The sequence below is a fragment of the Kogia breviceps genome, chromosome 18, assembly GCF_026419965.1.
Source record: "Kogia breviceps isolate mKogBre1 chromosome 18, mKogBre1 haplotype 1, whole genome shotgun sequence".
Classification (NCBI taxonomy): domain Eukaryota; kingdom Metazoa; phylum Chordata; class Mammalia; order Artiodactyla; family Physeteridae; genus Kogia; species Kogia breviceps.
The window spans coordinates 10,704,250-10,841,956 of NC_081327.1; the positions used below are offsets into that span (position 1 = coordinate 10,704,250).

General features: G+C 52.3%; 6 protein-coding genes and 1 long non-coding RNA gene across 21 annotated transcripts; 4 read left to right on the forward strand and 3 right to left on the reverse strand.

Annotated features, from left to right (window-relative positions):
* Positions 1-659: 659 nt before the first annotated feature.
* On the reverse strand, positions 660-3,373 carry PAFAH1B3 (platelet activating factor acetylhydrolase 1b catalytic subunit 3). The gene is made up of 5 exons (XM_059045363.2): positions 2,843-3,373; positions 2,458-2,547; positions 1,659-1,775; positions 1,458-1,580; positions 660-991 (listed from the first exon to the last, which is right to left on the reverse strand). Exons 1-5 carry the CDS (start codon positions 2,918-2,920, stop codon positions 701-703), a joined length of 699 nt encoding a protein of 232 aa, XP_058901346.1. The 5' UTR covers positions 2,921-3,373; the 3' UTR covers positions 660-700.
* Positions 3,333-7,212, forward strand: PRR19 (proline rich 19). Its single transcript, XM_059045361.2, has 3 exons — positions 3,333-3,364; positions 5,959-6,583; positions 6,670-7,212. The coding sequence occupies exons 2-3, from the start codon at positions 5,965-5,967 to the stop codon at positions 7,140-7,142; spliced, it is 1,092 nt and encodes a 363-aa protein (XP_058901344.1). The 5' UTR covers positions 3,333-3,364; positions 5,959-5,964; the 3' UTR covers positions 7,143-7,212.
* Positions 7,213-9,043: 1,831 nt separating this feature from the next.
* On the forward strand, positions 9,044-17,639 carry TMEM145 (transmembrane protein 145). 6 transcript variants are annotated; one of them, XM_059045343.2, is made up of 15 exons: positions 9,044-9,434; positions 10,210-10,284; positions 10,401-10,478; positions 10,561-10,647; positions 10,740-10,841; positions 10,945-11,029; positions 11,136-11,207; positions 11,322-11,390; positions 11,718-11,798; positions 11,887-11,965; positions 12,113-12,206; positions 12,959-13,131; positions 14,003-14,123; positions 16,155-16,361; positions 16,835-17,639. In XM_059045343.2, the coding sequence occupies exons 1-15, from the start codon at positions 9,312-9,314 to the stop codon at positions 17,081-17,083; spliced, it is 1,695 nt and encodes a 564-aa protein (XP_058901326.1). In that variant the 5' UTR covers positions 9,044-9,311; the 3' UTR covers positions 17,084-17,639. The 6 variants fall into 6 exon arrangements, with proteins under 6 accessions (XP_058901326.1, XP_058901325.1, XP_066874548.1 ...); XM_067018448.1 differs by having other exon boundaries at positions 9,241-9,434; positions 10,721-10,841; XM_059045342.2 differs by lacking the exon at positions 16,835-17,639 and having other exon boundaries at positions 9,212-9,434; positions 16,155-16,792.
* A 441-nt stretch (positions 17,640-18,080) lies between these two features.
* Positions 18,081-61,229, forward strand: MEGF8 (multiple EGF like domains 8). 2 transcript variants are annotated; one of them, XM_059045293.2, is made up of 41 exons: positions 18,081-18,971; positions 23,730-23,893; positions 24,138-24,344; positions 25,189-25,369; positions 25,454-25,542; positions 26,128-26,543; positions 27,005-27,150; positions 27,280-27,402; positions 29,487-29,641; positions 29,978-30,097; positions 30,451-30,595; positions 30,678-30,841; positions 34,612-34,812; positions 35,193-35,393; positions 35,840-36,067; positions 36,908-37,026; positions 37,116-37,247; positions 37,338-37,451; positions 37,952-38,200; positions 38,709-38,908; positions 39,231-39,441; positions 39,539-39,788; positions 40,307-40,439; positions 41,949-42,196; positions 42,287-42,397; positions 42,556-42,674; positions 43,053-43,260; positions 43,796-43,976; positions 44,537-44,700; positions 45,466-45,610; positions 46,628-46,859; positions 47,983-48,106; positions 48,256-48,469; positions 48,624-48,838; positions 53,211-53,418; positions 53,614-53,773; positions 54,189-54,381; positions 54,864-55,034; positions 55,203-55,333; positions 55,831-55,963; positions 58,195-61,229. In XM_059045293.2, the coding sequence occupies exons 1-41, from the start codon at positions 18,785-18,787 to the stop codon at positions 59,461-59,463; spliced, it is 8,361 nt and encodes a 2,786-aa protein (XP_058901276.1). In that variant the 5' UTR covers positions 18,081-18,784; the 3' UTR covers positions 59,464-61,229. The 2 variants fall into 2 exon arrangements, with proteins under 2 accessions (XP_058901276.1, XP_066876520.1); XM_067020419.1 differs by lacking the exon at positions 24,138-24,344 and having other exon boundaries at positions 18,576-18,971.
* Positions 61,230-65,487: 4,258 nt separating this feature from the next.
* CNFN (cornifelin) lies at positions 65,488-66,665 on the reverse strand. Its single transcript, XM_059045372.2, has 3 exons — positions 66,418-66,665; positions 65,818-65,954; positions 65,488-65,717 (listed from the first exon to the last, which is right to left on the reverse strand). The coding sequence occupies exons 1-3, from the start codon at positions 66,527-66,529 to the stop codon at positions 65,628-65,630; spliced, it is 339 nt and encodes a 112-aa protein (XP_058901355.1). The 5' UTR covers positions 66,530-66,665; the 3' UTR covers positions 65,488-65,627.
* A 7,212-nt stretch (positions 66,666-73,877) lies between these two features.
* On the reverse strand, positions 73,878-89,587 carry LIPE (lipase E, hormone sensitive type). 9 transcript variants are annotated; one of them, XM_059045312.2, is made up of 10 exons: positions 89,350-89,587; positions 82,459-82,994; positions 80,205-80,295; positions 79,947-80,092; positions 79,574-79,759; positions 79,093-79,387; positions 78,068-78,295; positions 77,657-77,833; positions 74,894-75,315; positions 73,878-74,501 (listed from the first exon to the last, which is right to left on the reverse strand). In XM_059045312.2, exons 2-10 carry the CDS (start codon positions 82,972-82,974, stop codon positions 74,292-74,294), a joined length of 2,271 nt encoding a protein of 756 aa, XP_058901295.1. In that variant the 5' UTR covers positions 82,975-82,994; positions 89,350-89,587; the 3' UTR covers positions 73,878-74,291. The 9 variants fall into 9 exon arrangements, with proteins under 9 accessions (XP_058901295.1, XP_058901290.2, XP_066874772.1 ...); XM_059045307.2 differs by lacking the exon at positions 89,350-89,587 and adding an exon at positions 88,825-89,064; XM_067018671.1 differs by lacking the exon at positions 89,350-89,587 and adding an exon at positions 88,021-88,110.
* A 42,432-nt stretch (positions 89,588-132,019) lies between these two features.
* On the forward strand, positions 132,020-136,283 carry LOC136793013 (uncharacterized). Its single transcript, XR_010837704.1, has 4 exons — positions 132,020-132,243; positions 132,387-132,529; positions 135,579-135,678; positions 135,917-136,283. It is a non-coding gene; the product is annotated as an uncharacterized lncRNA (long non-coding RNA).
* The last annotated feature ends 1,424 nt before the right edge of the window (positions 136,284-137,707 follow it).

A 137,707-nucleotide genomic window follows, 5' to 3' on the forward strand; every position in this document is an offset into this window, starting at 1 on the left:
GGAAAGGCCTGTGATACGGTACTGCAAGGAGGACAGTTCACCTCTGATGTTCCAGTTGAACGAGAGAGATCTGAGCCATGGGTGGCACTGGGTGGGGAGGCCAGTCAGCCCAGAGTACCATGCTGTCCCCAGGGACCCCTGCTGCCCTTGTGTGGCCTGAGCCAGCACTGCAGCCAGGCCAGAAGGAACCTCTCCTGGTTTACGCCTCTGTCACAGCCTGTGGGCAGTGCTTCTCTGGAGAGAAAAAATACCCATACGCTGTGTGGAGGGATGATCGCTAGGTGCGGGAAGGTCAGGAAGCTTCCACAGGAAGTCACACTTAAGCGAGGACCAGAGCACCAGAAGGTCCAGGCGGGGGAGAAGCGCAGGTGCAGGTTGGGGGACAGCTTTGGGTGGGCTCTGACTTGGGTCACCCAGAATTCTTGCTTGGCCATGATCCTATAGGGCCATGTTAGCAAACCAGTTTCACTTTGTGTTTTACTGATTGGCCGTGCCTGCCTGGAGCACCACTGCGATGAGAGAAATCTGCCTGACTCTACAAGAGCCAGAGTATCTTGATGGATTGGTACAGCCTGCCTTGGGCAGAGCTGCAGGGTCACAGCCGTTGGAGTTGAGATTCAGGTACCCAGACGGGCTTGGCCGTAAAGCAGAGAATGGGAGACTGAAGAATGAGAATTTAATGTTGCAGGAAGGCAGATGCTTAGGGTGTGGGTTCTGGCAGGGGAGCACCACCCTGTCCCTGGTCTTGGGCGAGCAGACGCAGAAGCAGGGAGTGCAGGGTCCGGCAAACAGGTGTGTACCCCAGCCGGCTGAGATGCAGGTAATCATACATGTCATGGTGGCTTATGGTACCATCTGAGTGCACAAAGCCAGGGTCTGCGTCCAGGAAGTGCGCCCGTGGGTGGCCAGCCAGCGCTGCCCGTACCAGCTCATTCACCTGTCGGTTTTTCTCGCGCAGTGGGTTAGGGTGCTGGCCCCGAGGAAGCAGGCCCTGAGGAAGGCAAGAAGAGTTGTGAGGAGGCATCCTACCAGCCTCCGGGTATCCTGTTCCCTGTGCCAAACTGTCCTCCACCCCCCACCAGTTAAGTCCCCAGCTGCAGAATACACTAGGGATGGGAAGATGACGGTCTGAGACCTTCCTGTAGAAGTGAGACCTTCTAGAAGTGACGGAGGCAATATTAACCATGGGAATGCCTGACAGCTTTTGGCTATTTAAGTGTCTTGAATTTCTCAACACCCTGAGAATCTCTAGCAGTCTCTGGGGCAAAAGGGGCTAACTGGTCCCCGAACATGTCCTTAACCACAGCCCCTCTGATGGGTGTAGCAAGCTTCACCATGAGATTTTGCCTTCCACCACTGCTCTGTGCTAAGCTGCCCAGAACCGTGCAGCTGTGGCTACACCTGAAGGGGTCCCAGAACACTGCCGTTCTTCCTTTCCCACCCTCCCACTCTCTCACCAGCACCACGACCCGGGCCTGGGGCTGCCTCTGGTTCACCAGTTGCACGATGGCCTTGATGCCTCCAGCCACCTGCTCTGCGGTGTGCCCGTGGTTATTGGTACCCACCCAGACCACCACAATCTGTGGAAAGAGAGGCATGAAGCAGTGGTGAGGGGGCAGGCTAAGGGTGCTCTAGCTACCCACCCAAGCCCTGCTCACCTTAGGCCGGATGTGTTCTAGCTCCCCGTTCTCCAGACGCCACAGCACGTGCTGCGTGTTGTCACCGCCAATGCCAAAGTTAAGTGCATGAAGAGGGGAAAAGAGCTCCCGCCAGATCTGTGGGCAAGAAGTGGTGTGGGCACGGGGCACTGTCAGCACGGACCACCACCCTCTATCCAAAGGTTAACCAAATGTCATCATGGAAGAGCCTTGCTTTATGGAAACAGTCTGGTTAAATCTCACCTTGAGCAAACCCCAATATGGTCAAACCTCACTTTATGCAAACCCGTTACAGTCTCACTTTCACAAAACCCCATGGAAGCAGGACTCCCTTCACGGAAGCCTATTCTACTTGAGCCAGGCATCGAACCAGCAGCATTCCAGTTGAACCTCACTTTGAGGAAAGCCATGGTTTAACGTCGCTTAATGGCAAGATATCATAATTGAGCCCCCTTAGGAGAGACCTATTACCGTTGACCTTCACTTTGTGGAAATAACTACAGCTTTGTGGGAATCCATTAGGGCTGGGCACTAGTTTAAGCAAACAAAGAGCCTCATCCTAGGCAATCTTGCACGAAGCCTCATTTGAAGCCTCACTACACACAAACCCAGTATGACAAAGCCAGGGCACACACTTCCTTCTCAGTAGAATGTGGCACATTATACTCAGATTCCGGGTGCCCGGCGCTACCTGAGGCTATTTCGGGTACCCCATACACCGCCTGGCCTGGGCTCTGGTCCAGGTCTGTCAGTGAGGGCACAGGCCTGGTTGGGGCAGGAAGAGAGGGACGGGCCTCACCTCGCACTGGTGCATTAGCTGGACTAAGGAGTCCCCGATGAAGACGACTTCGGGTTCTTTATCTTTGCTGTCGGCTACGAACCGATGGTGCTTCGGGGACGTAAAGGGGGAGTCAATGGCACGCGCGCTGCTTGGGCCCGCCCCACCCCGCTTCCTTAGGCGGCACCACGCCAACTGTCCTCAGTTTCCCAATCTGGTAGTGAGAGCGGCGCAAACCAGCTACTCTCTCAGAGCCTTCCCCGCCGCCACCGCCGCCACCGCCGCCACCGCCGCCACCGCCGCCACCGCCGCCACCGCCCCCACCGCCCCCACCGCCCCCACCGCCCCCACCGCCCCCACCGCCCCCAGCCCCGGACTCCAGAGTATCGCGGGCGGGGTCGCTCACCAGGGACATCCAGCGCCCGTCGCCCTGCACGTCCTGCACCGGCGTGGGCTTGCTGGCTGGGTTCTCTTCTCCACTCATCTTGGCGCCGCGGCTCCAGCAGGATGAGCGAGCGCGGTCAGCCGGGGAGTGTTCCCGGAGGAGGGGGTGCCGCCACGCCCACCCCTACCCCTCAGGCAACAATGGACTGTCCCGAAGCCCGCACTCCAGCGGAGGGCGCGGTCGATCCCGGGCGCCGCCTCCTCTCCCGGGCGGAAACCTTCACTTAGAGGCCTTGCTTCCCCCACGGCGGCCGCGCAGTGGGCTCGTCCGGCGCTTCCTGCCCGGGCAGCTCACTCTCCGGCAGCGGCGGCGGCACGGGGCGTGGGGCGAGGCGAGACCATCCAGCACCCGTGGAGGGGAGAAGGGAGAAACCACCCTACCGTGAAAGCAGAGTGGGGAAAATCTAGCGCCCTTCCTCGGGGGAAGAAACCACTTGCTGTAGGGCGAGAAACGTGTGGAAGGAACCACCTACTGTGTGTGGGGGTGTGTGTCTGTGTGTCTCATTCACGTGGTGGTAGGGGAGTGAGTGGACGAGTCCATGCTTGGATCCTTGAGGGGGTGGCTCAAACGCACCTGGCAAGGAAGGGACGCTCCCATTTTCTTCTGACGTGGGGGAGAGAAAAGGAGGATGGAAATGTGAAAATTAGAGGCTCAGCTGTAAGGAGACACTCACGCCAAGGCAGTGCCAGGATTTTAGTGAGCCTATCTGCTCATGGGCCTCCCCTGTTCAAATTATGCCAGTTTTTGTGGTATAATTTCTAAACTATATGTCTTTGCATTACAGACATTACCCTGCAAAGACGGTAGTAGAAGATGCAGAAAGATAAAGGAAATTAGAGATGCTGCAAGGCCCAAGTCCAGCTTGGAGCCCCTCCCGCGCAGCTCATCTTACAGATCTGTGGCTTCTGCTCCCCTCCCTAAACCTTTGGCTGACCACAACTTCAGTTGGGTGTGTCTGAGCTCCAAAACCTACATCCACAGCCAAGGCCACCTAAGGTCGCTGTCCCCCACGTCCTGACCAAAATTAATCTCAGTCCTCAAGTCTTCCCAGATCTCCCTATTCTGGGGGAACAGGTGGGGGGTCCCACACCACCCTCAAAGTCCTGGTCATATTCCTGTAGCTCCACTCCCAAATGGTATCTTCCTATCTATTCATTCCTTCTAGGTAGGTTTATACTGAGATATAGAGATGAATCTTATTTATTGTGTTTGTGTTTTGCCTCAATCCACTTGCCTGGAACGGGGCCTGATTCACAGTATTAATACCAAGTACTATCTATGGCTGTTCACAAGTACTTGCTGAATGAGTATTAAAGGGATGGGTCAGATCCTGGCCTTGTCCCAGCGTGTTGGGGGAGGCAGATCCAGACTCAAATCTGAGAGAGGGATCAAGGTTGTGATTAAGGAATGCACAGGGGACCTCTGTGGGAGAAGAAAGAGAAGGACTCAGGGTGAGGGATTTCCTAGAAGGAGTAGTATCTAAGGAGTTAGGCTTTGAAAGATAGTGAAAGTTGGGCAAGCAACATTACCAGGTAATATAGAATATAGCTTATTACGGTATGGGGAATACCGTGGCATACCTTGATTTGAAACTCTTAGGGGGGAGTTCACTGGTGGCCTAATGGTTAGGATTCTGGGCTTTCACTGCTGTGGGCCGGGGTCCAATCCCTGGTCAGGAAACTGAGATCCCGCAAGCCACGCGGCCAAAAAAAAAAAAAAAAAAAGTCTGAGGGGACAAGTGTAGTGACAAACAAAATTTACAGGCATCCATTCACCAAGCGCTGTTTTCAAATTGTATGTTGGCTCATTTCATACTTACAGCAGTTATAAGGAGAAGATACCAACTCCTTTTTACAGATTATGAAACTGAAGCTCTGAGCAGTTACATACTTTTCCGAGGTCACAGAGCTCAAATGTGCCTGGGCATTTGAACCTAGGTACTGTAGCTCTGGAGCCTAGCTCTAAATGACGACACTATACTGACTCTCTAGGGATAAAGCCTGTGACTGCTTGGAGACTGGCTGTGTGTAGAAGATACCGTAGCCCTTCTCCCGCTTGGCTTCGCCTACATCTCCGCGCTCCAGAGAGAAAGTTCGCGATAGAAGTCTAAACCAATCAGCATTGAGGAAGGGGGCGGGCCTAGTGGACCTCACAGCCAATTGGTGGATAGGAGGTGCCTAAGGACAAATGAAAGAGGTTTCCTAATGTGAGGTCGGAAGGGGCGGGGCTATAACCTTCACTCTGGGCAGCTGGCACGTGCCCCTGTGCCTCTTGGGATGGGGGTGGGGAGCCAAAGGGCGTGGGAGGGGCACGCGCATGCGTGCTTGCACGCACGAGGCCCTGTGTGAGGCCCGGAAGAGCATCAGGTGCGTCGAGAGCTAGGGTCATCGCGGAAAAGAAGCCATTGTACCCCACAGCCACGTGGAGTGGGCGGGGGCGGGCGGGGTTCGTTAGGGGCAGGAGAAGGTGAGGTGCCTTTCCCCTTCCCTGCCCCCACCAACTGTACCCGTTTCCCTACCTCATCTGCACCACACAGGCTTGTTTCCTACCCCCTTCTACGACCAGGCCCCAGTCCCTGATAGCTCCTCTGTTGCCCTTTTTGTCCTCCCGAGTTATTCTCTGTTTCTCCAACTAACATTCTCTTTCCTGCCTTTCTCTCTCTACCATCTCTCTCCCCTTTCTGCCTTCTGCAGTACCTCCTCTACCCCTGGATTTCTCCTCTGTCCAAAGTCCCTTTCTGGTTCACCAGATCCCTCCAATATCATGATCCCTTTCCCATCCCCCATTTTTTAGCTATTTCTTCATATCCCTGTTCTCTCTAACTCTTTCTCTATCCCCTGATAAATCTTCCCGTTCAGGATGACTCCCTTGACCTCATCCTACTGCTATGACTCTGCCTTTTTTTCTGACCTTACCCTGACCAAGCCTTTTCCAGTTGCTCTCTACCAATCCCTTTGTCTCATCTTGTGTCTCTAAATAGTACTTCCAGCTCACCCCAAACCATCTCTTCTCACTACTCATTTCTAGGTCTTTGACTTGCCTGCCTGCTGATGACCACCCTGTCTTTTATCTTCCAGGGCACCATGGACCCCAGGGGGCCAGCCCCCAAGCCTTTCCAGCGGCCTGAGAAACCTGGTCGTGTCCGCCGTCGGAAGACCAGGCGGGAGCTTAACAAGACCCTGGTGGGCAGTCGCCGGCCATTGGCCCATCGGGATCCTGCTGTGGCCAGTCGGGATCCACATGTGGTCCTCCAGAATTCTGTGGCGCCTGCTGCCCCCAAGCTCGTGGTCATAACCCAGGGGCGCTTGAGCCGGGAGCACCGGGGTCTCTTCAACCACGAGGTGAAATCTCTGGACGTGGCACGGCTGCTTAGCAGTGGGTCCCTGGAGTCAGGCACCCCTGCACTCCCCACCAAGTCCTCCCCAAGCCCAGGCAGGGCCCAAGAACCAGCCCCACCGTCAAGGGGCAAGGAAAACCAAGTGCCTGGAGCCTCGGGCCCAGGCCCACCCAGTCCCCCCCAGCTCCCTGGCTTGGGGCAGCTGCTGGGGGAGCTGCAGTGCCAGCTGATTCTGCCACAGGCCTTCCCCAGGAGGAACCTAGTACAAGAGGCCAGGGATGCCATCGTGGGCACCTTACAGGCCTGCCATGGCTGCGTGCCTGACCTTACTTTGGTGCTCCGGGGCTGCCAGCCACACTTGCCAGGTGAGCTCACCTCCTGCCCCCTGAGCTTCCTTTTCTTTTGTCTGCTGTATCTCAGCTGTGCCCCATGCTTCTTTCCTCTGTGCCAGGGACCAAGCCTAGGGGCCCTGAGAGACAAAGGATGACACCCTCCTGGATCAACAGCCCTGAGGAGGCCCCAGGGGAGGGGAGGCAGAGAAGGCGAGAGGGGACAAAGGAGCTCACCTTCGGGGTGCCTCACACCTCCAGCACTCCTACTGTGTACCAGGTGAACCTGGCACCACCTAAAGGTCCCTGGCCACCCCCATTGTCCTCGTTGCCTTCACCATCTGGGGCAGCCTGCGGCCCCCCAACAGCCTTTGATCTGCTGAAAAGCATCTGGCTGGTAGACACACCTCCCCCTCCCCGGCCCTGGGGAATTGGCCCACCACAACCCCTGCCTCAGCCACCATCACCCTTGTTGTCCCGAACCTCTGCCCTGGACTGGAGCCCCAGCCCCCCTGCCCCACTGCCCAGCCTCTCCTGGGTGGTGGCCCGGAGCAGCCCAGAGGCCTGGTGCTTTCCACCCATGAGACTGTACTGAGCAGGCTGAGGCTGGGTTGGGGGAAGGAATCCCATACTCTGATCACTTCAATAAAGTACCTTCCTCATGATCCTCTTGGTTTTTAGTGAGTGGCTGGCCCAGGAGAGCAGCTTTTCCTAGGTCTGAGTTCTGGGTCCAGGGTGGAGTGGAAGGTACTGTCACTTGTCACCTTCCTAGGGCCCAGGCGTCTTCAGTCAGTCTGACATCCACCCTGGTGGGCAGGGTGAGGCCAACTATGTGCTGGACTCTGAGCTCTGATAATGCTGGGGCTCCAGAGTGAGTGAGGCTGAGGCTGTGTCCCCAGGGGACTCCCAGTACAGTGGTGAACACAGACAGTTTCAGCCCTAGTGGTTGCATCTGGGAGAGAGAGAGGTGCAGGGGCTGAGGGAGTCCAAGGAGGGAGTCATGACTCTGCCCTGCTGATGAGGGTGTTGACATAAGACCCTTGTATTTTTTAAGTTTGGTAGAAACTTGCTAGTAGAGAAGGAAAAGAATATTTCAGACAATCTAGAAATGCTCTTCTGTGGAACAGCATGTGCAAGGCCTGGAGGAGGGCAAATAGGGGATGTGGGACCATTTTCATTCAGCCTGTATCTCTAGGCCATGCTGGGATCTAGAGTGAGTCACATCTGGGCTCTGCCTGTGAGAGGCTTCTGGTCTGATGGGCATAGGAACAGTGTGTGTGCAGGATCTGGGCAGTAATGGCACATGAAGCCTGGATATGGCGACAGACTTTTTTCTTTGGGCTACAGTATATTTAACGTTTTAGAATCAGTTATCTACTGTTACAAACCAGTGTGTTTGATTTGAAAAAAAAAATTCTGGCTTCTCTCTCAAAAGAAAAAAAGAAAGAGAAGAGAGAAAGGAAGGAGAGAAGGAAGGAAGGAGGGAGGGGAGGGGAGAGGGGAGGGGAGGGGAGAGGGGAGGGGAGGGGAGGGGGGAGGGGAGGGGGGAGGGGAGGAGGGAGGAGGGGGGAGGAGGGGGAGGAGGGGGAGGGGGGAGGGAGGAGAGGGAGAGGGGGGAGGGAGGAGAGGGAGAGAGGGGAGGAGAGGGAGGGAGGGAGGGGAGGGGAGGGAGGGAGGAAGGAAAGAAACCTGGCAGCAGACCTACTATCCCTCCTGTCAACAACTGGCTGAAGCCAAGTAGCAGAGGCTCCTTTTTTGTGGGGTCCACACTCTCCTTTGAAAGCATTTCACACACTTAACGTTTCCTGCTTGGCCTCCTGACTTAGAAAGTTTTTTTAAATGATATTTTGAGGAGCAGCAGATTTTCTGCAGTGGAGGGGGAGGGATGAAGCTGGAAATGTGTTGGAATCTGATCAGGAAAATGAAGCTGAGGGGCTTGTACTGTGCTCTGTAAAGCTTTTCCAGGGCTCCCCATTGCCCACAGGGAAACCATAAAGTCAGTACCAGGGTGTAGGGGACTGGACTGGGAGGTCACACAGCTGTGACTTGGCTGAGGTTTTATGGGAAGGAAGTAGCAATGCTGGGATTTGAGCCCAAGCAGTTGATTTTAGAGTCTGCTTGTGGGTTTCTCACAATACCACCTCTTCTGCCTCACAGCAGCTGGTTTCCGACCCTGGTAAGCAGTGACAGGGCAGGGTCAGGCAGCAGGGTGTAGTGGTTGTGGCTGAGGGCTCTCTGCCACCTCGGAGCTGTGTGACCCAAAACAAGTGGTTTGCCTACTCTGTGTCTCTGTAGGCACTTCACAGAGTGCATGGGATTTGTGGTGGTCACAGCTGGTGATGGCTGTTATGGGGGCGGGGATGGGCAGTCAAAGAGCAGTTTGGGGACTAAACTGGGGGAGGTCAGGACAGAGCTGGGGCCTGGGGGTTGTGAGCCATCCTGAGATGGCAGTCTGGAGGAGGATACTCGGCTTGGGGTAATGTGAGTTCACTTTAGGACACGGGGAGCTGGAGGTACCAAGGAGATTCCCAGAGGGGAGGACTGAGGCTGCGGAGGCGTGGAGAGGATGGGAAAGGGGCGTCCCCTCCCACGGGGATTGGGAAGGGTCCAGGCCGGGTCATCCTGGAGGAGGGGGCAGGGAACGCGGCTCCCAGCGGCCCCTTTAATCGGGGGCGCGCGCCAGCCGGCCCGCGCGCTCTCGCCGCCGTCGCCGGGCCGGAGTGGGAGCCGGAGCTGAGCCCGAGCTGGGGCCGGAGCGGGTGGAATGGAGCCCCCGCGCGCGCCCGCTCTGCGCCGCCTGCTGCTGCCGCCGCTGCTACTCCTGCTGCTGCCACTGCCCCCCCGCGCCCGGGCCAAGTATGTGAGGGGCAACCTCAGCTCCAAGGAGGTGAGCGCGGCGGGCCTTTCCCTGCCACCCGCCGGGCCCCCGAGGGACGAGAGGGAGAGGAGGGGGCAGGTCCCGCCCCGCCCCCTGCCGCCTCTCCCGGGCGGTCCCTGAGTGCTGCGCGGGGGGTGGGGTGGGGTGGGGGGTGGGCAGGCACAGTGCGGGACTGAGTCTGGGTTGAGGCTGAGGGGGGCCATTGGGTCGAGAGGAGACTCGGGGATTATAGGAGGGACATTGAGGTCAGAGTTGGGCGAGGAGGAGGGCCGGGCTGGGAGTCGGAGTTTGGGGTGGGGGTGGGGGACGCCGAGGTGGTGCTGAAGGGACAGCACTTTTCACTGCGCATTGAGCCTGAGTTCACACTCCTGTTCAGGACCAGGAGAGGGCCGTTTGGAATACTCCCCAGCACCTAATCGTCTCTGGGACCACCGTGAGGGCATGTGTGGATAATTAGGGGAATGGGATGGTATCCCTGATACAAGGTGTCCAGGATGGGGATGTGGCCCTCCAGGGTCTTTCTCAGGCGCCTGGCAAATGGGAGAAGTGTTTGAAAGGAGGGGAAGAAACTTGAGGCGGGGGGGGGGGGGGGCACCTGAAGGAGGAATCCTGGAACCAAGGTGAAAGGATCACAGAAGAATTTTGGAGGTGACTTGGTCCCCTTATGCTTCTTGGGAAACCAGGTATTCCAGGGTAGGGAAGAAAAGTTGGGGGGGGCTGTCTATGGAGTCGAGGAGAGTTCTCAAGGGACTCAGAAGAGGGTCTGAGTGGGCCCCTTTTCCAGGACTGGGTGTTCCTGACGAGATTTTGCTTCCTCTCGGATTACGGCCGACTGGACTTCCGTTTCCGATACCCTGAGGTGAGCCTTCCCCAAGCACTCACCATGCTAAGGCTGGATGCTCCCTTGGCTTCCCAAGGCAAGGGTTACCCCAGCTCCCTATGCTCCCCCAACCCCCAAAATCTTTGGGTCTGCAGGCCAAGTGCTGTCAGAACATCCTCCTCTATTTCGACGACCCATCCCAGTGGCCAGCCGTGTACAAGGCAGGGGACAAGGTGAAGTCTGTGAGGAGGGTGTAGGGGAGGGGGGATAAGGTCGAAGCTAGCCAAGGGGTGACCATGGCCCTGCCTCCCCTAGGACTGCCTGGCCAAGGAGTCAGTGATCAGGCCAGAGAACAACCAGGTCATCAACCTCACCACCCAGTATGCCTGGTCAGGCTGTCAGGTATGGGCCCAGCCTGGGGGAATGGGCAGGTGCTGGAGGTCAAGGGCCAGGGGGAGGCACAGGCAGGCTTCAGCCTTCTTGCTCCTCCCCAGGTGGTGTCAGAGGAGGGAATGCGCTACCTGAGCTGCTCTAGCGGCCGCAGCTTCCGCTCAGTGCGTGAAAGGTGGTGGTACATTGCACTCAGCAAGTGTGGGGTAAGGGGCTGGGCCGGCCACTGGGGACTGCCTTCTCCTCCCTGCCTTCCTGCCGACCCCCTCCCTGCCCAGGGCCTCCCTTAGGCCTCCACACTCCCCACAGGGAGATGGGCTGCAGCTGGAGTATGAGATGGTCCTCACCAATGGCAAGTCCTTCTGGACACGGCATTTCTCTGCTGATGAGTTTGGTGAGCATATGGGGACCCAGGATCTTTTGTGGGAACCCAGAGCTGGGAACCTGTTGAGGGACACCCATCCTGACTGCACAGTTTCCTCCTTCCACCAAATTGGCAGGGATCCTGGAGACAGATGTGACTTTCCTTCTCATCTTCATCCTCATCTTCTTCCTCTCCTGTTACTTTGCATGTGAGTCCAGCACATGGGGTGGAGGGGAGAGATGGGGGAGGGGAAACAAGGTTGGAGGAGATGAGCTGCTCTCCCTTCCTGTCTGTGTACAGCTTTCCCCTACCCTCCTTCCAGATTTGCTGAAAGGTCGTCAGTTGCTGCACACGACTTATAAAATGTTCATGGCTGCAGCAGGAGTGGAGGGTGAGGTTTAGAGTATTCCAACTTTTGAGTTCTGTGGGACAAGGGCCTTAGGGCTCACATACCTGGGCCTAAGCAGGGAGGGGTGGGGCACCTGGACTCCTGGGTCCTGGGAGAGGAGGGGCTGGGGGCCTGGACTCCTGGGTCAGAGGGAGGAGGGGTCTGGGGCCTGGACTCCAGAGTTTCCTAGGAGGTCAGTGGGAATAAAGGGTCTAGAATCCTGATGGGGGTGAAGAAAGGGTTTTGGTCATCTGGATCATAGTGGTAGGGAACAGTGACGCCCTAAAGCTGCTTTCTGTCCTTTCCTCTCTCTGCCCATCCTCCCCTCAGTCCTGAGCCTCCTGTTCTTCTGCATCTACTGGGGCCAATATGCCACTGATGGCATTGGCAATGAGAGTCTGAAGATCTTGGGTGAGAATGAAGTGGGCCCGGGAGGGTGCTGGGGCTCCTCTCCAGTTTGAGCCCTGTGTCTGAGCTGCCCTCTCCTCCCTCCTACCAGCCAAGCTGCTCTTCTCCTCCAGCTTCCTCATCTTCCTGCTGATGCTCATCCTCCTGGGGAAGGGATTCACGGTGACACGGTGCCCAGGCTGGGGCGGGAGGGACCACTGTGTGTGGGGGGGTGGCTGGGCTAGGGAGCAGGGCAGAGATTGGGCTGGGGGGGTGGCTGCCCCCTCCTCTCTTGACGGCCCCCACCCCTGCTGTCCCCCCTCACGGCCTGCCGCCAGGGGCCGCATCAGCCACTCGGGCTCGGTGAAGCTGTCTGTCTACATGACTCTGTACACCCTCACCCACGTGGTGCTGCTCATCTACGAGGCCCAGGTGAGTCCTGCCTGCCACTGCTCAGGCTCTGCCCCGTCCTCCTCGCCCTCAAAGCTTTTGGTGGCCTCTTCCACCTGTCTGCTAGCCCTTCCCCACATCGCGCTCTTCCTGGCTCTCTCCCTCCCGCTCTGTGGTTTTCCGCCTTTCCATCTGTCTAAGTGCATTCCTCCCCGCTTCACCATCTCTGAGTAGCTCTCTTCCTCCTCCCTCTGTCTCTCACTGTCTGTCACATTTAATGCTCAGTGTCGTGATTAAGTTCAGGAGTCACACAGACCTGGATTCCGCTCTGGTTCTCCCACTTCCCAGCTGGCTAACCTTGGCTGATGGCCCCCATCTCTGGGCCTGTTTCCTCTTCTGTAAAATTAGGAGGCTCTTACCTACCCCAGGAGACTTCTCTAAGGCTTTATATCACCTTGACTTTGGCCGAAAGTCTTCCTGCTTAGCCTCAGTTTCCCCTTCTGTGAAGTGGGGTGAAAATAAGACCTACTTCATCAAGTTAATGCAAATGGAAAAGCTTACACATGGTGCTGTTTAGCCCCCTGTGTTGGGCCCATGGTAGCAAGATATATTCTCTATCTTTTTGCCCTCTCTCTCTACTTCTATATGCCTTCATCTCTATCTCTCATTCTCCTGCTGCTGCTTTTGTCCTGACCAAGTACCTCTGCCCCCTGGGTACCTGAGGGTGGGGTCTGGGGTCCCTGTGTGGAGGGTTGGAGACCAGGGCTATGACCAGCCTTCTCCCTTGGGTCCAGTTCTTTGACCCGGGCCAGGTACTGTACACGTATGAGTCGCCAGCGGGCTACGGGCTCATCGGGCTACAGGTGGCAGCTTACGTGTGGTTCTGCTATGCCGTGCTCATCTCCTTGCGCCACTTCCCAGAGAAGCAGCCCTTTTATGTGCCCTTCTTTGCTGCCTACACCCTCTGGTGAGACGTGCTGGGGCCCCAACTTGTCCCTGCCTTCCCCGGCTTCCCAGAAATGGCTGTTCCCAACTCAAACCCTCCTCTTGGAGGCAGATGGGCTTTCAAGTTAGGCAGCTGTCACCAGAGTCTGCCACTTACTCACTTTGAACCTGGAAAGAATTACTTTCCCAAAGTGAAAAAAAGAGTGCCTCAGGTTACTTGCCCATAACGAAATGTTGTCAGGGGTATCTCCTGCAAAGGGTTATCTTGAGCTTGCATAGGGCAACAGATGAGGGCTTCGAGTCTGGCACATAGTAAATGTCCAATAAAAGCTAGTTGTGATATTTTTTATTCAACATAACACAGCAGTAAAATAGATGGATTCTAAGCCAGATTGCCTGGGTTTAGACCCAGTTCTGAAGCTTGTAAACTGTGTGACCTTACACGAGTCAATTAAATTCTCTCTGCCTCGGCTTCCTCACCTGTTTAATGGGGATGGAAGTTGTACCTGCCTCATAGAGTCACTGTGAGAGTTAGATGAGCGTATATATGTGAAATGCTTAGAAACAGGTCTGGCATGCAGTAAGTCCTTAATTGTTTTTATCATATGTTAATTCATTCATCAAACATCTATAGATTTCCTATCAGGTGCCAGGATTGGGGTGGGATAGAACTGAGTTAAATTCAACCTACTCCTTGCCCCCCGCCCCCAAATTTCCCATGCCAGTGGGATTCCTGTCTCCTTTTAACCTCTGGCTTCTGAAGGTCACACTGGCTTCCCTCCAGTTTGGGACCCACCGGGGACCTATGTGTGTGCATAGCAGGGTATTTGGGCCCATGGGGTGGGGTGGAAGGCAGGGACAGTGTCTCTACAGACCCAATACCTCCCCTTCAGGTTCTTTGCAGTTCCGGTCATGGCCCTGATCGCCAACTTTGGGATCCCCAAGTGGGCCCGGGAGAAGATTGTCAATGGCATCCAGCTGGGGATCCATTTGTATGCCCACGGCGTGTTCCTGGTGAGGCTGGGCTTGCAGTTGGGGATGGGAAACCAATGGGTGGAGGATGCATGAGGCTCTCCACACCTGAGCTGCCTGAACCTTCTGTTCTGAGCTCTTGATCCGTTTCCGTCACTTCATCCCTTTAGTCATTCAATGGACACTTATTGAGAGCCTGCTGGGTTCTGGCAGGCTGTTCCACTGTATCCCCCAGAGTCCACCCTCTTCTATGCCTCTCTCCCACTTTTGTGTCCTGGTCTCTTTCCCCAACCCCACCCTCTTTCTTTGCCCCCCTCCCCATTTCCATCCTGACCCTGTGTCCCTAGACTCTCACTCTTCCCTTCTGTATCCCCACTGCCTTCCCTAAGCCCCTTGGTATCTTCTCCCCCCTCCCCCCCACATTCTTCCATCTCTGCTGCTCTATCACAGGAAGAAGCAACTGGGGTGGGTCAGGCTGGGGCTTCAGGGGGCCTACATCTGAATGGCAGCAGAGGGTTTGAGCACCAGACCTCTTCTTTGCCTTGGTTTACATCCTATCTGGCCTTCTGGCTGACAGTTCTATCCATCCATCCATCCATCCATCCATCCACCATTCAACGGACAACTGTCTCGAACCAGCCTCTGTTTCATGCTGGGAACACTCACGTGCATTTATTTCGTCCTCTTGTTTAATTGGCAGAGCAACCCCAGACAGGATGGATAACCATCACTGAACCCACTATACAGAGAGGGGAAGCTAAAGCCCAGAGGAGGGAGGTGACTTGCCAGGCTCCATGGCCTTTGGTGGTCGGGGGCAGGGGGACTTTGAACCCAATCCTTCTCCAGCAGACACAAGATCTGGCATAAGAAGGAATCACACAGGGAAATAGGCATTGCTGAAGACCCCGGCTCCTGGCTCAAGGGGTCCACCATGTATTCTTTGCAGGGAATATACTGAGCCACTGAGGGAGGGGGCCAGGTCCTGCATGTTCTACCCTAGAACCTTAGGTACAGACTCACTTTCCCGGGACAGTCCCTCTTGAGGCCTCTGTTCCAGGAAGTCACAAAGGGACAGAGAGAGGAGAAATGCTGAGAACCCACCATGTGCCAGGCTCTGCACCAGTGGTTTTCATTTCCACCCTCTCTTCATCTTTCCAAGTAGGCACTGTAACCCCTTTTCTGCAGTGAGGCTCTGGGAATTTAATCAATGTGCCCCAGATCCCACACTCAGTGAGCTGTGGGGCTGGGAGGTGGGGTGCCCTTTCTGTTATACTTCACCTTCAACCAGTTTCCTTCCTAAAAATGCTCATGTTAGCTCAGCACAGCTCCACCTCTGGCACTCTGCTGTTCTTCGGTTTCAGCTCCTTGTTCACTTATTCAGCAACTACCTTAGAGGGACTGTGCTGGGATCCCGTGTTTCAGTGCTAGGGTCACACCCGATCCCTGCCCTCATGGCCTGCCAGCTAATTCAGGAGACATCTCTGCATTCAACCAATATTTATTGAGAGTTTGTATGTGTCAGGCACTGTTCTAAAGGTATTGGGGATTCAGCAGGGAAGAGAACAGTCAAGTACCTGCCCTCATGGAGCTAACATTCTAGAGTCAGTTGCTGTTCAATTGAACTTTCTGTGTTTATGAAAATATTCTACAATCTGTGCTGTCCCATACAATAGCTACTAACCACATGTGGCTATTGAGCACTTAAATGTGGCTAGTGTGACTGAGAAATGAAAGTTTTAGTTTAATTTTGATTAATTTAAATTTAAATAGCCACATATAGCTAGTAGCTATCATACTAGACAGAGTAGGACGCTGAAGCTTAACTTTTCAGTGATAACTGGCTGATCAGGGCTCTGATGGAGGAAGCATCGGCAGAGTAGTAAGAGTTGTGATGGACGGGAAAGGTTAGAGCCCAGGGCACTGCGAGAGCTCAGAGGAGGCGCCTAATCCAGTTGAAGGGTTTCAGGGAAGTGGGGATGTCAAGTGAAGGGGAATCCTCAGGGCCTCATGTTTATGGAGGCAGCCTGAGGCCTGGACAGTCCTTCTCCAACCTAAGCCTGCCCTTCGCCCCAGATCATGACACGCCCTTCGGCGGCCAACAAGAACTTCCCGTACCACGTGCGCACGTCGCAGATCGCCTCGGCCGGAGCCCCAGGCCCCGGAGGAAGCCAATCCGCAGACAAGGCCTTCCCGCAGCACGTCTACGGGAACGTGACGTTCATCAGCGACTCGGTGCCCAACTTCACGGAGCTCTTCTCCATCCCCCCGCCCACCTCCTGCGTAAGCCCCGCGGCCCCGGCGCCGGAGGAGCTGCTGGTGCCGCCCCTGGAGTACTTGACCCCGCTCCCGGCCCCTCCACCGCCCTCCACGTACAGGCGCCTGAGCCCACCCCCTGCCTTTCGCACCCCCAGCGCCCCAACGCCGCGCCGCGACCGTCCCCCGGCGCCCGCGCCCACCTTGCCGGACTGGGTCCTGGCGCTGTTGCGTACGCCCCCTCGGACACCCCGCGCGGTGCCCCCTCCGCCGGCGGCCTTCCGCGGTTCTCCCCCGCCTCCCCGGCCGCCGCCGGAGTTCGCCCGGCGCACCCCGACGCCGCCCCTTGAGTACCTGGCCCCACTGTCCAGGCGCCCCTGACTGACACCTGCGCCCACACCTCGGGAGGGGGGATCATCGGGGGAAGAGGGACGGGCCTTCGGGGCCGCATCTGCCCCCCGTGGGTCCTGGACGGCCTCTGACCCTGACCCCCCTCCCAGGCCGGGAAGCAGGTGGAGGAGACAGCGGTGGCGGCGGCGGTGGCCCCGAGGGGCCGCGTGGTGACCATGGCCGAGTCGGGCGCGGCCTCCCCGCCCCCTTCCGCTCGGTTCCCCAAGGCGGCCGACCCGAGCTGGGATGGCCCGACACCGCCCTACCAGCCGCTCATGCCCCAGACAGCGGCGCCGCACACCGGCTTCACCGAATACTTCAGCATGCACACGGCCGGGGGCACCGCACCCCCGGTCTGAGCACCCCTGCCCGCCCCTGCCCCATGGGCCGCGCGCCGGGCCCCGGCCGGGCTCCGGATCCCCGCTCTATCCCGGCCCCAGGGCTCTGCCAACCCCGGCCTTCCCAAACCTCCCCACCCCGCGCGCCCAGGTAGGGGTGCGTAGTGTCCCGCTCCCGCCCCTTCCCCCGAATCTTGTGCCAAACGGTCCCGCGGGAGCCGCTCTCCCCGTCCCCTCCCTCAGCCCCTGCCCCGAGCGGCACCGGATTCTGGGCTCCCGCTGTTCCGTGACCTCCGGCCCCCTGGCCCCCTCCGAGACCTCTGATCCCGCCGGACCCCGGAACACCAGTGACGATCGCCGGGACCCTGCCTGTGACTCTCCAGGACTCCGCGACCCCGAGCCACCGCTCCCGGGACGAATGTTGTGAAGCTAGTCTCAACTCATACCTTCCCTTGGGATCTCTGTGACCTAGGACCCGTATTCTGTCCACCCTATCTCCATCCCGGAGGCCCTCCCTCAGGTCCTTGGCAGAAAGACTTTTTTCCCCTTCTTGCCAAAAATAAAGAGGATTCGTTGAGTTTTTATCTTTAAGGTGGGCTGTTTTACATCTTGACAGTGCTCAGAGACGGGGCTGAGCAAGAACTGTTCCAGGCTCGGGACCTCAGTGCACCCAACTGTGAAATGTTATCTTGGGAAGGGCCTGCATAACCTGACCTTTTGTTGACCCAGAATCTGGGAGCCCTAAAAATATGAATCATCATCTAGCAGAGTCCTCTTATTGTACGGCTTCTTTATTTTTACCTTCTCTTCCCCAGTTAGAGGTAGAGGCGCCCTCCAGTGGCCGACGCTTCGCTCAGCCACCTGCGCCGGGAGTTCGGGTTACGATTTTAGCACTGCGCATGTATGATTCTCACTTCGCCAGCCAAGGAGGTCACTACTGCGCATGTGTTTAGGAACAAATGGGCGGGGAAGTTTCCGGAAGTCTCTCTCTGTGGAGGGGTGGGATTGGGTGTCCCGCAGTCCTCCCAGGGCCGCTCTGACCTGCGTCTCCGCGACTCTCGCCTCCTCTCCGTCCTCCCTCCCATCGCGGCCGCTCGGCCCCCGCCCTCTCGCCCTCCAAGCGGGTCTTCCTGGGGCCGCTCTGGCCCGAGCGTCCCTTCATCTTTCTGATCTGGCTCATCCGGCTCGGAAGGGAGGCGCGGGGGGTGAGCAAGGGACTTCGTGTGTGGTGTCCAGGCCTGAGCCCCTGAAGACTGACTCTGCCCTGGGCACCCGCTCGCGCCCCGCCCCTGGCTGGAGGGGGGGGGGGTGTCTCTCCCGGAGGACCTTCCTGCCCCCGCCGAGCTGTAGAGCCCTTCGCCCACTGGGGACCCAGTGGTCTATAAGGTCCATTTCGGCCTGCAGCGGTCCGTTTATGGGGTCTGCCAGCGTATGGGGGCCCATGTCTATAAGGGACTCCCGTGGCCCCTAGGGGTCTGCCCCGTACGTAACGACCCCATTTACAGGGTTTTCCATGGATGTATAAGGGCCCACCCCTCGGTTTCCAGAGCCCATCAACAGCGGCGGTTCCCTTCGCGGGGACAGCGACTTCTGGACCTCCCTGGTCTACAAGGCCATGTCCCATCTATAGAGGTCGCATTCGCAGGTCTTCAAACTGGGTGGAGGGGCTTCTCCGGGTCTTTAGGACCCGTCCCTCTGTAAGGGTCAGTGCTGGAGGCAGCGATGGCCCTGGGCCGGGCTCTGGCTGCGGCGCTGGCTCTATCTTTGGCCGTGCTGGGGCCACTGTCCCCTGGGGCCCGGGCAGGGGACTGCAAGGGACAGCGGCAAGTGCTGCGGGAGGCGCCAGGCTTCGTGACAGATGGTGCGGGCAACTACAGCGTCAATGGCAATTGCGAGTGGCTCATCGAGGGTGAGTGGGGCCGTGTGGGTCACACCCTGGCTGGTGCGCTAATTCATTCATTTGTGCAGTCTTGCATCCACTCACCATGTTCCCAGAACCGGTTCTGGTGCAGGCCCTTTGCTCTAAAATGCAGCCAGCCTAGGCCTTGCTTTGGAAGGCCTTGAAGTCTGATGAGGGAGTTGCACCCAGACCCAGATGGACAATTACAAGCTAGAAGCATCAGTGAGGGGTATTCTGAGTAACTGTTAGAAACTCAGGCTCTGAGCCCAGCCACCTGGCCTCAAATTTGGGTTCCACTTCTTACTAGCTTTGTGAATTTGGGCAGGTGGCTTCTTTCCTCTGAGGTTTGGCTTTCCCTCCCTGCAAGTGTGGATAGTAATAGTACTCCCCTCATAGGGCTGTTGGACTTAAATGAGAACAGGTATTTACTGTGCCTGGCACATAATAAGTGCCCAGTAAATGGTCTTAGGATAATTAGTGTTGTCCTTTTTAAAGTACTTCAATAAAAGGATTTATTTCAGTCATTCATGTGCCAGATATTGCCTCTGGGACATAGCAGAGACCTCCACAGCCCCAGCAATCCCCGATGACTTGGGGCTTGGAATCCAGTGGGGGAGGCAAACAGACAGTCCAGTCCAGAGTGGTAGGGGCTGTGATGGAGGAACCCCACGGGCCTTGGGAGCCCAGAGGAGGTGCCTGACCTGTTGGGTGGGAGAGAGCAGAGAAGGCTTCCTGGAGGAGATGTCTGAGCTGAGACCTAAAGGACCAATAGGAATCAGCCAGGAGGAGGAGAAAGTCATTCCAGGAAGCGGGAACAGCCTGTGCAAAGGCCCCATCTCTACGCTCCTGGGCTCCCAGTCTAGTGGGGGAAACAAACCCACCCCCAGGGAGTGGGAATCCCAGAGATGACATTTGACTTAGCCTGGGCTATACCTGAGACCAGAGGCATGTGCAGGAGAGAGCAAAAGGGCATTCCAGGTAAGGACAATAGCCTGTGCAAAGGCCTGGAAACAGGAGGATATGATGCTTTTGAGGAACTAGAAACCTGGATGCTAGGATACAGAATCCAAGAAGACAAACAATGAGCCAGAGGCTGGAGGGTTGGGAGGAAGCAGGTGGTGTAGGACCGTGTGATTTTTGAGCTGTGTCCTGAGGGCAATAGGGAGGTGGAAGAGAAATCCAAGGCAGTGGCTGGAGAAGTCCAGGAAGGCTCCCTTGGCTGGCCTCCAGGGAGAGGTGGGAGTCCCCCAGAGGAGGTCCTGGGTAAAGGGCAGAGGTGTGACAGGGTCTGGATCGTGCAGGACCTTCTTTTGCAGCCTTTGGAGCTTGGTCTTTGTCTGGGGACACTGGTCATCCATGGAAGGTTTTGAGCAGGGGAAAGACATGATTTAATTTACGTTTTAGAAGATCTCTATGGCTGTTGTGTGGGGTATGGATGAAGCATGTCTTTGGGGGATGAGTGTGTTTGTACCCAGCTTGGGGGCCATTCCTGTCTAGGGGGTGAGAAGAGAATGGGAAGTGTGTGTATGTGTTACGGGTATAAATCGTTCTCCGGCCTTTAAGAGCTCCAGCCTGGTTGGGGATGGACACAGACATTCAGCCCGGGGGGTGCTCAGGGTTGAGACCGAAGGAGGTGCAGGGTTGGGTAGTCGGGCCTAGGGCAGTGATAAGACTCTGCTGGGGGTCGCAGAGGAGGAGCCACCAGAGCCGTGTTCTGAAACATACATAGGAGTTTACTGGGTGAGAAAAGGGAACAGCCTCTAGGAAGACAAAAGAGGGGCTGGTGGGTCTCAGGAGCCATGTCTAGGCTTGTCTGGTCTGGCTAAACTGTTGGCTGGGAGGAGCGGAGGCCACCAGAAGGAGGGGAAGAAGGGCCTTGAATGTCACGCTGAGCAGCTTGACTTTTCTCTTGGGATTGATGGGGAACCAAAGGGGGATTTTGAGCAGGAGAGGGGCATCGCTCTCAGGCTGGGTGGGGGGTGGACTGGAGACTTGGTGTGCTAGTCTTGTGGGAGAGGATGAGTTCTGAACTGGGGCAGGAACTAAGGGGGTGGAGAGGCACGGAGAACCCTGAGAGATTTGTGAAGTTTCACCAATGAGACTTGGGGGACCGACTGGCTGCATGTTGGGGTAAGAAGGAGTCCAGGAGACTTCTGGACCCCCCTTGAGCTCCCATCCTTCCCAATGTCCATCACCTCTAAGAACCAACATGCTCCCCCATCTATTAAAAAATAAGCAAGTGGTCCACTTACTTTTGTACCGTGTTCACACTTCATTGTGCCCAGTCCTCATAACATCCTCGTGAATAAGAGGCACATGCCTTTGAAAAGCAGGGGCATTTAGGATCAGATCTCTGTCCAGGATGGCTTGGGGGTTAGGCCCATGTTGGGCAGAAATAGGAGGACTTGAACTTAAGGTGGAACTTGGGGAAGGCAGATGGTGAGCCGGCCCCTGGTGGGCACTTGGCAAACATGTGCTTGTTGTGATTCTAGGAACCGAGCTTTATAGTTTGGTCGAGGCTGGTAAGATTCTGGGAGGTCTGGTTGCCTGGCCTGGCCGAATTGTTCTTCTGTGTTCTCCAGACCACAGCTCGGGGTCTATGTGTGATGTTCTTGGGGGCTCTGGCCAGAGCCTGAGGGAGAGCTGCCAACTTCAGTATTCTGTCTTGTGCATCTCTTCCTTCCTTCATCCAGTATTTCCTGAGCCCTTGCTCAATACCAGGCCCTGTACTGGGCAGTGTCGGGGAGGGATCCCCGAGATGAGTAGGCCCAGGCCATGTCCTATGGGCCTCCTTAGGCTGCAGGGGAGACACACCTGGACACAAGTGGTCCTGGCCCAGAGGAATGAAGGTCGTATTGGAAAGTGAGAACCTAGAGGGGCACCTGACCCAGCCAGGGGGCATCAGGGAAGGCTTCTTGAAGAAGGTGGGGAAGTTTGCTGGCAGGAAGGGAGAATGTGCTCTGGACAGAGAGAGGAACTTCTGCACAGGCCCAGCTCCTGATAGAGCTGTAAGCTGTGGGGTGATGTGAGACAAGTTGAGACTCCAAACACCAGGTTAGGGAGCTGGACTTTCTCCTGGAGATGGTGGGGAGCCATGGAGGGCTTTTGAGCAGGGGAGGGTAAGGGCCATAAGGGCCAGATGTCAAGCTGGGGAGATCCCTCGGGGACCCATGTCAGAACAGGCCAGGAGGCCAGGAAGGAGACTGAATCAGTGGTCCTGGTGAGGGAGGACAAGGCCCGGGCTGGCTTGTTAAGAGTCACCATCTGGGATCTTCATACCAGCCTTGGTGGCTGAGGAGAAGTATCCCCATTTTACATCAAGGAAACTGAGGCCCAGAGAGCCCATGGAACTGGCCCAAGATCACACAGCTCGTGAATAGTGGAAGAGCATCTCTGGCATGCAGATGGGTGTACTGAGGAGCATGGGTAGAGGGGCTGGCCTAGGGTCAGGAGCAGAGCTGGAACCCAGGTCTCCTGGTCTCCCTGGCCCACAAGCCTTCCCTGAGCCCCTAGTGGGAGATGTGGGATGAGAGAACCTTTTGCAACCAGGACCTGGCAGAGAGCAAGAAGAGTGACAGTGCTAGGAGTAGTAGCATTATGAAGTGCTAGGCCCTATCGTAAGCACTCTAGGTGCATTATCCATTATGGCCTCCCATGTGGTCGCAGTCAGACCAGTGGGGACTGCAGTCATCTGAACACTCACCTGGGCCGGGCATCCAAGAAGGCTCCCTCACAGGGCTGGCAGTTGATGCTGGCTGTCAGCTGGAAGCTCAGCTGGGGTGACAGCTGGGACGCCTACACATGGCCCCTCCATGTGACTTTGGCTTTTCATAGCGTGACAGCTGGATTCTGAGAAGGAGTATTCCACGAGGCCCAGGTAAAAATTGCAGGCTTCCTCTGATCTAGCCTTGGAAGTCCCAGAGCATCCTTTCTGGTTTGTATTGGCCAAGCTAGTCTCTGAGGTTCTTCCCAGATACAAGGGGCCGGGAGTCAGCCATCATCTCTTGATGGGATTAGTGGCCAAGAAGTTTGAATCGACCAGAGTGATTATATCCCCATTTTACAGATGAAGAAACAGATCCAGAGAGGTTAGCTGACTTGCCCAAGGTCACACAGCTAGTGGCTAGTAAGTGGCAGAGCCAAGATTGGAGCCCAGGCAGTCTGGCTCCAGAGTCTGTGCCCTTAGCTACTATTGAATACAATAAACAGAGAGAAGAGACCCTGGGTGGGGGCAGAGAGGAGCTGTGGTGCTCCAAGTTTCAGTCTTTGGCCAGGGGGAAGAAAGGGACCTCTTCCCTGAGAGCTCTGTTGAGTCTGGAACAGAGGACCCTCACGGAGGCCCTTTTCCATCTGGGAGTATGCCTCTCTGCTCACGCCTGGATTGACCCTCAGGCTTGGGCATGTCTGAGGCTCAAGAATAAATGGGAAGTTCTGTGTGACCACTGGGATGGGGCTCCTCTCTCTGCACTTCAGTTTCCCCATCTGAATAGTTAGCGGTGTTCAGCCTGATCTCAGGGGTCCTTTCCAGGGATGATACTGTACTGTAATTTCTTCTTTGAGCTTCTGTCCTTCATGCTGTCGCAGCTCTGACCTCCCTGGGCTGTGAGCCTGGGAGCCCCTTGAAGGCAAGTCCCAGGTCTGACACTCATCTTTGGGCCCCCATCCCAGCGTTACGAGGAGCAGGGCTTGGTGTTTGTTGGGGGGCTGCATGGAGGCATGGGGAGAGGGTCCACATCTGAGCCTGGCCCACCTGTTCTCACGGTTCAGCCCCGAGCTCCCAGTACCGGATCCTGCTGGACTTCCTTTTCCTGGACACAGAATGCACGTATGACTACCTGTTCGTGTATGATGGTGACTCCCCCCGCGGGCCCCTGCTTGCCAGTCTCAGTGGGAGCACCCGGCCTCCGCCCATTGAGGCTTCCTCGGGCAAGGTTGGTGGGGCCCGGCTGCGGGGCTGTGGCTGGGGCATCTGAGTGGAGTGTGCAGGACGGGGGTAGATACACAGCACAGAGGGAAACAAAAGGCGGGGGGACTTGACATCATTCAGAAGGATACAGGGACAAAGAAAGGTGGAGAGAGACAAAGAAAGGAGATGGGGACCCCAGGGTGGGGTGGGGGCAGGAGTGGACCCCCTCCCTGTCCAGCCCCAGAGCCCTACCCACCGTGTGCCTGCAGATGCTGCTGCACCTCTTCAGCGATGCCAACTACAACCTGCTCGGCTTCAACGCCTCATTCCGCTTCTCCCTGTGCCCGGGGGGCTGCTACAGCCATGGGCAGTGCCAGCCCCCAGGGGTGTGTGTCTGTGAGCCGGGCTGGGGGGGCCCTGACTGCGGCCTGCAGGAGTGCCCAGCCTACTGTGGCAGCCATGGCACCTGCGCCTCGGTGAGCCTGCCCCCAGCTGTGTCCCCCGGGGGCCCTGCCCTGTGATCACAGCCACCACTCCCGTGTCCTAGACCTGACTCTGCCCCTGCCTGAAACAACCCCTGCCATCCCATCCTCTCCCATGACGCTGACCCCCCAGGGACCCTGCTCCCTCCCAGAGATCTCCTCCCTCTCCTTCCAGATCCCACTCCCCCAACCTGTTACTCCACTTCCACTCCACCTTCACTGGGGCCCCTCCTCTGCCTGAGCTCACTCCCAACCTCACCTATAGCCCACTTCTCACCTGTGAACCTGCCTGCCTTCCCCGTGCTGGGCCTGGCTCCACTCTCCCACTCAGCCACTCTGTCTGGCCTTGGGCCCCCAGCCATGACTTCTGACTTTTGACCACTGACCTTGGGCCTGAACCATGCATATCCAGCTTTGGGACTGGATCACGCCTTGAGCCCTCCCTGCCTTGACCTCCCCGGACCTGAGCTTTTCCAGCCCAGGCCGACATTGACTTCATCAGTTTTTTTTTCTCCAACCTGTCTTTCTATCTGTCCTCATTTTCCTTTCTGGGTCTTTTTCTTTTTCCTTTCCCTTTTTCTGTTGGTCTCTCTTCTTTTTTCCTCTTCTCTGCCTCCCTCTGATGGTGCCTCTGTGTCCATCTCTTCCTCTGCCTGTTGGCCTGTCTCCTTCCTGTCTCTTTCTTTGCCTGTCTATCTTTATTTTTCCATCCTCTCCTTTCCTGTTCATCTCTCTCCTCCGTTTTTGCTCCATCTGTCTCACTCTGGCTCTCTCTCTGCTCCCTGTCTGTTTCTTTCTCTCTCTCTCTGTCCCTGCCTTTGTGCCCCCTTCCCCCCAGCCCCTGGGACCGTGCCGCTGTGAGCCTGGTTTCCTGGGACGCGCCTGTGACCTGCACCTATGGGAGAACCAGGGGGCTGGCTGGTGGCACAACGTGAGTGCCGGGGACCCCGCCTTCTCAGCCCGTATCGGGGCGGCTGGTGCCTTCCTGTCCCCACCGGGGCTGCTGGCTGTTTTCGGAGGTGAGCAGATGGGATATGAGTCTGGGGTCTAGAGGCCTGGTGGCAGCCTGTGGCCAGGGCCTGAGACTGTCCACCTCTCCACAGGCCAGGACCTCAACAGCGCCCTGGGTGACCTCGTCCTGTACAACTTCTCTGCCAACACCTGGGAGCGCTGGGACCTGAGTCCTGCCCCGGTATGGACCCTACCTCTGCCCTGCCTGGAGGTGCCTGTCGACTCTGTCAGACCCAGCCAGGGCACCCCAGAGCGACCCCATCACCCTGCACACCCCCAGCTCCCGCAGCGTGAAACATGACCACCTACACCTCCGGCTTCTGCTTTCCTGTCTTTGATTATCTTTCTTCTTCGTTTATCTTCCTTTCTGCATCTTACCTTTCTGTGTGTCTCCTGTCTCTCTTGGTCCATCTTTTGGTTTTTGTTTCTGACTCTTGGTCTTCTGCTCTCTCTCGGTCTCTGTGTCTCCTTCTCTCTGGGTTATCCTCTTACTCTCGCTACTGGTCTCTTGTCATTTCTCCCTGACTCCACCTTCTCCTATTGTGTTTCTCTGTCATACCTCTCTTTATTCGCATGCGTCTGTCTTTCTGGGTCCGTTTCTCTTCTCTTCTCTCTTTCTATGTCTCTGCTCCTCTCTCACCTTCTCTTTCTCTGTATCTCTGTCTCTCCATCTTGCCCTGTCTCTGCATCTCTCTCTGTCTTTCTCTTGCTCTGTGTCACCATCTGTTTCCGTCTCCATCTCTGTCTCCTGGTCTCTTCCTCACAGGCTGCCCGTCACTCCCACGTGGCTGTGGCTTGGGCCGGCTCCCTGGTGCTGATGGGTGGTGAGTTGGCTGACGGCTCCCTCACCAGTGACGTTTGGGCCTTTAGCCCGCTGGGCAGTGGCCACTGGGAGCTTCTGGCACCAGCTGCTTCCAGTTCCTCAGGGCCGCCAGGCCTGGCAGGTCATGCAGCAGCCCTAGTGGACAGCATCTGGCTCTATGTGTCTGGTGGCCGCACCCAGCACGACCTCTTCTCCTCTGGCCTCTTCCGTTTCCGCCTCGACAGCACCAGTGGGGGCTATTGGGAACAGGTGATTCCGGCAGGTGGGCGGCCCCCTGCCGCCACTGGCCATTCCATGGTGTTCCATGCCCCGTCACGTGCCCTGCTGGTTCACGGTGGACACCGGCCCTCCACTGCCCGGTGAGTCACCTGCCCCACGACCCATGCCTTGCAGGGCCAGGCCTGGCCTAACACCCTGGGCCTTTGTGCTTTAACGGTCTTTGCCCACTGGTAGACCCCTGCAGTCATTCAGTCACCCCGTCTGTCATTCATTCACTCATTTGTTTATTCACTCATTTACTCCCCGACTCACACATTCTCTAGTCTGTCATTCAATCTCTCGGCCACTTGCTTCCCCACGCATTCCCACTCATCCAGTCATTTAACCAACCCCTGCTCGGTGTCTAGCCCTGGCTAGATTATGCAGGGAACCCAGAGATCAATCAAACCTGGGTCCTGCCCATGAGGAGCTTCTAGTTCTGAAGGGATATAAATCCAGTAAAGCCAGTCTCAACTATGGGTGATCACACAACTCATAAGAGCCCAGAGGAGGGAGAGAGGCCCTTCCCGCCTCCAGCTCCCCCTCTACCCCTCCCCTACAGGTTCTCTGTGCGGGTGAACTCCACCGAGCTCTTCCACGTGGATCGGCGCGTGTGGACCACCCTGAAGGGCCGGGATGGGCTTCAGGGCCCACGGGAGCGGGCCTTTCACACAGCCAGTGTCCTGGGCAACTACATGGTGGTCTATGGTGAGGAGGCTCCCCGATCCCACCTACCTGCCTGCCTGCCAGGGGCCCAGGGCTGAGCTGAGGCTCCCTGCAGGGGTGTCCTCACCTCCCCCCAGGCTTGCCAGCTGTGCCCCTTTCCTCCTTTCCCAGGGGGCAACGTGCACACCCATTACCAGGAGGAAAAGTGCTATGAAGATGGCATCTTCTTCTACCACCTTGGCTGCCATCAGTGGGTGTCGGGGGCCGAGCTTGCCCCTCCAGGAACTCCCGAGGGTGAGTGGCCCCTCTGTCTCCATGACGGGCTCGTGAGGGTCACGCTTGCTCCCACAGTGATACTGGGCTTTGGGCAGGAGCCACCCCGGTCCTTGTTGGGGTGAGCCCAATATCCTACCGGAGCTGGCCTCAGGAGGCACACCTGCACTAGAGATAGGACAGGGGCATTGTTGCTATGGAGATGGGAGACATTTTCAGAAGCATCAGATCTAGGTCCAATCCAGGTTTTGCCAATTATCAGCTGTCCCAGGGGACTGCCTACAAAGAAGCAACTTTTCCAAGGTCACACAGTGGGCAAGTGGCAGAACCAGGATGGCCATTCCTAAACAACCTTTTGTACAAAAACCATCATTTAATCTCTTTGCACCTCAACTTTCCCCTCTGTAAAATGTAATAACACTTAAAGCACTGGGCTGTTGTGAGAATAAATTGAGTAAAATGAAGTGAAGAAAGAAGACAGTCAGTCCAGTGAAGGGCCCAACACGTTGTCCTAATAGCGCAGGGCCAGAGGGCTCACCTGGAGGGGGTGTGGAGAAGCCTTTCAAGCTCATTAGATCAGAGACTGCTTTGTGAATGGGAAGAAAGTCACAGGCCCTCTCCTCAGACACTTGTGTACACAAACTGGGCATATCCTTTTAGGGGCTATGGACTTCCCAGAGGCCCATCTGTTCTCCCCACCCTTCTGAACAGAAGAGTGAGGACAAAGAACAAACATAAAAGAAGGGACAGTAACATTTAAGGGGTGGGCAAGAGGAAGGGTCCCCAAGGAATCCTGTTTGACCATCAGGAATGGGACTTCCCTGGTGGTGCAGTGGTTAAGACTTCACACTCCCAATGCAGGGGCCCCGGGTTTGATCCCTGGTCAGAGAACTAGATCCCACGTGCATGCTGCAACTAGGAGTTTGCACGCCACAACTAAGGAGCCAGCGAGCCGCAACTAAGGAGCCTGCCTGCTGCAACTAAGACCCAGCACAACCAAATAAATAAATAAATAAATAAATATTTGAAAAAAAGAAATAAAGCCTTAGCCTAGCATTGGAGGCCTCCAATCCAGGGCTCCACTGCTTCTCCTGTCCCTCCTTCAGGCCCCTTCACTGGGTAGGCTAGAGTGTGAGGTTTCTGGAGGCCTCCTCCTTTTTAGATTTTGATCCCCTGGGCCAAGTCCCATATACTTACAGAGCATACAGGTCAGTAAGAGTGTGAGGGAGTCACCAATCACTGACTGCTTACCCGTGAGTCAAGACTCTTGGTTGTAAGTGACAGAAACCCCACCCAACCAGCTTAAGCAAAAAGAATTTCTTGACTCACTTGAGTGAAAACTGGCTGCAGGCTGGCCTGGATCCAGGTGCTCACATAATGGCATGAGCCATTTCTCTCCCCAGTTCTCAGCTGGATTTCCTTCAGTCTGTAGCAGATTTGCCTTTTGTAGATGGTCACCAGCGTCTCTGGGATTTTATCCTACCCCTTTAAAATGCCCAGAGGGAAGACAGTACCTTTTTCCCAAGAACTGTAGCAATTGGGTCCCCTCCCTGAACTAGTCACTGACTCTGATAGGCCTGGGCTCAAGCCCTGCTGCTGCTAGAGGCAGGGACAGCTCGACTTGAGCCTTGGGGACTGTGGGTGGGAGGGGTGGTTCTCCAGAGGACAATCAGAGGCTGTCACCAGAAGGGAGGCTGGTGTCAGACAGACAACTGGTGAGAGCCAGGCGGCCTGCCTCACTGCTCCCCGAGGGCAAGGTTCCATGCACAGAGGAGAAAACCAAGACTCAAGAGAAATCGGGTCTCCTGCCCAAGGCCACACAGCTGGTCAGTAGTTGATCCATGATTTGAAACCAAGGAAATGGTAGATCCAGGATTTGACCCCAAAGATCATGTTCTGTCTGGAAGGTGACTTGGGCAGCAGCGTGGGAGCTCCAGGAGGTGAGAGAACTAAGACTAGAGCAGGGCCAGGCAGGCTGGGAGGGTTTCCTTGGGCAAGTGGGGTTGAGGCATAGGAGAGTCAGGGGTGGTCCTCAAGGTGGGAGCCACGAAGCTGGGATTGGGGTGGGGGGTCACATGTCCTCGGGGGGGTCTGTATTCTCCTAGGCCGAGCAGCACCACCCAGTGGTCGGTACTCACATGTGGCAGCTGTGCTTGGTGGCAGCGTCCTGTTGGTGGCAGGGGGGTACAGTGGCCGGCCCCGTGGGGACTTGATGGCCTACAAGGTGCCTCCCTTTGTGTTCCAGGCGCCTGCTCCAGACGTGAGCACTGGGGTGATAGGGAGAGGGTGGCTGGGGAGGAGGTAGCATGTTTCCCATGGTTAAGGGAGGAAGTTGGGGGGTGTCCCTGGGAGAAGGAGGGGAGGTCCCTAGGGCCGTGAGAGGAGGGAGGTCAGTCCCCAGGTCCAAGGGAGGAGGAATGGTGGTCCCTGGAGCTGAGGGCAGAGGGGCAGTGGTCCCTGGGGCTGGGGGAGAAGTGGACAGGGGTCCTTAAGGTCCTGAGCAGTTGGGGTTCCCTGGGCTCATCAAAGTGAGCAAGGACGTGGGAGCAGGCCCCAGGTCTGAGGCACCCCCTCCTCCCTGCCCATCTCTCTACAGTACCACCTGGACTATTGCTCCATGTACACGGACCACAGCGTCTGCTCGCGAGACCCTGAATGCAGTTGGTGTCAGGGAGCCTGCCAAGCTGCACCGCCTCCTGGGACTCCCTCGGGGGCCGTGAGTGACTGTCCTAGTACTCTGCCCCTTAGCACGGAGACCTGGTCCTCAGTGTCTTCTGCCCAGACCTAAGCTGGGGAGGACTTTCCTGCACTTGGGAGGCTAGTTTTCACACCTAAGATCGGCATTCCTGACTACTGACCCTTGAATCTTTGACCCTCTTCCTGATCCTTTTGAACTTACGTCTCTGTCCCTGGATCCCCCACCACTCTTGATGTTTCTCGTTCCAACCCAGCTTTCAATTCCCTTCTCCAACCCCCGACCTTTCCGCCCCAAGCCTCCTGAATCCACAGCTTTTCCCAGGTCCCTCAAGCCCCAGTGGATAGTGACCCCTGTCTTTCCCTTCTCTGCAGTGTCCGGCTGCCAGCTGCCTGGGCCTGGGCCGCCTCCTGGGTGACTGCCAGGCCTGCCTGGCGTTCAGCAGCACCGCTGCTCCTCCCCGGGGGCCCGGCGCCCTGGGCTGGTGCGTACACAACGAGAGCTGCCTCCCTCGGCCTGGTGAGTGTCCAGTGGCAGTGTGGGAGGGGGCAGCATAGCACCCGACACCAACCCCCATCTCCTGACCCTCCTGTCCTCACAGAGCAGGCCCGCTGCCGAGGGGAGCAGATCTCAGGCACCGTGGGCTGGTGGGGGCCCGTACCTGTCTTCGTTACCTCCCTGGAGGCCTGTGTCACCCAGAGCTTCCTGCCTGGCCTGCACCTGCTCACCTTCCAACAGCCGCCCAATGCCTCCCAGCCTGACAAGGTGGGGAGCCAGGGGATGGGGCCCAGTGTGGAGTGTTGAAGGGCTTGGTCTTAGAGTTTTCATTTTTCGAATGGATCTTTATCACTCTTGCGTTTACCCCTTAAGTCTTTATGTGCAAGGGTCTGATCTTCCTTATTGGCCTAAGAAAAGTTTTAACTGTGGTGAAATGCACATAACATAAAACTTACCATTAGTGACCTTTATCACCTTCACAATACTGTGCAACTATCACCACTCTCTAGTTCAAGAACATTTTTTCTTTCTTTTTTTGACCACACCATGTGGCATTCAGGATCCTAGTTCCCCAACCAGGGATGGAACCCGTGCCCCTGTGGTGGAAGCACGGAGCCCTAATCACTGGACCACCAGGGAAGTCCCCAGAACATTTTTTTTTTTTTCTTAAGCTGTGCCGGCTCTTAATTGCGACCCACGGGATCTTCATTGAGGCATGTTGTTTTTGTTTTGTTTTGTTTTAAATTTATTTATTTTGGGCTTCCCTGGTGGCACATTGGTTGAGAGTCCGCCTGCCAATGCAGGGGACACGGGTTCGTGCCCCGGTCCAGGAAGATCCCACGTGCCGCCGAGCAGCTGGGCCCGTGAGCCACGGACGCTGAGCCTGTTCTTCTGGAGCCTGTGCTCTGCAACGGGAGAGGCCACAACAGTGAGAGGCCCACGTACCACACACACCAAAAAAAAAAAAAAAAAAAAAAAAAAACCATAAATTTTTTTATTTTTATTTTTATTTATTTATTGTTTTTGTGGTACACGGGCCTCTCACTGTTGTGGCCTCTCCCGTTGCGGAGCACAGGCTCTGGACGTGCAGGCTCAGCGGCCATGGCTCACGGGCCCAGCCGCTCCGCGGCACGTGGGATCTTCCCGGACCGGGGCACGAACCCGCGTCCCCTGCATCGGCAGGTGGACTCTGAACCACTGCGCCACCAGGGAAGCCCTTATTTTTATTTTTAAAACTTTTTTTGGCTGCGTTGGGTCTTCGTTGCTGCACGTGGGCTTTCTCTAGTTGCGGCGAGCGGGGGCTACTCTTTGTTGCGGTGCTCGGGCTTCTCACTGAGGTGGCTTCTGTTGTTGAGGAGCACGGGCTCTAGGCACAGGCTTCAGTAGTTGTGGCACGCGGACTCAGTAGTTGTGGCTCACGGGCTCTAGAGCACAGGCTCAGTAGTTGTGGCGCACGGGCTTATTTGCTCTGCGGCATGTGGGACCCTCCTGGACCAGGGCTTGAACCTGTGTCCCCTGCATTGGCAGGCGTATTCTTAACCACTGCACCACCAGGGAAGCCCTGTTTTTTTGTTTTTTTGTTTTTAGTTGCGGAATGTGAACTCTTAGTTGTGGCTTGCGTGTAGGATCTAGTTCCCCGACCAGGGATTGAATCCGGGCCCCCTGCACTGGGACCGTGGAGTCTTAGTCACCACACCACTGGGGATGTGCCCCACCAGAACATTTTTATAACCCCAAAAGGAGACCCCAGATCCATGAAGTAATCACTCTCCATTCCCCTCTCCCCTTGGCCCCTGGCAACCACTAACCTTTTTTTTTTCTGTATCTGGATTTGTTAACTCTGGATAGGTCATATAAATGGAATCATATAGTATGTGGCCTTTTGTGTGTGACTCCATTCACTCAGCATAATGTTTTCAAGGCTCATCCGTGTTGTGGCATGTGTCAGAACTTTGTTCATTTTTTTTTAAAAAAAAATTTATTTATTTATTTATTTAACTGTGTCAGGTCTTAGTTGTGGCACATGGGATCTTTAGTTGCAGCATGCAAACTCTTAGTTGCAACCTGTGGGATCTAGTTCCCTGACCAGGAGTCAAACCTGGGCTCCCTCCATTGGGAGCACAGAGTCTTAGCTACTGGACGTCCAGGCAAGTCCCAGAACTTTGTTCCTTTTTATGGCTGAATAACATTCCATTGTATGACCATGCCATGTCCATTCATCAGCTGATAACATTTGGGTTGTTTATACCTTTTGGAAAGTTTTTCCTTTTTAAAAAATATTTTATTTATTTATTTATTTATTTATTGGCTCTGTCGGGTCTTAGTTGTGTCACGCAGAATCTTTTGTAGCGGCACGGGGGCTCTTTGTTGCAGTGTGCGGGCTTCTCTCTAGTTGTGGCGTACAGGCTCCATGGCACGTGGGCTCTATAGTTGTGGCATGAGAGCTCTCTAGTTGTCGTGCACGGGATTAGTTTCCCTGTGGCATGTGGGATCTTAGTTCCCCAGCCGTGGATTGAACCAGTGTCCCCTGCATTGCAAGAGGGATTCTTAACCACTGGACCACCAGGGAAGTCCCTGTTTTTTTTTTTTAATTGAGGTATAATTGACAAACAACCTTATATTAGTTTTAAGTGTACAACATAATGAATTGATATTTGCAAATATTGCAATGAAGACCTATTTTCAGTATGAGCGGAATTGCTAGGGTAATCCAATGGTTAACTTATTGAGGAATCATCAAAGTGTTTTCCACAGTGGTTCCTTATTAACTTTAAAAATAGGTATTATAGTCACATGGTTCAAAAACCATAACAATGGGGACTTTCCTGGCATCCAGTGATTAAGACTCTGAGCTTCCAATGCAGGGGACAAGGGTTCGACCCCTGGTTGGGGAGCTAAGATCCCACATGCCGTGTAGTGTGGCTAAAAAAAATAAAATAGAATAAATGACTCCTAGATAGTTAAAAACAAAAACAACAACACAAAAAAACCTCACAACAGTGTAAAAAGTTGTTGAGTAAAAAGTCTCTTCCATCTACCCAGTCCTCACCCCTCAGTGTGGGAAGCTGGCCTCAGCATCCCCCTAACTCAAGACCACCCTAACTCTCCACAGAAGATCTATTTGGATTTCTTATATATCCTTCCGCTGTTTACCTATTCAAATACAAGTAAATGTGACATTTAATTATTTTTCTTTCTTGCACTAAAAGTAATATATTATCTACACTGTACTACCACTTCCCTTTTTTTTTTTTTGTCTTTTTGTTGTTGTTGTTTTTTCATTCTCCTTTTCTTTCTTAATGTATTCTAGCAAGCTTCCCATTAATAGAACTTAGGAAACACCCTCTTTTTTTTTTTATAGCTTCATAATATTCCATTTATAGTTGCTGTAGTTTTACAGTTTATTTAAATAGTCTCCCATGATGAACACTTGGGTTGTTCCACTCTTTTACAATTACAAGAACACATACTAGCAGTAAATCACGTAGTATGTGCGTCACTTCAAACGTTGGATTTGGATCTGGACTCTTTTTTTTTTTTTTTAGACATATATACTGGTTCATTGTATAACAAAGAATGTGATACATAGGATGAGGTCCAGAACAGGCCTGAGCTTCTGTCCCTGTGGAGTTGGGGTGTGACACCCTCCTGGCACATGAATGTGTTTACTAACCTGGAATTTCTCCAAACCCCCTAGTTAAGGGATCTGGACTCTTAAGGGCTTAGGTGGAAAGATGGGGTGTTGAGGAAGAAGATGCTGAAAGGTCCAGGGTCTTGGAGTTTAATGAGAGGTGGAGAGATGAGCAGGGGATGGGACCCTGTTGTCTGCTGTCTGAGTCGGAATCCCAACTCTTTTCCCAGAGTGACCGTGGGTGAGCTATCCCCCCTGCTTCTGGCCTCAGTCTCCCATTTAGTAAACTAGGGAAGGAGATTGGGTTGCCTGGTCTTTTCTCACTCTGATGTGGCTGGAAAGGTGTGAGGACCATGGGGCGATGCAGAGAGGTCCTCATGCACGCCTCCCTCCTTGGCTGGCACAGGTCTTGATTGTCCGCAGTACGACCATCACCCTGACACCTAGCTCAGAGACCGACGTGTCCTTGGTCTACCGTGGCTTCATCCACCCACTGCTGCCAGGAGGGCCTGGAGGGCCAGGGGCTGAGGACGTGGCCGTGTGGGCCCGGGCCCAGCGTCTGCACGTACTGGCCCGGATGGCCCGTGGCCCTGACACAGAAAACATGGTGAGGGTGCCTGGGACATGTTGGGGGCTGTTTATGGTAGATATGGGGGCTTGGATGTGTGATGGGGAGGAGGAATGGGGAGAAGTCAGAGGCATGGGATCTATCCTTTGTGGTAGGAGGGCGCTGGGGTTTTCAGTTGTGAACAGAACTGGGTGGGGGGGTGGGTAAGGTCTGAGTTACCAAGTCAGACTCCCCTGAGGAGGAGGTGGGTTGCTGGGAGGTTTAAGGGCACTTGGAGGTTTTGGAGGTCTAAGAAACTCAGGCCCTCCTGGGAAGAGGAGGGGGTGGGTGCTAGGTGGGTTTGGGGCTCTTGGGGGCTTCAGGGGTCAGTGTGGGTGGAAAGTTCTGAGGCCCCTGCCTGCCCCTCACCCCTACTTCAGGAGGAGGTAGGGCGCTGGGTGGCTCAGCAGGAGAAGGAGACGAGGCGCCTGCAGCGTCCAGGGTCTGCTCGCCTCTTCCCACTGCCTGGCCGGGGCCACAAGTACGCGGTAGAGGTCCGGGGCCAGCTCAACGGCTCAGCGGGCCCCGGACACAGCGAGCTCACCCTGCTGTGGGACCGGACTGGCGTGCCAGGGGGCAGCGTGAGTACCCAGGTCCCCACCTCTGATCCTACCCCAGCCCCTGGCCTCAGATGCCCTGGGCCACAAACTAACTCCCTTGACCCTGACCTCTTACTCCTTGACTCTTGAACTCTGGGCCTCACCTTGAACCACCCCCAGACCCCAACATCTGACCCGCTGAGTCTGACCTGATCTCATATTCTGACCCCTGCCCACGGCTCTGACTCCTCCTGCCCTGATCTTGCTGACCCTGACTTCTGCCCTCCGTACTTTGACCTCTCATCTCTGGATTTTCTCGAACCCTGATCCCCTTTTGTCTGCTGATGTCCTAAATCCTGACTTTCTGCAGGCCTGAGTTCTCAACCTTGTCTCCAAACACTTAAGTCTTCAGCTCCAAACTCTAATCCCTATCCCAAACCTTGACTTGGAGCGTGGACCCCTGACCCTCATATGACCCCCTCCCCCAGGAGATCTCCTTCTTCTTCCTGGAGCCCTATCGCTCGTCGGCCTGCGCCTCCTACTCCTCCTGCCTGGGCTGCTTGGCAGACCAGGGCTGCGGCTGGTGTCTGGCCAGCGCGACCTGCCACCTGCGCCAGAGCGGGGCACACTGCGGGGCCGGCGGGTCCCTGCTGGTGCTGGTGCCTGCCCTCTGCCCACTCTGTGAGGAGCATCGAGACTGCCACGCCTGCACCCAGGTACCCACCAGCCACAGTGGGGAGGTCTCAGCACGGTCTCGCCTGCCAAAGCAGGCGACTGAGCAAGGGGGTGGGCCGCCAGACTTGGCACGGGCAGCCGAGGGGCCCTGTGGGCGGCGGTGGGGTAGACAGTCGGGGCCCTTGTCGTTTGTGAGCTGGGGAGAGGGGCTGGAGAGCCAGGCCCTGGCAGTCATGACTGCATGTTGCAGGGGCCAGAGAACCCAACTCAGCGCCTCTGCACCAGAGGGGCATTTATCCCCTTAGACACCAGAGTCCAGAGTAGGTCTTTAGGCCTGCGCGCTCCAGAGGTTCAAACCGTGTAGTCAGCTGTTCACCTCCCTCCATTGCACGTTCTCATTTTCCCTGGAGGTTCATTCCTTGGGAGTGGCCAGGGAGCCTCAGGGGCTCCAGACTTTGACCCCCTGCTCAGCCACTGGAGCCCCACGGGGAAGGCGAGCACCTTTCTGTCCCCACCTCGCTCTCACCCCTCAGTTCAACAGAAGTGCCTTTCATTTGCTCTGGCTGGGCTTGTGCCGGCTCCCGAACCAGTCAGTGAGGCTGGGAGGAAGGAGCGTCCCCCTGCTCACCTCTGGACCCTGGGGATTGAGTCAGCCCCACCTGGACCACATAAAGCGGTGCTGCTGCCCTAAAGGGAGTGGGTGCTGGTCAGGCAGAACCCGTGGATGTCAGTGGCTGTGGGAAGGAGCTGCGCTTGGAACAGGGCTCTGTGGGCCCTGGCAGGCAAGGGAGGCAGCTGCCTGTTGGACTGGTGCTGGGAGATGGGCGCTGGGAGCCCCAGGGAGAAGGCTAAGCTGGGCTCTTATTCCTCCAACGTCCTAGGACCCCTTCTGCGAGTGGCATCAGAGCACCAGCCGCAAGGGGGACGCAGCGTGCAGCCGGCGGGGCCGGGGTCGGGGTGCCCTGAAGAGCCCGCAGGAGTGTCCCCCGCTCTGCAGCCAGTGAGCCCAGCCGGGCCCAGGGAGAGGGTGTGTGCGGGGGTGTGGGGGCCAGGCTGTGGGGTGACCCTGTCCCTGCTCCCTGCCCCCAGGCGCCTGACCTGTGACGACTGCCTGGCCAACTCTAGCCAGTGTGCCTGGTGTCAGTCCACCCACACCTGCTTCATGTTCGCCGCCTACCTGGCCCGGTACCCGCACGGGGGCTGCCGAGGCTGGGACGACAGGTGCGGTCCGGGTGGCAGGGTTCCCGGAGGGGAGGGCGGAGACCAGGGTAGTGGGGTGGCTCTGACAGCCCCACACCCGTCACCCTGCAGCGTGCACTCAGAGCCGCGGTGCCGGAGCTGTGACCGCTTCCTGACCTGCCACGAGTGTCTGCAGAGCCACGAGTGTGGCTGGTGCGGCAATGAGGACAACCCCACGCTGGGCCGGTGAGGCCGGCCAGGGGCCTGGGGGGCGGGGCCGGGTGGGGGCGCTCCGCCCACCCTAATTCTGACGGCCTCTTTGTTTCTCTGCCCCTTTGCCTTTCTCTTACCATCATCTCTGTTCTTCTTTCCCCTCTTCTCCTTCTCTCTGTTCTCCCTGCTAACTCTTTCCCTGTCTCTGTGACTTGTCTTCTCTCATCTTTCCTTCTGTTTTCGTTCTTCTTGTCTGTTTCTGTTTCTCTTCTGTCTCCCTTTCACTGTATCCCTCTCTCTCTCTCCTGTCTTTTAAAATCTTTTTTTGACTGCCTTCTCTGGGTTTTTCTCTGCCTCTCTTCCATTTCTCTTTCTGTCTTTGTCCGTATTCATATTTCTTTCTGTCTCTCTGATTGATCTCCTCTCTCCCTGTTACTGTTTTCCTGTCTCTGTCTCTTGTTTCTTTATCATCCCCGCCCCCCCCCCGCCCCCGCCATCCCAACCACCTCCTTCAACTTCCCCCCCTTCCCCAGTTGCCTCCAGGGGGACTTCTCCGGGCCTCTGGGGGGAGGTAACTGCTCCCTGTGGGTCGGGGAAGGCCTGGGGCTGTCTGTGGCCCTCCCTGCCCGCTGGGCATATGCCCGCTGTCCGGACGTGGATGAGTGTCGCTTGGGCCTGGCGCGGTGCCACCTGCGGGCGACCTGCCTGAACACACCTCTCAGCTATGAGTGTCACTGCCAGAGGGGCTACCAGGGTGATGGCATCACATACTGCAACCGCACGTGAGTGGGGCATGGGTTTCCATGGAGATGTCGCCCCAGGGCTGGTGCATGCGGAGATGTTGGAAGGAAGTGATCGCGGTGCTGGGCTGCCTCCCATGGAGCCAGCCTCCCCAGTGAGCCTTGGCTTTTTACCTTGCAGAGCAGGCCCTCATTAGAGTGATAGGGTCCTCAATGTAACACTAGTTACTGTGGAGACAGGTCACCCCTGGACTGCAGGCCACAGGCTTCAGCGTTGCCGTAGAGATGGAGGAGGACCAAGTTGAAAGGGGTTTTCACAGGGAACAGATCACCAGTGGTGATATTTGGTTACTATAGAGACAGGAGTTACTACATGTGATGGGGTTGCCTTGGAGACACGGCCACCCATGGAGTCCAGGATCTGTGGCACAGGCAGTAGCTTATGATGGTGTTGCCATGGAGATAATGGGGTGGAGTGGGGTGAGGGGTGGATGCCTTGGGGACTCCAGGCCTGCCCGGTCCTTCCCCCACCCCTTCCACACCCCCTCAGGTGCCTGGAGGACTGTGGCCATGGGGTGTGCAGTGGACCCCCAGACTTCACCTGTGTGTGTGACCTGGGCTGGACGTCGGACCTGCCCCCTCCCACGCCTGCCCCAGGACCCCCCACCCCCCGCTGTTCCCGGGACTGTGGCTGCAACTTCCACAGCCACTGCCACAAGCGGGGGCCTGGCTTCTGCGATGAGTGCCAGGGTGAGCAGCCCTCATCCTGAGCTCCTCGGGACTGGCCTCGGGGGAGCCTCCTTGGGGCTTCTGTTTTCTCTTGTCTGTGTGGGGTTCTGCGTCCCCTCACCCGGCTCTGAGTCCCTCTGTCCCATTGCCTGCTCCTCACCCCGAACAGGTTTCAGTGTCACCCACCTCTCTGGCGGGCCTCGGTACTCCCTCTTGGGATTTGCAGTTGCTCCCCAGTCGGGGTTCCAGTTACCCTCCTTTGAGCCAGGTGGGCTTGGGGAGGGTCGGGCTCCTTCTCACCCTTGCCCCTGACTCTGCATCCTGGCCGCTGGGGCCTCCACAGACTGGACGTGGGGGGAGCACTGTGAACGATGCCGGCCGGGCAGCTTTGGTAACGCCACAGGCTCAGGCGGCTGCCGGCCCTGCCAGTGCAACGGGCATGGAGACCCACGCCGAGGCCACTGTGACAACCTCAACGGGCTCTGCTTCTGCCAGGACCACACTGAGGGCGCCCACTGCCAGCTCTGCTCCCCTGGCTACTATGGGGACCCCCGGTGAGCCAGGGGCCAGCCAGGCGGGGCAGGGTGGGGTTAGGGACGTGGTGGGATAGGGCAGGACTGGTCTGACGCTGGCTCTCCTCCATCTCCCCAGGGCTGGTGGCTCCTGCTTCCGGGAGTGTGGGGGTCGTGCCCTCCTCACCAACGTGTCCTCCGTGGCACTGGGCTCACGCCGGGTTGGGGGGCTACTGCCTCCAGGTGGTGGGGCAGCGAGAGCTGGGCCAGGCCTGTCCTATTGTGTGTGGGTTGTCTCAGCCACCGAGGTGCTACAGCCCTGTGCCCCTGGGACCCTCTGTCCCCCACTTACCCTCACCTTCTCCCCCGACAGCAGCACCCCCTGCACGGTGAGCACCAAGGGCACTGTTTACAGGCCCACGTCTCCCCCACCCAGTCTGAATCTTCAGACCAGACCCTGGCCCCCATGTCCGTGTTTTTTCATCCATCAAACTCCCAGTTCTATTCCTCAGACCCCTACCCATTTGTTCCTAAGCCCACAGACCCTCCCATTTCCCAGATTGCCTCCTGTTTCCTGGACTCCAGTTTCCCATTCCCCAGTCCAGGTATGGTAAATATTGGTACCTTGTGAGCCAACTCTGATCGATTGGTAGTGGCTGCCAGGATCTGTGTATTGAGAAAGAGGCTCCATGCAAGAGTGCCTGATTGATTAACCATGTCTGTTATGAACAAAGGAGTGGGAATGGTGGCCTCCATGCCACAGTTTGACAGTCTGCCCAGGTGGTTCAAGCAGCCTTTTCCCCAGTCTCAGATTGCCCTCTCTTCTTGAGCTGCACCTCCTCCCAGACCCCAAGCATTCCTCTTTCTGATCCTCATCATCCCCTGATCCTACTGTACACCTCTCCAGCTGAGCTATGTCCTGGCCTTTGATGGATTCCCGCGCTTCCTGGACACTGGTGTCGTCCAGTCGGACCGTAGCCTCATTGCTGCCTTCTGCGGCCAGCGGCGGGACAGGCCCCTCACTGTGCAGGCCCTGTCTGGTATGGGGACTGGGGGAAGTGGGACCTCTGTTCTGGGCTGTCCTTTGTCCCTGTACCTTGCTACCTGAGGTGGGCTCAAAACCCAGCCTGACTCTGCCAGCTGACTTGCTGGGAGACTTGCTGGCAGTCCCTTGCCACCTCTGGGTCTCAGTTTCTTCAGCTGAGAGGCAAATAGAGAGGATTGTACTGGCTGGGTTGTGTCTCTGGACACTTGGGACATGTTTTTGGGGCACACAGAATGTAGCTGGTGCAGGGGCCCCTGACCATCTATCTCCTCAGCCCGCTGGTTCTCATCCAGGAGTGACTTTGCCCTTTGAGTCATTTGTCTGGAGACATTCTGATTGTCGTGATCGGGGCTGCTACTGGCATTTCGTGGGTGGAGGCCAGAGATGCTACTCTGCATCCTGCAGTGCACAGGTTACAGCCCCCACAACCAAGAATTACCAGGCCCTATTACGTCAGCTGTGCTCAGCTGACGGAGATGCACTAGAAATAATTTGTTACCCATGGCAGTTAAAGGGCCTGGGTTTGGAAATGCTTCTCTTCATATTGTAAATCAGAGTGGCTCCAAGGCTGTGAAAGAGAGGGCAGAGTTGTAGTTGGCCTGACGGCGATTGCACACAAGCCCAAACCCTTCACAGTGAGTAACTAGAGCTGAGGGGCCCTCAATTTCATTTCACTCAGCAAATGTTTACCTGCAGTAAGCTGGGCCTGAGCTAAATTCTGGGCATGTAGCAGTGAACAAGGGACACAGGCGCTGCCTTCACAGACTCACAGCAGAGGTGGGGACTGACAAACAGCAGGGAACAAATTGTAGTCAGAATAGTGACACTTTTGGTAAGGAACAGGAGGAAATGGAAAGGAGTGGGGAGCCTGGCTTGTCTGGGGAGATGGGGAGGGAGCCTTTGCAGAAGGGAGATTTCACGGTGTGGACAAGGGGCAACTAGTTCAGGTGGAGGAATAGCAGATGCCCAGGCTTTAAGAACAGGAAGCGGGTCGGTGGTGCTGGAGCGAAGAGGTCCGGGAGAGTGGGAGGTGATGAGGTCAGAGGGCCTGCAGGCCACCCCTCTCTTTTTTTTAAAAAAAATAAATGTTTTTATTTTTATTTTTATTTATTTTTGGCTGTGTTGGGTCTTTGTTGCTGCATGCGGGCTTTCCCTAGTTGCGGCGAGCGGGGGCTACTCTTCGTTGCGGTGCGCAGGCTTCTCACTGCGGTGGCTTCTCTTGTTGCGGAGCCCGGGCTCTAGACGCATGGGCTTCAGTAGTTGTGGCACGTGGGCTCCGTAGTTGTGGCTCATGGCTCTAGAGTGCAGGCTCAGTAGTTGTGCACGGGCTTATTTGCTCTGAGGCATGTGGGATCTTCCCAGACCAGGGCTCGAACCCATGTCCCCTGCATTGGCAGGTGGATCCTTAACCACTGTGCCACCAGGGAAGCGCCCCCCCCCCCCCCCTTTTTCAATATCACTTTAACTGAGGCCTTGTGACAAGCCTCTGTACTCTCTCCAACAGGGCTGCTGGTGCTGCACTGGGAGGCCAACGGTTCCTCGTCCTGGGGCTTCAATGCCTCTGTGGGCTCTGCCCGCTGTGGGTCAGGGGGCCCCGGGAGTTGCCCTGTCCCCCAGGAGTGTGTGCCCCAGGACGGGGCCGTAGATGCTGGACTCTGCCGATGTCCCCAGGGCTGGGCAGGCCCACACTGCCGCATGGCTCTGTGTCCTGAGAACTGTAATGCCCACAACGGGGCAGGGACCTGTAACCAGGTACAGGGGAAAGAGGGCAAGCTGGGCGGGACAGGGAGCCGGATGGGGGTAACCAAGGCCCCTCCCGAGCTTCCTTCTGCTGTCCCCCAGAGCCTGGGCGTGTGCATCTGTGCTGAGGGCTTCGGGGGCCCTGACTGCGCCACAAAGCTGGACGGTGGGCAGCTTGTCTGGGAGACCCTCATGGACAGCCGCCTCTCAGCCGTGAGTTGTGGATGCCACTCTCCGGGGAGGTGCCATGCAGCCCGCTTCCTGGATCGTCCTCCGCATTCCACTCCCGAGACTACCCCCTAGACCCTAGACCCAGCCTGACACTCTGTAATGACCTTACCTGAGCCCTCATGTCTGCACCCCACCCACAGGACACCGCTAGCCGCTTCCTGCACCGCCTGGGGCACACTATGGTGGAGGGACCTGAGGCCACCTTGTGGATGTTTGGGGGCCTGGGTCTGCCCCAGGGGCTGCTGGGAAACCTGTACAGGTGAGGACTGCCCTGGGGAGGTAGGATACCTGAATGAGGTAAAGGTTACCTCAGGGGACACTGAGATGTCTCTCACATAAGAGTCCCCTCAGGGGTGGGGTGCAGAAAAACCTCTACAGGTGAAGGATACCCCCAAAGGATGCTGGGACACTTGTCACAGGAGGCTGACCTCAGGGACTGGGATACTTATTTGGGTGGTGCTACCCCAGTGGATGGTAAGGTGATTGTCATAGGAGGGTCACCTTAGGGGTTTGGGGATACCTGCCAAGTGGGAGAGTGATCCCAGGGGATGCTGGGATACCAGTGAGTAGGGGGGTCACCCAAGGGGATGCTGGTATGACTGTATAGTGAGGCTGCTTTTTTGCATCTTGGCCCCAGGTACTCAGTGAGCGAAAGGCGGTGGACACAGATGTTGGCAGGAGCTGAGGATGGGGGCCCAGGCCCCTCACCCCGCTCCTTCCATGCAGCTGCCTATGTGCCTTCGGGCCGTGGTGCCATGTACCTGTTGGGGGGGCTCACGGCTGGGGGTGTCGCCCGGGATTTCTGGGTCCTCAACCTCACCACCCTGCAGTGGCGGCAGGAGAAGGTGAGCATCTCTCCCCTCCCCTAGTCCCCACAACCGGGCTGTAGCAAAGGTGACCAAAGCAGCTCCTGCCAGCTTTGCCGCCAGAGGGAGAGGCTTCCTCCCAGGGCTCCAGCACAAGTCCCAGAATTGAATTTCATTGGCCATTCTGGGTCACATTTAATTCCTGAGTCAATCCCTAGCCAAGGGGACGTGAGGCTCTGGTCTCCAGGCTGAGGCACAGCCCGCTGTGGAGCCGGTACAGTCAGCCCCATGCAGCCAGAGTGGGAGCAGAGGAGCAAGGGTTTCGCAAAGGATCCCCGGGCTACTCCCACCTGAAGAAGTGACACTGAGCAGGCAGAAACAGCAAGAGGTCTGCTGCTCACCTGCTGGGACCATGGCTGGCGGGAAGGCCTGGGGTCTGACCAGCCCCAGGCAGCTCACTACCTCCTTAGTGGTTCAAGGGGAGCTCGGGGAGCTCTGAGCCTTGCTTCTACCCACAAAATGACCCCTGACCTCTGCCCCCCTACCCCCGTGACCTCCACCCTTCATCCCCAAGGCCCCGCAGACCGTGGAGCTGCCAGCAGTTGCTGGTCACACCCTTACTGCCCGCCGAGGCCTGTCTCTGCTCCTGGTGGGTGGTTACTCCCCTGAAAATGGCTTCAACCAGCAGCTACTTGAGTACCAGCTGGCGACCGGCACCTGGGTGTCCGGAGCCCAGAGCGGGACACCTCCCACAGGTGGGCCTGGGGACGGGGCGTGGCGGGGAGGGGGCGCCGCGCTTTTGACCCCCAGCCATCCTCTCTGTCTGCTCCTGTAGTCTGTGGTCACTGCCCCCGCTACCTGTTGTCTCCCTGTCTATCCCCATCACCCACCCACATTCTCAGGATACCGCCTTTTGAGAAGTTCAGTTTCTCTATATACTCCTCCCAGACTTCATGAGAAGCTGCCCACCTCCTGCCCAGTAGCAGTGGGTCACTGTTTCCCTCTTCCAGTCCTAGATCAGTGCCCCTCAGGTATTTTCCTTTCTCTCCCTCTCCTTCTACATTCTTTGATCACGGTCCGCAAGGTCATTCTGGTCACCCTGTCTCCCTCTCTTCTCTTTCCCAGAGTCTCTTTAATGGTTGTCCTTTAGAACCGAAGGGAGAAGGAGGGGTTGAGAAAGGCTTCCAGGTCTCTGGCATCAGGGCTTGGTAGGGTGATGCTGTGGTCATGAGAGGGGGAGCCCAGGAAGATGGGGAGCGTTCCTGATCACCAGCCCTTCCCCCAGCCTCTGTGCTCACTCATCCTCCACCCCCAGGTCTATATGGTCATTCCGCTGCATATCACGAGGCCACTGACTCCCTCTACGTGTTTGGAGGCTTCCGCTTCCACGTGGAGCTGGCGGCCCCATCCCCTGAGCTCTACTCCCTGCACTGTCCTGACCGCACCTGGAGCCTGCTGGCCCCTTCTCAAGGGGCAAAGGTCAGGAAAAAAGGTCCAGACAGATGAGTGAAGGGAGCAGGAGGGAGGGGAGGGCCCCCCCCCTTTACCACTCCCCCCCCTTTCCCAGTGCCCCAGGGACTGGCTCAACCTTGGGTTCCTGCTCTGCCTCCTTTCCGGTACCCCAAGTCACCCCTTCTTCTCTCTGTGACTTGGAGGTAAGACTCCTAGACCAGGAGGTCAGAGGCCTGGGTTCTGCCGCAGCTCTGCCACACTCTGGGCGTGGCCGTGACAGGTCCCTCCCCTTCCTGGCCTCTGCAGCTGTGAAACGGGACACTGAGTCTCCTTGTGCTCTGCCTTCAAGGCCAAAGGAGACAGTGTGTGGGAGAGCATGAAACCCCGGGTATGCTGATTAGAGACAATTGCATTTGCCATCCACAAACATATTCCCACGCCCTTCTTGGGGCTGGACCGCAAGGGAGATGGAAGTAAGAGCCCCAGCAGGATATGCCCCGGCCCAGCTGGCGAGGTCACACAAGAAATGTGGGGCTCATCTCAAGCATCTGAGGCTGGGTTCCTGAGGAACAGCATGGGGTTTGGGGGTTCTGGGAGTTCAGGGAAAGGAGATGGCTGTGGAGACAGCTCTGAGGAATGAGGGAGGCTTCCCGGAGGAAGGAGGTGAGATTTGAGGAAGTTAGGGGCTGGGGCGTGGGGAGGTTTGGAGTGGAGGGTGGGCTGAGAGGGAGCACGAGGAGCGGACGACTGTGGGGTCTGACAGCCCCGTCCTGCCGTGTGTCTCCCCATCAGCCCCGCCCCCGACTTTTCCACGCCTCAGCCTTGCTAGGGGACACCATGGTGGTCCTCGGGGGGCGCTCGGACCCTGACGAGTTCAGCAGCGATGTTCTGCTCTACCAGGTCAACTGCAACACCTGGCTCCTGCCTGACCTCATCCGTAAGTCCCCCACTCTCCCTGGGAGGCCCCGGGACAACCAGGGGGGAGCCCTGGCCCTGTCTTGCGACTCTCACTCATTAGGGGTCATTTGGGTCCCTTCAGGCCCACAAGTGAAGCTCCTGTCCTCTCCACGTTATCTAAGCACCCACGGAGACACCCTCCTTTTTTTTCCTTAGAAAAATTTTTAATTCCGTTTTTGAAGTAATGATAGTGATTGTAGATAATTTGTAAAATAGGAAGGAAAAAATCCCCCATAATCCCATTCTCTAGAGACGACAACTGTCACATGTGAGGGTGCTTCCTTCCAGTTCATAGGCTGGAAAGGGATTGTATCTTGCCATTTTATTTCATTTGACAGTCATTGTAAGTGACTGACTGTGTGTGTGTGTCTCCGGGCCTGTCTCCTTTGCTTTTTGTTTCTCTGTCTGACTCTCTGTCTCTAACTCTCTTTTGTTCTTAATCTATTTTTTCCACTATTCTGTGACTGTTTATTTTTTTTGAGGATTTAAAAAAATGTAGGTGAAATTCACATAACAAAATTAGTCATCGTAAAACGAACAATTCAGCGACATTTAGTACCTTCACAGTGTGGTTCAACCACCACCTTGGTCTTGTTCCACAACATTTTTTTTTTTGGCCGCGCCACGTGGCATGTAGGATCCTAGTTCCCCGACCAGGGATTGAACCCGCGCCCCCTGCAGTGGAAGCGTGGAGTCTTAACCACTGGACCGCCAGGGAAGGCCCCGGGTTCCACAACATTTGTCTCTGTTCTTATTCCACTCTTCTCTGTTCCTTTTTTCTGTTTATGTGTCTCTCTCCCTCTCTTTTGTTTTGCTCTCTGTGTCTGATGCTCTTGTCCTGTTTGGCCTTATCTATCTTCTCTCTGTCTTTCACTGTCTGTCTCTGCTCTCCTTAGACTGTCTCTCCTCTCAGCATCCCTCTCTGACTGGTACCTTTGTGTGAATCTCTTCCTCGAGTCTCCTGCTCTCTCTCTCTGAACTCTCTGTCTTTCCCCAGGCCCAGCCTCTGTGGGACCGCCAATGGAGGAGTCTGTGGCCCATGCTGTGGCGGCGGTAGGGGGTCGCCTGTATATCTCAGGAGGCTTTGGGGGAGTGGCCCTGGGCCGCCTTCTGGCCCTGACACTGCCCCCTGACCCCTGCCACCTGCTGCCCTCGCCTGAAGCTTGTAACCAGTCTGGGGCCTGTACCTGGTGTCATGGGGCCTGCCTGTCTGGGGATCAGGCTCATAGGTAACCATGGAGACTGACAGCATGTGGGTGGGTGGGTGGTACTGGTACCCTCCAAAGTGGGTTCTGTGCCAGGCCAGGCTTGTGGGGGAGGCCTCAGCAGGGTATGGTCTGGTTAGGAGGCCAGCTCACGTGGGAAAACGGGCAGCTTATCACAGGCAGGGGCTGGCTCGGGGACCTCACCGAGTGGGGAGCCCTGTTTGTGGGCTGGGGTTAGCTGAGTCTGAACTGGGCCCTAAGTGACCAGTCAAGTTTAGACCATGAGGGTTCAGAAGTGGGGCTGTATCTGATGTATGTTAGAAACCATCTGAGTTGGGGAAGAATGAGATTGGCAAGGTGGGTGGGTCAGCTCAGAGAGGGCTTCCAGTGCCTGGCTGAACTGGGCTCCATCCGCCTCCAGAGACGCCTTGTCTGGAGTTTGGGAATCCAAACATACCAGGAGGCTGAAGGCGCTGCCCTAGGTTTAGCCCAAACTAACTTGACTGAGCAGTTATCCCGCACTGGTATGAGGCTGCTAACGGGCTTTATTTTGTCCCATTAAATGTGTCACCATGTTTACTGCAGAATATCACAGGGTTTGATTTTTAGGGTCCTCCCCCAGACTCTGCTAGGGGTATTATGCTTTTCTGAAACCTGGGAAGTTCTGAAACAGGTGTGCCTTCAAGGATTTTGAGTACGGGATTATGGCCTTCCACTGTGGGTGGTGGGGAGCCACAGAAAGTTTAAGCAGGAGGAGGCAGGGGCAGGCTTGTGAAGGAGGGGGTGGTGAGGGGAGGCTGCAGGGGGAGGCCTGGAAGGGGGAGGCTTGAACTGGGCAGGGGGCTGCAGGGGTGGAGGAGGAGGGGGTGGTCAGAGAAGAATTCAGGAGGCAGAGGCCTCAATGGCTGGAGGGACAAGAGGACATGGGATATCGTCCGGTGTCTCTGGCCTGGGTGATAGGTGGGCGTGGGACCATCACCAGGTGAGCTGGGGAGGAGCAGGTTTGGGAGGCCTGTGCTGAGAGCAGTTTGGGATGCATATATGGGACCTGCAGGCCGGTGTCCACGAGGCACCAGGAAGAGGCGGGGGTGAGGAGGAAGGGTGGGGCCTGGCTGAATGTGATGAGCCAGACCTCATGTCTCCCCAGGCTGGGCTGTGGTGGTCCCCCCTGCTCTCCAATGCCCCACTCCCCCGAGGAATGTCGACGTCTGCGGACCTGCAGTGAGTGCCTGGCCCGCCATCCCCGGACCCTGCAGCCTGGAGATGGAGAGGTGAATGATGGGGGTGGGGGTGGGGAAGGGGGCGTGGCTCAGGCACCACTGAGCTCTTCAGCTGGGATTGGGTGGCAAGAGCTGAGGCTGGAGGGACGCTGGGGGCCCTGACAACCCCGCTGAGCCCGTATCTCCCCCGCCCCCGCCAGGCATCCGCCCCCCGCTGTAAGTGGTGTACCAACTGCCCCGAGGGTGCCTGCATCGGGCGCAATGGGTCCTGCACCTCGGAGAATGACTGTCGCATCAACCAGCGCGAGGTCTTCTGGGCTGGGAACTGCTCCGAGGCCGTGTGTGGGGCGGCGGACTGCGAGCAGTGCACAAGGGAGGGCAAGTGCATGTGGACGCGGCAGTTCAAGAGGACTGGTGAGCGCCGAGGCTTGCTCCCCGAGAGGAGAGTCTGGGGGCCTGGATTCCTGCTCCAAGGACGCAAGGGGCTCAGGGGCCTGGTTTGAGGGAGGAGGAGGGGAGGGGGCTGGGGGCCCGGACCTGCTTCTAATCCGTGTGCCCCCGACCCCAGGGGAGACCCGCCGCATCCTCTCGGTGCAGCCCACCTATGACTGGACGTGCTTCAGCCACTCTCTGCTGAACGTGTCCCCGATGCCGGTGGAATCATCACCCCCGCTGCCCTGCCCCACGCCCTGTCACCTCCTGCCCAACTGCACCTCCTGCCTGGACTCCAAGGGTGCAGACGGGGGCTGGCAGCACTGTGTCTGGAGCAGCAGCCTCCAACAGGTACTGACTGCCCCCAGCGGGGTGTGCGGTGGCCCTCCTCCCTGCTGCACACTGACCTTTCTCTAACCCCACCGCCACGGTCCTGCGTCTGCCTCCATTTCCTTAGGGCTGGTCCCACCATCACACTTTCTCTTTCTTCCCACTTTCTCTTCTCTCTCCCCTTCCAACATCTCTTTGTTCCCTCTTTGCCTTGTTCTCGTTGTTTTTTGTTTTTTGTTTTTTTTGGCCACGTCGCACGGCTTGGGGGATCTTAGTTCCCTGACCAGAGATCGAACGCGCGCCCCCAGTGGAAGCGTGGAGTCTTAACCACTGGACCACCAGGGAAGTTCCTCTCCTTGCCTTGTGAGTCTCCCCGTCATGGTCCCAGCGCCCCCTTTCTGACTCCTCAGCCCTGGTGTCTCTCCAATTCTCAATTAAGCTCTCCTCGCCCCATCCTTCCCATGACCCAATACCATCTCCCTTCTCCCTCCCACACCTTTCCACTTTCCTCCTCCATCTCTTTCTCTCTCTACTTTTAGAAATTTTGGTTGTAAGAAACAGAAACCCACTTGAGCTGGTGTTATTATAAGGAACCGGGGTATTTGATGTTGTCTGAAGGTAGGAAGTACTGTTGCTTCATCCTTCTCGGACCGCCTGGTCTCTGATCTCAGCTGTTTTCTGAGCACCTCCATCCTCTGGTTTCTCTCGGCTTGATCATCACTACACACCGCCTCAACTGGCAGACCTTGACCCTCAGTCTATGTGACTTCCTTTTAAAAAAAAAAAAAAAATTTATTTATTTACTTGGCTGCGTTGGGTCTTAGTTGCGGCCTGCGGGCTCTTTGTTGAGGCGTGCAGGCTTCTCTGTAGTTGGGGCACACGGGCTTGGTAATCGCGGCACGCAGGCTTAGTTGCCTCACGGCAAGTGGGATCTTAGTTCCCCGACCAGGGGTCGAACCCGCGTCGCCTGCACTGGAAGGCGGATTCTTAACCACTGGACCACCAGGGGACTCTCTATGTGACTTTCTGATTCCAGAGACCACAGTCATCTCTGTGTCCTGTTAGTTCACATTCTCAGGGAAGACTTCAGCTCAGCTCACGAGTTAGATGTCCAGCCGTGGTCCAGTGAGATGCGGCCAGGGAAGGGAAGGAGCACTGCTTCTGACATGGTCATTCAGACCCACCCCTCATCTGTGGTCTAGAGAGATGATTCCTGAACGAGGGCATAGTCTGGGGAGGTACACACCACCCCTTGGCTGCCCAGTGCCTGCTGTCTCATAAAGTCCATTCCAAAGACGCCTCTGGGGGGAATTCGCTGGTGGTCCAGTGGTTAGGACTCCTCACTTTCACTGCCGAGGGCCCGGGTTCAATCCCTGGTCGGGGAACTAAGATCCCACAAGCCGTGCAGCACGGCCGAAAAACAGAACAAAACAAAAAAAAACACAAAGATGCCTCTGCCTGGCATGATTTAGCTGTCCTGGTGGCAGACACAGGCGGTCAACCCCAGCCCCACCCCAGCAGGAGATAAGAAAGCTTCAGCTACTGCTGTCATATCCAGAAACAGTGTCCCTGGGCCGGAGTTGTGCGTCTGTCTACTCCTCATTCATCTTTATTGTGCAAGACTGTGCAAGACCCAACTGAGGCGTGATTACTCACCATCTCACAGCCCAAGAGTCTACACGAGTCTTTGGTAGAATAGGAGTGCTATCAACAGACCCTGTCTGGGGTGTTTTCCAACACCAACAACCAATCCTCCAGTTCTCTGGACACCAACTGTGTGTTCAACAGTTCAGTTAATTTCTGACACTGTCTACCTGAAATCAGAGTCAGATCCCACGGGTTAAAGTGTTCAATTCCACAAGACTGCTCCCACTTCAGATGCCAGTCACAAATCCAGGCTAACTGGCTGTAAGTTGGGGGATCCTGCCACCCCCTCTGCAGGTTTGATAATTTGATAGAATGGCTCACAGAACTCAGAGAAACATTTACTTACTAATACTGGTTTATTATAAAGGATACAACTCAGGAAGAGCCAAATAGAAGAGGTGAATAGGGCAAGGCATGCAGAGTTTCCATGCCTTCTGTGGACATGCCACCCTCCCAGAAGATGCATTCATCAACCTGGAAGCTCTCCGAATCTCTCGTTGTTGTTGTTGTTGTTCTTTTTTTTTTTTTTTTTTTTTGGCCGTGCCACACGGCTTACGGGATCTTAGTTCCCCGACCAGGGGTTGAACCGCAGCCCACAGCAGTGAAAGCGCAGAGTCCTAACCACCGGACGGCTAGGGAAGTCCCCTGAATCTCATTGTTCAAGTGTTCTTATAGAGCTCAATCTCTCCCCTGACCCCTAGTGGGTGAGTGGAGCTGTAATCACTTGGTTTTTCTGCTGACTCCCCTATGTGTTTTAGTAGCTCAGTACCAGGAACCGGGGACAAAGACCGGATATATTTTTGTATCATACCACACCATCCCATAGGAAGATCGTCCAAATTAGATGGGAGAATGTATGTAGAGCGTGGAGCCCGGCCTGCTATTCAGTAAAAACTCAGTAACATCCCCACATTCCACCCACTGGGAGGATTCCCAGTCTCCGCTGTCTGGGACACACCAAGAGGGTCAGTGCAGCGGCTGGGAGTGGGGGGTGCTCCCCGTGGGGCTCTCAGGGTGGCTGCAAGGGCAGAGGTCCCCTGCGGTGGCACCCCTAACAAGCAGAGGCCTCTCGTCCTTAAGCCTGGGGTCCTTCCGGTGATACACGTCCTCCCTAAATATTATTGAGATGTCCATTATTTGTCTTTATTGGGATCCCAGGGACTGGAAGGCAACACCAGAGAGCCTGCAGGCAGCTCAGGAGGTGTGAGGTGGGAGGGAGTGGTGGGGAGGCTGAATGGAGAGCGTGGAGCTGCTGCTGCATGGGAATGTCAGAGGGCTGCTGCCAGATCTTCTGATTTCTGGGAAAATCAGTTAAAACTGTTGGCTCAGGTGTTTTAAAAACACAGATCAATCGTAACAGGTGCACAGACCAGACCTGTTGTGATTCCGCTCAAGGGCAGCCTTATTTTAACAGTCAGGCTTTGTTCTTCTGAATGCCTTTGGCCTCAGAGCCTGGGGCAGACAACAAGGTGCTCTCTTCCCCGGCTGGCTGGCTGGCTGGCTGGCTTCTTCCCTCCTTCCCTTTGTCCTTTTACCAGATTCTTCATTGAGCACCTTCCTTGTGCCGGGCACTTTGCTAGGCTGTGGGCGTATGTCAGCAGATGAGCTAGGATCCTGCATCTCTTCCAGGGACACAGGAAATGCAGTTTATGGTACTGGGCTGCATCACATTTGGCCACTAGGGGGCTCCCAGCAGAAAGTGCTGAGCAGACTGGAGCCTTGGGCTTCTCTTGGTCCCCTTCCAGATTGCCCCTCTGTTTGTCAAGGGGTGCACTAAATTCAGATCTGGAAGCCTAATCTGGAGGAGAATTTGGCTCTGGCAGTTCAGCCAGGCTCGGCTCATCACCGGCGTAACCCGTAGGGACTCAGAGCTCCAGCCACAGCTATCAGGGTTTTCTATTTCAGGACTGCATGGTTGCTTTGTTTCCTCCTAAGTGCTTCCAGACAGCCAGCCTAGACTGATCTCTTTCCTCTTATACTTTGCTTAAGGCCCAAGCCGTAAATAAAATGCCCTCATACACTGAGGTAAGTTTCCAGGAGTGTGAACCTTACTGAGCACCGTGTCTGGGTCCCAGGACACGATAAGTGATGGTGTGTGAGTTGCTGTGCAGCCCCTGACCGCGGACTCCTCAACTTCCCAGCCAAGGGCGGGAGGATCCTGTTGCCCCAGCAGCTGGGTCCGTGTTCTAAGAGGCTGTGGCTGGCAACCCCCCTCCTGATGCTTGTTGCTTTTTCCACCTGGGATCATTGCCGTTCTTTGATTGTAAGAAACAGCTGCACCCCAAGCCAGGTGGGTAAAGGGGCTGATTATACCAACACAGTGGTGCCTCTTGTAACCCAGGTGGAAAGTGCAGCCAGGCCCCACCAGGGACTGGAGATGGATCCTGGAAAGCTGCCTGTCTGCCTGTCTTGGGGTGTGTGATTCCCATCTATGCTTCCTTCTGTCTTTGCTCTTTTCTTGCCTCTCTCTGTTCTCTTCATTTGCTGTCATTTGTTCACCCAAACGGCCCAGCCAGCCCTAGTCTACACAGTCTAGTTTTAAGGATGTCGCTAGCCTGACTTCTGGTCTGAACTTCTAGTTACAAATGCCGGGGAGGGAGAATGTGATGACCCCTGCTGATGTCCATTTTGGTCCACCTGGTTGTGGCCAGCAGGGGTGAGATCTTGAGAAGAGGGTGCAGTCCAGGAAGATACCCAGGAGGTGTTTGTTTGATCTTCTTTCTCTGCCATTTCCCCTCCCCTGTAGTGTCTGAGCCCCTCCTACCTGCCCCTGCGATGTATGGCTGGAGGCTGCGGGCGGCTGCTCCGAGGACCCGAGAGCTGCTCCCTGGGCTGTGCTCAGGCAACCCAGTGCGCCCTGTGCCTGCGGCGGCCCCACTGTGGCTGGTGTGCCTGGGGGGGCCAGGATGGGGGTGGCCGCTGCCTGGAGGGTGGACTCAGCGGCCCCCGCGATGGTGAGACGGGTTTGCGGACGGGGTGAGTGGGGCTGGTCCCTGTCTGCGTTCTGACGTGGGGTTTGGTGCAGAGAACGTGGAGGGGCGCTGGGGGCTCTCACAGGTGGCGCTCAGGGGAAGGGGGAGCACGGGCCCGGGTGGCTAAGCGGGTGGTTCAGAGGCCTCCACAGTGAAGCCCTTGTATCCTCATGCCAGGACTGACATGTGGGCGACCTGGGGCCTCCTGGGCCTTCCTGTCCTGCCCCCCTGAGGACGAGTGTGCAAACGGGCACCACGACTGCAACGAAACACAGAACTGCCACGACCGGCCCCACGGTTACGAGTGCAGCTGCAAGACGGGCTACACCATGGACAAGTGAGGCTACAGGCGGGGGGGGGGGCTTGAGGGGAGCGGGGCCAGGCAGCCTGTGGGGTGGGAGAGTCTGTGGGGAGCGGTAAAGGACGGGGCATGGGTCAAAGTGGGACATAAGAAAACACAGTCCAAGGTGTGGAGGAGGGTGTGAGGGCGGGGGCTAGGTCGTGGAGGGCAAGGTTGGTCAGTTAGTTTAACAGGGTACCCTGGGAAGGGGGTCATCGCCCCTGGAGGAGGCGCTGGGCTGGACCTGGGGCAGGGGAGCGATGCAGCAGACCGGGGGGTGGACTGGTTGCGAAGAGGGTGGGCTGGCCGGTGGTGGCCTCGGAGGCGCGGTGAGGACCCTGCCGACGGCTGGGTGTGCCTTTGGGAGGGAGCGGCCTGCTGCCCTGTGCTGACTCCTGCCCCACCCCTGCAGCGTGACGGGGCTGTGCCGCCCCGTGTGTGCCCAGGGTTGCGTGAACGGCTCGTGCGTGGAGCCCGACCACTGCCGCTGCCACTTCGGCTTTGTTGGCCACAACTGCTCCACGGAGTGTCGCTGCAACCGCCACAGCGAGTGCGCCGGCGTGGGGGCCCGCGACCACTGCCTGCTCTGCCACAATCACACCAAGGTGTCCGTCCGGGACCTCAGGCCCTCGCCCCGGGCCTCTGTGCCTTCAGCCTACGCTCAGGCATCTTGAGCCTCCTTCCAAGCCCCAGTGAGCTAGGCACAGGGAGGAGGGGGCCTAGCCCTATCCCAGGGGAGTACGAGAGGACCCTGGGGCCACCGTCTGGGTCTGTATCACAGAGGGGCTGCCCTGGATAGCGGGACAGAATTAGTACTGGACCGGGGCGGGGGATCGCGTGGAGGAGCGTCTGGGACCCTGCGGGGAAGGGCTTTCTGAGCTCAGCACTTGGCGCTGAAGGGGAGTGAAACCCCATCACTGGACGTGTGCAAGTGAAGGCAGAGGGCTAAATGGGAGATGGGCTGGGGCTGCCCTAGCCAAACGCCTGTGCTGTTGCTGCCCTCCCCTGGTGCTCTCAGAACCTTCCTCCACTCTCACACCCACTGTGACTCTTCACCCCCTCTGACTGCCCTGTCCCTGGTTTCCAGGGCAGCCACTGTGAGCAGTGCCTCCCCCTGTTCGTGGGTTCAGCCGTGGGGGGCGGGACCTGCCGGCCCTGCCACGCCTTTTGTCGGGGCAACAGCCAGGTCTGCGTCTCCAGGAAGGAGCTTGAAATGGCCAGGAGGGAGCCGGAGAAGTACTTGCTGGATCCAGATGAGGTGAAAGAGGCCGAGGTCCTGAACTCCTGGGTCTGAAGGAGGAGGGGGCCGGGGGCTTGGACTCCTAGTCTGAGGGAGGAGGAGGCTGCTGGGGTCTGGACTCCCGGCTCTGAGGGAGGAGGGGCTGGCCCATGCCTTTTTGTGATCATCCTGTCCTTCCTTGGCCAGATCGAAAACTGGGTGACAGAGGGTCCTAGCGAAGACGAGGCCGTGTGTGTGAACTGCCAGAATAATAGCTATGGGGACAAATGTGAGAGCTGCCTCCATGGCTACTTCCTTCTCGATGGGAAGTGCACCAAGTAAGTGGAAGGGGGTCCAGGAACCCTTGCCCCGCTCAGTAGGAGTAGCTCTGGGAGCCAGGCTCCTCTCCCCAGTCCTGTGCCCTCAGTCAGGAAAGGATGAGACCCCCTGAGGCAGGGGTTGGGGGCGGTGAACTAGACTCAGGTGGGAGACCCTCTCCCTCAGGCCACTGCTGAAACGCAGGCTACCGAGCAGCCCTGGTGGAGACTTTTGGGCAAAAAGAGAAAGGGCCCTGAGGGAGAGGCCTCAAGACAGCCTCCCCATTCCACCCCCTTCCTTCTGAATGGTCAGGAAGCCCTGGAGTCCGTCCATCCTGGGTTCTAATCCTGACTCTGCCACTTACCAGCACTGTGGCCTTGGGGTAAACGGCTTGACCTCTGTGAGCCTCAGTTTCCTCTTCTGGCCTCATGGATTGGAGCTCACGTTTGCAGCATCCAGCCTGGGCCCCTGTAGGTCATGGGAGCTCTATAACCCCCATCTTCTTCCCTCTCTTCAGATGTCAGTGTAATGGCCATGCGGACACATGTAACGAGCAGGATGGGACAGGCTGCCCGTGTCAGAACAACACAGAGACGGGCACGTGCCAGGGCAGCTCCCCCAGTGACCGCCGAGACTGCTACAAATACCAGGTGCGGCTGGAGAAGCAAGTTATGGGCGAAGGGCCCCATGCCCAGATGAGGTTAGAGCTGGGATGAGGTAGCCTGGCCCCGGGCAGGACTGACCACGTGGTTCCGATCTCTGTTGTCATGGGGGTCAAGGTCAACTTGATAGACTGTTGCTGAGCCCTAGTCAGTTTCAGGACCTGGGTGGTGATGCTGGGATCCCAGAAATGAGCCTTTGTGGGCGGTGGAGGTGAGGAGACGGACTCCATTACGGATAGTCACAACTTAAAGATTGCAGATGCCAGAAAACTCATCTCGTAGTAGCTTAAGCAAAAAAGAAAATGTGTTGGCTCTCAAAACTGAGGTCTGGCGTCCACTTGGGGAATGGCCGGGTCTGGGTGCTCACACAATGCAGTCAGGAGGCCTTCTTTCCCTGGATCTTGACTCTGCTTTCCTCTGGGCTGGCTTCATTCTCAGGCAAGTTTTTGCTCAAGTGGCGGCCCTCACCTGATCACTTGGGGCCAGTAGGGGAATCTCATATTATTACTAATACCCATATGCAAATTCCCCTTGAGTCCATATCCCTTTTCTTCAGCTGGGGGGCTCCTGGAGCCCCTGTACTGACTGCCTGGTTGGTTACTGTGTTGCAGGCTCACCTCCCACAGAGGGGATATTCCATGTTCCTTCCTTGGAGTACAGCTCCTACCACCCCACCCACCTACCTACCTTCTCTCTAGTTCCGGAAGGAAGAGAGAATCCCTTGCTTGCCTTAGTCTCCCTACCCATCTACTGGCAAAGATGCGACTACACCCAAAATGGCGACAGAGCTTCACAAGCCTTACTGACCCCTAACATTTCCATCCAAGACCAGAATTTTTGCTTTCTTTCTTTCTTGTTTTTTTTTTTTTTTTTTTTTTTCCCAGCCTTGCCGTGCAGCATGCGTGATCTTAGTTCCCCAACCAGCCAGGGATTGAACCCGTGCCCCCTGCATTGGGAGCTCAGAGACTTAACCACTGGACCGCCAGGGAAGTCCCCAGAATTTTTGCTTGCTTGATGCATAATCAAAAGGCCCATTGGTCTTTGTCAAAACTGACAGCTTCAGAGCTTAATTTCAGACCTCCTCCTCCAGCAGCTCTGTTGGTAGCTCTGAAACAGCAGTTTCTTTAGCTTCTAATGATAGCAGTAGTGGTTAGTATGTAAGGAGTGCCTGCCATAGATACAGTGGAGACAGCACAGACATGGAAGGCTTATGAAGGCTCTGCTAGGGCCTCGGTGAGCTGTGGGCATAAGAGCAAAAGGAGGCTCAGGAACTTGTCCCAGGTCAGACAGCTGGCTGGGTTTGGAGCTTGGACTGACCCTGGTCAATCCCAGAGATTGAGTGGTTTCAACTGGACTACAGGAATCAAAATAGCTGTTATCCAGCCAACTCATTCACTCAACACCTGTTTACTGAGCACCTAATATATGCCAGGCACTGTGCAAGGCACTGGGACACAGTAGGGAACAAAACAGGCAAAATGTTCTGTCGTCAGGGAATTCATGGAGGAGTCCAGCAACCAACAAATGAATATGCCAGACATGCAGTGTGTTAGTGATGAGCAGTAAGGAGGAAAATTAACTAGAAAGGAGGGCTAGGAAATGTTGGAAGCTGCAGTGGTAGGTACAGTGGCCAAGGAAGGCCTCAGTGAGAATGTGACACTTGAGTAAAGACATTCAAACATGGGGGGGAGGGGCAGGGCAGGCAGGAGAGCGATCCAAGCAGAGGCTCAACCAGTGCAAAGGCCCTGAGGCAGGACCGACCCAATATAATCCAGAAACAGCAAGGCTAACAGGCAAGGCTGGCTCACCTGTGCTGGGCCTGTGATTTCAGTAGTGTTTACTATCTGTGTACAGAGGAAGAATCTCCAATTCAGCAAGGTTAAGTCACTATTCCAAGGCCACACAGCGAGTGAAGAGGTAGAGCCAGGATTCAACAGAGCTCTTCATTGCTGTGCCTCAGAGTTCCATAGGCCTTGCCATTAGGGTGCTGTGGTCACTGGGGTGACACCAGGAACATCAGTGCTGGAGTGTAGGATGCTGTTAGTGTCCACACTGTGTCAGGGAAATCCAGGGAGGTCACAAGGAAGCTGCTGGGACACTGTGGAAACCCACGGCAGGGGCTACTTACTAGTAGGTACAAAATATCAGTCCTCCTTGGAGGAGCGCTGGACCCTGACTTCAGCTCTGATGGCCGCCTCCACTCCCTACCCTGCCCGCAGTGTGCCAAGTGCCGGGAGTCATTCCACGGGAGCCCGCTGGGTGGCCAGCAGTGCTACCGCCTCATCTCCGTGGAGCAGGAGTACTGCCTGGACCCCACGTCCCAGACCAACTGTTTCCATGAGCCGAAGCGCCGAGCTCTGGGCCCCGGCCGCACTGTCCTCTTCGGCGTGCAGCCCAAGTTCACCAATGTGGACATCCGCCTGACACTGGACGTGACCTTTGGCGCCGTGGACCTCTACGTCTCCACCTCCTATGACACCTTCGTGGTCCGTGTGGCCCCCGACACTGGCGTCCACACCGTACACATCCAGCCGCCACCGCCTCCCCCAGCCCCCCCACCCCCTGCTGACGGTGGGCCCCGGGGGGCTGGGGATCTGGGGGGACCCGGGGCCGGAGGTGGGCCGGCCACCCCAGCAGAGCCACGAGTGAGGGAGGTGTGGCCACGGGGCCTGATCACCTACGTGACGGTGACAGAGCCATCGGTGGTGCTGGTGGTCCGTGGCGTGCGGGACCGGCTGGTCATCACCTACCCGCACGAGCACCACACCCTCAAGTCCAGCCGTTTCTACCTGCTCCTGCTGGGCGTGGGGGACCCAGGTGGGCCCAGTGCCAATGGCTCGGCCGACTCGCAGGGCCTGCTCTTCTTCCGGCAGGACCAGGCCCACATCGACCTGTTCGTCTTCTTCTCCGTCTTCTTCTCCTGCTTCTTCCTCTTCCTCTCACTCTGCGTGCTGCTCTGGAAGGCCAAGCAGGCCCTGGATCAGCGGCAGGAACAGCGCCGGCACCTGCAAGAAATGACCAAGATGGCCAGCCGCCCTTTCGCCAAGGTCACCGTCTGCTTCCCGCCTGACCCTGCTGCCCCGGCCCCCGCCTGGAAGCCGGCCGGGCTCCCGCCACCCACCTTCCGCCGCTCTGAGCCCTTCTTGGCACCTTTGCTGCTGACGGGGGCCGGCGGGCCCTGGGGACCCGTGGGAGGGAGCTGCTGCCCACCAGCCATCCCTGCCACCACTGCCGGCCTGCGAGCCGGGCCTATCACCCTCGAGCCCACTGAAGACGGCATGGCCGGCGTGGCCACCCTGTTGCTCCAGCTGCCTGGCGGGCCCCACGCACCCAACGGCGCCTGCCTGGGGTCAGCCCTTGTCACTCTGCGGCACAGGCTGCATGAGTACTGTGGGGGGAGCGGGGGTGCTGGGGGCGGAGGACACGGGGCTGGTGCAGGCCGGAAGGGACTGCTGAGCCAGGACAACCTCACCAGCATGTCCCTCTGACTCGTGGTGGGACCCTCAGCCACAGCAGTGGAGTCCCCTGAGGGGGCCACCCTGGACTTGGGGCCCCTCCACCTGGGACACTGTGTCCTCAGAGACCTCTGGTTTCCTTCCCTTGGGCGGGGTGGGGTGGGGTGGGGTGGGGGGTGGGGGTTTCCCCCCAGACAGGGCCTTCTTTGTTCTGCATTCAACAGTTATTTATTGAATACCTACTATGTGCAGACACTGTTGAAGGCACTAGGCAGATCCGGAACCAAGACAGCCAAGGTTCCCTGATCTCATGGGATTTAGGTTCTAGTGAAGGGAGCCCGTCGGCATGCGCGCGGAGACGCGCGCGCGTGCGCGTGCGCATGCGCACAGACAGGTGAGTCAGGCCACGGCGAGCGGGACGAGTGCCGCGAGGTAGCAACGGGACGTGGCTGTGAGGAACCTTGAGGTAGTCACTTGGTCACTGTGCGAAGCTAGACTTTAAGAAGGAAACTGGCTGTGGGAAGAGCTGTGGGAAGTGGGGTCCAGGCAGAGGGAGCCGCGAGGACAAAGGCCCTGAGGCGGGAACCAGCTTCTGTTATTGGAAGGATCGGAAAGCTGGCCAGTGTGACCCAGGCCAAGTGTGAAGAGGCCATGAGGTCAGGGTCAGGCAGGGGGCAGATCACCCAGGGCCTGTGGGCCACACATAGGGTTTGGGGTTTTATTCTCAGGGCGTTGGGCGTCCCTCGGACAGTTTTAGGAGGGAGAATGACAGCATCCGATGTATTTAAGAGGTCTCTCAGCTGTGTGGAGAGTGGACTGGAGACGGTGAGAGAGAGGCAGCAGGGGGCAAGAGATGACTTCCCAGATCGGGGAAGTGGCCGTGGGAAGGGGAGTCGGAACCGATGCAGGCTGTGGTGGAAGAATGTGGCGATGGCGTGGATGTCGGAGGGAGCGAGGGAGGGATCCAGGCTGACCCCAACTTTGTGGCCCAAACTGTGGGTGGAAGGTGGGTTTATAAAGACGGGGCAGACTGGAGCTGTGGGGGAAGACCAGGAGTCCAGCTTTAGACCTAACATCCCGGGGGGGGGGGGAGGCGAGAAGATGGCGGAAGAGTAAGACGCGGGGATCACCTTCCTCCTCACAGATACATTAGACCTAACATCCCCTTTAGAGACATCTCTTCGGGTAGGTCCAACCAGGGAAACAGAGTCACCTGGAGTATTTCAGCAAAGGGAGCTGAGTGCGGGGATGGGCTGTACTGGTGAGGGACGCTGCCGAGAAGAGATGGGACAGTGAGGCAACCCAGGGGTGAGCCAGAGCAGGACGCTGCTGCTGCCACCGCTAGGCTGGAGGGACGAGGCTCAGGTGGTGTTACCTGACCCCAGGACCAGGGTCACTGTGCTCAGAGGGGGCATAAGGAGACAAAGCCCCTGCCTGAGATGCCACCCCAGGAAGGGCAGGGTCGGGTGGGGGACACCAGGGTTGGGAATAGAAATGGCAGAGTTTTCAACATACAGCTCTCTTCCCAGACAGTGCTGCCTTGAAGCAGCATCTGCCCTTTCCCCGGGGCCTACCCTCACCCCAGCCACCACCTTGGACTTCTGAGCCCTTCTGCCCCTTGAGGACCGCCTGTGCCCCCCACCCCATCCTAACCATCTTGAACTTGGGACTCCTCCTTTCCCAAGACTCCATCCCTCAGCTGTTTTTTTTGGACCTTGTGGGAGCTGGGCCCTGTGTCTTCCTCTCCGTCTGAGGCCGTCTGAAAGGGGGGAGCGATTAAAGCAACAAAGTGTGGGGAAGATCCAGTGTCCAAGTGCTGTCTGTATGCAGCAGATGGGCCGTCTTGGCTTTCTGACCCAGCACCTGAGAGCTGGTTAAATCAGATAAATGTCCTTGGTGTCCGCTCCAAGCCACGTGGCCTGAGCCTGGCTCTTCACTGTCTCTCCTGGCGGGGGTGGTGCCACTACAGAAGCTCTTGTTCCCCAGGAGGGATGAACGGAGGGGACATGAGGGCAGTGAGGCCTTTGACCCTTGCCCAGATCCCTGTCACAAGGAGACCCCCTGCTCGTCTCAGGAAGGAAAACAGACTGCCTTGGTCCCAGGTTTGGGTTTTATTCTGGCCCCTGACGTAAGAGAATTCAGGCAGTGCAAAGACTGAGGTGAGGCCCTAGCACGGTGAGCTTTCTCTAATTCAAGTAGATTCTCACAGCCCAAGCCAAAAGCATCATGGGAGCCTTTATCCGCCAGTCCCTGGCCGAGCAAGAGCCGTGTTGCGAAGGAAGGTGGGAGTGGGAGATCTCCATCCCGTCAGTGGGCCTTGCTCAGCGTGGGAATCTTGCTGGGAGTGTTCCACAGTGTACTTAGAACCCAGCCCCTGGGTACAGGCCGGCTGCTTCACCTGATACTGAGCCAAGGACATGACGATGTAACTGTTGGATTTAGGGGGCCTGTGGGTCTCCAGTGTGGCCTGTGAATATCATGGTATTTTCAGACTTTATGAGCAATTTAAGGAATTTTCAGGGATTACTCTGCCCGCACACGTTTTGCCTTTACGAGCTGATAATCGTACCTAACCTCCAAGACGTGACTGTGAGCTTACATTTTACTGAATACCAAATGCTAGATGGCTCGCTATCATGATCTTTACAGCAATCAACTCTATGAGGTAGATACCATGTAATCCCCATCTTGCAGATGAGAGGACAGAAGTTCATAGACATTATTTAGCTGTTGAGTGACAGCTGCCGTTTGAACCCAGACCTGACTCACATCCATGTTCCTGACCACCAGGCTCTTCCACCTCCCAAGGAAGGACTGCTTTATTTAGCATAAGTTGACCTAGCTGTCTCAGCACAGAGTGGACACTAGGAGTAGGTGTTCAAAATGGCCAATTTCTGCTCAAGATAAGGCAGAATTTCCCAACTGGGGAGCTAACTAGCAGTGGGACATGCTGCCTCAGGGAGTCCTGAGGCCAGTGGGATCATCCCACATAACCGGAAAGGAGTTAAGGTGGTTCTTCAAGACTCCTCCATGGGGGCTTCCCTGGTGGCACAGTGGTTAAGAACCCGCCTGCCAATGCAGGAGACACGGGTTCGAGCCCTGGTCTGGGAGGATCCCACATGCCTCGGAGCAACTAAGCCCGTGCGCCACAACTACTGAGGCTCGCGCGCCTAGAGCCGGTGCTCCGCGACAAGAGAAGCCACCGCAATGAGAAGCCACTGCAATGAGAAGCCCGCACACCGCAACAAGGAGTATCCCACGCTCGCCGCAACTAGAGAAAGCCCGCATGCAGCAGCGAAGACCCAACACAGCCAAAAATAAATTAATTAAAAGTGCTGGCCTTCTGCCAGGTCCTGCTAAATGCTTAGGAAAAAAAAAAAAAGACACTCCATGTTGTGTTTGGACCCTTTGGTAAGGTCTCTTATTAGCAGTCACCCTGTGACTTTGCCTGCTGAGCAGAGCGTTTGCACTCTGACTGGACTTTTTCTCTGGGGCACGGAGCCACCTTCCCTCCAGCTCCTGTCACTGCTATGCAGATGCCCCTGTACCAGTGCCCCACAGCATGTGTCCCTCCTTCTCCATGTCAGCCCCTCAGCAGTTGCCTCTCCCTGGTACCCACACACCCGAATGCAAGGGGCCCACACACCCGAATGCAAGGGGCTTGTGGTGAAGTGAGAGAAAGCCTGGACACGGGATGCTAGGGACCTGGATTCTAGCCCTTGTGTGGCCACTGATGGCCTAGGGACTTCAGGAAAAGGGGAGAAATTTTACCAAGGGCCTACAGTACTCAAGCACTGTGCTGGGTGCTTGGCATGAGTCTTTTAATCTTCCCAACATCACAGCTGGGAGGTATGGGCTTGTTCCCCCATTCTGCAGATTCGGAAATTAAGTCCCTTGCCTAAAACTCAGGGCAGATCAGTAGACGAGTCCAGGTTCCGACACAAGCCTGTCTGACTTTCCATTGCCCCCATGTATTACCTCTAAAATCTCTTCCCTTTTCTAAGCCAACGTCTCCCGCCTGTGATCACACATTGTCTCCACCTCCATTGGTCTCCACATATGTCCATGTGTCTTCTGGACATATAGCCGTCAACAAGGTCCCTGCTCTCGTGGAGCTGACAAGCCAGTGGGGAGCCAAATAATAAAAGATTTGGTATGTTGGAAAATGACCGGAAAAACAGGGCAGTGAAGGAGGGGGGTGGGGAGGTAGGTACTTGCTATTTAATGTAAGATGGAAGGGGGGGGCCTCACTCTTTTTTTAAAAATTTATTTTTGGCTGCGTTGGGTTTTCGTCAGTGCGTGCAGGCTTTCTCTAGTTGCAGCGAGCTGGGGTTACTCTTCGTTGCGGTGCAGGTGCTTCACATTGCAGTGGCTTCTCTTGTGCGGAGCCCTGCCTCTAGGAGCGTGGTTTTCAGTAGTTGCAGCGCATGGGCTCAGTAGTTGTGGCGTGCAGGCTCAGTAGTTGTGGCGCACGGGCTTAGTTTCCCTGCGGCACGTGGGATCTTCCCGGGCCAGGGATCGAACCCATGTCCCCTGCATTGGCAGGCGGATTCTTAACCATCTGCGCCACCAGGGACGTCCCGGGCCTCACTCTTAAGATGACATGTGAGCAGAAGTGAAAGAGTGAGCCATAGCGACATCTGAGGAAAGAGCATTCCGAGTTGAGGGAACAGCCAGTGCAAGGATCCTGACGTGGGAGCGTGCCTAACGTCTTAGAGAAACAGCAAAGAGACTCGTGGAGTAGAGAGAATAAAGAGGAGGTAAGGTCACAGAGGGAGTAAGAGGCAGCTTGTGCAGGTCCTTGAGCCGCCGTGAGGACTCTGGCTTTTACCACGTGCAGGAGGAGCCTTCAGAGGGTTCTGAGCACAGGAGGCCTGTGATCTATTTCAGATGTCCACAGGGCTTCTCTGTGGGGAAGAGACTAAAAGGGGGGAATTAGGACAGGAAGCCCAGTGAGGAGCCACTGCATTTGTTTAGGCCAAAGAGGAGGGTGGTTGGAACAAGGAGGTGCGGTAGAATGGGGGGAAGGGAGATTCTGGATCTGTTCTGAAAGTAGAACCAGCAGAATTTGTTGACAGTTTGGATACTGGGCGAGAGAGAGAGTGGGCAACAGAAGGGATGGGGCTTGCTATTTCCTGAGATGAGGAAGACTGTGCGAAGAGCAGACTTGGGGCGGTGGGGAATCAGGGGTTAGGTCTTAGACACGTTAAACTTAAGATGCTTACTAGACATTCCAAGTGAAGAATGTCACTCGATGGTTGAATACACACAGAGAGAGAAGAATAGCAAATAGTACAAATAATATATTAATATTAGAATAGTTACAAATTATTACATAATATAATAATAATATTAACAACAGCTTGTTAAATTGACTCTGGCCTTTCCATCTGTTCCATCTCTTGCCCTCAGAGCTGTATGACATATTAGGGATTATCCTCAGAGGGAGAAACAGACTCAGAAAGGTTTACTAATTTACTAAGAGAACACAGCTGGTAAGTGGCAAGAATCAAGATGGAAGCCCAGGTCTGTCCAACTTTGAGACCCAAACATTTTCTAATCTGCTGGTTGCTTTTCAGTAAAGGGGGTGGATTGAATTGTATGATCCTTGAGTATGCCTTTCAGCTCTAGAGAGTTTTAAACCTGACAGTTCTGTGCCTTAAAGACAAAGAGCCTCCACATCTGTTAGGATTGTGGGCAGGCCAAGAGTCCATAGGTATTGAATGAGCAGGGGGGCTCTCCTAATTTTTTTCTTTGAATGGTTAGTACCTGGACAGTCCCCAGACAGCCTTTCTGATTTTGCTTATTTTCAGGCTCTGGGCAGAGCTTCAGGTACGCAGCTAGGGAGTTGGTGGTTTTACTTTGCTAGTGAGGACTCCCTGGCTTAGTGAGGGAAGAGACTTGCCAATGTCGTACACAGCAGATCCGGGTCAAGCATCTGACTCGACTCTGGAACTCCTTCCACACCTAGGCATGTTCCCTGTGTCCGTGCCACCCTCACCAAACCTCCTCCTCCACCCAGATTCCGTCCCTGGGACAAAAAGGATGTAGGCGGAGTTGGTTTTTAGGTTTTTTTTTTTTTTTTATTGTGGGTGCATTTCTGGTGGCGGGATAGGGCGGAGGGTCAGGACCTCCCAGGAGAAGGCAGAGGAGGGCAGGCGTGACGGTGGAAAAGGAGAAAGGTGAGGGGAACGTCTTTACTCTCGGATCTTCAGTTCCCGCGCCATCTGACAGAGGGCGCAGGGTAGACAAAAGGTGAGGGCCGCCCAGTCTTTCCCGATAGAGCCCTGGAGGGTGGGAGAAAGAGGTCAGCAGCCCTAACTTGCAATCCATCCAAGAGGCCCGTCCCCAGCCCTCGGCTCCTGCGGTCCCGGGCCCGGCGCGTACCTCGATGTGGTAGCGCTCGCGCATGCCGGTGCGCAGGGAGTTCAGGCTTCCGGGCAGGCAAGGAGTGGCGCAGCACTCGCCGAAGTCTTCGGAGATGCGGCAGGCGAGGCACAGAGGGATGAAAGTGCCGCACAAACCTGGAGGGGACGCGGGGCTCTAAGGGCGGGACCCACCGGGTGCCGGCCGGCTCCGCCTCGGGGAGGGGCGAGGCGAGGCGAGGCGTGGTCCGCGGCGCGCGGTTGAGGGGCCCAGAGGCAGCTGAGTGTTAGTGGAAGTGAGGGTCCCAGAGGGAATTAGGGGTCCGAAGAGTGGGGTTTCAAGATTGGGAAATAGGGTTGAAGGGGGAATTGGGGCCCCAAGGAAGACAAGTGAGGGTGCAAGGGGGACGTTGAGGGTCCCAGTGGAAGTTGGAAGGTGTGAGGCCGGGATCCTAGGGAGTGTCGGGCGTCCCAGGAAGGCATGAGGGTTAGAGACTGGGAATTCAGGGCCCAAGGAAGGAAACGGTGAGTGGGGTTAGGAGGGCGAGGAAGGGGCTGGAGGTGACCTTCGCTCCCCTCCCACTCTTTCCTCGGGCCTGGAGAGGGAGCGGCGGGCACTCACAGATGGGCATGTCATTGCAGCAGTCCATGAGGGTGGTGTTCCAGTCACTGGGCTGGGCCGGGTAGCTGCAGCTGCTGGCACCCTGGGGCTGGCTGGTCACTGGGTAGGACATGGCTGCGGAGGGGGGAGGCGGGGGTCAGCGGACACCTATGCAGCCCCTCCCTCTGCCGGGCAGTCCGGGCGAGGCCACCAGGCCTCCCACTGAGGGGACACCACTGTGCCTCTCCCGTTCTTTCTTTCTTTTTTTTTTTTTTTTGCGGTACGCGGGCCTCTCACTGCTGTGGCCTCTCCCGTTGCGGAGCACAGGCTCCGGACGCGCCGGCTCAGCGGCCGTGGCTCACGGGCCCAGCCGCTCTGCGGCATGTGGGATCTTCCCGGACCGGGGCACGAACCCGCGTCCCCTGCATCGGCAGGCGGACTCTCAACCACTGCGCCACCAGGGAAGCCCTCCCCTGTTCTTTATGCCACACCTGGGCATCGACACCCCCGTCTGTCCCTGTTGTTGGTGCCTCCTGCACAACTGGTTCGGCTGGGGGTGGGGTGGGCGGGGAGCCTGGAAGTCTAGGGAAGGTTGGTGCCACATGTGGGCGGGGCGGAGACGTGCCGCCGCTTCCTCCATGCCTGGGCCTGGGGAGCTGGGTCCCTGCATGTCGGGGCTTCTGGGGTGCAAGCAGGCGCCGTCTGTCTTCGAAGCCAGCGTGCTCAGGGGAAGGAAGTGGCCATGTTCCGGGGACTGAAAGGTTTGGGGTTTCATCCAGTGATCCCACCTTTGCCTTTCACGTTGTCGTGCATCTCAAATTGCATCTTGCTGGCCCTGAGGAGGTGGTCGTTGGGGACAGCAGAGGTGGCAGTGGTGACAGCGTCAGAATCTGTCCAAGGGATGCTGGATACTGGGGGAGGTCAGGGCAAGTGGCAGGGGCACTGGGGGCTGGGTTCTCAGGGGTAAGGACGCTGGGGAGAAAGAGCCAAATCAGCTCGCCGGCTACGAGAGACGTGGGATAGGGTTGTATGGGGTTGGGGGCAAGAAACTCGCCCATCTTGTACAGCTGCCCACAGACCCCAGAGGATCCTCCTCATACCAGAGGCAGAGCTGGAGAGAAAGACCAAGAGACAGAGACAGGCAGAGTCAGAAACAAGGGGAGAAAGAGATCAGAGGTAGGTGCCTATAGAGATGCCACCAGTAACACTCACACCTGCCCAGTACTCTTTTTCTGCAAACCCATTTCACAGACAGCACACTGAGGCTCAGTGAGGTGAAGAGAAATGTCTCACATCTGATGGCCCAGCCAAGAGGTTTAGTAAAGGGGGTACTGTGCAGCTGTGAAGTTGAACTTCCAACTTCAACTCAGTGCCATCAGGTTTAGAAAGGGGGGTGGGTCACAGGGGGTATTGAGAAAGACAGGGATGTCCAGAGAGGTAAACAGTCAGAGACATGTAAGGGGACAGAGAGATGTGAGTGGTGTTGGGTGGGGGGAGAAGAGAAGAGGCACCAACCTTTGAGAAGAAGGCTTCAGGCAGATGCTCCAAACTGCGGGACGGCTACAGCGATGATGAAGACACACAGGTGTGGGTGACAACTAGGAACTGAGGTGCTTATATCTGGGCGGGCCACGTGGCCCTGGGTGTGGCTCTGACAGAGATGCCCAAGGGAGCCAAGCCGGTCTGGCTGACCCTCTTCCCCACACTGGGACTTCCCCTTCCTCCTTCCCCATCCCTCATCCCCTTCTCCGGCTTCCTGCCTGGCCTCAGAGGACCAAGGAAATCGTGGGGGAGGGGGTCCAAGGATGAGGAGCTGGGAGTAGAGATCTAAAGGGAAGTGGGCAGAGAGACCAAGAGAGGGAGAGAGAAGGCTGAGGGGAGGTGCAAGGGGCACAGCTGTACAGACACCAAAAGAGAGGGAGAGCCAAGAGAGATAGAGAGGGAATGGGAGACAGAGACAGAAGGAGAGGCCCAGAGGGGAGAGAGACACAAGGAGATTCAGAGAGATGGAGAGAGAGAAGATGAGAAGACATGGAGAGAGAGAGAAAGAGATGCCAAGACAGAGAGTCACAAAGATCTGGGGAGAAATAACAAGAAAGGGGGAGAAGAGATTCAGAAAAAAGACACAAAGATAGAAAGGTGGAGTGTCAGGTGTGTGGAGGCGCCAGCCACTGGCCACTCCAAGGCTTAGAGGGAAGGGAAACGGGGAGGAGAAAGGCTGGCGGCGTAGGAGAGTGCAGAGTGGGCTCCCATTGGGCCCTCTCCCAACCATCCTTAGTGAGGCCCCGACTTCCCAGGGAGAAGGGGCTTTGTGCCCCGACTCAGGGCCACTGGGCACATGGGGGACAGTGTGTTTTGGGGGCGACCCATGCTGGAGCCAAACTAAATAAACACACCTCACCCAACTCCAAATTGGGAAGGGAGGAGGCTGGGGACTGAGAAACTTTTGGTTCCTGAGGGAGGTGGATGTGGTCTAGGACACTTGAGTCCTAACAGAGCAGAGGACTGGGGCCCCGGACTCCTGGGTCTGAGGGAGGAGGGGGCTGGGCGTCCAGACTCTTGGGGTTAAGCTAGGCTGCATTCCTGAGTGGGGTAAGGGTCTTGGGATACACAGACTGCTGGCTTCCTGGGAGATGAAAGAGCTGGGGACCTGGAGGCCTGAGTCACCAAAGTCTCCCCTAATCCGGTCTGGCAGGGTTGGAGGTGACTCAGTGAAGGAGGCAGAATTAGAGCTGGGTGGGGTTCCCACCATGGGTGTCACTCCAAAGATGTAGGAGATACCAGAAAATTGGGGTGTCAGCTGCAGAGAGGGTGGTGCCGTCACCACACTGGGTATGAGTACGGGGTGATGAGGTGTATCACCCTGCTGGTCTGGGATCCCAACGTTCCCCCCGCAATCCTTGATTTCCTGACTCCACCTCGATGGCTTGCTGTCCTTGTGCCCAGACCTCATTTCAAAATGAGCTGCGGTTTCTCCCTAATGGGGATGGTGGGCCCAGTGGCTTCAGGAGAGACACCAGGGTGAAAGGAAAGGTGGGAGGAGACAGGTCAGGCCCAGGCGAGGATGAGAAGGAACAGGATGGGAAAACAGAGAGAGATGGCGGATGGGGACAGGGGAAGAGCTGCACAGAGAGATGTGGATGTTTGTCCGTCCATTCCATAAGCATTTGCTGAGCCCCTGCAAAGTGCCAGGACCTCTAGCAGGCATTGGTTCAAGGCCTGGGGGAAAGCAGAGAGACCTAGAGGGATGAATGAAGACCCACCAAGAAAGCTTTTGCTGCCCCAGGGTGGCTCATCTGCGTCCACAGTGGGCTTCAGTGACAGGTCTGAGTGATGAGGATGCAGCAATGGGGCGGGACAGAGAGGGACCTGCCCCTCTCCGATCCTCCCTGAGGCTGATCTGTCCAGATCAAAGAACATAGGCGTGGGGGAAAGGATCCTCCCGGGCCAGGGGCACCCCTGTGAAGCATTTTCTTATCATCTCCTAATAGGATAATGACACACCTGTACCCTCCTAATCACTATTTTCGACCTCAATCAGGCCCAGCACCCACAGTGAGAAGGGTTGAACAAGCCTGGTATCTTGCAGTCGAGGAAGACATACCTGGGAGTCCCCATCCCTGGTCCTTCCTCCCCCAGGCCCCGGGAGTCCCAGACCTCAAGCCCCCATCCCCATCCACTGGGAGTCCCAGCTCTCAGTCCTTTTTTTGCTGTGTTCTCTTCTCTCTCTGGGCCTGTTTTTATCTGTTTATCTCCATCTGTGTGTTGTGTCTCTCCTGTCTCTTTACATCTGTATCTTGATTCTCTCTCACTGGGCCTCAATTTTCTCACTTGTAAAATGGGATTAATAATAATAATAATCCAATCTCTTAGAGCTGTTAGGAGGAAGACATGAGATAATTATGTAAAATGCTTAGCACAGAACCTGGGGCACAGTAAATCCCATACAAGTGAGTGTTATTATTTTATATATATATATTTTTAAATTTATTTATTTTACTTATTTACTTTTGGCTGTGTTGGGTCTTCGTTGCTGCATGCGGGCTTTCTCTAGTTGTGGCGAGCAGGGGCTACTCTTTGTTGCGGTGCCCGGGCTTCTCATTGCGCTGGCTTCTCTTGTTGCGGAGCGCGGGCTCTAGGCACTCGGGCTCAGTAGTTGTGGCGCACTGGCTTAGCTGCTCCGAGGCATGTGGGATCTTCCCAAACCAGGGCTCGAACCCATGTCCCCTGCATTGGCAGGCGCCACTGGGGAAGCCCCTATTATTTTTATTGTTTTCAGTATTTTAATCTCTCAGTAGGTATGTATGTTTTTCTCTTTGTTTCCACATGAGTCTCAAGACTCCTCCTGCTCTGGGTTCCTTTTGCACACAGCACCCGCCCCTGGGTTCCCTTTCAGGGATGAGGAAAGGGCATTACCGAGACCAGAGCTTCCCCTAAGCCTTTTCCTCTTCATCTCTACTCCAAGGCCCACCTCAGGACCCAGAACTCTGGCCTGGGGACAAGGCCTGGCTCCAGTACAATACAGAGCCACATAAAATCCCGAACCCTAAATCTGTCTTCCTTGGTCAGGCCAGTGACTCTTGGGATCCAGGAATCACCGTCCCTAGAGCATGACCCTTCAGGTTCCCAGCTCCTCCCTCCCTCAAGATCCAGGAATCCGGACGCTCAGCCTCTTCCTCCGTCAGACTCAGAAGTCTAGGCTCCTCAGTCCTTCCTCCCTCAGGACCAAGGAATCCGGACTTTCTCATCCTCCCTCAGGACAGGATCAGTCCGTCGTACAGCCCAGTTTCTTGCAGCCGTAAACCTCGTTCCTGGTCCTTCTGCAGTCGACCACGCCCTCAGCTAGCTCCCATTTCTCTTTCTAGAGGCCTGTCTGACACGCGAGCACTCCTCGGCAGTCGAGCTGTGATAAGCTACCTACGACGTCAGTCACCATCTTCCAGCCAATAGACACTCCGCCTCCTAACTCCCTGGGCCACTCAGGGCAGGGCGAGTTCCCTAGTAGGCGGGGCCCACAGCTCGAGTCTGACCGCGATAGACCAGTCTCCCCGCCTGTCCTGCCAGGGTGTCAGGAGGCCGGGCCCTTGCCGGTTGGTATTTGGGGTCTGCTTCTTAGACGTTGGAGCGGCTCTTGAGTGGACAGGTTCTGCGAGGCTGTCCTGGTAAGCCCTTCACAGCACACCCAGTATTGGGGTTCTGGACATAGCTCGGACGGGAAACGGTGAGCCTTGGTGACGCTTGAGGCGGAGCGGGGAGCTGGATGCACAATCTAAGAAATTCATCCATCCATTCCCTTCCTCCCACCCTAAACTTGATTCTGCCCCTACCCGTCCTGCTCACCCACGCGTTGAGTCCTTCCTGCCCTCATTAAGTACCTCACTCATTGATTTCCTCATATAGCCACTCACTCACACCCGTTCATTCACACACTCACCCACCCATTACTTAAACATTTCCTGAGGCTTCCAATGTGCTAAGCCTCGTGCTGGGCCATGGTGGTAACCAAGATGAATCAGGCCTGGGCTGTGTCCTCAAGGAGGCCAGGTCAGATGGGAGGACAGACCCACATACTGATATGCAGGGGTGGGCAGAGGCAGGGGAGTCCAAGTGGGCCTGCCAGAGGTCCTGGCACATTGCAGGGGTTCAGCAAATGCTTATGGAATGGACGGACAAACATCCACATCTCTCTGTGAGCTCTTCCTCTGTCCCCATCTGCCATCTCTTTTTTGGGTTTAGTGGGTCAGGAAAGGTTTCAGAGGAGGGAACCTCCCTCTCCTGACTCCTGCCTCCTTGATGTACCCCTGGGTTGTCTCATGAAAACTTTTTTAAAAAATTGAAGTATAGTTGATTTACAATGTGTTAATTTCTGCTGTACAGCAAAGTGATTCAGTATATATATATGTATATATATATATATGTTCTTTTTAGTATTCTTTTCCATTACGGTTTATCATAGGATACTGAATATAGTTCTCTGTGCTATATAGTAGGACCTTGTTTATCCATTCCATATATAATAGCTTACATCTGCTAACCCCAACCTCCCACTCCATCCCACCCCAATCTCTTCCCCCTTGGCAACCATAAGCCTGTTCTCTATGTCTTGAGCCTGTTTGTGTTCGTGAAGACCGTTCGACCTGTGTGCAAAACAACCCTCAGCACCTCACCCACCTCCCACACACCTGACTCTCCTCCCAGTATAGTCTCACTGTCCACCTGCTCCCCTGTCCAGACCTGAGTGTCCCCTTCATCCCCTTGCCTTCCTGTAGCTTCTGCTCCACCCTCAATAAGTCCCATTTATCCAACCTCAGTTATGGCTCTGGGATCTGCTCCGCCCCTACTCCTACTCCCTACCTTCCTGGCCTCTGCCCCAGCTCAGGGCTTGTCTTCCCTGTCCCCAGCCTCCTCTTTTGCTTCTAAGGCTCCAGTCTTGCCCCCTTTTTTTTTTTTTTTTTTTTTTGCGGTACGCGGGCCTCTCACCGTTGCGGAGCACAGGCTCCGGACGCGCAGGCTCAGCGGCCATGGCTCACGGGCTCAGCCAGTCCGCGTCATGTGGGATCCTCCCGGACCGGGGCACAAACCCGTGTCCCCTGCATCGGCAGGCGGACTCTCAACCACTGAGCCACCAGGGAAGCCCTAGCCTTGCCCTTTTCGGTCCGTTCCCCAGTTTCCCACTAGGCTCTCTCTTCAGTGCCTGAGCTGATCCTTCCCTTCTCTGCTCAAAGCCTTGCTGTGGCTCCCACTGCCCCTCATTTATAGTCCAAATTGTACTCCAGGCCCTTCACGATCTGCTGCTGACCGCTCCCCACTCCGCACCTGAACTTCTGGCCAGGCAGAATCCTTGACCACTGCCTGTTGGCTCCCACAACATTGCGTGTTTCTTCTTCTTAGCAAAATTTTGCTCATCCTTTGATCACCTCCTCTGTGAAAGACGACCTGACTACCACCGATGGGGCCTGCGGGGACTGTGAGAGCCTGTGCCTGGGTGTCTCCCCACACCCTCCCTGAGTCCAGGGTAGGAAATTTCTTGAAGGCTGGCCCTGGATGGAAATCTCTGCTCCAAACCTAGGGCCTACAAAGGGTGAGGGACTGAGTGACTGTCACAGCTGGGCAGAGCTTGGGTTCCAGTATTTTGGGGGACCAGTTTGTTTCTGGTTTCCTGTTAGCTTTGCTCCAGTTTTCTACGGAGTTCGGGATTTCTTTTCCTGGTGTATGCTGGGGCTGGGTTTGTAGAGAGGAGTAGCTGAGAAGCCAGAGTCCTGTGGCACTGTACCTGAATTAGGTCTGAGGGGGAGGTGGGTCTGTGTTACTAGGGAGCGGTCCTGTCCTTCCTCACTAGAGAATCCAGGCCCGGAGACCCCTCCTTCCTCAGGACCCAGACCTTGGGCCCCCAGCCTTCCGCTCTCCGGTGCCAAGTGTCTCGGTTTCCGATGCTTCCCCCTGGTGGGCGGCCCCCCCCACCTACTCTATTTGCGAGAGGGCAAACTAATTAAATACTTTTATTTACAAAAAACAAACAAAGCAAACCGTCCTGCAAAGTAGGGTCAGGCTCCGCCCCTGCGGCTGTCGCGGCAGCAGAAGGCAGTGGTGGAGTGCAGGTCCAGCTGTCTCGGAGACTGGTTTGTGGGCGCCCCCCCCTCCCGCAGGCCAGGGTCTTAGCTTTTGGGGGCCCTCGCCCCGCCCCTCCTTGCCGCACCCTCGATTTAAGGCACAGCCCGCCCCCTTACGCCCGGCCCGAGGGAGGGCCCGGATGGGTCGGGAGCCGCGGCAGGGGTCCCCGCCGCCCTTTCCGAGGCGCATTCACTACGGAGCCCTGCGCACATGGGTACAAGAGGCCTTTAGTGTCGCCCCCCGCAGCCCCCCTCTCCTCGCGTGGCCTGGCTCCGTCCCACGGCTCAGACCGGCGGGCCCGGCGGATTGAGGACGAGGCGGATGCGCTCCACACACAGCGCCGCGGCCTGCCGCGTCTCCCGGCACAGCGCCGCCAGGCCCAGGAAGCCGTGCGGCAGGTCCTCCACCACGCGCAGCGTCACGGGCTGGCTCAGGCTGCGTAGCCGCCGCGCGAACATGACTGAGTCGTCCAGCATGGGGTCCAGCGCGCACGCCTGCGGGACGGCGGGGGTGGGGCCCAGGGGCAGGGTAGATGAACGCGGGGAAATAGTGGCCATATGGGTGGATAGAGGCAGGAGACATGGGGAGGGGGGCGGAGAGTCGGAGAATGAGTTTAACTGGCCTCTGCCTAGCTTCGCCCTTCCCCCAGAGACCCACCCTCTCTTTTCCCCTTCCCCGACTCTCCAAGCCCAGCGCCTGCCCCAGGTACTCAACAAGACTCCCTTAGTGCACCCGTTGCTGGGCCTTCCCTCCTCTTCAGCCAGGCTTAGGCAGGCTTCCTCCATTCCCCCCACTCTGCCCGCCCTGGGGGCTCCCTTCCCCAGGTGCACCAGTGCCCCGCCCTCCCCGCTCCTTGCCAGCTCCACCTTCCCTGTCTGGCACTCACCACGATGTGCACAGGTGGCAGGGTCTGCAGCATGCTGTCAGGTGCCAGCAGCGGTGACATGAAGGGATTCTTGACGATGGGCGACGAGTAGAGGGTCGTCCGTTTGGCGCCGTGGCTGGAGCGCCTGGGCTGGAAACCCTCGGGGAAGGCAGCACACACACCTTGAACTCTGTCCTTAGCGCTCAGCTCATCCCCAGCCTCAGATTCTTCAGATGTACCCTCAGGCCGAAGTAAGAAGTTGACGGCTGAGGGTGTGGAGTGGCCACGTGCCCCCGCTGACAGTGACAGCTCCGGGGTGTCCGGTGTCTCAGAGCTGCCCCTTAGACTCAGGTCATGCAGCGTCAGGCCCTTGAGGGAGTCCATTCCCAGTGGGCCCTCAGGCTGGGCCAGTGCTGTTTCAGACACACTGCTCCGCATGGGCTCTGCGAGAGGAGCAGGGTTAGGGGGCCAGCCAGGGACAGATAAGCCTGGCTCTGTTGGCTGCGTGTATGGTTGGCTGGCCGGGAAGATCCTGGGAAGAGCAGTGGCCGGTGGAGGAGTTGCACCCTAGGGCTGTGGAGGCCTCGAGTGTTCCCCCAGACTCCTTCCCTGGGGATGGGCAGGGAACTCCAGGGCGCCCCAGGCTGCAACTCCAAGCGGGAGGTGGAAGGAGTCACAGGTCTTGGAGGTGGAGCTGTGTGCTAATAGAGGGGGGTTTACTTCTGGGAGCCTGTTTCCTTCTCTGTACAAGGGGGATAAAAATAGCCCTTACCTCATAGGAGGTGGTGAGAACTCAGTGGGATAATAAGATTTGGGATTAGGTAGTGCTACCCCTGGGAGGTCATAATATATCAATATTTATGTTTTATTACCAGGTGCCCTGTTCCAGCTGCCTCCCTGGCCCCAGCACGAGGCCCAGTCAATTTTTTATTGTCACTTGAGACAGAGGGTATGAATGGATCAAAGTGGAGTAGTGAGCAGGCCCACGTGGCTTGAAAGGAGGCTCTGTTCACAGGGAGCTAAAAAGAATCTTGAGGACATACCAGGTTCCTAGAGATCCCACATCTTTAGCCATGTAGATGTGCTCCCAAAAGTTCCTTCGTGTTCTTCACTTCATCTTTTGCCTTTGTTTCGTTTTTGTTTTTTGGCCATGCTGGGCAGCATGCGGGATCTTAGTTCCCTGACCAGGGATCAAACCCATGCCCCCTGCATTGGGAGCGTGGAGTCTTAACCACTGGATCCCCAGGGAATTCCCCATCCATTCCTTTTGAATGGCCAGACAAGCAAGTGCCCAAATGATGCTAAAGGTACGCTTCAGGCCTGCCTGGTATACCCACCTTGGCCTCTGCTCCACTGATTTTATCAGACTCCTGCTGCTTACCACTAGGTCCAGGACCTTACATTTTTCAGTTTTTTTCCAACTTGCCTTTAAAAAGACATAAAGGCAAAACGCAAGACGATATGAGAATAACTGCATAGGTGCCCTGTGCCCCAGAGGGTCACTGGAACAGAACTGTTGACTAGAGTCACAGGGCACCAGTCAGGGGACCAGCATCTTCAAGGAGAACCTACTGTGTGCCAGGTATTGTGCTGGGTGCTTGGCACAAATAGGTGTATGCAGTCCTTACAACAATGTTACGAGGCAGATATTCTTATTGTACCCATTTCACAGAGGAGCAAAGCAAGGCTCACAGATACCGTGACCTGCCCACGTCAGCCAGCAACCAGCCAGTACCTGGTACAGTAAGGAGCTAGACTGGCGTGTGCGCCTCTAGGGTTTGCTCTTGTCACCTTTCTCCTACAAGGAAACCGCCTATGCCCAATGGTCCATGTGCCTAAAATTCAAAATCTCTTTTAATTGTTTTTGGGTATATTTACTTGCAACCATTGGAATATCTTAATATTCAAAACTGAATTTAAAATAAAGCACATTCAATTGGAATGCTTTTCTGAATAACAGGAACTGTATCTACTTTTTTTTTTTGGCCTCGGCTTGCAGGATCCTACTTCCCCGACCAGGGATTGAACCTGCGCCCTTGGCTGTGAAAGCGCAGAGTCCTAACCATTGGACCACCAGGGAATTCTGTGGGAACTCTATCTGGTTTTTTTCAATGTATCTACTTTTGAACATGTAATTTCTATTACCCAGAAAATACTATTGAAAGTGATTTAAATTGGTTGTGCTTTAAAATCCTTAAAATGTTAGGAAATGGTGGGAAAAAATGGATCCCTGGATGGAAGTGATTTTTGGCTGCCTGAGGGTCCTCCTACCCACCCAGGGCTGGGAATCTCCTCCACCTCCTGAGGTCTGTCCAATCTTCTGATCTCCCCACGCCAGGGCCAGCCCCTGGAGGTGGGTATATCCCCATGCACTTCTGTTAAAAGTCTGGAAAGAATCTAGGAGGGCTGGGCTCCCACCAAGGGCCCAAGGGATTTGGGTGGGGTTCTTGGGACTGAAAATCAGGACACTCAGCAGGCCTTCTGAGTCATTCCCCAGGGTGCCTTTCTGAGAGAGGCTGTTTAGAAAGCTAAATCTCACAGTTCCTGGGATTCTGAGTTGACCCGGGGGGCCAGAGTCCTGGAATCTGTAGGATGTGGGCTGTCGTGGACAATCAAAGCTTTGTGGTAGGGACTTGGCACATACATGGGACAGAGCCAGGAAGGTGATCTCTGCCTTCCTGAGGGCCCAGGGCACAGCCTCTTGCCTCCCCCAGGACTTTTGGTGTGCCAGGCTGTCCCTCCTGGCCACGCTGGATGGGTGTGTGAGGAAAGGGCGTCACTCACCTGCTGTGGGCACCGAGTTCGGGTGGGACTTATGCCCGCTCAGCTCCAGAAAGGAGTTGAGCCACGAGGAGGCGCCCAGGCGGAGGTCTCGGAAGAGCAGGGCCGTGTCCCGCTGCACCAGCCCCATCACGCCCAGCGCCTTCTGGTCTGAGTCACAGTGGTCCTCGGTCTCCCCACCTGGGAGTGTACGTGGGGGGCTGAGTTGATCTCTTCTCTTTCCGGGCCCAGTCTCAACACCCAGAACCTCAGGCATCTGTGCCCCCAGGGACCCAGCATATCTGATGGCTTCAGCAGGAACAAGGAGTCTCAGATTCCCTCTCCTTCACACCCAACGAGACAGGGCTCTAGTCTGTGACCCTGAAGGACCCAGGTATCCCAGCACCCGCAGGGCCCCAGTCGCGGGGGACTAACCAGCATAGGCGCTGACACACTTGGAGAGCATGCTGAGGGGCAGCAGGGGGTCCATGAGGCTCAGAAGGCGGGAAGGAGAGGCGGTCGTCTGCAGCATTGTGGCCGGGTAGGCTGCCATGATGCCATCTGGCACCCGCACCCCATAGGCCGCCGCCCGAAGGGACACGGTGAAGCAGAGATTCCCGCCTGCGCTGTCTCCTGCGAGGCATATCCGCTCACCTGTGGAGCCTGGTTTGGAGGGGGCTTGGTCAAGCGCAGCAGGGAGGAACTGGAGCTCTGGGCCAGGAGCACTGGGCTCTCAGAGGTCGGGTGTCGGGAGCCCAGCCCCAGGGTCTAGCCAATTGCAATTTTAGATACTGGTAAACTAAGGCAGGGATTTGGACCCATCTGGGGGATAGTGGTCAGAGGATAAGGCAGCCTTGGGACATGGAGAGGCCTGGAGATCAGGAAGCTCCGGGAAGCTTGGGAGGCTGGAGGTCAGAAGCAAGGAGGGAGCGTGGTGGAAAGGGGAGACCAAGGGCACATTTCAGGAGGGAGGGGCATCGAGGCCAGCAGATGGAAGCCAGGGTTCAGGCTGACTGCGTGCAAGGGCCACGGGCCCTGTGCCCCGAGGCACGGCCTCATCCTGTGCTTCCCCAGCTGTGGGGAGTGGGTGGTCGCAGGAGCTGGGAGAATGGGCTGGAGCGAGGCCAGGTGGCTGCCAGCACAGGACAGCAGGGGGTAGAGAAACAGGAGGAGGGAAGAAAAGGTCGGAGGCCATGGGGAGGTGGGGGAAAGAGTGTCAGGGCTAGAGTGGGCGGAAGCAGGAGGAAGTGGTTGAGACGGAAGGTGGGAGCACTGGGGCAGAGCTGGAGGAGTGGGCGGGGGGACAAGCGGGGTGAACAGGTGGCAGAGGGCCGGGTGGCAGGAGATGGAAGGGGAGGCAGGGCGTGCAAGACTGAGGCCTGAGCAACTAATGGCTCGTCCCCCTGCAGCAGGCGGGGGCGGGCCCGGGCAGCCGGTGGCAGTGAGGGGCTCAGGCTCACCGAGGAGGGCACAGTGCTTGACGGCCCAGCAGTAGGCGTAGAAGCACTCCTCCAGTGCCCGGGGGAAGGGGGCCTCGGGGGCCAGGGAGTAGTCGATGGAGAGGATGGGGGCACCCAGCTCCTGGGCCCAGCTCTTGAGGTAAGGCTCATGGGATTTGGAGGTCTGGGCCACGAAGCCGCCGCCATGGATGTGCACTACCAGGCGCCTTGAACGGGGTGCCTGCTGGGGGCGTGACCGCAGCTCCAGGCTCCTGGGGCCCTCGGACCTCACCAGGCTGCTGAGCTCTTCACTGTCCTGGGGGTGAGGCACGAGGAAGTGGGTCAGGCCGGTGTGCTCTTCCTGGGCCTCACCCCACCAAGGGTGTGTGCTCAGAGACAGGAGTCGGGGCAGTGTGGGCAGTGAGAGGCGGGAGGACATCTGGGGAAGGTGCTCCCGTGCTTCTCAGCTCTGTACCTGTCCTGGCTGAGGCAGGGACCCTACCTGTCCTTCACGCAGGTCATAGGAGATGAGCCTGACGAGGACGGGCCCGGGGCCTGTGTGGGCCAGTGGGGGTGAGATGGTGACCGTGACCTTGGGGTCAGCAGTCAGCGGCATTTCAAAGGCGGTGGGTGGCAGGCTGAGCACGCGGCTTACCCTCACGGTGGCTGATGCCATGTTTGCTAGAGACTGGTGGGAGGGAACAGAAGGGGGGGTGCTGGCAGGGGCTCCCCTCACACCTGCCCTCCGACCCCCAGTCTTTTTCCTCCCGTGCTATCCCTGGACCTGGAACACTACAGAGGCCCGGGACGTGTCTCTGGGCCTCAGTTTCCCCATCATGCACCAGGCTGGGGCCCTCACCGTGCCCCATGCTCACCGATAGCACCTGGATCTCTGTGATATTCCAGAAGGCTTTCCAGAAGTGCACGTCCAGGTTCTGTACGATCCGCTCAAACTCGGCCCCACGCAGCTCTGGGTCGATGGCAAAGCGGCCGCCGGTGAAGAGAGAGCTGGCCGTCACACCTGGGGGTCAGGAGGGGTGTCAGGGAGCCCCTGGCAGCCTCGCTGGGGCAGCGCTGCGGAGGAGGGACAGGAGGGGAGGGGAGGCTGCAGGCACGTCCCTGCAGGGACTCACTCAGGCCCGTCTCGTTGCGTTTGTAGTGCTCCCCGAAGGACACCAGCCCGATGGAGACGGTCTGCAGGAATGGCCGGATGGCGGGCGTGAACTGTGGAGACATGCCTCCAAGTCAGGGACCAGGGGCGGGCAGAGACGTCGGGGGGTAGATGTGGTCATTCAGCAAACATTTAGTGAGCTCTGGCTGCGTGCCAGGCACTGCTCTAGGCGCCTTCATGGAGCTGATGTTGCCGAAAAGACAGACAATACTCAAATAAAGGCCATATAATGTGAAGTAACGATCGAGGTTTGAAAAGACGGTAGGTGGAGGGGACAGAGTGTTGATTAGGAGTCTGACTCCTCATACGAGTCTCCAGGAGGGGACTTGAGGAGGGATGGGAATGAAGCGAGGGAAGGCTGTTCCCTGCAGGGGGCAGGACACATGCAAAGGCTCTGAGCTGGCCCTGTGCTTGGTGTGATGTGCGTGGCGGGAGCAGAGTGGGCCAGGGGAGAGGGGCAGGGCCTGAGATCAGAGACGAGAAGGGGGCTCACGTGGGGCCTGAGGATTTGGATTTGTTCTATATGTGGATGGAGCCACAGAGGGTGGTGAGCTGGGAGAAGGATGACGCAGGGATCCCTGAAACTCAGCAAGGACAGAGATGAGGTGACACGGGCAGTGGGGACTAGTTAAGGGGCAGCAGGGAGACAGAAATGGGAAAGGTCAGAGACAGGGCCCGAGATCCCGAGGCAGAAAGAGTCAAATGGGGAGACCCAGCATCTGAGAGGAGCCAGGCAGCTAAGAAAAGACAATAGAGAGACCAGATCCGAGGAAAAAGAAAGCCACAGGAGGCTGGGCAAGGGGCCAGCAGGGTTCTTCTGTTCATTCAGCAAATACTGGCCTGGGTCCTGCTGTGTGCTAGGCACTGGGCTGGAGCAGGGGCTGAACGAGACCTAGACAGAGAGGGCCTCTGCCCCCCTGGGGCTGGCATTTTACAGGGGGATGCTGTCCTGCAACATGGCACAGCTGGGCCCTCAGAGAGTAGCTGTCAGGCATGGCCCTGACCCTGCCCGGGGGCCCAGTGGGCCAGAGAGCACAGCTGGGCTCAGGTGACCCTGGGTTCTTACTCCCGAGCTTCGAGGGGACGGCCGGGACACAGGGAGGAGTAGGCTGGCCCAGCTGGGCCGATCAGTATTTGTGGGTTCAGCTTAGGTGAAGGGAAGTTCCCAGGAACTCCCAGGCTGGATTGGTGAGGACAGGCTGCCCCGCATGGAAGCAGAGAAAGGTGGGGTGCGGTGGGAAGATGCTGAGAGACTGCCAAGCTCAGCTACACTAGGGCTGTGGGAGGCCCAGAGAGGGTCGGAAGGGGTACAGGGTTACACAGCTCCAGATACTTCTGTTGGGGTTCCCGGACGTGGCTGGGGACTGCGGACCCAGCACTGACCCCAGATGGGGGCAAGTTGGGCCTTGGCTCTGAGCCTGGTGCCCCAAGCGCTTCCCAATTCTGAGTCCCCAAAATACTCTTCCTGTGAGTCCAAAGGCCTCAGGGCTGCTTCCCTGTCAGTTCTGAGATGAGCTGTGTCTCCCTGAGGGTGGTTTGGGGTGGGCAGAGGATAGGAGAAGGCCTGCAGCTGGGGGTCAGGGCCCTGGTTCAGGGAGGAGAGGGGCCACAACCAGGTCTTCCTCACTGTCACCAACTTGGATATGCTCTCTGGCTCTCCCTGAAACCTGAACATCTGGACTCTACTGTGCCTTAGGTGAGTCGATATGCCCAGGCTGACCTGGGTCCAGCTGAGAAGCTCGGGGCCCCTCCCCTTGAACCTCTGTAAAGTGGGGCTGGCACCTTTCCTCCCTGCCTGCCAGGCCTCTGGTGGGGATGACTAAGTGGGACGTGCTCTTACAAACTGGCCTTGAGAACAGTACTGGCTACTCTCCTACTCCTAGAGGGTCTCCAGTGAATTCAGGGGCCAGACGGGTCACGTAAGAGTGGATGAAGCTCCTGAGTGTAGGACGATAGGGAGCAGTGGAGATCCTGGTGCAAGAAGCCATGCAGGTTAAAGATTTCTTCCTCCACGGTAGATTCGGCCAAAGGGTCACAAGTTTGAGACCCTTCATGCAGTGCTGTCTGAGCCTCAGACAGCTTCCACTTCCTGCTTCTGCTGTTTGCTAAATCCAGTAACATAGACCACTGTGGTTCCTCTACTGTGTTACTGGGCCTGGTTGGGGCCCACCATGTGCCTTCACCATGGGCCCAGAGGGGCAGGGCAGGGGGCTCACCTGGAAGCCCAGGCAGCGGCCGTAGAAGCAGCCCTTGTGCAGACTGACGTACTCGTGCAGGAAGTCGGCAGTGATCCTCTCATCGCCCTCGAAGAAGAGCCTCCCGGGCTGGTTGGTGGCCAGCAGCTGCTGAGCGTAGTAGGCCAGAGCACGGAGCTGGGTGAGAGTGGCCAGGTAGGCCTCGAGTTCGGCCAGGTTGTGGCTGGTACGGAAGAAGATGCTTCGGCGGTTAGAGGCCACGTAGCGGGATTTGTGCAGCAGGTGCAGCAGGCAGCAGCGGGCTGTGTGCACCAGGCTGCGGTACCCGTTGGCCGGCGTCTCTGTGTCCAGGTCAAAGAGGTGTGCCACGCTCAGCAGGCGGCCCAGGGTTGGCTCCAGCCCCAGTGCCTGTTCCCGAACACCTGCAAAGACGCTTGACAGCCGCCGTGCTGTCTCCCCAGGGCCCTGGCTGGAGAAGAAGGCCATGTTGTCCTCTGCCAGGGTCACCAGCGACTGTGTCATTGTGTGCAGGTCCATGCTGTGCGAGAGCCGTGAGGCTGCGGGCAGGTCGGGAGGCACATTAAGGCAAGGCTGGATCAGCTGGGCCCCGGCGTCCAGGAGTCCAGGCTCTACCCTCTCCTCCCACAGACTCACGTCAGACCACAGCCCCTCCTTCAGACCGAAGGATGGATTCTAGGGCTCCGGTTCCTTTCTTCCTTGGGACCCATGAGTCCAGGTACCCACTCTTTCCCTCCTCAAGAGCCAAGTTTGATCCCTCAGTCCTCACCTTCCTAAGACCCAGGAGTCCAGGCCCCAGAACCCTCTTCTTCAGGCCCCAGGAGTCCCTGTCCTCTCTTATTTGGGACACTGATTGATTCCTTAGCTCCAGCATCTGTCCTACAGCCCAGGAGTCTATGTAACCCTTTCTCCCTTCTAGGGACCCAAGTTCAGGCATCTGTCTCCATTTACCCTCCCGGGGCCCAGGACTCCCTCTAGGTTCTGAGCAGTCTGGACCCCCCGTTGGTCCCCTCTCTCAGGACCAGGAGTTCAAGCCCCCATCCTACCTCCTTTGCAGGTCCCAGGGGTCGCCCACAGGCCCTTGCCTTCTGCAATATTTGGGAGAGTTCAGCCCTCAACCCACCGATTACCATCCACCTGGTGATGTCCCAGGACCCTGGTCCCAAGCCCAATTCTCTTCCTGAACCCGGGAGTTCATATTTCTAGCCTTACGTACAACTGAGGGGTCACTCCTGACCCCCCTCCTGGTCCCTCCAGTCTGGCTGTGGAATCCCCTCCAATTTTCTCTGGGGGTCCGCAAACCTTGGTTCCACTCCTCCCCCAGCTGGGTCCCTGGCTTTCAGGCCTGGCTTAGCTTGCACAGGCCAGCCCTGCTCCCTGCCTAGGATGGCATTCACCCCTGCCATTAACCTTGAACTCACTCTGTATCAGACTCTGTGCTAAGAGCTTTCTCTGTTTGCTCCTTTAGGTTCTCACTAACCCCCTGAGGCCCAGACTGCCTCGGTTCATGTTTCAACCTTTATTAGCAGCATTCCCATCTTACAAGAGAGGAAACTTGAGGCTCAGAGGTGTTAAGTAAGGAGGTGAAAGTTGCACTGAAAGCGGAAGAGCAGAAGTCAGACCCAGATCTCTGGGGCCAGAGCCGTTACTTTTGCTGGTCTCCGTCCCAGGGCTCTGGAGACTGGGCCTCTAGCTCTGGCCCTCAAAAACTTTCCCTGGACTAGGCCTGACTCCCCACACTTCAGGGTCCCAGGTTAATAACCTTCCCTTCGGGATCCCTGTCCTGTCACCCAGGTCCTGGACAGGCTGTTCTTGCGCCCCTTAGTGGGGATGCTGCCCTCTGCTTCAGATACTCCTCCCTCCTGAAGCCCATCCAGCACCTTGCCTGACTCCCAAGTCGAGGGTTCCCTGATCCCCCAGAAAAAGGTGTCTCTTTTCCCTTCTAGGCCCTGAGGTTTGGCAGCGGCCACTCCTGTCTGTCAGCTGGCAGTGAACTCACCCCTCCCAGGCCTCTTCAGAGCTCCCCAGGGCTGGGACTGCTGACTGTCGCTACTGCCAGTTGCAGCCTGGGGTGATAATCCCGGGGAGGGGCCCAGCCTGCCCAGGGTGTGGCCACCAGCTCCACCTCCCACCCAGAAAGGACAGTGAGAACACAGTGCTGTAAACAGAGCCTGGGGCCCAGCTCCCAGTCATTGTCCAGCCTCTTCTGGCTCTGAACCCTGGAGTTTGGGCCCCCAAGGCCCCCCTCCTCCCTCAGTCCCAGGAGTCCATACCCCTAGTCCCCTCAACAGTTAGAAACTGAGCCATGCAGTTCCCCTGCCCCTCCTCCCTTAGACCCAGACGTCTCACCCTAGTCCTGATCAAAGTGTGCTCTCTCACCCAGCCCGGCCGCCCTCCTTCTCCCCAGGGTGGATTCAGGGAGCAAAAGCACCCTGACTGATCGCAGCTCCTGCCCCCAGACTGGCCGTGGCCCAGCTGGCCCCGGCTGGTGGGGAGAGAGAGGGCGGCCAGCCTTGCCTGCCCCTCCCAGGAGGACAACAGCCGATTCAGGGCAGTGCCAAGCTCAGCTAGGGGCCCAAGCCACAGGTCCTGCTGTGCGGTGTTCCCACACCGGGCACCCTGTACCTGCCACTTACCCTTCCAGCCCATCCTGCTGTGACTGTCATTTCCACCTCACACGTGGGAAACTGAAGCTCAGACACGCTTCACCTTCGTTATGCCACGTGCTCCCTGCCCGGCCAGCTCTTTCTCCCCCTCAGGACTCAGCGTCTCACCTACTCCCGGAGGGCGTTCCCTAACTGCTCCTCCCGATCTAAGATGCACCCCCACCACTGCTTTCTGCCATCATCTTTAAGTTGTTCTTCTTCCTAGAATTTTACATCTTTGCAGTTTTCCATTTATTTGTTTCCATGTTTGTTCTTTGTGTCCCCCAGGGGCAGGACCAGGCTTCATGGAGCTGTGACGCTTTTACAAGTGGAGGTGGGGCTCTTTAGGGAAAAGGATAGGAAACCACAAGTATGGTATTAGGTACAGGGCCTTTCGAAGAGGCCTGTGCAAATGAGAGGCCTCAGTGTCCTGTACTAGGCTGTAGGTGAATCCTCCCCTGTCACTCTGCCTGGGATATCATCCCCATGGGGGCATGGGATGGCCCCAGGGTCCATCATGGGGCCTAGCACACAGCAGGTGCCCAGCAAATATTTGAAGAAGGAAGGAAAGGGAAGAGTCAGAGTGGGGGCAGGAGGGACTGGATGGGAGTTTGGGACAGGCGCACCCCTGCCCAGGACAAACAAACGGATGGACAGAGAGAGGCCTCTGGAGGCAGCTCTGAGCTTGGGGGCCGTGACAACAGAACACCGGCCTAAGCCACTGGCCAGGTGATCCTAGATGAGCTTGGTCTCCTCATCTGGAAACTGTGCTTGGCCATCCTGCCCACTGAGGGCCGGAAGTGGTCTTTGTAAGCAGGACCCCACGGCGGCATTTCTGCTCGTGGTTTGCTTCGTGGTTCTCACTCAGCCTCACCGAGATGCGTATCGGGTCATTTTTCCATCTAACATACTGTATGATTTACTGCTTGTGCTGTTTGCTTTCTGTGTCTGACAATAGATCATAGGCTCCCTGTGGGCAGGGACTTTGTTTGGTTCACTGCTGTACCCCCAGCCCTTGCTCTTGCCCGGCACAGGGCTAGCGTGCTATTTATTGCACGGCTACGGTTTCCCATTTTATAAAGCACCTGTCATTTACTTCCTGTCTATGGGGTAGGGCTCCTTATCGAACATGAGGGCACAGGAGACCTGGACAAAAGAAGTAACCCGCACAAAGCAGTGAGGAAGAGGCTGGATCCCAGGCGTTGCCCTTCGCCCTGTTCCAGGCAGCTCCCTAGGGGCTGGGCCGGATGGAGCAGGGAGGGTGGGATGCTGAGGTTGCCAGAGGCCTGCCAAGAATCTGAGGCAGAGGGCACTGGGGCAGGGGCGGGCCATCAGGGCCTTGGGTGAGGACTGGGGCAAAGGGAAGGGTGAGGGTCCTGCTGCCTGGGCACTAGCCCTTTGCCCTAAATGGTCACAGGACAACTGGACCCGGCCTGGATTTTTTTTTTTTTTTTTTTTGCGGTACGCAGGCCTCTCATTGTTGTGGTCTCTCCCGTTGCGGAGCACAGGCTCCGGACGCGCAGGCTCAGCGGCCGTGGCTTACGGGCCCAGCCGCTCTGCGGCATGTGGGATCTTCCCGGACCGGGGCACGAACCCGTGTCCCCTGCATCGGCAGGCGGACTCTCAACCACCGCGCCACCAGGGAAGCCCAACCGGCCTGGATTTTGATCCCTGGGGACTGAGCAGGAGAGAGAAGGGTGGTAGGGAAGTAAGTGAGGGGAAGATGGAGGAAGGGCCAGGTATGGGGCCTGGGAGCGGCAAGGCCTTCTGAAGGGGAGAGGTCTGGGGGCAGATGCAGGCGAGGGGGCAGTGACCGTGGCTCGATCCCTGACTGTGTCTGCAAGGAAGAGCAGACACTGCTCTAAGACAGCTGTGTGCCAGGCACTGCTCTCTTTCTGTGCTTTAGGTGAGGTAACTCTTTTCATCCTTTCCACAACCCGTGGGGTAGGAACCATCATGACCCATTTTGGCAGATGAGAAAACTGAGATGCAGAGAGGTGACATACCAGCCAGGGTCACCGAGCCAGCAAGGATGGCACAGCTTCTCTGCTGTGTTTCTGTGTGTATCCATGTTGCTCCTTCTGTCATGTCTCAGCTCTGTGCTTTCTGGGTGGGCAGGTGTGAGTATGTCTTTGAGGTCCACATGGATGTACATACATATATATGTAGGTTCCTGTCATGCCTAGCATTGGTCCCGGTCTGTGTTTGTGGGTGAGTGTGTCCACATTTTTTCTCAGTCTGTGTGTTTCTTTTCTCAGTATGTCTGCATACATGCATATTTGTATGCATGTGTCATGGCCTATCTGTGTTGCTCAGGCTGTGAGGGTTTCTGTGTCTCTATTTCTCTTGGCCTGTGAGATTGTGTGGCCATGTGTTTGTATGTGTATGGACGTATATCGTGTGTGTGTGTGTGTGTGTGTGTGTGTATGGTACCCATCTCTTCCCATTTGCTCCAGTTCAAACCCAGGGCATCAGCATGGCCACCTCTCAGTCCCATCCAATCCATCATGAAGTCTGTTCCCCATCCTCCCCTAGAAAGCACTGGAACCTGGCCCTTCTCCCACCTCCACTGCCCCCTTCTCTAGATGACTGTAACAACTCTTTCTGTGTCTCTGTTTTTGCCCCCTCCATGTCTTTTCCACATAGCAGCCAGAGGATTTTTCTAAAACTTAAATCTGGTCACACACTCCCAACACTTCAACGCCTCCACCCTTGCTCTCAGGATAAAGAGAGTCTGAGCTCTGAGCCTGTCTGAGCCTTCCTGTGTGTGTCTGGAGCCAACTCCAGTTCTATGCTTGGCTAATGATGATATTTATGGCAGGAAGGACGATGAGTTTGGGGGTCTCTGGGCCCGGGGGCTATGTCAGTTTCTTTTCTGCACAGGAAATTCCCAAAGGTCCTCACTGGGATTGACACTTACTCCTAATCCAGCAAGGACTTCATGTGTGCCTCTGCCGGAGGCTTGCAGCACCTCTGTTGGTCTGTCAGTGTTTCTCCAGCCCACTGAGATCTGTAAATAATATGACCCCCTAGGGAACCTAGGTGACAGCACTTCCTTCTCCCAAGTGAAGGTTAGGCTGTCCAAAGCCAACCCAGGGCTCCTTAGTCCTAGGAGTAGGAGTCAGGAACTTAGGTCCTAGGGCAGCCAGGCTGAAGCAGGTGGACTGACAATGAATGGATGAGTGGACTGAATGAAGTATGGTGGGACAGGGCTGTTTGGAGCTGTACTACACCCCTCCTCCAGGCATTCCCCACTATAGGGCACCCCTTCCTCCTACCTGACTCACCCCTAAACTTCCTCTTTGGGCCACAGCTTCTAAATCTCTTCTCCATTACCATCTCAAGAGTGTCAGAGACCTGCAAAATCGGCGTTTGAACCATCTCCCACGTTGAAATCACAAGGCAAGAGCTGCCACGGTCACACAGCGAGTACGGAGCTAGAGCGGGAACCCTGGTTCGGGACACTAACATTCTGGACTCTACTCCCAAGACGGTACTGGGGCGTCTGAGAGTTTCTATGCTGCAGGTGATATTTCCCTCTCACATCACCCGCTTCTCACAGTGGATTATCCCCGCACCCCCGCCCCGCAGGGCAGCAATGAGCCAGTTCACGGCCCCCCCCCCCCCGCCACTTCTTGTGGCAGGAGGTCAGTCCATTCGGTCCCCAGTTTCCCACAGGATGTCTAAGGTTCCTTCCGGCCCCTGCCGGCCTCCTCCCACTCACCTTTGGCTTTGCCTTTTCGCCACTGCCCTCGCCTTTGACTTTTGGACCCCTCTTGAACCTTCTTCGAGCCCGGAGCCCCAGCGGCCACGGGGAACCTCATTTCCCTGGCTGACTCCATCAATTTTCCGCGGTCCGGGCCCCGGGGCCAATTCCTCCAGCCTGGGCCAATTCCACCCGCCGGGGCCAATTCCAGCCGCCAGTCACCGCCCCGAGGACCAATCCTCGCTACGTACCACCGTCGGGCCCCCACACCACCCAATCTCGGACTTACTTCTCTCTGGGTCCCGCCCTCTGAGCAAGGAGGGCCGCCCTCCACAATCGGGTCCCGCCCCCCACCGCTACGGCCTGCACCCTGGCCCCGCCCCCTCGCACGCATTAAACGGCCCGCGACCAACAAAAATGCAGCCTTGGAGGCGGCTAAAAACGTATTCGGTCAGAACTAGTGGGGAGTCCCACGGGGGTCACCCCAGCAAGGGAGCCCGGATGTTGTCACGTGTTGGCTGTCATCCTTGTCTTCCCACTCACCTTCCCACGTAGAGATCGTCTAGAACGCACCGGGTCTGCCCGCCGAGAGGCGAGGCGGGTGCCACTTATCTTCCGCCTGGGGGCGGGGAGCAGGCCAGGTCCTCGGGCAATTCAAAGCCGAGGCGGGGCTGCAGTGCAGGAGGCGTGGCTCTGCCAGGGAGCCTTTGGAGGAGGAAGCCCCGCCTTTCCCCCCTGCCCTCTGTCTTCTAGTTCTCCTATTGCTCCGTTTCTTAGGGTTCTCCTCTCTGCTCTGTCCCTCCCCGCGAGAATGGAAGGGAGGGGGCTGTAGGGTGCTCGGCGCCTGCGCACTAGCTCCAAGCCGTGCTCTGGCCCGCAGGGAGGACAGGCGGCCGCGGGAACTGCGCGAACCTGGGAAAAGGCGGGAAACAGAGGAGGCTCGAGGCTCGCGCGTGCGCACACAGTCAATTGTCTTTCTGAGGGTCCCGGAGAGGCGGCTTTGGCTGTGGCGGCGCTGTGGTGAAGGCGTCCCTTGAGACTGGGTTCGGGAGGCCCAGGGAAACCTCTGTTTAGCACCAGAAGCACCATCCCGCCCCTCCTCCCAGCCCTCCCAAAGCACACGAGCAGCCGTGGCACTGAGAGACACCGATGACCCTCTTCTCCTCAGTCCTGAGAGAGGCGGCCCAGCCCTTCCGGGGGACACAGGCCTCTGGGCTGAGACCCGCATTACCAGCCTTCGGACTAACCGTCCTCACAGCTCCCTCAGCTTCCGGATTGCGGCCGCCTTGTTTCCCCCCCTCTGGCTATTTCACCGAGTCTCCCCACGTTCCCCGGAGAGAACTTTCGCCCCCCCTTGTGCAGGGCAGGGCTTCTGAGCGCAGAGAAGGAGCTCAGGGCCCGAGCCTGCACCCTGGGGGCACCATGGCCGGCTTTGGAGGAGGGGCAGGGATGCTGCCGCCATTGGAGTCTTGTGCCCACAACCCGCCCCCACCGCTCCCCCAGCTCTCCCTCCCGTCAGCGCCGACCTTGCCTGGGACTTGGGCGGAGCCCCAGCGCCTCTCCCAGGAGCCCCCTTCCTGAGGTCACAACCCACGAGGCCATGGGCCCGGCGGGACTGGGACTTCCTGGGGACAAGTGTCCTCCTGCCCACTGGACAACCCAGAGAGCTCAAGGATCGCTCCTGCCCGGTTTTCGGCCTGGCCTGCGTGGACACTCGCCGAGGGTAAGGGTCCACGTTCAGCAGAGTGCCGCGGTGGCCCACTTGGTGCCTGCCCCAGAGCGGTGCTCAGAGTTGGGGGCCCAAGGGATGAGTACGGGCCCCTCGCCCAGGGCCTTTTTTAGTTTCTGTTTGATTTCCCCCAGATCCCCGCGGGGAGGCAGCCTGGAGCAGGGGAAGGAGTCAGAGGCTAGCTGGGGGTCCTGGCTTGGCCAGCCCCTAACTGCCCAGTCTCCTGCAGGATCCCTCTCTTCTCTAGGGCTCAGCTTCCTCCTCCATGAAATGGGGCTGTTGATCTGTGTCTGCAGGACTGTTGCAGGGTCACCTGAGCTCACCTGACATGCTGGCAGGTCTAAGTTCTTCCTGACCAAATGAATGACCATCCCTGGGAGGCCCTCTTCCTCCAAGCTCAACTTACCTGGGTTCTGGTAGTGTCTGGGGTTCTGGCTGCTGGTTTTCTTACTGGGTAATGACGTCCCACCAAATCCTGACATCACTTCATAACCAGGTTTCCCCTTGAAGACCAGCTTCATTCCCTGGGCCACTGTTCCACCCCTCTTGGCTGGCGAATTGGTCTCTAACGTAAACCCTAAATCCAAATCTGCACCAGAATCTACTACCCATTCAAGAAATGTCTTATGTTCTGAGGCCGGTTGCTGTATGGATGGTTCGTTTGGTTTTGACAGAAATTGCCACTCAGCTAAAGATCCCTCTTGGGATTTGGCTCCCTGGGCTGGAGCTGCGTGCTGAGCTGTAGGGTCTGACTGTCGCCGTCTCTCTTGGGACATCAGTTCCATCTGGGCAGGTGGTCCATTTTGGGGTCTAGGTCCTACCTGGGCTCCAGCTCCCTCTCTCAATTCTGGCTTCTCTTGAGTTCTAGAATCTTTTCCCGGCCCAGGTCTGTGCTGTGAGGCAGCTTCCTGTTTCCTGAAGGACATCCTTTGGATGGGAGGTGACTGCTGTGGTGCAGGCTCCTGTGGGGCAAGAAATTCCTGCTGCAAAGCAGATTTTTGCTGTGCTCGAGGTTCCTGCTGGGATTCAGCTTCATGTTGGGCAAGGGGTCTTTGCTGTGCAGTGCACTTCTGTTGGGTATCGGGTCCCTGCTGAGCCTCAGATGCTGGCTGAGCTGTGGGTGTCTTTTCTGGCCCAGACTCTGACTGGGTGATAGGTGTCTGGTGTGGCTCAGGTCCCCAGTCAGGCCTAGAAACTAACTTAGAACGTGGCTGCATTGTTGTTATTTCCCTGAAGGGAGATGTTGATCTCCCAGGCTTCATCCTTCTCGGCCCCCACAGACCTCCTTTGTCACAGATCCCTCACTGATTGCTCGTGATGGCTCCTCCCTTTGGGTTCCACTCCTTCATCCTGGCATCCCTGCTCTTCCTTTTTTAAGGCAGTTGGCAAGTGGCCCCCTACTCCTGTGCCAAGTGATGTGCTCTGTTCCTCCTGCTTTGAGAGGAGGATTGGGAACAGGAGGAGGCTGTGTGCCCAATACACTCTTCTGTCAGAGGGGAGGGGCTTGCCCTGGTATGTCATAAATAGGACCCCACCCAACTCACCACTCAGTTAAAATGCTGCTTCTCAAAAGGCCAGCATCCCAAACTTAGTCCTCTGTTCAACCTGGATGACAGAAGCCACATTCTGGCTTGGTGTTTCTTTTCTTTTCTCCCCTTCTGATGTTTGAGGAAATGGTCAGAGAGGGAGGCAGGATCTACACATTTTTTTTTTTTTTTTGGTTGCTGCGGTTTGCAGGATCTTAGTTCCCCAACCAGGGATTGAATCCGGGGCCACAGCAGTGAGAGTGCTGAGTCCTAACTACTGGACCGCCGGGGAATTCTCAGGATCTACACTGTTTTAATGTTTTCCTCTTTATTCATTCTTTTAAATGGTTGCCATTTTATTTGCTTATATTATCGTTCTGATCATTTTACTCCCATGTTAAAAAAAAAGACACCCTCTCATTTTTTCACTTGAAGCCCTTTTCAGACCACACCATGTCTCTAGCTTTCAACTCTGCTTCTGCATATATGTATTCTGTAGTAGATTGGAAAGTTACAGAGTCAGATGACCATTGATGATGATGATGATGATGATAATCATAAGTACTGGAAGTATTTTACCTGCTAGGAAATTGTGCCAGGTTTTAAAAAAATCTATATTATCTTTACTGAGACAATGTCTGATTCATTGCTGTAACTTCTTTCTTTGCCCCACCTAGCTCTTAGCTCAGAAGGGTTTGTTGAATGAGTAAAGGAATAACAGGTTGGGCAGTGGAGAAAGACTGAGAGTGGTGTTGGGGAGAGGTGTGTGTAGAATCTGGATTAAGTTTGGAATTTACAGGGTAAAATGGGTCGACTGGATTGAACATGAATTTCTGGACTCCTTTGAAACAAAATGATTTTGCTCTATAAGATTTAAATATATTAATTGACTTCTGTTTGCTGCTTGCCTGGTTGTATTTAAGGTCAGGCGGTGCCAGCTAGGAAACCTGGATTTCCTGGTTTCTTTCAGGAAAGTAAGCTTAAGCCTGTGTAGGTAGAGGGCACAGGAAGAGACTGTCAGGAGAAGGCATTAGAGGGAGCAGTAATTTTGGTGATAATGCTTTTTTTTTTTGAGAACACTAGAACGGTTTAGGGAGTAGAGACAGGGATAGGCAGCTTGAGGTGGGAGAAGAGCATCTTAAGGTGCGCTCGCTGCCTTGTTGACTGAGAATGTTTCATCGGGAGGGTGGGCTCTCAGAGCTCCTGTAAGGGCAGAGCAAAGCTTGCCAGTTGAGAAATTGCTGGCAGGCTCTGGAGGGCTTGGTTGGCTTCTTGCGGTGTCTTTAGTGTCCTAGGTTGAAAACAAAAGGGGGAGACTACTGTTAATGCATTTTTTAAATTTAATTTTTATGAGAGCTTTTGAAATGTTAAAAGTAAGACTCATCTAGTGGAAAAATTAAAATAAAACTTATTTATTTTATGCATAATAGTTTGTTCTCCATATCTTTTTGTATGTAAACATAATAGTTTACTTTAAAAAAATGAGCTTATACTATACATATTGTTTTACTCTGTACCTTTAACAAATCTTTTACTATTGCACAATATTTCATTTATTTATTTATTTTTGGGCTGCATTGGGTCTGCATTGCTGCGCGTGGGCTTTCTCTCGTTGCGGCGAGTGGGGGCTACTCTTTTTTTTTTTGCCAATGGTAATGGATATGTAAGGATATTGACAACAACATTGGAATAGCAGAGGAATTGAAAATGCTATGCATTGATCAATGGGAAACTAGCTAAATTAATTATATTGCATATACACAATAAAGTACCATGAAGAAAGCAAACACATATATAGTCTTTGGTTGAACCATATACCATTCTAAGTGCTCTACATTACATATACTACCTCACATAATTTCCCAACAATACTACTACTATCCCATTTTACATATGAGACAAGAAGTTAAGTAACATGCCCAAGATGACACATATATATATATATTTTTTTCTATGTCATAATATTGACATTCAGTCCGGTAATCCTCCACTGTAACAGCTCCTTTACTTTGCAGTGAAAATTGATTTGTATATTTTTTGCCTCTGAGTCCTTGTGGGATTTTTTTAAAAATTCAAACAGAAAGTCACAAAAATTATAATCATCCTCATCAGTTCACTCAGTCCCATGTAATTAATTTTTTTCATCTTGTTCTTTTGTTAGCACTTTTATGAATTCATCAGTTTTCCATTAGAGTTCTGAAAATGCTTATTCATTCAGTTCAGCAGTGTAGTCAGTTACCAGAAACCTGTACTTGTCTTTCCGTGAATTCCTTGAAGATGTAACCAGTTTCGTTTGTTTTTATGGCTGAGTAATATTCCATTGTATATATGTACCACAACTTCTTTATCCATTCGTATGTCAATGGGCATTTAGGTTGCTTCCATGACCTGGCTATTGTAAATAGTGCTGCAGTGAACATTGGGATGTATGTGTCGTTTTGAATTATGGTTTTCTCTGGGTATATGCCCAAAGTGAGATTGCTGGATCATATGGTAATTCTATTTTTAGTTTTTTAGGAAACCTCTATACTGTTCTCCATAGTTCTCTTTTTAAAAAAAGTAATTAATTAATTAAATTTATTTTTTGGCTGCTTTGGGTCTTGTTGCTGCGCGGGCTTGCTCTAGTTGTGGCGAGCGGGGGCTACTCTTTGTTGCGGTGCGTGGGCTTCTCATTGCAGTGGCTTCTCTTGTTGCAGAGCATGGGCTCTAGGCTGTGGGCTTCAGTAGTTGTGACACACAGGCTCAGTAGTTGTGGCTCTCAGGCTCTAGAGCACAGGCTCAGTAGTTGTGGCTCACAGGCTTAGTTGCTCCATGGCATGTGGGATCCTCCTGGACCAGGGCTTGAACCCGTGTCCCCTGCATTGGCAGGTGGACTCTTAACCACTGTGCTACCAGGGAAGCCCCTATTGCACAATATATATGTATTTTAAATTTATTTATTTATTTGGCTGTGCTGAGTCTTAGTTGTGGCATGCGGGATCTTTGTTGCCATGTGCGACATCTCAGTTTCAGTGTGTGAGATCTAGTTCCCTGACCAGGGATTGAACCCAGGTCCCCTTTATTGGGAGCATGGAGTCTTAGCCACTGGACCACCAGGGAAGTCCCTATTGCACAATATTATACATCTGTAGAAGTCCATAAAACTTATGTGTGCTGTTCAATAAATAGTTACAAAGAAGATATTCATGAAACTACTACCCAGGCCTAGAAATAGAATATTGCCAACAACCCTCCTCCTTTTCTGATTACTAACCTCTCTCTCCCCCTCACATTGGTAATCCCGACTTTTATAGTAAGCATTTACTTTTTTTCTTTATAGTTTTACCACCTACGTATAAATTCCTAAATAGTTTAATTTTGCCTTTTTTTAACTTTATGTATATGAAATCAGGCAATAACTATTTTCTTTTGCTTTTTCTTTAATTCAACATTGTAATACTCATTTATGTTGTTTTTTTATTGTTCATTCTTATAGATATATAATATTTGAATATAGTACTATTTATTTATTCATGGACCAGTTTTCAGTTTGCGGTAGTTATGAACAACGCTGCTATGAAATCCTTGTTCATGTCTCCCACTGTACCTAAGCAAGCATTCTTTTTGAGACTACATCTAAGAGTGGAATTGCTTGGTCACAAAGCTTAAACTTTAGTAAATAACCACCAGCACTTTTTCAAAGTGATTTAGCAATTAAACTCCCCTTAGCAGGAGATGAGAGTTTCTCTGTTCTACTCTCTGCCAATACTTGGTATTGTCAGACATTAAAATTGTTGCCAGTCTGATGATATATAATGATGTCTGTTTGGGTTTAATTCATGTTTTTCCAGTTGCTAGAAGGGTTGAGTGCCATTTCACATGTTTATTAGCTACTTGGATTTCTTGTCTCTGAAGTGCCTATTCAAGTCTTTTTCGTATTTGTTGTGTTGCCTGCCATTGATCTACAGGAATTCCTTATATAGTCTGAATAGTAGTCCTTTGTTGATCATATATGTTGCAGACATTACTCCTACTCTGTAGACTGTCATTTTATTCTTGCTTTTGATTTTGTTTTGTTTTGTCTGTGCCACGCAGCTTGTGGGATTTTAGTTCTCTGACCAGGGAGCAAACCCGGGCCCTTGGCAGTGAGAGCGCTGAGTCCTAACTACTGGATCGCCAGGGAGTTCCCCATTTTATTCTTTTGATGATCAAAATTCTTAATTTCAATGAAGTCAGATTTATTAATCTTTTCCTTTATGACATATTTTTTGTATTTTGTTTAAGAAATCCTTTCCTACCCCAAGGTCATGAATATATTCTCCTACATTCCCTTGTTTTTCATATTTAGATCTTTAATTCACTGAATTTTTTTTTGTGATGGGTTTAAAATAGGGGGGTCTCTGCACCTTTATTTCACTTAATGTATTGTGGATATCTTTCCAATGAATACATAATGATCAACCTAATTATTTTTGTCAACTGCAGAAGTGCCCAATTTGCTTTTGATGGGTTTTTAAACTGAGGTATAGTTGACATGTAACATTATATTAGTTTCACGTGTACAACATAATGATTTGATATTTGTATACATGGTGAAATGATCACAGAATAGGTCTGTTAATGATGAATATTTAAAATTTCATTTATTTGTCAATACAAATACTGCTATAATTGATATGCTTGTACATATATCTTTGAGTATCCATGCTAATATTCTATACTAGAGATTGTGAAGTGAGATCACTGGTTAAAAGGTACACACATTTAAGTGTTTTTTTTTTTTTTTTTTGGCCACGCCTCTCAGCTTGCAGGATCTTAGTTCCCTGACCAGGCATTGAACCGGGGCCCTGGCAGTGAAAGCGCCGAGTCCTAACCACTGGACCGCCAGGGAATTCCCTGTTTTTGATAGGTATACTACCAAATTGTATTTTACCTCCATCAACAGTGATAAGGATCTTGATTTATCTTATTCTTTTTAAAAAATTTATATTATATATTGGAGTATAGTTGATTAACAATGTTGTGTTAGTTTCAAGTGTACAGCAGAGTGATTCAGTTATACATATACATGTATCTATTCTTTTTCAAATTCTTTTTCCATTTGGGTTATTACAGTGTATTGTGCAGAGCTCCCTGTGCTATACAGTAGGTCCTTGTTGGTTATCTATTTTAAATATAGCAGTGTTTACATGTCAATCCCAAACTCCCAGTCTATCCCTCTCCCACCCCCCCTTCCCCCTCATAACCATAAGTTCATTCACTAAGTCTGTGAGTCTGTTTCTGTTTCTGTAAATAAGTTCATTTGTATCATTTTTTTAAGATTCCACATATAAGTGATATCATGATATTTGTCTTTCTCTGTCTGATTTACTTCACTTAGTATGATAATCTCCAGGTCCATCCATGTTGCTGCATGTCATTATTTCATTCTTTTTAATGGCCGAGTAATATTCCATTGTATATTTGTACCATATCTTCTTTTTAAAAAATATTTATTAATTTAATTTATTTATTTCTGGCTGCATTGGGTCTTCGTTGCTGAGCACAGGCTTCCTCTAGCTGCAGCAAGCGGAGGCTACTCTTCCTTGCGGTGCATGGGCTTCTCATTGTGGTGGCTTCTCTTGTTGTGGAGCATGGGCTCTCGGCACGTGGGTTTCAGTAGTTGTAGCATGCAGGCTCAGTAGTTGTGGCTCACAGGCTCTAGAGCGCAGGCTCACTAGTTGTGGCACAGGGGCTTAGCTGCTCCACGACATGTGGGATCTTCCCAGACCAGGGATCAAACCCATGTCCCCTGCATTGGCAGGCAGGTCCTTAACCACTGCACTGCTCACGGGCCTAGCCTCTCCGCGGCCTGTGGGATCCTCCCAGACTGGGGCACGAACCCGTGTCCCCTGCATCAGCAGGTGGACTCTCAACCACTGCGCCACCAGGGAAGCCTGGAATTGTTTCTTTAATTTCTCTTCTGATCTTTTGTTGTTAGCATATAGAAATGCGACAGATTTCTGTGTGTTTATTTTGTATCCTGCAAATTTACCGAATTCATGGATGAGCTCTAGTACTTTTCTGGTAGCATCTTTAGGATTTTCTACATGTAGTATCACGTCATCTGCAGACAATGACAGTTTTACTTCCTCTTTTCCAATTTGTATTCCCTTTATTTCTTTTTCTTCTCTGATGGCCATGGCTAGGACATCCAAAACTATGTTGAATAAAAGTAGCGAGAATGTCTGGTTCCTGGTCTTAGAGGAAATGCTTTCAGCTTTTCACCGTTGAGTATGATGTTAGCTGTAGGCTTGTAATATATGGCCTTTATTATGTTGAGGTATGTTCCCTCTATGCCCACTTTCTGGAGAGTTTTTATTGTAAATTGGTGTTGAATTTTGTCAAAAGCTTTAACTGAATCTATTGAGATAATCATGTTTTTGGTTTTTTTTGTTTTTCTTGCGGTATGCAGGGCTCTCACTGCTGTGGCCTCTCCCACTGTGGAGCACAGGCTCCAGACGCTCAGGCCCAGCGGTCATGGCTCACGGGCCCAGCCGCTCCGCGGCATGCAGGATCCTCCCAGGCTGGGGCACAAACCCACGTCTCCTGCATCGGCAGGCGGACTCTCAACCATCGCACCACCAGGGAAGCCCAATCATATGGTTTTTATTCTTCAATTTGTTGGTGTGGTGTATCACACTGATTGATTTGCAGATATTCAAAAATCCTTGCATCCCTGCGTTAAATCCTACTTGATCATGGTGTGTGAGACTTTTAATGTATTGTTGGATTTGGATTGCTAGTATTTTGTTGAGGATTTTTACATGTATGTTTATTGGTTTGTAATTTATTGTTATTGGTTTGTAATTTTCTTTTTTTGTAGTATCTTTGTCTGGTTTTGCTGTCAGGGTGATAGTGGCCTCATGGAATGAGTTTGGGAGTGTTCCTTCCTCTGTGATTTTTTGGAATAGTTTCAGAAGGATAGGTGTTAACTCTTCTCTAAATGTTTGATAGATTTTGTTTATTGGGAGTTTTAAAATCACAGATTCAATTTCAGTACTTGCAGTTTGTCTTGTTCATATTTTCTATTTCTTCCTGATTCAGTCTTGGGAGATTGTGACTTTCTAAGAATTTATCCATTTCTTCTAGGTTGTCCATCTTATTTGCATACAGCTGCTTGTAGTAGTCTCTTATGAGCCTTTGTATTTCTGTGGTGTCTGTTGTAATTTCTCCCTTTTCATTTATATTTTATTGATTTGAGCCCTCTCCCTCCTTTTTAATAAATTTATTTATTTATTTATTTATTTTTGGCTGCACTGGGTCTCTGTTGCTGCGCACTGGCTCTCTCTAGTTGCGGTGAGTGGGGGCTACTCTTTGTTGTGGTGCATGGGCTTCTCATTGCGGTGGCTCCTCTTGTTGCAGAGCACAGGCTCTAGGTGTGCAGGCTTCCGTAGTTGTGGCACATGGGCTCAGCAGTTGTGGCTCGTGAGCTCTATAGCTCAGCCTCAGTAGTTGTGGCACACGGGCTTTGTTGCTCCACGGCATGTGGTATCTTCCCAGACCAGGGATCGAACCGGTGTCCCCTGCACTGGTAGGCAGATTCCCAACCACTGCTCCACCAGGGAAGCACCCCCCTCCTTCTTCTTGATGGGTCTGGCTAAAGGTTTATCAATTTTGTTTATCTTTTCAAATAACCAGCTTTTAGTTTCATTGATCTTTTCTATTGTTTTCTTCCTCTCTATTTCACTCTTTCTGCTTTGATCTTTATGATTTCCTTTCTTCTACTAACTTTGGATTTTGTTTGTTCTTCTTTCTGTAGTTGCTTTAGGTGTAAGGTTAGGTTGTTTATTTGAGATTCTTCTTGTTAGGTTGTTTATTTGAGATTCTGCTTGAGGTTAGATTTTATTGCTATAAACTTTCCTCTTAGAACTGCTTTTGCTTTGTCCCATACGTTTTGGATGGTCATGCTTTCATTTTCATTTGTCTCTAGGTATTTTTTGATTTCCTCTTTGATTTCTTCAGTGATCCATTGGTTGTTTAGTAACATTGTTTAGCCTCCACGTGTTTGTGTTTTTTACAGTTTTTTTCTTGTAGTTGATTTCTAATCTCATAGTGTTGTGGTTGGAAAAGATGCTTGATATGATTTCAGTTTTCTTAAATTTACTGAGGCTCTCTTTGTGGCCCAGCATGTGATCAATCCTGGGGAATGTTCCATGTGCACTTGAAAAGAATGTGTATTCTGCTGGTTTTGGATGGAATGCTCTATAAATATCAATTAAGTTGGTCTGGTCTAATGTGTCATTTAAGGCCTGTGTTTCCTTATTGAGTTTCTGTCTGGATGATCTGTCCACTGATGAAAGTGGAGTGTTGAAGTCCCCCAATATTATTGTGTTAGTGTTGATTTCTTCTTTCATGGCTGTTAGCATTTGCCTTATATACTGAGGTGCTCCTATGTGTGGTGCATATACATTTTTTTAATGGTGCATATACATTTACAATTGTTATATCTCTTTCTTGGATTGATCCCTTGTTCATTATGTAATGCCCTTCTTTGTCTCTTGTAACAGTGTTTATTTTAAATTCTATTTTGTCTGATATGAGTATTGCTCCTCCAGCTTTCTCTTGATTTCCATTTGCATGGAATACATTTTTCCATCCCCTCACTTTCAGTCTGTATGTGTCCCTAGATCTGAAGTTAGTCTCTTGTAGACAGCATATATATGGGTCTTGGGTTTTGTGGGGGTGTTTTGGTTTTTTGGGTTTTTTTGGCTGTGCTCTGTGGCATGCGGGATCTTAGTTTCCTGACCAGGGATCAAACCTGTGTCCCCTGCTGTGGAAGCACAGAGCCTTAACCACTGGACTGCCAGGGAAGCCCCAATACAGATCTTGTTTTTGTATCCATTCAGTCAGTCTATGTCTTTTGGTTGGAGCATTTAATCCATTTATGTTTAAGGTAATTATCAATATGTTTGTTCTTATTTCCATTTTGTTAATTGTTTTGGATTTGTTTTTGGGGGTGTTTTTTCTTCCCTTCCTCTCTTGTTCTCTTCTCTTGTGATTGATGAGTAACTTTAGTGTTGTGTTTGGATTCCTTTTTCTTTTTTGTGTGTGTATCTGTTGTAGGTTTTTGGTTTGCAGTTACCATGAGGTTTTGATATATTGATAGCAGTCTATATATAAACAAGATTGTTTTAAGATGGTGGTTTTTAAATTTCAAATCCATTTCAAATATCCTGCATTTGTACCCTCCTCCTCCCATGATTACTAGTTTTGATATCATATTTGTGTGAGGATGATTTCCTACCTTTATAGTATGTTTGCCTTTACTAGTGAGCCTTTCCATTTGTAATTTTCTTGTTTCTAGTTGTGGTCTTTTCTTTTCTGCCTAGAGAAGTACTCATAGCATCTGTTGCAAAGCTGGTCTGGTGGTGCTGAATTCTCTTAGATTTTGCTTGTCTCTAAAGCTTTTGATTTCTTCAATTTTGTTGAATCTGAATGAGAGCCTTGCTGGGTAGAGTATTCTTGGTTGTAGGTTCTTCTCTTTTCATCACTTTAAATATATCATGCCACTCCCTTCTGGCCTTCAGAGTTTCTGCTCAGAAAATGGCTGATAACTTTATGGGAGTTCTCTTGCACATTATTTGTTGCTTTTCCCTTGTTGCTTTTACTATTTTTTCTTTATCTTTAATTTTTGTCAGTTTGATTACTATGTGTCTCGGCGTGTTCCTCCTTAGGTTTATCCTGCCTGGGACTCTGTGTTTCCTGGACTTGGGTAACTGTTTCCTTTCCCATGTTGGGGAATTCAGCTATTATCTCTTCAAATATTTTCTCAGGTCCTTTCTCTTTCTCCTCTCCTTCTGGGACCTCTATAATGCGACTGTTGGCGCATTTAATGTTGTCCCAGAGGTCTCTTAGACTGTCCTCATTTCTTTTTCTTTTTCTTTTTCATTCTGTTCTGTGGCAGTATTTCCACCATTCTGTCTTCCAGCTCACTTATCCGTTCTTCTGCCTCAGTTCTTCTGCTATTGATTCCTTCTAGTGTATTTTTCAGTTATTGTATTTTTCATCTCTGTTTGTTCTTTAATTCTTCTAGGTGTTTGTTAAGCATTTCTTGTATATACTCAATCTGTGCCTGCATTCTTTTTCTGAGATTTTGGATCATCTTTACTATTATCACTCTGAATTCCTTTTCAGGTAGGTTGCCTCTCTCCACTTCACATAGTTGTTCTTCTGGGGTTTTATGTTGTTCCTTCATCTGGGATATATTCCTCTGCTCTTTCATTTTGTCTAACTTTCTTTGATTGCGGTTTCTGTTACATAGACTTCAGGGTTGTAGTTCTTCTTGCTTCTGCTGTCTGCCTCCTGGCAGATGAGGCTGTCTAAGAGGGTTGTGTAGGCTTCCTGGTGGGGGGGACTAGTGCATGCCTACTGGTGGGTGGAGCTGCGTCTTGTCCCTCATGGGCAGGACTGTGTCAGGGGGTGTGTTTATTGGGTAGCTGTTTATTCAGGAAGACTTTAAGCAGCCTGTCTGCTGATGGGCGGGGCTGTGTTTCTACCCTGTTGGTTGTTTGGCCTGAGGCATCCCAGCACTGGAGCATACAGGCTATTGGCTGGGGGCAGGTCTTGGTGGGAAAATGGTGGCCTTCAAGAGGGCTCACGCCAATGAGTACTCACCAGAACTGCCTCCGCCAGTGTTCTTGTCCCCACAGTGAGCCACAGCCACCTCTGCCTCTGCAGAAGATCCTCTAATACTAGCAGTTAAGTTTGACCCAGTGTCTTATGAGGTCACTGCTTTTTCCCCTGTGTCCTGGTGTGCACGAGACCCTGTGTTTACCCTCCAAGAGTTGAGTTTCTGTTTCCCCCAGTCCTTTGGAATTCCTGCAATCAATCCCCACTGGCCCTCAAAGCCAGATTCTCTGGGGACTTCTCTTCATGTTGCCAGATCCTCAGGCTGAGGAGCCTGACGTGGGGCTCAGAACTTTCATTCCTGTGGTAGAACTTCTGTGGTATAATTTTCCAGTTTGTGAGTTGCCCACCCGAAGTGTATGGGATTTGATTTTATCGCGATTGTACCCCTCCTACCATGTTATTGTGGCTTCTTCTTTGTCTTTGGATGTAGGATATCTTTTTTGGTAGCTTCCAGCATTTTTTTTATCGGTGGTTGTTCAGCAGTTAGTTGTGATTTTGGTGTTTCTGTAAGAAGGGGTGAGCTCATGTCCTTCTACTCTGCCATCTTGTGTCCTCCTCCTGATTTATCTTATTCTTGATAATATCATAATATCAATCAGTTTAAGATTTGCCAATATACTTTTTATATAACATTTAATAACAGACTAGGGAGCAATCAAATTCTGTTTGACACCAACACTGGTGTCATCTCCAAAGATCAATGGCCAGGTCCCCAACAGCCCCATCTCCCTCCACTTTGATAAGCAGTGGTATTCTATCATTAAAGAATTTGGTTATACCTCTCTAGTTGTAAGAGAACTGTATTCTGCTTTTCTTGTCTTCCTCTTTCCCCACAAGTTGACATTGTGTAGAAAGGGCTGAGGAGTGTGCTTATCCTGGTCTTCATTTCATCTCTCTTATCTCTTTGCAACCCCTGCTTCAGCCCTAGTTGATTCCACAGAGTGATTCTCGTTTAAGGAAGGTCATTCTTTTGCAACTTACTGGTTTTCTTCACTCTGCCCTTGAAATGATCACAGGGACACGGCTTCTTTGGCAGCCCGGGCACTGTCATGAGTTTTCTTTCAGGGGCTCTCGGGAATCAATCTGAAGTAAGGGGGTTGCTGCTTAGGATGGTCAATAAGTTTGAGGGCTAGGACTTTACTTGCCATCTTCCTTGCCTCTCAATTCGTTTTCATACTGCAGTGGGTGTGGGAAAGCGTCAACCAAGAACAGTGGGGATATCCAGTTATATGAACACCAGGGTCTCTAAGCTGTTTGCCTGACCTGTATGGGCAAAGAATTTGGTGGCAGGTTTGGAGGAGGCATCAGGGTATCATTAGGGAGACTGAAAAATAAGGAATAAAACCTAGGTGTCTGCCTTTTAGTGGCTGCTTTACCTCAAGCAAGCCTTGCCTCTCTGATTTCAGTCTTGCCTGTGAGTAAAAGAAGGTTGAGAATGGCATCCAGGAAGGTCTTGGAAGGCAGCCCTGAGTTGTTGGGGAAAATAACGGTAAGGGAGAGGGGGCAGCCAGAGATTCAGCCAGCTCCCTCTTGGACCTTGGAGGAGTTCAGCTCTTGTGTAAGACTCAGAAAGAAAATAAGTGTTAGTGCTGCATGTGATGATCTTGTGGAGAGGGGAGAGTATGAGGTCAGCTCAGATAACATGTGCTCTGGTCGCAGAGGGATTCAGGGGAGCAAACCGGGATCTTGATCGTGCATCACTGTTGTCAATATTGAATTACTGACCTTTGCACTCACATTCTTGGGCGTCTTCTCAGAGCCACCTCCCAGAAGCCTGGCGTTGGTCCCTATGGCCTCTGCTGACCCATGTCGGAAGGAAACAGATCATTTCCAGTCACTGGAAAACAAAGGTGCCAAGAGAATTGGTACCCTGTCATTGTGCTAACTAGGTCAGTGCAGCTCCATTGCTCTTCCTTTTTAACTCAGGGATCTAGGGAACTTCAAGAGAGGAGTATTTTATATGTATTTAATTTATTTATTTATCTAGGCCACGCTGCGCGACTCGTAGGATCTTTGTTCCTTGACCAGGGATTGAACCCACGCCCTTGGCAGTGAAAGTGCAGAGTCCTAACCACTGGACTGCCAGGGAATTCCCTGTTATATTTTTTAAATTGTATAGTTCATTTATAATGCTGTGTTAATTTCTGGTGTACAGCAAAGTTATTCAGTTTTATACACACACACACACACACACATATTCTTTTTCATATTCTTTTCCATTACGATGTATTACAGGATATTGAATATAGGTCCCTGTGCTATACTGTAGGACCTTTTTGTTTGTCTATTTTATTTTATTTTATTTTTAAAGTTTATTTGGCTGCATCGGGTGTTAGTTGTGGCCCGCGGGATCTTAGTTGCGGCATGTGGGATCTTTCGTTGTGGCACACAGGCTTCTCTAGTTGCGGTGTGTGGGCTCAGTAGTTGTAGCCTGTGAGCTTAGTTGCCCAGCGGCATGTGGGATCTTAATTCCCAACCCATGTCCCTGAATTAGAAGGTGGCTTCTTAACCACTGGACCACCAGGGAAGTCCTCTGTCTATTTTATATATAATGGTTTGTATCTGCTAATCCCAAACTCCTAGTTTATCTATTCCCTACCCCCTTTCCCCTTTGGTAGCCATAAGTTTGTTTTCTATGTCTGTGAGCCTGTTTCTGTTTCTTAAATAAATTCACTTGTGTCATATTTTAGGTTCCACATACAAGTGATATCGCATGGTATTTGTCTTTCTCTTTCTGACTTAACTTCACTTAGTATGATCATCTCTGGGTCCATCTGTGTTGCTGCAAATGTCATTTCATTCTTTTTTATGGCTGAGTAATATTCCATTGTGTATGTGTACCACCTCTTCTTTATCCATTCATCTGTCAATGGACATTTACGTTGCTTCCATGTCTTGGCTATTGGAAATAGTGCTGCTATGAACATTGGGGTGCATGTATCTTTTCAAATTATAGTTTTGTCCAGATATATGTGCAGGAGTGGGATTGTTAGATCATATGGCAACTCTATTTTTAGTTTTTTGAGGAACCTCCATACTGTTTTCCATAGTGGCTGCACCAATTTACATTCCCACCACTAGGGTGGGAGTGTTCCCTTTTCTCCACAACCAAGAGAGGAGTATTTTATTTTATTTTATTTTATTTTATTTTTTAACATCTTTATTGGAGTATAATTGCTTTACAGTGGTGTGTTAGTTTCTGCTTTACAACAAAGTGAATCAGTTATACATATACATATGTTCCCATATCTCTTCCCTTTTGTGTCTCCCTCCCTCCCACCCTCCCTATCCCACCCCTCTAAGTGGTCACAAATCACCTAGATGATCTCCCTGTGCCATGCGGCTGCTTCCCACTAGCTATCCACCCTACGTTTGGTAGCGTATATATGTCCATGCCACTCTCTCACTTCGTCACAGCTTACCCTTCCCCCTCCCCATATCCTCAAGTCCATGCTCTAGTAGGTCTGTGTTTTATTCCCGTCCTACCCCTAGTCTCTTCATGACATTTTTTTTCTTAGATTCCATATATATGTGTTAGCATAAGGCATTTGTTTTTCTCCTTCTGACTTGCTTCACTCTGTATGACAGACTCCAGGTCCATCTACCTCACTACAAATAACTCAGTTTCATTTCTTTTTGTGGCTGAGTAATATTCCATTGTATATATGTGCCACATCTTCTTTATCCATTCATCTGTTGATGGACACTTAGGTTGCTTCCATGTCCTGGCTATCGTAAATAGAGCTGCAATGAACATTTTGGTACATGACTCTTTTTGAATTATGGTTTTCTCAGGGTATAAGCACAGCAGAGAGGAGTATTTTACATAGATAAGGAATTGAAGTTTAAAATCTGGCTTAGAGAAAAGCTTACCTGGAAGTAGGTCGAGAAAGAATGGCTTCTGGATGGAAAAAAGCACAAAAGGTAGGAGTTAATCAAGACCTTACATCCTCCCCCTATTAAAATCCTCAAGACTTAAGGAATGAGAGCAAGGAGTAGATTATTCCATTAACCAGTCAGGAACTTCACCTGACCTCCATGTTTGGTTGTATTTGAATCCATAATCCCAATTCAACTATAAGAGGATGGTATTTACCTTTGTTCCTCTGGAACAAATCCATTCAGTTTTGGCCTCCATTCAGGTCTTATCACCTGATGCTATCTTATTCGCATTCTGTGATACCTAAAATATTTTTATGACAATCAAGTATGATGTTTTATAGAGATTCTGGGACTAGAAATGGGCCCAGATGGTGCTTCCTCTGTACAGGAGTTGCTCATATTTCCTGTCAGACTTAATTATGCCTTCACATGGTTCCCCATCACATTTGAATGCAGCTGTATCACTGCACAATCACACTTACAGTTTGTTGTTTGAAATGTGTTGTGGACTGAACTGTGTCCCCCTAAAACTCATTGAAGCCCTAACCCTTAATAACTCAGAATGACTGTATTTGAGGATAGGGCCTTTAAAGAGATGATTAAGTTAAAATGAGGCCCTGATGGTTGGGCTCTAATCCAATCTGACTGGAGTCCTTATAAGGAGAAGAGATTTGGGCACACAGACAGACACTAGGCATGTACATGCACAGAGGAATGACCAGGTGAAGAAGTAGCGAGGAGATGGCCATCTGTCAGCCAAGGAGAGAGGCCTCAGAAGAGACCAAAGTTGCTGACACTTTATCTTGAATTCTCTAGCCTTCAGAATTGTGATAAAATAAGTTGCTGTTGTTTAAGTCTCCTAGCCTGTGGTATTTTGTTATGGCGGTCCCAGCAAACTGAAAATCTTTCTCCCTCACTAGAGTCTGAACCAATGGCTCAGTAGTCATTCAGCTACAGGGCTCCTGACACATGGTAGACACGTGGAAAATGTTTGTTTAATAAGTGGATGGACAGGTTGTCCAGAGAGGGCCCTTACAGCAGCATCCGGTTCAATGCAGCTCTATTTCCCAGACTCGTGCCCTTTCTGTCACACAGAAGGAGGGTGTTGCATCATTTCCCCACGTGCTGGTTTCCAAATATTCTCATGTGCTGTTTTGAGTGGTGTTAATTTCAAAAAGCATGGCCCCTGCTGTCTAAACTTTTCTAATATTTTACTCTCGCCTGACCTCTACTTCTGGTTCCAGAGAAAAGCTACAGAATACTGGAGCCAGGAGGTATCTTAGAGATGAGGTATCTTGGAACGCCTTCACTGATGAGTTTTTCTTCTTCATTTTTAAAAAAATTGATCTTTATTGGAGTATAATTGCTTCACAATACTGTGTTAGTTTCTGTTGTACAACAAAATGAATCAGCCATATGCATACATATATCCCCATGTCCCCTCCCTCTTGAGCCTCCCTCCCACTCTCCCTATCTCACCCCTCTAGGTTGTCGCAAATCACTGAGCTGATCTCCCTGTGCTATGCTGCTGCTTCCCACCAGCAATTTTACATTCGGTAGTGTGTATATGTCGATGCTACTCTCACTTCACCCCCGCTTCCCCCTCCCCACCCCATGTCCTAAGTCCATTCTCTATGTCTACATCTTTATTCCTGCCCTGCCACTAGGTTCGTGAGTACCAGTTTTTTTTTCAGATTCCATATATATTCATTTTTAATGGGACATAACTATATTAGAGAAAATTTGTAAAGTCCAAAATAAACTTTACTCTTACCAAATGTTGGAATTTTAGTGTGAATACGATTTTTTAAATATAGTGATAACCACAGTATGTGATCGAATTTCTTTCTGTTCACTTTATAAGCTTATTCCTGTGTTGTCTTACAATATTTATAACAGACGTTTTGAATGACTACATAACACTACCAAGTATACATACTTCAGATTACTTTTTTAAAAAATTATTTATTCATTTATTTGGCTGCACCAGGTTTTAGTTGTGGCACATGGGATCTTCATTGTGGTGTGCGGGCTCTTAGTTGCAACATGCAAAATCTAATTCCCTGACCAGGGCTCAAACCCAGGCCCCCTGCATTGGGAGCTTAGAGTCTTAACTGCTGGACCACCACCAGGGGAGTCCCCAGATTACTTAATTGTTCTCTCATTGTTGAATATTTAGATTGTTTTGTTTTTGGATATTGATAAATTTCTTTGTAACTGTTTTCTAAATGTTGGATTTCTGTCTCAGGGAAGACTTCCCAAGGGGAATTACTGGGTCAAAAGTTAAGAACAGTTTTATGTTTCTTGATATCTTTATCAAGTTGCTTTTAAAAGAGTTGTACTAATTAACTAAATCACTGTCCCTTTTATTTTCAGGTGAGGAAACTGAGACCCAGAGAGAGCAAATGAAATGCCCAAGTTCACAAAGGTAATGGTGACTCATATGGACCTAAAATTCAGGTCCAAGACTCATACTCTGCTGTTCTTTCTGCAGCCCTACATGACCTAATGTCATGGTGTAACTGAAAACGAAGCCGTTACTATAGTATTATGTCCCTCAAACATCAGGCATTTTGGGACCGCCTTAATGATTTTTGCTATAGCTTATACACCTCTACTATTATTTATTTCATATTTTTTTCTTTAAATAAATTTAATTTACATAACATCCTCATTCTATGCAATATTTTTTGTGAGATTATCCGTTTGATATATGCTTAGATTTTCTTCTAACATGCATTAAAATAAGCATGTAACTATTAAAGTAAAAACTAATCTATGTTCTACCTAAAATCAGTTTTGGAATATATTGATACAATGTCATAAGCATGGACTTTACACCCAGGCAGACCTGGGGTCAACTGCTTCCTCTGTCAGTTAACTCTGTAGTCTGGGAGAAGTCACTTAGCTTCTACGATCTTTGGTTCTCTGGTTTGTAAAGAGTGGATATTAGTATCCACCTTGCAGTGTTGTTAGGAATAAAGGAGCGACTGGAGGCCTGGTGCCCAGGTAGGTGTTCAGTACATGATGGTTATTATTGTGGTTATTATTGCAGAGTTCTAGTTATTTCCCGAAGGGTGTGTCTATGCTGGAATGTTTGTCTTATTGCTTTCTGATGATTTGCATGTGTAAAGCAGTAACTTCCACTTGTTAGTTGTTGCAGCAGATCTATTATTTTTTTGACTTTCCAGTTCTACTACATATTAGCTTTGTGACTTTGGACAAGTTGTTTACCTTTTCTGTGCCTCACTTACCTAATTTATAAAATGGGGCTAAAAAAAGTACATTGGTGTGTGTATGCATACATCTGTCCACCAGAGGGCCTAGATGCAATAGCCCTTGTAGCAATGGGCAATACCTTGTGCCCAAGGTTTATGTATATCATTCTCCCCTGAAAGGAGCCGTGGCTCCAAGGAGAAATGGCTGACTCCAAGGACGGGGAAGGAAAGTAGAAGATGAGCCTGGAACATCTAGTGGTGTCAGAAAGTCAGAAACTGCTAAAAAAAAAAAACCCCAATATGTCAAAGTGATGCAGAAGCCAACCTGAAGAAGTTCTTAGTGGCCGGTTTTGGGACAATATGAACGACATTATAAATAAGGATAGTAATGGATTATAATCCACAAATATCTCTGAGAATTTACTTATATAAATAAATAATTGAATACCTGAATAAATGAGAGAGAAGGAAGTGCTCTTTCTTTCTTTTTTTTCCCCTTGGCTGCACCACACAGCTTGAGGGATCCTATTTCCCCAACCAGGGATTGAACCCTTGCCCTTGGCAGTGAAAGCACGGAGTTCTAACCACTGGACCACCAGAGAATTCCCCGGAAGAGCTCTTTCTTATAGTAGAATGCTAATTAATACATTTAGAAGGAATGTTGGAAATAGAATATCACCATTTGTCTAAGACTATAGTAATACCTGTTGTAGGTGAGAATCATCAATGGATTTTAAAAATTAATGGGCAAAAGTATGATGAGAAGAAACAGGCTATTTGCATAGTTTCAAAGTATCTCTCCACAAGATACTTATTAACTACAATGCGAATATAGTACCTTTATGAACACCACCTTAACTAGTGTTCAAACTTAACATCACCCATAAATGAGTATTGTTACCATGGGCCTCTGATGTGCTGAGAAGGCAAATGTCACTTCTGTGGTGTTCTTGCCAAAAATGCATAATCTGAATTTAGTCATGAGGAAACATCAGATAAGCCCAAGTTGAGGGATATTCTATAAAATAACTGACAGTACTCTTCAAAAGTGTCAAGATCATGAAAGACAAGGAAGGCTGACAAAGTACCCTAGATTGGAGGAGACCAGGAGAGATGATATATTTCTTCAGTGTAGGATCCTGGATTGGATTATGGATCAGAAAAAGAATACTAGTGGGATGAATTGGGAGATTGGGATCAACATATATACACTAATATGTGTAAAATAGATAACTAATAACCTGCTGTATAAAAAAATTAAATTAAATTAAATTTTTAAAAAAAGAATACTAATGGGATGATTAGCAAAATCTAAAAATTTATACATTAGTTAATAGTACTGTATCATTGCTAATTTTCTGGTTTTGATAATCATATTATTGTTATGTATGATGTTATTTGAAAAAAACTGCATGAAGGATATATTGGAACTCTGATTATTTTTACCATATTTTTGAAGTCTGAAGAATGAACAATTAAAAAAAAAGACATTAGGGACTTCCCTGGTGGCACAGTGGTTAAGAATCCACCGGCCAATGCAGCGGACACGGGTTCAATCCCTGGTCCAGGAAGATCCCACATGCCGCAGAGCAACTAAGCCCGTGCGCCACAACTACTGAGCCTGAGCTCTAGAGCCTGTGAGCCACAACTACTGAAGCCCACCCACCCTAAAGCCCATGATCCGCAACAAGAGAAGCCACCACAATGAGAAGCCTGTTCACTGCAACAAAGAGTAGCCCCCACTCTCCGCAACTAGAGAAAGCCCGTGCACAGCAAGAAAGACGCAACACAGCCAAAAGTAAATAAATAAATTTATTTTAAAAAATCGTATCAAAAACAAACAAACAAAACAAAAACCCTAGGGATAAACTTAACCAAGGAGGTGAGGTGAAAGATCTACATGCTGAAAACTATAAAACATTGATAAAGGACATTGAAGATGATTCAAAGAAATGGAAAAATATCCCATGCTCTTCGATTGGAAGAACTAATATTGTTAAGATGGCCATACTACCCAAATAAATCTATAGATTTAATGTGATCCCTATCAAAATACCCATGACATTTTTCACAGAACTAGAACAAATAATCCTAAAATTTATATGGAACCACAGAAGACCCTGAATTGCCAAAGCTGTCCTGAGGAAGAAGAACAAAGCTGTAGGCATAACCCTCCCAGACTTCAGACAATACTACAAAGCTACGATAATCAAAACAGTGTGGTATTGGCACAGAAACAGACACATAGATCAATGGAACAGAATAGAGAGCCCAGAAATAAACCCACACACTTACGGTCAATTAATCTACAACAAAGGAAGCAAGAATATACAATTGAGAACAGACAGTCTCTTCAACAAGTGGTGTTGGGAAGACTGGACAGTTACATGTAAATCAGTGAAATTAGACCACTCTCTCACACCATATACAAAAATAAACTCAAAGTAGTTTAAAGACCTAATATAAGACATGATGCCATAGAACTCCTAGAAGAGAACACAGGCAAAACATTCTCTTACATAAATTGTAGCAATATTTTCTTAGATCAGTCTCCTAAGGCAAAAGAAATTAAAGCAAAAATAAACAAATGGGACCTAATCAAACTTAAAAGTTTTTGCAGAGCAAAGGAAACCATAAACAAACAAAAAGGCAATCTGTGGAATGGGAGAAAACATTTGCAAACAATGCGACTGCCGAGGGGTTAATATCCAAAATATACAAACAGCTCATACCACTCAATATCCAAAAAACAAACATTCCAATCCAGAAATGAGCAGAAGACCTAAGTAGACATTGCTCCAAAGAAGACATACAGATGGCCAACAGGGACATGAAAACATGCACAACATCGCTAATTATTAGAGAAATGCAAACCAAAACGACAATGAGGTATCACCTCATACCAGTTAGACTGGCCACCATCAAAAAGTCTACTAGTAATAAATGCTGGAGAGGGTGTGGAGAAAAGGGAACCCTCCTACACTGTTGGTTGGAATGTAAATTGGTGCAGCCACTATGAAAACAGTATGGAGGTTCCTTAAAAAACTAAAAATAGAGTGACCACATGATCCAGCAATCCCACTCCTGGGCATATATCTGGAAAAGATGAAAACTCTAATGAAAAATTACATGTGCCCTAATGTTCATAGCATCATTATTTACAATAGTCAAGACATGGAAGCAACCCAAGTGCCCATCAAAAGACAATTGGCTTAAGAAGATGTGAAATATATAGATATAGATATATACAACCACAATGAATATTACTCAGCCATAAAAAGAATGAACTACTACCATTTGCAGCAGCAACATGATTGGATCTAGAGAATATCATACCATGTGAAATAAGTCAGAAAAAGAAAAATATTATATGATATCATTTATATGGGAACTAAAAAATAATACAAATGAATCGATATACAAAATAGAAACAGACTCACAAACATAGAAAACTTATGGTTACCAAAGGGGAAGGGCGGGGAAAAGATATATTAGAAGTATGGGATTAACAGATCCACACTGCTATGTATAAAACAGATAAGCAACAGGATTTACTGGGAACTATATTCAATAACTTGTAATAACCTATGGTGAAAAATAACCTGGAAAAAAAAAACAAACAAAACTGAATCACTTTGCTATACACCTGAAACTAACACAATATTGTAAATCAACGATACTTCAATTTGAAAAAAAAAAAAAAAAAAGAATTGAGCCCGGCTACCACCTATCCCCTCTGCTTTGTAATTGCGCCACCTGGAAGCTCAGTGAGCTTTCCCCAACTCATTGCTTTTTGCCTTAGTAGCTATTTTACTCACCTGATTGACTGAACCCTTACTAAGTTCACATTATCAATCGTTGACTCGTTACAACAGTTGTACATGCTAAGTGGTATTTTATTCATTTTAAGATGATAAACGTGAGGCTGAAGAATGTTAAGCATCTTGTCCAGGGTTGCAAAGTAAGCGACGGAGCCAGGATTTGGATTGCTTGAATTCAAGTCTGAGTCTAAATGTCCTGGTGAGTCTAAACGTGTCGCCAAGTTTGAGAATTATTGGTAGAGAGCACTGGCTCCACTGGGCAGTGGTTCCCCCTCCAGGGGACATTTGGCAATGTCTGGAGATATCTTTGGCTGTATTAACTGGGCAGCGGAGGGTGGTAGGGGAGAGGCTGCTCTTGGCTTCTAGCAGGTGGAGGCTACCTGGATGTTGTTAAACAGGTTACAAAGCTCCCCCTCCTTGCAACAAGGAATTATCCAGCCCTAATGTCAGTGGGCCTGCTATGAAACGCGGGTGTCGAGTCTCCTAAGGGCAACACTTTGAACTCAGAAACCTGAGCATTTATTCTTTCACTTTGCAAGTATTTACTGAGCACCGTGCCGGATGGTGTGAGGGATGTGGAAACAATATACCAGAGTGTGCCAGAGGGGAAGTTACAGTGTAGAAGGGCAGGGGTGGAGGTGGGAGAGGCACACCAACACCTCAGCTTAAGGTAGAACATGAGAAGGGCAGAGAGTCGAGTTAGGGTTACGCTTGTTCACGGGGGGAGGGCTCGCATGTGGTCCTGGGACGAATCAAGGGAGGCTGTGGGAGGAGGGGGCTTGGGGTGGGTTTTGTGAGCGAAGCTGAGCTGGTGGGAAAGCACAAGAGCAGCTCGGGAGCAGCCCGAGGTCTAGTTGAGTGGAGCACAGAGCACTTAGTGCGAGGAGGGGTGGACTGGAAAGGCAGCTGTGGCTGGAGCTTGGAATCCAGGCTGAGGACTCTAGCCTTGGTGTCTGTCCTAGTGGTGGAAAAGCCTTCCCTTCCAGATGGTGGTCTAGGCCCCAGGGCTGGGGGGCCCAGCAGCTTCCAGAGAGCTCTCTCTATACGGGAGGGAACGTTGGAAATTGGGGTGGAGTAGGGAGAACTCCTGATTTTAGGACAGAGTTGATGCTCAGTACATAACAAAGCTATTTCACCTCAAAGTAGCCCCTGGGGAGACGTTCTCCTCGAGTGCAGACATAGGTCGGGAGGAGGTCTCTTCTGCACAGCTGTTCTGCTAAGGCTAGGCCACTTCAGCTGTAGTGAAAAGTGGAGCCGATTCGGAACCCCTAACCCAGGGTCTGCTTTCCAAAGGTGAGCTGTTCAAACAGGGCTTGGCGTGGCTACAGTTTCAAACATGGGTACTACCTGGCGGTGTGATTTTTCTAGTTTATCACCATACCATGAAATAGCATTAAAAATTGTTGGGGCACGTCTGGTGCACTGGAAAGAATACAATCGAGGATGACTTATTGTCTGTGGTTGTACCGTTGCCTTCAACACCCTCCCACCACTGCCTCCAGGCCTGGCCCTGGCGACATTCATCGCTCTCTAGAACAGGGACTGGGGGGCAGGTGAGGCAGCAAATCTTGTGGGGCTATTAGTTTTTTCTCCCCCGCCAGCTACAGCTGCAGACACTTCCATACACACGGGCTTCTTTAACTTTCACAACACTCTTTGGATTTATGTACAGTTCTTTCCCTTTTGTAAGTGAAGAAATGGGCACTGAGACAGGCTAATTTGCCCCTAATCCCTGTAACCTAAAGGGGCTACATTTTACTGCATGTGTGGTCATGTTCTTTTCTGTTTTGCTGTTTCTCCCCCCTCTTTATCTTTCATAGAAAAAAAATTTTTTTTTTTTACCTGGATTTGAGCTGCTGTGGAACGTGGACACCAGCATTACTGGCAGCAACAGAAGGAGGGAAGAGATTAGAACTTTCATTTCAACTGTTGGTGCTGCTGTGCGTTGCTTGAAGAGTGTGTGGAAGGTTCCCAGTGAGAGGGTCCCGAGTTCTTGCAGGGGCTCAGGCCGTGCGTGGTACGTGGCTTGGGGGTCTGCGCTTTACTCCCAGGCCAGTGTTCCCACTACAGGGCGAGAACGGCCAAGTGACGCTGGTCTCATTAGGTAACTGGACCATGTGATTTATGGGAACCTGGAAGGTAAAACTGGCCAAAGAGAAGGAGTGAAGCATATTCTTAGGAACATGAGAGGGTGATTGATAACTTGGCAGCAGTTCTCAGCCCCTCCCCTCCTCCCTCCCGCCTCCCTATCCCCCAGTGTGCTATGATTGCTTCCCCAAGTCTTTTTCCTTGTTTGAATTTCCTTATACATGTGAGTGACACTTTCTAGCTGAGTATCTGGCAGGAAGGAGAGTGCTGAGGGCTGGCAAAGAGAGAATCACGCGGCGTGTTTCCCCTCGGTCCTCCCCACTCCCGTCCTAGGATCAGCAATAGCAGTGTGGTTGTTTGGGAAGTTGCCGTGTCCCCACTGTTTACAAGTTCCTCCAATTCTGTGGCCACATAAGGAGGGAAGCAGAGAGGATCAAGGAGGAGAGGCTCTTCTCTCTTGCCCCGAACCCTGGCCTGGAGCACTGGGTCAAAGCAGGCCTCCTTGTTGTTGGTCAGGCAGGTGGCTGTGGCCTCGTGGCTCCCGCCTGAAGGAGAGGGAGGTGGGTTGGTGGAAGACCCTCAAGGCTTCATGTCCAAGAGGGTTTGAGAAACAGGAGCCACAGCGGGGAAGGTGTTTGCCCAGGCTGCTGGGGCTCTTGTGTCAGACCTTGTCTGGAAACAGCCCAAAGCAAAAGAGGGAGGTGATACTGAGGCTGGGACCTGGGACCCTTTGCTGCAGTGCTACAATGTTTGCACCTGGACACACCTCTCCTGGAGCAACAAAATACAAAGAAACTGTATGGGACTGAAAATAACTGCATGCACTGGCAGTTGGGGCAAATTCTTGACAAAAGATAGAGACCAAAAAACCCAACTGCCACTTTTGAAGAGCCCAGAGCAAAAGCAGGGTACTGTGAATGCCCCCTGCACACAGTACCACTTAAGGAATGGGGAAACCGCCTAAGCTACCCCTGCAGCCCGACCCCTGGACACACCCCTACCCTCATGCCACATAAGGAACAAGCTCAGCCCCACTCAGGGAACAAATGAGCAAGGGAACTTGTTGTTTGTTCTCACTCCCCTCTGCTGCAGCAGGGGCCCGAATAATGCCTTGCCTGAATTTCTTGTCTGGCCTCTGATCAATTTCCATTGATTAAGGAGGCCAAGAACCCTGGTAGGTAACATGACTTGGAGCAAACATTAAGGGTACAGAACATCAACACTTACTAAACCTTACTAGTGCACGACTTGATGGGAAAGTAAAGCACCCCCTCAGGCTCCATGTGTGTGAAAAAAATTTTTTTTCTTTTCTGGTAATGGACTGCACTTTCACATGCTTTCTAACATAGCAGGCCTAGTTAAAGGGTTACAAAAATATCATTCAATTCAACAAACATGTACAGAGTACCCACAAAGTGCCAGGCCCTACATAAGTTCAGGAACATAAAAATGAACAATTAACAGCCCCTACCTCGAAAATCCCCACTCTATTAGCTGCGTGCTCCTCCTCGGCCCTGCCCTCTTCTCTGCCGTCCACCAGCACAGATTCTACCCCAGCCTCCAGACCCAGCCCAAGTTCCACCGAACCCAGAGCCCGTTGAGCTACTCAGAGTCCGTGGTGAACTGCTGCCACTTCTGAAACTTGGTAGCACTTTATCTCTAGGTTTTATGAAGTGTGTGTCATCTCCCTGGCTAAACTTGAGCTTCCTGAGGACAGAGACCATTGTTAGAATTTTCCAGGGAGGAGCCACATCAGTGGTTTACATCAGACCAAGCTCAGACTGAGCCTCCAACTCGAGGACAATCACCACTGCCTAGCACAGTGCCTGCCGCCTGCAGACACTTTATAAAGTTTGTAGCAGCAAAGTCTGCAATCAACTCTCCAACATGTCCATAGGCAGAAATAATCTGAAATTGAGAGGGTAAGAATGAGCAAACAAAATCCACGCCTGGCCTCTTCCCTCCTCTTGGCTGGAACAAAAGTCACACCATTACTCACTCCTGCCTGGAGGAGCCAGGGAGGACTTCCTGTTAACCTTCCCCTCAGCACCATAAATATCACCCAGCACTTAAGCCCAGCCTCCCGCCATCTTTGAGCCCATTTCCCGAAGCCTCTGGAATGAGTCATGTTTAATAAGGCTGATGTTTGGGGCAAGAAGAGCCAACCCACCCAGTTCCTTAACTGGTGAGAAAAGTAAGATGAAGTGCATTTGCAGATTTTGGCCACAGGGTGGCAGCATTACCTAAGTGCAGGTATTTCCCAAAACTACCCAGACGTGGGCAAGTCGGAGTTGAAGTTAGGATCAGGAAAAGGGCACAAGGGAAGTGACTAGGTATATATATTTTTTCTGCGAAATGAGGGAGTTGAGGGTGAGTCTCAAACCATTGCATTTTAGAACTGGAAGACACTTTAGAGAAGTGTCTCAAACTTTAATGTGCTTATAGACAGATCACCAGGGAATCTTGTTCAAATACAGATTTGATTCTTCTGGTGGAGCCTGAGATTCTGCATTTCTAATGAGCTTTCGGACGATGCCGTTGCTGCTGGTTATTGGACCACACTCTGAATAGAAAAGCCTTAGAGGTCATGTAGATTAATTCTCCTTTCCCCCAGTTTGTGGATGAAGAGAGGCTGAAGTCCAGAGAGAGAAGGTGCCTTGCCTGACGTAGCCATGACTTCAGCACTTGGCTTTCTACATCTCAACCCCAGTTTCTCACTCTTAGTCCACTTCCTGCTCCACTATATCGTGTGGCCCCCTTTCCTGTTGTGGTGGCATCTCTGTAGCTTGGGAACCAGAACTCTCACTTTTACCACCATTTGGTTTAATCTTTGCTCGAGGCATCACTTTGGTTACTCCCTTATTCAAAACCATCAGTGGCTCTTCTTTTACCACAAAATAAAGTTCAAATGTCTCAGTCTCATTTTCATGGCTGTACAACATGTGGTCCCACTCTTGCAAGCTTACTTAAATCCATTGTTCCTGAACCCTGTGTTTCCTCGGTAGCTTTCCCTGCTCCTTCCTGTTCCCTAAACATACTGTGTTCAGTCCTCTCTCAGTGGTAGTGGTACTGACATGGGCTTGGAGTTAGATATACCTACTTTCTAATTCCAGATCCATCGATGACCTTGGCAAGTCACTTCACCTTTCTGAGGACCAGCATCCTCCTCTGAAATAACCCCATGCAGTGGCTAAGTGGAGTAAATAAAATAACATATGCAAACCTCCTCTCATTTCTGAAATCCTTTTCAAAACTCGCATCTACGGTGGTGCCTGACACTTGGTTCTCTGTGTGTCTGTTTCGCTGAGACTTAACCAGTCAAAGATCTAACCTGAATCCTGCCTCTTTTGTGAAACCTTCCCCAGCCATTCCTCACCTAGTTGAGCCCACGGCTTCTATAAGTTATTTCATTTGTCTATTAGCATTTTATTATTTGCCAGCCCTTTCAGTGAGACCCCATAGCGAGGCTTCAGGGATAGCTGGCTGTGTAAGAATTGAGGGATAATGAATGAACTTTTTTTTTTTTTTTTTTGCGGTACGCGGGCCTCTCACTGTTGTGGCCTCTCCCGTTGCGGAGCACAGGCTCCCGACGCGCAGGCTCAGAGGCCATGGCTCACGGGCCCAGCCGCTCCGCGGTATGTGGGATCTTCCCGGACCCGGGCACGAACCCGTGTCTCCTGCATCGGCAGGCGGATTCTCAACCACTGCGCCACCAGGGAAGCCCTAAACTCTTGTTTTAGTATTCGCTGAGTTTTAGAGTACTCCCTGCCTTTCCTTTGGTCACTTATTGCCTAGCAGCAGCTCCTCCTGTGCTAGCAGCACCAGGTCCTGGTAGTCTGTGAATTCTTTAGGGCTAGTTCTTGTCAGGCTCCTTCCAGCCTCTGCATTTTGGGTAAGTTGGTGTTTCCCTTTGTGTGTTATTGAATGGCCCCTCCAAGGAAGGGGTTGATGAAATCTCTTTCTGGAAACCCCCAGAAAAATAACAATAAGGAAGGAACACAGTAGCATTGCTTCAACAGCCTGGTGACAGGAGATGTGTACACTTTCCTATTTCATGAAATTTTTAACGAAGTCCTTACTCTCTTATTTCAGAAGAGATTAAGGACAAAAGACCAGGTGGGGAGGGCCAGGTCGTTTAAGGGAGGTCACGTACCTCTGACCTAGATTCTGTGAATTATTCATTCAACTGGACCCGAAAGTGTTCATCTTTGCATGTGTGGTCATACATTTATATCACGTAATCCATAATTCCCTCGCTCAGCGGCACGTAGGAGTTCACATCAGGCTCGTGACAGTAAAATTATATGGTGTGTGCTTTCACTGCAGCAAAGGTTTCTCTGAGGTCTGCAGAGAAAATAGACCAGGAGGGCTGGACACTTTACCTAAGCATCCTGCCTTCTCTTTTATGGGACAGCAGTCTACACACCTATCACTTTCTCAATCAGGCCATTTTTGGCCTTTACTTACCCCTACCATGGGTTCATGCCAAAGTCCAGTTTTGATTATCTGTGCCTGGAACTAGCTGTTCTTTTAAAAAGAGAGGCGCAAGGAATGGCTTCCTTGCTGATTTCCAGAATTCTAATCTTCTTGTCTCAGCTGGTGGTTTCCAACCCTGGATGCTAATTAGAATCACCCGCAGGACACCTAAACCTAGCAACACCTGTGCCTTATCCGCAGAGAGGCTTTTTTGATTGGTCTGCGGTGTGGCCCAGGCACTTGTGCTTTTAGAAAGCTTCCAAGCAGGGCTTCCCTGGTGGCGCAGTGGTTGAGAATCCGCCTGCCGATGCAGGGGACGTGGGTTCGTGCCCCGGTCTGGGAAGATCCCACGTGCCAAGGAGCGGCTGGGCCCGTGAGCCATGGCCGCTGAGCCTGCGCGTCCAGAGCCTGTGCTCCGCAACAGGAGAGGCCACAACAGTGAGAGGCCCGCGTACCGCAAAAAAAAACACAAAAAAACAAAAAAAACCCAACTGCCACTTTTGAAGAGCCCAGAGCAAAAGCAGGGTACTGTGAATGCCCCCTGCACACAGTACCACTTAAGGAATGGGGAAACCGCCTAAGCTACCCCTGCAGCCCGACCCCTGGACACACCCCTACCCTCATGCCACATAAGGAACAAGCTCAGCCCCACTCAGGGAACAAATGAGCAAGGGAACTTGTTGTTTGTTCTCACTCCCCTCTGCTGCAGCAGGGGCCCGAATAATGCCTTGCCTGAATTTCTTGTCTGGCCTCTGATCAATTTCCATTGATTAAGGAGGCCAAGAACCCTGGTAGGTAACATGACTTGGAGCAAACATTAAGGGTACAGAACATCAGCACTTACTAAACCTTACTAGTGCACAACTTGATGGAAAAGTAAAGCACCCCCTCAGGCTCCATGTGTGTGAAAAAAATTTTTTTTCTCTTCTGGTAATGGACTGCACTTTCACATGCTTTCTAACATACAGGCCTAGTTAAAGGGTTACAAAAATGTCATTCAATTCAACAAACATGTACAGAGTACCCACAAAGTGCCAGGCCCTACATAAGTTCAGGAACGTAAAAATGAACAATGAACAGCCCCTACCTCGAAAACCCCCACTCTATTAGCTGCGTGCTCCTCCTCGGCCCTGCCCTCCTCTCTGCCGTCCACCAGCACAGATTCTACCCCAGCCTCCAGACCCAGCCCAAGTTCCACCGAACCCAGAGTCCGTTGAGCTACTCAGAGTCCGTGGTGAACTGCTGCCACTTCTGAAACTTGGTAGCACTTTATCTCTAGGTTTTATGAAGTGTGTGTCATCTCCCTGGCTAAACTTGAGCTTCCTGAGGACAGAGACCATTGTTAGAATTTTCCAGGGAGGAGCCACATCAGTGGTTTACATCAGACCAAGCTCAGACTGAGCCTCCAACTCGAGGACAATCACCACTGCCTAGCACAGTGCCTGCCGCCTGCAGACGCTTTATAAAGTTTGTAGCAGCAAAGTCTGCAATCAACTCTCCAACATGTCCATAGGCAGAAATAATCTGAAATTGAGAGGGTAAGAATGAGCAAACAAAATCCACGCCTGGCCTCTTCCCTCCTCTTGGCTGGAACAAAAGTCACACCATTACTCACTCCTGCCTGGAGGAGCCAGGGAGGACTTCCTGTTAACCTTCCCCTCAGCACCATAAATATCACCCAGCACTTAAGCCCAGCCTCCCGCCATCTTTGAGCCCATTTCCTGAAGCCTCTGGAATGAGTCATGTTTAATAAGGCTGATGTTTGGGGCAAGAAGAGCCAACCCACCCAGTTCCTGAACTGGTGAGAAAAGTAAGATGAAGTGCATTTGCAGATTTTGGCCACAGGGTGGCAGCATTACATAAGTGCAGGTATTTCCCAAAACTACCCAGACGTGGGCAAGTCGGAGTTGAAGTTAGGATCAGGAAAAGGGCACAAGGGAAGTGACTAGGTATATATTTTTTTTTTCTGCGAAATGAGAGAGTTGAGGTGAGTCTCAAACCATTGCATTTTAGAACTGGAAGACATTTTAGAGAAGTGTCTCAAACTTTAATGTGCTTATAGACAGATCACCAGGGAATCTTGTTCAAATACAGATTTGATTCTTCTGGTGGAGCCTGAGATTCTGCATTTCTAATGAGCTTTCGGACGATGCCGTTGCTGCTGGTTATTGGACCACACTCTGAATAGAAAAGCCTTAGAGGTCATGTAGATTAATTCTCCTTTCCCCCAGTTTGTGGATGAAGAGAGGCTGAAGTCCAGAGAGAGAAGGTGCCTTGCCTGACGTAGCCATGACTTCAGCACGTGGCTTTCTACATCTCAACCCCAGTTTCTCAATCTTAGTCCACTTCCTGCTCCACTATATCGTGTGGCCCCCTTTCCTGTTGTGGTGGCATCTCTGTAGCTTGGGAAGCAGAACTCTCACTTTTACCACCATTTGGTTTAATCTTTGCTCGAGACATCACTTTGGTTACTCCTTTATTCAAAACCATCAGTGGCTCTTCTTTTTTTTTTTTTTTTTTTTTTTTTTTTGCGGTACGCGGGCCTCTCACTGCTGTGGCCTCTCCCGTTGCGGAGCACAGGCTCCGGACGCGCAGGCTCAGCGGCCATGGCTCACGGGCCCAGCCGCTCCACGGCATGTGGGATCTTCCCGGACCGGGGTATGAACCCGCGTCCCCTGCATCGGCAGGCGGATTCTCAACCACTGCGCCACCAGGGAAGCCCAGTGGCTCTTCTTTTACCACAAAATAAAGTTCAAATGTCTCAGTCTCATTTTCATGGCTGTACAACATGTGGTCCCACTCTTGCAAGCTTACTTAAATCCATTGTTCCTGAACCCTGTGTTTCCTCGGTAGCTTTCCCTGCTCCTTCCTGTTCCCTAAACATACTGTGTTCAGTCCTCTCTCAGTGGTAGTGGTACTGACATGGGCTTGGAGTTAGATATACCTACTTTCCAATTCCAGATCCATCGATGACCTTGGCAAGTCACTTCACCTTTCTGAGGACCAGCATCCTCCTCTGAAATAACCCCATGCAGTGGCTAAGTGGAGTAAATAAAATAACATATGCAAACCTCCTCTCATTTCTGAAATCCTTTTCAAAACTCGCATCTACGGTGGTGCCTGACACTTGGTTCTCTGTGTGTCTGTTTCGCTGAGACTTAACCAGTCAAAGATCTAACCTGAATCCTGCCTCTTTTGTGAAACCTTCCCCAGCCATTCCTCACCTAGTTGAGCCCACGGCTTCTATAAGTTATTTCATTTGTCTATTAGCATTTTATTATTTGCCAGCCCTTTCAGTGAGACCCCATAGCGAGGCTTCAGGGATAGCTGGCTGTGTAAGAATTGAGGGATAATGAATGAACTCTTGTTTTAGTATTCGCTGAGTTTTAGAGTACTCCCTGCCTTTCCTTTGGTCACTTATTGCCTAGCAGCAGCTCCTCCTGTGCTAGCAGCACCAGGTCCTGGTAGTCTGTGAATTCTTTAGGGCTAGTTCTTGTCAGGCTCCTTCCAGCCTCTGCATTTTGGGTAAGTTGGTGTTTCCCTTTGTGTGTTATTGAATGGCCCCTCCAAGGAAGGGGTTGATGAAATCTCTTTCTGGAAACCCCCAGAAAATAACAATAAGGAAGGAGCACAGTAGCATTGCTTCAACAGCCTGGTGACAGGAGATGTGTACACTTTCCTATTTCATGAAATTTTTAACGAAGTCCTTACTCTCTTACTTCAGAAGAGATTAAGGACAAAAGACCAGGTGGGGAGGGCCAGGTCGTTTAAGGGAGGTCACGTACCTCTGACCTAGATTCTGTGAATTATTCATTCAACTGGACCCGAAAGTGTTCATCCTTGCATGTGTGGTCATACATTTATATCACGTAATCCATAATTCCCTCGCTCAGCGGCACGTAGGAGCTCACATCAGGCTTGTGACAGTAAAATTATATGGTGTGTGCTTTCACTGCAGCAAAGGTTTCTCTGAGGTCTGCAGAGAAAATAGACCAGGAGGGCTGGACACTTTACCTAAGCATCCTGGCTTCTCTTTTATGGGACAGCAGTCTACACACCTATCACTTTCTCAATCAGGCCATTTTTGGCCTTTACTTACCCCTACCATGGGTTCATGCCAAAGTCCAGTTTTGATTATCTGTGCCTGGAACTAGCTGTTCTTTTAAAAAGAGAGGCCCAAGGAATGGCTTCCTTGCTGATTTCCAGAATTCTAATCTTCTTGTCTCAGCTGGTGGTTTCCAACCCTGGATGCTAATTAGAATCACCCGCAGGACACCTAAACCTAGCAACACCTGTGCCTTATCTGCAGAGAGGCTTTTTTGATTGGTCTGTGGTGTGGCCCAGGCACTTGTGCTTTTAGAAAGCTTCCAAGCAGGGCTTCCCTGGTGGCGCAGTGGTTGAGAATCCGCCTGCCGATGCAGGGGACACGGGTTTGTGCCCCGGTCCGGGAAGATCCCACATACCGCGGAGCTGCTAGGCCCGTGAGCCATGGCCGCTGAGCCTGCGTGTCCGGAGCCTGTGCTCCACAGCGGGAGAGGCCACAACAGTGAGAGGCCCGCGTACCGCAAAAAAAAAAAAAAAAAAAAAAGCTTCCAAGCAAAACAGTAGTCATTTCAGAGTGGAGGGAGTGGGAAGGGAAGGGTATTATAGGAAGAAGGAAAAGAATTTGAATAAATGCAGACAGGGGAATGTAAAATGTGGGTTCAGATCTTACTACATAGACCAAGGGAGCAGAGAGGGTCATGCTTTGGGGATTTTTGAATGGCAGCTTAAAGATTTGAACTTCATCTTAACAGATGATAGGAGTCACTAAAAAGTTTTGAGCCACATTAGCCAAGTGTTCAAAGGTAACATCACCAGTAAAGAGATAATATCATGGGCCTGATGTGATGGGCTGAGACGGCATAGCACTGCTTCTGTGGTATTCTTGCCAAAATTGCATAACCTAAATCTAATCATGAAGAAATATTAGATGATTTCAAACTGAGGGTCATTCTACAAAATAACTGGCTCATACTCTTAAAAATGTGAAGGTCGGGCTTCCCTGGTGGCGCAGTGGTTGCGAGTCCGCCTTCCGATGCAGGGGGCGCGGGTTCGTGCCCCGGTCTGGGAGGATCCCACAGAGCCATGGCCGCTGAGCCTGCGCGTCCGGAGCCTGTGCTCCGCAACGGAAGGGGCCACAGCGGTGAGAGGCCCGCGTACCGCAAAAAAAAAAAAAAAAAAAGAAGTTAAAAAATGTGAAGGTCAGGAAGGTATAAGGAATTCTGAGGCACTGGCCCAGATTAAAGGGGATTTAGGAGACAAAATAACTAAATACAATGTGGTATCCTAGATTGGATCCTAGTTCAGAGAAAGGGCATTAGTGGGAAAGATGATGCAATTTGAATAAAATCTGTAGATTTGTTGATTATATCAATAATAATTTATTGTTTTTGATCATCTCTGTGGTTTTACCTACAGCATGAATATTTGGGGAAGTTGAGTGAAGGGTATATGGGAGCTCGGACTATTTTTGAAACATTTTTGAATGTCTAAAATTATGTTAAAATGAAAAGTTAAGAAAGGAAAAGCAAAATAAGAAGCTTCCAGGTAATTAATGAGTTTCCAGAGTTGAGAACCACTTTCGTAAGTCGCCTTGCCTGATACTGTCAGAGCAATCTTGCTGAAAATGCTTTTTGTCATGTTTATGACTTTCTCAAAACTTTTTAGTGACTCCTATCATCTGCTAAGACGAAGTTCAAATCTTTAAGCTGCCATTCAAAAATCCCCAAAGCATGACCCTCTCTGCTCCCTTGGTCTATGTAGTAAGATCCGAACCCACATTTCACATTCCCCTGTCTGCATTTATTCAAATTCTTTTCCTTCTTCCTATAATACCCTTCTCTTCCTGCTCAGCCTCCTGAATTAGTTTTCATCCTGAGGCCTGTTTCAGATCCTGTGCCTTCACTGAAGTCTTTTATGAGTATTTTCTGTTAGAAGCAGTCATCTTTCCTCTCCTTGAATTCTGGTAGGTAGGATGGTGTGGAGTGAAAACGTGAGCTTTAGATTCAGAAATATGTGGGTCTGAATCCTGGTTCCACTTCTACCAGTTCTTGGATAAGGGACAAGTTAACTGATCTTCTTGGAGTTTTGGTTTCTCGTTGCCAAATAGGGATAATACTAGTACCTACCTTAAAGGGTCATTGTGATCCTTAGATGAGGTATAACATAAAGGTCCCGGCACACAAGAGGCGCCTTCCTCGTCTTGTTCGTAGCTCAGTTGTTCTCACAGAGGAGGTGTGTGGTCAAAGGCTCAAGTCAAAATTTCCTCCAGAGCCTGTAAAAGATATTTGTGTCTGGTCAGCACTGAGATGACAGACACACTTGAACTGAATTGAGTGCGTGAGTCTTCAAGCAATTCAACTGAGATTTTTTTCCCCTGGAAGCCAACTCAGAAATAAGTGACCTAAGGATAGAGGAATGGAACCCAGCGGGGTGGGGGCAGGTAGAGAATGGGTTAGAAACATTGGGAGAAAGCTCTGATGGCTCCCACACCCACCTTTGCTCTCAGCAGGACAGCGCTGAGGAAGGAGACTCCTTAGTGAGACTCCCTGAACCATGAGTCCTGCACAGCAACCCTTCTCTAATCCATTCCTTGCCCAGGTGATGGGTACACAGGTGTCAGGTTCCCTGTGAGTTGAATACTTTCACCTTTTCTGCTCCCTGTACCCCCACAGCTCAGTGTTGGGTGCTGTGGTTCGGCCCCAGGTCCCAGGCCCCTACTGCGGGTCTAAGAAGTCAGGGCCAGGAAGTGAGGCTGAGGAGGGAGTCAGAGGCCAGCGGGCACTGAAAAGAGGCAGGTGGGGCTGCCATTGTCCAAAGGCCACAAACTGGGTGTGTTTTATGACTGTTTCTGCATTTGGAGTCTCCTCTCCTTTGTGATCATTCCAGGGACTCTCTGTCCTCTTTTTCCTTCTCATTACACATTGTTATCTTAGTGCACCCCTTATATGGCCAGAGAATGGCTGCGCAAATGTTGCAGGAAGGGGGACACCTTCCACGGCCTGAGAGTGGGCTCTTGTCTAACACTCAGAAATGAATTGTCGGAGGAGACACACGTGCTGATAAAGCAAGAGACTTTACTGGGAAGGGGCACCTGGGCGGAGAGCGGCAGGGTAAGGGAACCCAGGAGAACTGCTCCGCCACGTGTGGCATCCTCCCAGACCAGGGCTCAAACCCGTGCCCCCTGCATTGGCAGGCAGATTCTCAACCACTGCACCACCAGGGAAGCCCTCACCTACTCTTTTACTGTCATTTCCTAATGCAGTAAGAGTTACCTTTGTGTTACAGGTGAGGAAGACGAGGCTAAGGGAGGTGAGGTGACTGGTCCAGGGTCATCCAGCCAGTTAATGACAGAGCTAGTGTGTTTCACCTTGAAGCCTGTGCTCCTGCCTCTGCATCAGAAGAAAAGTTATTTCTTTCATCAGCGTCTTATAGTTTTTGGAGTACAGGTCTTTTGTCTCTTTAGGTATGTTTATTCCTAGGTATTTTATTCTTTCTGATGCAATGGTAAATGGGATTGTTTCTTGAATTTTTTTCTGATCTTTCATTGTTAGTGTATGGAGATGCAACAGATTTCTGTGTACTAATTTTGTAAACTGCTACTTTACCAAATTCAGTGATGAGCTCTAGTAGTTTTCTGGTAGCATTTTAAGGATTTTCTATGTATATAGTATCATGTCATCTGCAAACAGTGACAGTTTAACTTCTTCTTTTGCAATTTGGATTCCTTTTATTTCTTTTTTTTCTCTGATTGCCGCGGCTAGGACTTCCAAAACTATGTTGAATAAAAGTGGCGAGAGTGGGCATCCTTGTCTTGTTCCTGATCTTAGAGGAAATGTTTTTAGCTTTTCACCGTTGAGTATGATGTTAGCTGTAGGTTTGTCGTATGTGACCTTTATAATGTTGAGGTATGTTCCCTCTATGCCCACTTTCTGGAGAGTTTTTATCATAAATGGGTGTTCAATTTTGTCAAAAGCTTTTGTTGAGTCTATTGAGATGATCATATGGTTTTTATTCTTCAATTTGTTGATGTGGTGTATCACATTGATTGATTTGCGGATATTGAAAAATCCTTGTATCCCTGGGATAAATCCCAGTTGATCATGGTGTATGATCCTTTTCATGTATTGTTGGATTTGGATTACTAGTATTTTGTTGAGGATTTTTGCATTTATGTTTATCAGTGATATTGGCCTGTAATTTTCTTTTTTTGTGGTATCTTTGTCTGGTTTTGGTATCAGTGTGATGGTGGCCTTGCGGAATGAGTTTGGGAGTTTTCCTTCCTCTGCAATTTTTTGAACAGTTTCAGAAGGATAGGTGTTAGATCGTCTCTAAATGTTTGATAGAATTTACCTGTGAAGCCATCTGGTCCTGGACTTTTGTTTGTTGGGAGTTTTTAAATCACAGTTTCAATTTCAGTACTTGTTATTGGTCTGTTTGTATTTTCTATTTCTTCCTGGTTTAGTCTTAGGAGATTGTACCTTTCTAAGAATTTGTCCATTTTATCCAGATTGTCCATTTTATTGGCATACAGTTGCTTGTAGTAGTCTCTTATGATCCTTTGCATTTCTGTGGTGTCAGTTGTAACTTCTCCTTTTTCAAATTGAAGATGGTACAAACAGATGGAAACATATACCACGTTCTTGGATTGGAAGAATCAATATTGTCAAAATGACTATACTACCCAAGGCAATCTACAGATTCAATGCAACGCTTATCAAATTACCAACGGCATTTTTCACAGAACTAGAACAAAAAGTCTTAAAATTTGTATGGAGACACAAAAGACCCTGAATAGCCAAAGCAATCTTAAGGAAAAAAAAATGGAGCTGGAGGAATCAGGTTCCTTGACTTCAGACTATACTACAAACCTATAGTCATCAAAACAGTATGGTACTGGGACTTCCCTGGCGGTCCAGTGGTTAGGACTTCACCTTTCAGTGCAGGGGGTGCGGGTTCAATCCCTGGTCTGGGAACTAGGATCTCACCTGACCTTGTGGCCAAAAAACCAAGGCATAGAACAGAAGCAATATTGTAGCAAATTCAATAAAAGACTTTAAAAATGGTCCACATCAAAAAAAAAAATCTTAAAAAATAAAAACAGTATAGTACTGCACAAAAATAGAAATATAAATCAATGGAACAGGATAGAAAGCCCAGAAATAAACCACAGACCTATGGTGAATTAATTTGTGACAAAGAAGGCAACATTATATAATGGAGGAAAGACAGTCTCTTCAATAAATGGTGCTGGGAAAACTGGACAGCTACAGTTAAAAATTTGAAATTAGGACATTCTTTAACACCATACACAAAAATAAACTCAAAATGAATTAACAACCTAAATGTGAGACTGGTCACTATAAAACTCCTAGAGGAAAACATAGGCAGAACACTCTCTGACATAAATTGCAGCAATATCTTTTTTGATCTGTCTCCCAGAATAATGGAAATAAAAACAAAAATAAACAAATGGGACCTAGTTAAACTCAAAAGCTTTTTGCACAGCAAAGGAAACCGTAAACAAAATGAAAAGACAACCCACAGAATGGGAGAAAATATTTGCAAATGAAGCAACTGACAAAGGATTAATCTCCAAAATTTACAAACAGCTCATGCAGCTTAATATCATCAAAACAAACAACCCAATCAAAAAAATGGGCAGAAGACCTAAACAGACATTTCTCCAAAGAAGATGCACATATAGCCAAGAGGCACATGAAAAGATGTTCAACATTGCTAATTATTAGAGAAATGCAAACCAAAACTACAATGAGATATCACCTCGCACCAGTCAGAATGGCTATCATCAAAAAATCCACAAACAATGCTGGAGAGGGTGTGGAGAGAAGGGAACCCTCCTGTACTGTTGGTGGGAATGTAAATTGGTGCAGCCACTGTGGAGAACAGTATGGAGGTTCCTTAAGAAACTAAAAGTAGAGCTACCATATGATCCTACAATCCCACTCCTGGGCATATACCCGGAGAAAAACATGGTCCAAAAGGATACGTGCACCCCAATGTTCATTTCAGCGCTGTTTACAATAGCCAAGACATGGAAGCAACCTAAATGTCCATTGACAGAAGAAGGGATAAAGAAGATGTGGTACATTTATACAATGGAATATTACTCAGCCATTAAAAAGAATGAAATAATGCCATTTGCAGCAACATGGATGGACCTAGAGATTGTCATATTGAATGAAGTAAGTCAGACAGAGAAAGAAATATCATATGATATCACTTATATGAGAAATCTAAAAAAAATGATATAAATGAACTTATTTACAAAACAGACACAGACTCACGGGCTTAGAGAATGATCTTATGGTTATCAGGGGGAAGGTTGGGGGTTATAGTTAGGGAGTTTGGATTGTCATATATACACTGCTATATTTAAAATGGATAACCAGGGATTTCCCTGGTGGTGCAGTGATTAAGACTCTGAGCTCCCAATGCAGGGGGACCGGGTTTGATCCCCAGTCAGGGAACTAGATCTCACATGCCACAACTAAGAGTTTGCATGCTACAACTAAGGAGCCTGCGAGCTGCAACTAAGGAGCACATATGCCACAAGTAAGGAGCCAGAGAGCCACAACTAAGGAGCCTGTGAGCCACAATTAAGGAGCCTGCCTGCCACAACTAAGGAGCCTGCCTGCAGCAGCTAAGACACAGTGCAACCAAATAAATAAATTAAAAGAAGAAGAAATAATAAAATGGATAACCAACAGCTACCCACTGTATAGCACAGGGAACTCTGCTCAGTATTATGTAACAACCTAATTGGGAAAAGGATTTGAAAAAGAATAGGTACATGTATATGTATAACTGAAAAAAAATTTTTTTTAATTAAATTTTTAAAAAAGAAGAAAGTGAAAGAGGAGGAAGGCAAAGCAAGTTTTGGGTGTGGGTAAAGTTTAAGCAGATAATGGTCCTCCCCAAATGTCCTCATCCTAATCCCTGGAACCTGTGAATGTTACTTTATTTGGGAGAAGGGACTTTGCAGATGTGATGAAGTTCAGGATCTTGAGATGGGGAGAGTATCCTGGATTATCCAGGTGGACCCGATGTCATCACAGGAATCCTCATAAGTGACAGAGGGAGGCAGGAGAGTCAGGGTCAGAATGATGCAGCGTGAGAAAGACTCCACCAGCCATCACTGGCTTTGCAGATGAAGGGGGCTGAGCACCGAGGAATGTGGGTGGCTTCTAGAAACTGAATCAGGTAAGGGAGTGGATTCACTCTTTGGCTCTCCGGAAGGAATGCCATCCTGCCAACACCTTGATTTTAGTCCAGTGACACCCATTTTGGACTTCTAACCTCCAGAACTGTAGGAACAGGGGAAAGAGTATATCGTCATTGCATTCCAGGAGGTTACAGTTTGCCACCCAGAAAAGGAAACTGGAAGAAATATGCCAGATTGTTAAACAATGATTAAGTCTAGATTATGGGTAGAAAATGGAATATGGGTGATGCTTTATCTTTTCATACTGTATCTTAATTGTCAAAAATAAAACATTAAATATCATTACTTTGTGATGTTATAAATGGGGTACATTCAATGAACTGTGGGAGCATGGAGAGGGAACCACTACTCAACTGCCTGTGGACCCCCTTCCCGCTTTCTGAGAGAGCATGCCATTTGAGTTTGCTGAGGCCAAAGGCAAGAGAAGGAAGGATGTTACACGTAGAGGAACAGCTTGTACCAGGGCAGGAAGGGAGGAATGATAGACTTTGTCTGGGGCTGAGCACGAGACTTTGTTCTTCATTCTAAATGTTCAATCACTTCAGAGGATCAGACCCAAAAGAATGAATCTCTAGGCATCAAAGAATATGGTCAGAGATGGCTTAGGGCGAGAAACAAGACATTCTGGCAATTTGAAATCATATCAAGTAGCTTCAGACTTGGTGGCTGCGGAGGATGTGCTCGTGAAATAGTTGTTGTTTAAGGCTCAGGCTTTTCTGCGTTTCCCTCCTCCTGTTTCTTGCACTACTGAGGTGGGCAGGTGGGCAGTTTCCAAATGAGTCCCCTGTATTTTGCAGGAGGGTACGTTTCCTTTGTTGAGGGATAGAGTTGGTTTTTTGTTTTTTGTTTTTCTTTTACTTGTAATTAGGGAGATGATGGAGTAGCTTTCTTCTCTGTTAACAGTGTCATAATGGAGCCATCAAATCTCATCCTGAGCCCTCTGCCTTCCAGGGAACCACTCCTTTTCCTGGCCCTCCTAGACCCTAGGAGACTCAGAGGCCTATGTGAGAAAAGAAAAACAAAACACTAAAAAACAAAAACCAGGGGTAAGAACTGTTGTAATGCCCTTATTTTCTTAAAGTATGTGTTTCTTTCTTGTTTCCCACTTCTCCACTCGGATATTTTTGGGCCAAGTCCTGATCTCTGGGCATAGAACTGGTTTTCTTGATCTGCCGTGGTTTGGTTCTCACGATTAAAGCAATAGACCTATTTTTTCCCTATAGTCAAAGGCCCTTGTGTTTGTCCCCAGGAGTTCCACCCTGACCTGGTGTCACAGTTTGAGCTTTCCTGTTCTGTTTCTTCCAGATCATCTTAGAATCTGCAGGCTTGTATGGTGTGGTAGGGGGTCCTGATTTGCATCCAGGGAATGGGGAGGGTTGTGGGGATCCCAGACAGTTGTGCTTGGGAAAGATTTCTAAGCCTGTAGGCAGAAGAAGCAGAATTGTGGGCCAGGGAACCTGCGTCCTGGGGCTGGTGACTAAGCTCCGACCTTGAATTGGTAGATTTACTCTTCTAGGCCTTACCTTTGCCTGCTGCAAAATGAGGAGATTTGACTAGATGAACTCAAGCCCTACAGCTTGAACGCCCTCCCATGCATTTTCTTTCCTCTTCCTCATTGAAATCTGTATCATCCCTTTGGGGCCCAAGGATCTACCATCAGATAAAATAAATTTGACTAATGCCTGTATGAGAGGGGACCCACTCCCAGGTATCATGTAACCGGTTGCTGGGTTTTTTTGGATAGAGTGAACGGGGTGGGTGTTTTTGGCCTGGTCTTCTTTGGGGCCCTTTTTGATGGCAGGAGGGGTAGGGTTGTATGAAACAGTGAAAGTCTTGATGAGGAACAGCCAAAGAGTTTGAAGTCTCATGAGTGAGGAGCTACCAGAGGTTTTGTTGTTGTTGTTTTTTAAAATTTTTAATTAATTTATTTTTGACTGCATTGGGTCTTCGTTGCTGCGCATGGTCTCTCTCCAGTTGCGGTGAGCAGGGACTACTCTCTGCTGTGGTGCGCGGGCCTCTCACTGCGGTGGCCTCTCCTGTTGCGGAGCACGGGCTCTAGGCGCGAGGGCTTCAGTAGTTGTGGCACACGGGCTCAGTAGTTGTGGCTCGCGGGCTCCAGAGTGCAGGCTCAGTAGTTGTGGCTCACGGGCTTAGTAGCTCTGTGGCATGTGGGATCTTCCCGGACCAGGGATCGAACCCGTGTCCCCTGCATCGGCAGGCAGATTCTTAACCACTGCGCCACCAGGGAAGCCAACTAGCAGCGTTTTTAAGTGGAAGTGACCTGGTCAGATCTGCATTTCAGGGCCTGCTCTCTGGCAGCTGTTATGTTGGGAGAACTGCAGCTGTGGAGAAGTCCCCATGAGAGTCTGAGATCTGTAGTGGGAGAGCAGGGTCCAGGAGAGCTTTGTGAAGAATTGGCAGGCCTTGGTGAGTGACCAGAGAGGAGAGGGTGGTGAGGAGGAGGCCGGAAGATGAGTGGCAGCTGCGTCCAGTTTGGGCTCTTGGGTGATCAGATGTCATGAGCCCTGAGAGAAGGATGAGGGGTGGTTGCCTAGGGACTGAGATGCTAACTCAGATTTGGATATGTTTAGATAAGATGCCTGTGGACTGTACGGGTGGAAATACTGTATGGGCAGTGGGGAGAGGTCTACAGGGCAGCTGGGGCTGCAGTGAGTGAGCGGTAGAGGCCAAGGTGGAGAAGAGAGAGCAAGCCCAGAGTCTATGCCTGTGCCGTACTGCTCGGCCTGGTCTCCTCGTCCAGGGCCCAGGGCTGAGTTCTACTCTTCATCAACCTTTTCTCTGTGATGGGGTGACTTTTCAGGGTTTTGGTCAGATAAGATATTCTTAACCTGGGGTCACATCCTAACTGCCTGTAAGTCTCGTGGAAAATGGGAGCTGTTAGGCGACGAGGGGAGAGGTGGAGAGGGGAGGAGGAAAGGAAGGACTTGTGGAGAAGATGGGAGAGAAGGGCAGGCACTGAAAACACACTATAAAGCACCGTAACATTCATTATGAAACACAGAGCACGACGTGAATGTAAGGTTTTGTTGAGAGCACCGTGTCCATGGGCAAAAGAGGGAGGGGTGAGACTGGGAGGGCAGAGGGGAAGAAGTACCTTAGAAGGATGAAGCTAGTATGTAGGCTACTAGGTCTAGAAACCTCCTTGGAAGGCTACTTTTTGCTGAAAAATTACTTGACCTGTCGATTTCTTGGGAGTAATGAGTTTTATATGTACATATTGCAATATGAACTCCTAACAGCCAACCAATTCCGCCTGCTTGCTAATAATTACAGTACAATTGACAACTAGTACCACCAGTCATGTACTAACAGAACAACTAATAGTCAGCAAACATTGTGTGCTTACTGCAGGCCAGGCAGTGTGCTATAAACGCTGTAACCGCAGTTGCACTGTGCTTCCTCTCGGGCCCGGCCACCCTCGACGGGGAAGTGGAGCTTTCCATGAGGTTCAGCTGCTTCACCCCATGAGGAGCGGGGACATGCTGAGAGCAGCGGTGGGGGGGGAGGTAGAGTTGAAGCCTGGACTGTGAAGTGGAAATCCCGTCATCCACACAGAGGTCTGCGTGCTCCCCGTCTTTTCTGAAATGGAGGGTTAGTCTCCCTCCGGGCCCTGAGCCAGGCAGTGCAGGTAAACAGGAGGAAGTATGAACCATCCACTACACGTTTGGAGGGCTGATCCAGTTACATTCCCTACCCTGAGTGAGGACGACTGAGAGTTTACAGAGTTCCGTTTTGGGAGTGTTCACACACTGGGTCCTCGGGGACATCCAGAGGTGGGGCAGGGCCCCGGGCTGGGAGTGAGGAGAGCTCGTTCTGAGTCCGCTAAGCGACCAGTTTCCTTTGTGACCATGAGCAAGTCACTTGCTCACTCTGGACTTGAGTTTCTTATCCGGAAATTGTTGGCTTTGGGTGAGACCGTCTTTGCTCTTAAGTTCTGTTTCTGTGATTAGTAGCAGGGAGGCCAGGGCGAGTGTGGCAGAGCCCTGAATGCTTCTTCTCTTTCGGTCGTCTCACGTGGCTGCGTCCCACCAAACGAGCAGGTTGTGAGTTCTGTTTGTGCCTCTTCTTGCACAGCCCTGTGTCTCGGTGGCCTGAAGATGTCCACTGTGGGTGTGGTGAGGAGAGTCTGTGGAGCCAGGAGCCCCCCTGGCCCTGGGGAAGCAGGGCCTAGTCGGTAGGTTTCCTGCCATTTCTGAGAGTTCTCCCGTTTTGGGGTGATATGACTTCCCTTCCTGTTCTCCCATGGCCTCCTCAACTTACCCCTGAGCATGACATTCAGTTTCTGGAGTGGGCTATGACTGCTAACTTTCCTGGCTGTTTCTTTCCTGCCCGTGGTTCCCTGAAACATATAGCAGAAAATTCATTTCACAGCCACCAGCTTCTCTACTTCATGTTTTTCTCTTTCCCCATAGAACCTGGCAAAACAGACTCGGCTCAGAGGGACACACGTGCATGCTCCAGCCCCCAGCATCCGTGTATATGGTGAATCAATATTCTTAATGTTGTCTGGGGGCCTGCATATCACATATGTGAACCCGTGTGGAGTCCTAATGTCTTCTGTGTTGCTGCCACTTAAGAGCTGAGGGGGGGGTGCTATGAATGAGCAGGAGAGCATTACATGTACCTGGGTGTGTGCAAGTGGGGCAGAGTGTGGGGTCCATGGCAGTGATGGTGAGAAGTGATTCAGGAGCTGGGCTTGCTCTTTACGTTTCTGCTTTTTACTCAACATACCCGCCACTTGTGTTGTCAGAGGACTGATTAAAAAGGTGTCAGAAATTTCCTTCATGTGGTCTGAAATTCACTTTGTTTTATTCTTGCTTGTGTAACGTGTGAGCGTGTGGGGAGTGGAGGATGAAACACCAGGCCTTGTTGAACAGTCTGAGGTCAGCTCTCAGAAATCAGATGTTGAGTATTTAGCCATTACCACCCATGGATTTGTGAGTAGGACCCAGAGGATTTGAGAGCTTCTGTGACAGAGGAGTCATCCTGCTCTGGGAAGGTTAGAGACACACTGACAAACAGGAAACAGACCACATTTGTGGCGTGTTTCTAACCTATATTTAGGCATTCCGACCTTTAAAACAACTTAATTTCACTGATGCTGTCACCTACCTACCAACTGCCAGGTGCTGAATATTCAAAGCTAAATGTAATTCAGTCCCTGTCCTCAGGAGCTAGTAGTTGGTCTTTTCTTGAACAAGGCTTTCTGGGCCTAATTGCCATGGTTCCCAAATGTGTCTCACTAGGAAGCCTTTGGGCACTCTCAGAACCAGACTGATGAGGTCAAATGCTGGAGCAGCTGATGGAGAAGACCATTCTCCTGGAGCAGGAGCCCAGCTCCTTGTCCTTTCTAACTCTCCTTTTCAGCTGCACAGTGACCACAGGAAGTAGGAAACTGGACTCCTTACGAGATGCTGTGGTGGGTAATGTGGTGAGGATGGCACTTCAATTGTCCCTCAGCTTGTTTCTCGGCTCCTCGAGACACGAGAGCCTGCCACAAGCATTGCCAGAGATGGAGAATGAGTGTATGTTCCTTGGGGACCTGGAAACAGGATTTGTTAGCCACTGTTAAGAACAATAGCAGTGGGACTTCCCCGGTGGCACAGTGGTTAAGACTCCGCACTCCCAATGCAGGGGCCTGGGTTCAATCCCTGGTCAGGGAACTGATCCCACATGCACACCACAACTAAGAGTTTGCATGCTGCAACTAAGAGTCTGCACGCCGCAACTGAGTTCGCATGCCACAACTAAGGAGCTGGCAAACCGCAACTAAGGAGCCTGCCTGCCGCAACTAAGACCTGGCGAAACCAGATGAATAAATAAATAAAATGTAAACAAATAAATCAATCAATAAAATAAATATTAAAAAAATTAAAAAGAGCAATAGCAGTGAGAAGTCAGGGAAGTTTGAGGCCTTGTGGAATTGTCTCTAGGGAACTACACTTTCTTTACCTGTTCAGAACAGGAGGATGGGCTGTGGCTAAGGGTGGGGTAGAGAGAAAGATGCACAAAATGCTCAGAGGAACTGGTGCCAATTTTTTTTCCTGAGGCTCCCATACTAAGCTCATATCCCCTTGACCATACCGAGGCACCAAGTCAACTTGGCTAGGACTTCCCCTCTCCACTGAAAATCCACTCTGCTAAGGCTTCATGGTGCCCTCATGTGACTTCTTTTCCCCTTCAATACTGTCTTGGATATTCAC

Coding starts and splice junctions, on each gene's coding strand:
- PAFAH1B3 (XM_059045363.2), bottom strand. CDS start 2,920: ATGAGTGGAGAAGAGAACCCAGCCAGCAAGCCCACGCCGGTGCAGGAC. Junction 1,581..1,658: donor TAGAACACATCCGGCCTAAG/GTGAGCAGGGCT, acceptor CTCTTTCCACAG/ATTGTGGTGGTCTGGGTGGG. Junction 992..1,457: donor AGGCCCGGGTCGTGGTGCTG/GTGAGAGAGTGG, acceptor TGCCTTCCTCAG/GGCCTGCTTCCTCGGGGCCA.
- PRR19 (XM_059045361.2), top strand. CDS start 5,965: ATGGACCCCAGGGGGCCAGCCCCCAAGCCTTTCCAGCGGCCTGAGAAA. Junction 6,584..6,669: donor CTGCCAGCCACACTTGCCAG/GTGAGCTCACCT, acceptor CCTCTGTGCCAG/GGACCAAGCCTAGGGGCCCT.
- MEGF8 (XM_059045293.2), top strand. CDS start 18,785: ATGGCCCTGGGCCGGGCTCTGGCTGCGGCGCTGGCTCTATCTTTGGCC. Junction 40,440..41,948: donor CACTGTGCAGGCCCTGTCTG/GTATGGGGACTG, acceptor TCTCTCCAACAG/GGCTGCTGGTGCTGCACTGG. Junction 46,860..47,982: donor TCTGGGGATCAGGCTCATAG/GTAACCATGGAG, acceptor ATGTCTCCCCAG/GCTGGGCTGTGGTGGTCCCC.
- TMEM145 (XM_059045342.2), top strand. CDS start 9,312: ATGGAGCCCCCGCGCGCGCCCGCTCTGCGCCGCCTGCTGCTGCCGCCG. Junction 10,479..10,560: donor TGTACAAGGCAGGGGACAAG/GTGAAGTCTGTG, acceptor TGCCTCCCCTAG/GACTGCCTGGCCAAGGAGTC. Junction 14,124..16,154: donor ATGCCCACGGCGTGTTCCTG/GTGAGGCTGGGC, acceptor CCTTCGCCCCAG/ATCATGACACGCCCTTCGGC.
- LIPE (XM_059045307.2), bottom strand. CDS start 88,942: ATGGAGTCAGCCAGGGAAATGAGGTTCCCCGTGGCCGCTGGGGCTCCG. Junction 80,093..80,204: donor ACGCAACGAGACGGGCCTGA/GTGAGTCCCTGC, acceptor CCTGACCCCCAG/GTGTGACGGCCAGCTCTCTC. Junction 79,388..79,573: donor ATGACCTGCGTGAAGGACAG/GTAGGGTCCCTG, acceptor CCTCACCCCCAG/GACAGTGAAGAGCTCAGCAG.
- CNFN (XM_059045372.2), bottom strand. CDS start 66,529: ATGTCCTACCCAGTGACCAGCCAGCCCCAGGGTGCCAGCAGCTGCAGC. Junction 65,955..66,417: donor CTGCAATGACATGCCCATCT/GTGAGTGCCCGC, acceptor CGTCCCCTCCAG/GTTTGTGCGGCACTTTCATC. Junction 65,718..65,817: donor GCGAGCGCTACCACATCGAG/GTACGCGCCGGG, acceptor CCCACCCTCCAG/GGCTCTATCGGGAAAGACTG.